This window comes from Giraffa tippelskirchi, chromosome 10, assembly GCF_054371585.1.
Source record: "Giraffa tippelskirchi isolate mGirTip1 chromosome 10, T2T-mGirTip1v1.2.pri, whole genome shotgun sequence".
NCBI classification, from domain to species: domain Eukaryota; kingdom Metazoa; phylum Chordata; class Mammalia; order Artiodactyla; family Giraffidae; genus Giraffa; species Giraffa tippelskirchi.
In genome coordinates, this window is record NC_137284.1 from 157,226,287 (window position 1) to 157,347,889 (window position 121,603).

The 121,603-nt window shown below is 45.4% G+C and overlaps 1 protein-coding gene and 2 long non-coding RNA genes across 14 annotated transcripts; 1 reads left to right on the forward strand and 2 right to left on the reverse strand.

The window, feature by feature from the left end:
* Window positions 1-20,216: 20,216 nt before the first annotated feature.
* Window positions 20,217-32,074, reverse strand: LOC145523381 (uncharacterized). 2 transcript variants are annotated; one of them, XR_014066521.1, is made up of 3 exons: window positions 31,926-32,074; window positions 31,150-31,223; window positions 20,217-21,796 (listed from the first exon to the last, which is right to left on the reverse strand). It is a non-coding gene; the product is annotated as an uncharacterized LOC145523381 (long non-coding RNA). The 2 variants fall into 2 exon arrangements; XR_014066520.1 differs by lacking the exon at window positions 20,217-21,796 and adding an exon at window positions 28,139-28,515 and having other exon boundaries at window positions 31,467-32,074.
* Window positions 32,075-32,178: 104 nt separating this feature from the next.
* ACTR3B (actin related protein 3B) lies at window positions 32,179-119,752 on the forward strand. Of its 11 annotated transcripts, XM_081533554.1 has the most exons (14): window positions 32,179-32,332; window positions 53,052-53,107; window positions 53,618-53,796; window positions 53,896-54,150; window positions 66,172-66,296; window positions 67,034-67,144; window positions 79,739-79,834; window positions 80,757-80,864; window positions 86,999-87,142; window positions 90,223-90,396; window positions 91,882-91,974; window positions 104,791-104,916; window positions 106,196-106,279; window positions 106,934-107,821. In XM_081533554.1, the coding sequence occupies exons 4-14, from the start codon at window positions 54,102-54,104 to the stop codon at window positions 107,027-107,029; spliced, it is 1,206 nt and encodes a 401-aa protein (XP_081389680.1). In that variant the 5' UTR covers window positions 32,179-32,332; window positions 53,052-53,107; window positions 53,618-53,796; window positions 53,896-54,101; the 3' UTR covers window positions 107,030-107,821. The 11 variants fall into 11 exon arrangements, with proteins under 11 accessions (XP_081389680.1, XP_081389686.1, XP_081389677.1 ...); XM_081533560.1 differs by lacking the exon at window positions 53,896-54,150; XM_081533551.1 differs by lacking the exons at window positions 53,618-53,796; window positions 53,896-54,150.
* LOC145523380 (uncharacterized) lies at window positions 105,922-107,232 on the reverse strand. The gene is made up of 2 exons (XR_014066519.1): window positions 106,816-107,232; window positions 105,922-106,410 (listed from the first exon to the last, which is right to left on the reverse strand). It is a non-coding gene; the product is annotated as an uncharacterized LOC145523380 (long non-coding RNA).
* Window positions 119,753-121,603: the final 1,851 nt, after the last annotated feature.

Genomic DNA, 121,603 nt, shown 5'->3' on the forward strand with positions numbered 1-121,603 from the left:
TGCTGGGTCTTAATTATGGCACGCGGTATCTGATTCCCTGACCAGGGAAGGAACCTGGGCCCCTGCATTGAGAGCATGGAGTCTCAGCCACTGGACCATCAGAGAAGTCCCTCAGATTGCTCTCTTCTGCAAATCTCAGCTGGCCCTTGATTTCCACCATTAGACTCTGCGTTTCTAACCTGACATTCAGCTTCTTCAGGACACCCTCCCACCCATCTCTCTAGGGGCTTCCCAGGTGGCTCAGTGGTAAAGAACCCACCTGCCAATGTAGGAGATGCAGGGGACTTCCATCCCTGGGTTGGGAAGATCCCCTGGAGAAGGAAATGGCAACCCGCCCCAGTATTCTTGCCTGGAGAATCCCATGGACAGAGGAGCCTGGTGGGCTATAGTCTACGGAGTCGCGAAGAGTCAGGTGGGACTGAGTCACTGAAGCTGCAGGCTCGCACGTCTCTCTAGACCGTCTCTATGAGACGCACCCACGCGCTGTCCTCGCTCCTGAGCTGTGCCTCACTTACTGTTCTTTCCTCTGACCCAAAGGCCTTTCCTACTCAAGGGACAAGCTTTTGTGAAACTAGATGATTCCTGTCTGGAGGGATTTCTTACTACCTGGTCTGGAAATTGTGTGTCAGGGACTGTGTAATTTATATTATTTCCTTACTCTATCATGTATAGTTATTTGGGTACAGGAATTATCGCCTGAGAGGAAAATATCCTGAGAGACGGAAGAAAACAGTGCGCGGCTCTTTCTATACCCCTCGTGGGAACTCGATGAGTGTTTCCACAAGACAGGCCTTGCCGGTTTTTTTTCGGGAGGTGGGACCGGGAGGGATCTGTGGTCCCAGTGGGGGTAAATGAACAGCCTTGAAAGTATCGCTTCTATTTAGTTTTTTTCTTTTTAATGTATTTTTTTTACTCAAGAATAATTGCTTTATAGACTTTTGCTGTTTTCTGTCAAACCTCAACATGAATCAGCCATAGGTATATGTATATCCCCTCCCTTTGGAGCCTCTCTCCCATCTCCCATCACTTCTATTTAGTTTTGCCAACAAAGGAGAGATGTTTAGCCTCAGGCCATGAGAATCATGAAGCCAGTCCTTGGGCTACACCGCCTTCCATGTGGGGGTGGGGTAAAAAGCCTGTACCCTTCAGTTAGTGGCTCAGTTGGTAAAGAATCTGCCTGCCGTGCAGGAGACCTGGGTTCCATCCCTGGGTCAGGAAGATCCCTGGAGAAGGAAATGGCAACCCGCTCCAGTACTCTTGCCTGGAGAATCCCATGGACAGGGGAGCCTGGCGGACTACAGTCCATTGGATCGCAAAGAGCTGGACACGACTCTGCAGCTAACTCTCACTTTCTTCACTTCCAGAATCACTTTCATCCTGTCTTGAAATCAGCATTTGACCCTGTGGTTTTTGGTTGGATGGTTTACGTAGTGGAGTTAATAACAGCACCCGGCCCTCAGAGGTGTCTTTGCATTTTTGTTTTTTGGCAGAGTCCCTCATAAAGCTAATATATTTAAACTGCTGTGAAGTAGACAGTTGAGCGTTCCTTCACCTGTTTATAATAAGGGTTCAAACTCCTTTAGCGAGTGGAACCTGAGACAGAGGGGGAAAGCCCTTGAAATGTGGCCTCACAAGACAACTAGACAACACTGCCTCCTAGTGTCTAATATGGGTACTGCTTCACATCGGAGGACAGAACCGTAGTGACCTGGAGACGGAGGTTTTGGGGTTGGTATGAGTGTGTATTTACCCACAGTTTAATCACAAACTGGATCCAAAACAGGGAACTTTTGAATTTTCACAACCAAGGTTCAAACCAGGTCTTCAAATTGACATCCCTTCCTGAGCCTGGCAGGTAGGGGTCACAGAGCTGTGGTAAAGGCATTCACTTTTCTCAGTGTTTATAGTATCATTCACGTGTATGTGTGTGCGTGCATGCATGCTCAGCCCTGTCTAACTGTTTTGGACCCTATGGAATGTAGCCCACCAGGTTCCTCTGTCCATGGTATTTCCCAGGCATGAATACCGGAGCAGGTTGTCATTTCCTCCTCCAGGGGATAACCCAGAGATGGAACCTGCATCTTCTGTGTTGCAGGCAGATTCTTAACCGATGAGCCACCTGAGAAGCCCTTAGAGTATCAGAGGACCCTCCCCGCCCCCTCCCCCGCCCCCAAACACTTCAGAGGTCCACCTCAGACACTAAGCCACCTGTTTGCACTTGAAGGATTCTATAAGATGCGATGGAAAAACCCAAAAGAAATTTTTGGCCAACCCATACATGGGAGTAAAGAGATTTTCTTTCTTTGGGAGTTTCTTTTTTAAGAGTTTCCCAGAGCCAGTGAACTGAGCTCCAGAGTGTGCAAATATAGGCTACTTGTTTACCCAGTCCCTGGGTACCACAGACATACTGCAGGATAGGGATACTGTGGTCTTGTAAAGAGGATGATCGCTGGTACCCACAGGGCTCCACGCTGAGGATGGTCCCCCACTGGGTTCAACATGCTGATGCTAGCTTGAGCTTCTTAACACTTTCCGAACCATGGCCCCCACCTTTTCCCTTTGCACTGGGTCCTGCAAATCATGTGGTTGGTTCTGCTTTTAATAGAATTTGCTACCTTTCTCTTTTCTCCCCACTTCCTGCCCTGACTCTCTGTTCTCAGCACCATGCTGTGCCCTAAGCTTTGCCCAGAAAAAGAGAAGGGTCTCGGTGATGGTAGTCTGGACCCATCTTTTACTCCCCAACCCCAGCCTCTGAGACTAGGAGTGTGTGTCTTCCTTTGAAGACGTGGTCACCTGACAACACGGACAGGGAAGCCCAGGCATCGTCACGGTTTGAACCCATCGTCTCTTACTGGACCCCACCCGGCTACCATGTTTATTCTTGCTCCCCAACTGTATCTTTAACAGTCAGTGACCCTGCTGGAAAACCTAGGCATCAGTTAAAGAAGCATATGGGGCTGAATGCTCTTTGGCTCAGGCTACTATTCTGACATATCTGCTTTTTTTTTTTTAATTGTATTTTATTGAAATATAGTGGATTTTCAATGCTGTGTTAACTTCTGCTGTAAGGCAAAGTTGATTCCATTATACATATTCTTTCTCATATTCTTTTCCATTACAGTTTATCACAGGATATAATTCCCCGTGCTATACAATAGGGGAATTGTTTATCCATCCTGTATGTAATAGTTGCATCTGTGGGTCCCAAAATGCTCGTCCATTCCTTCCCCCTCCCTTGACCCCTTGGGAACCATCAGTCTGTTTTCCATGGATATATCTCCTTTTTCCCCACATCTCCTTTTGATCACAGACTTCCTTGTACAACTTGTCATCTCCCTGCCTGTGTCTGGCAGGTTTCTGCTCTCCTACATGACCGTCTACTTACCTACCAGCCACTTCTATCTTCCTCCTACCTACCTGCCTGTAAGATCACACACTGAACACCACCTATATGCCAGACATTATTAATAGGTTACACACATACCCTTCATATTCAAGATCAGTAGTTCTTTTCCTTCACTTTCCTCTGGAGAAAACTGAAGCTTAGAGAGGTTAGATAACTTGATGGGGTTGGAAATTGATCTCACATCCTTCTAAAAGTAAAGCCCCTACTTCTTCCTCTACACCAGTGGTTTTCAAAGTGTGGTCCCTAGATCACACCTGGAAACTGGTTAGAAATGCAATTTTTAGAACCACTACCCCAAACCTGTTGAATCTGAAACCCTGGAGTTGGGCCCAGCAATCCCTCAGAACACACTCTCGGGATGATTCTGACGGATGCTCAAGTTTGAGCACTGCTTCCTGCCATGTTTTATCCCATTGCTGTCTGCCATCTCTGTATCCTAGAATTGGTAGCCCAGGTTTTGGACCCTCCCCATTCCTGCTCCATCTGAGTCTGAGCATCGCTGCAGCGGGCAGGTTGCATTCTGGGTGTAGGTCCCTGCCTTTCCGTCTTCTCTCTTCCTGGGTGTCTGCGTCTTTTCAGATAGCATTTCTAGAAACCCAAGTCATCTTTTCCCCCTCTTCAAAATGCCTCTTCCCTCGCTTCTTCATTTTGGTTCCTTATTTCACTTCTTTCCCATATATGCAAACTGAAATTTGACGTTCTCCTTAATTTTTATTGCTTTTGCTACTCCATCTATGGGGGCTTCCCTGGTGACTTGGTAGGTAAAGAATCCTCGTGCAATGCAGGAGTCTCAGGTTCAATCTCCAGGTTAGGAAGATCCCCTGGAGAAGGGAATGGTTACCCATTCCACTATTTGCCTGGAGAATCCTATGGACAGAGGAGGCTGGCGGGCTACAGCCTATGGGGTTGCAAAGAGTCAGATATGACTGAATGACTAAACCGCCACACCCTATCTATATCATCTTATAAAATCTCTTTCAGTCTACTCTTCCAGCCCTCATACCAATTTTCTCAGTCTTATGTCATCTAGCCTTTTAACTCTTCCCCTTGTCCCTATTTCAGCCTGTCTTATGAGTGTCTATGAGAGCTATTCTGAAGAGCAGGTCCTGACCCACCAGTCAGAGATAAAGAGACTTGATTCTTGGGTTTTACCTCCCCCACAGCCCTTTATACGCCTTTTAGGGCACCTCACTGGAATTGCAATAATGTGTGTGCTTGTAAGAAAATGAGACAGGTTTCCAGAAACCATTCAATAAAATCAGCTTTAGTGGTTTTTTTTTTAAAAAAAAAACATTCTGACATGTAGTCATGTCAACTGGCTGATTAGACACCTGCCATTGGAAGAGAATTTGGTGGGTATCACCAACATTGTTACAGACCCATAACGAACATTCCCAGTGACCCAGAACAAACTCCCCATAGCCCAGAATTTTCAGGGACTGCAATAAGAAAGGATCTACAGCTGAAAGCAGAAAGCTTTTTAAATGACCATAGAATCACCTTTGGAAGAGTTGCCTTAGGGCCAGTAGAAGAGGTAGACAGATTCCCAGTATTAGTGCCCTAATGACACAATTACCACCACCCTCCTCATTTAGCCTGATTCATTAAGCCCTTGGTTTCCATTAGCTAAATCCAGTCCTTTTGTGGCCAGTGGAGGTAATAAATAGTGAATGGCACCTTTCTCCAGCCACCCATCTGATTAGCTTAAAATGACCTCATGCTAGTTTTACACACTAGCGTGACTCACACTGATGTCATCAAATCCTGTTAAATGATTGTTGATTCCCCACGGCAATCAGCACCTTCCCAAAGGCTTCCACAGGGACGATTACTGAAAGCCTTTTGTTCTAACTTTTTTTTTTGGATGTTGTACAATAAGCTTTACCCATGAGTTAATTGTCTCTGTTGACATATTAAGTCTTTACTTTTGAGTGCCTTGCATGCAAACAACTTGTTGAGAATGAGCCACCCTTACATTTCCAGGTTTTAGTGAAAGCCATGTTCTAATAAGACTAAATGGAATAAAAAAAAAATTCAAATCCAAGACCAGTCTTCTCCGGTTAGAGAATATTAGTGTTTTGGTTCATGAATTATTCATCAGAGCACCTGACATATATGTCACCCTTCTCATTTCATCAAAACATGCTCACGTGTATTGTCTCGCTTGCCCTCCCAACCGTCCCTTCAGGTAGACGGGGAGGCAGTTAGCCCCCTCTGCTGACAGCAAGGATGTGTGAGTTGATCAGGGTCGCTGAAATCCTGCAAGGCCAAGTAAGTAGCAGAAGAGCCCCTGTCTGCTTACGGTAGAGGCTGACGCTAAAAGTCTCTCTTAATTATCAGTATGCAATAACTTAAAAAAACCTCTTTTTACGTTGGATGGGCGATCCTAAGAAATAGAGGTAATAGGAGGTAAGAATTGGAAGAATGAGGTGAAGAGGAAAGATGACGAAGGAAGAGGAAGAAACTTTTCTTTGAATGGACATCGAATCTCAAGCAGTTTCAAATTTACAGCCTCTTCTTTTTACGGAAAACTTGCAATTTAAATATTACCACAGAGGAGAGCTAGAATTTTAATGGTGATTGATTTTAAAAGGTTAAGAACTGTGAAATCAAAGAAACAAAAGCCTTGATGTGAGAAAAGAGTCTCTCCGGTCAACAGCTCGAGTCACGCTGACCTTAATGGAAAAAGAGTCCACTGCTAGATGAGGTCCCTACACGACTACCAGCTGCTCCTGTTTCTTCTCTACTGGCGTTAACTGCTGTCGGTGGAAAGAATAGCCTTCCACCCACACTTCAGCTGCAGCTTGTTTCTCTCTGACTTAATCCTGCCCATTTCGCCCCATGACCCAGTTGAATAGATGGGTCATGTGTTTGACTCTCCTGTGAAGACTTGTTGTAAGGTTGATTTGGAAATTTAAACAAAATCGGCAACTTGGTACTGGTGTTGACAGTGAAATGTTTAAAAGTAAGTTCTACTGAATTTGTGTCTTGTTAGGGTTTCCTGAAGCAGCTTGGCTGGCTGGCCAGTAATAACCAATCCATTATTCAACTGTTTATTGAGCATTTATTTTGTTTTCTACCCTGTGATAGGCACCAGTTACAAAAACTTAACATCTGACAAGTGCATCACTGGTTTCTAAAGCATGTTCAAGGCTGCCAGGAGGGAGGGGGAGATAAATTAGGAGTTTGAGATTAATATATATACCAAATTATACATAAAATAGGTGAGCAACAAGAGCCTAGCCTACTATAGAGCACAGGGAACTGTGCCCAATATCTTGTAATAAACTATAATGAAAAAGAATCTGAAAAAGTATTAATATATATATTAATGTATAATTGAATCACTTTGCTTTACACTTGAAACTAACACAATGCTGTAAATGAACTATATTTCAATTTAAAAAAACTTTATAAAAGGGTGTTCATATTTGTTTTCCCGCTTAATCTGTTGAGACAGTTTATTGGTGGGCAAAAGAGGGGCTTTCCTGGTGGCTCAGGCTGTAAAGAATCTGCCTGCTATGCAGGAGACCCAAGTGCCATCGCTGGTACGAGAAGATCCCCTGGAGAAGGGAATGGCTATCCACTCCAGTATTCTGGCCTGGAGAATCCCATGGACAGAGGGGCCTGGTGGGCTACAGTCCTCGGGCTCTCAAAGAGTCAGACACAACTGAGTGACTAACACTTAATCTCATAGCCTCTGAGATAGATGAACAGCATAAAGGCATGTGAAGAAAGATCCACAGAAGAATGGGGGAACCTGCCTAAAGCCTCCGTCTGCCAGTAATTGACCAAGATACCTCAAGATATGACTGTTTCTGTCGGCTTCCACTGCTTGGGTACTTCACTTAGAAATGCTGTTTTGTTTTTGCTCAGTTTGTGAGTCGTGGAATCTTAATACATAAGGAGGATGGGGAAAAAACAGCGGACTCTGATTTCAGAGTGAAGGATTGTGATAATTCGTAACAGAACTTTAACCCAATTTTTGGACAAATTTGTAGGGTAAATAGGGAAAAGATAATCGAGAAATGAGTGAGAATTCATTAGTATGGTTACTGGGGATTGGAAATGGTGGGAGTGTATGTTTCAGTTTATTGTTTTTTATCTACATGTGCCTTTTTGAATATAACATACATTCAATATATAAAGCTCAATACATTTTTACACTGTGCACAGTGGAGTCATCACCACCCAAAACAAGGTGCAGCTGAGAATCTTCTCTTAGGTTCCTTCCAAGGCACCACCCCACCCCCTCCACCTAGAGCTAGGAGTTATTCTTAATTCTGTAACATTAGTTTTGCCTCTTCTTCATCTTCATCCTAAAAAAGGGCAATGCCAAAGAATGTTCAAACTACTGCACAGTTGCACTCATCTCATATGCTAGCAAGGTTATGCTCAAAATCCCTCAAGCTAAGCTTCAGCAGTACCTGAACCGAGAACTTCCAGATGTTCAAGCTGGATTTAGAAAAGGCAGAGCAACCAGAGATCAAATCGATAACATTCACTGGATCATGGGGAAAGCAAGAGAATTCCAGAAAAACATCTACTTCTGCTTCATTGACTATGCTAAAATCTTTGACTGTGTGGATCACAACAAACTGTGGAAAATTCTTAATGAGATGGGCATACCAGACCACCTTACCTGCCTCCTGAGAAATCTGTATGCAGTTCAAGAAACAACAATTAGAATTGGACATGGAACAACTGTCCGGTTCAAAATTGGGAAAGGAGTATGTCAAGGCTGCTTATTTGGTCACCTTGCTTATTTAACTTTTATACAGAGTACATCATGTGAAATGCCAGGCTGACTGAATCATAAGCTGGAATTAAGATTGCTGGGAGAAATATCAATAACGTCAGTTATGTAGATAATACCACTCTTATGGCAGAAGGTGAAGAGGAACTAATGAACCTCTTGATGAAGGTGAAAGAGGAGAGTGAAAAAGCTGGCTTGAAATTCAACATTAAAAAAACAGATCATGACATTCAGTCCCATTATTTCAGGGTAAATAGAAGGGGAAAAAGTGGAAACAGTGACAAATTCTATTTTCTTGGGCTCCAAAATCGCTGCAGACAATGACTATAGCTATGAAATTAAAAGATGCTTGCTCCTGAGAAGGAAAATTATGACAAATCTAGACAGCATATTAAAAAGTCAAGATATCGCTTTCCTGACAAAGGTCTGTCTAGTTAAAGCTATGGTTTTTACAGTAGTCATATATGTATGTGAGAGTCGGACCATAAAGAAAGCTGAGCACCGAAGTATGATGCTTTTGAACTGTGGTGTTGGAGAAGACTCTTGAGAGTCCCTTGGACAACAAGGAGATCCAACCAGTCCATCCTAAAAGAGATCAGTCCTGAATATTCATTGGAAGGACTGATGCTGAAGCTCCAACACTTTGGCCACCTGATGGGAAGAGCCAGTTCATTGGAAAAGACCCTGATGCTGGCTCCACCGTTCGGCAGGTGGGATCTTAGTTTCCTGCTCAGGGATAGAACTGGTATATCCTACAGTGGAAGCCTGGATTCTTAACCACTGGACTGCCAGGGAAGTCTCAGGACATGATTTTTGAGCTGAGTTTTGAATAAGTAGATAAGTATTAAAATAAGACAGAAGATCTGGGGTTGGGCAGGGGGTGGGGGGTGCAGGTGATGTGAGCAAGAAGAGGATTCCAAGGGTGAGCAGGGACATAAAGCAAGTGCACGTGGTGGTGAATTGCACAGAGGATCTAGGCTTGTTAAGAAGTGAGGCTGGAAAGTGAAAGTGTTAGATATAAAGTATATAAAGCTAGATTTGTTACTGTTTAGTCACTAAGTCGTGGCCGACTCTTTGTGTCCCCATGGACTGTAGCCCACCAGGCTCCTCTGTCCATGGGATTCTCCAGGCAAGAATACTGGAGTGGGTTGCCATTCCTTTCTCCGGGGGATCTTTCCTACCCAGGGACTGACCCCAGTCTCCTGTACTGCAGGCAGATTGTTTACTATCTGAGCCACCCAGGAAGTGCTGGTGAGGCTGGAGACACTGGCATATCATGCTTGGCCTGGTGTTCAATTGTGTAGGTGAAAGGAGACTTTAATTAGGCTAATATATGATTAGGCTTCCCCAGTGGCTCAGCAGTAAAGACTCCACTTGCAATGGAGGAGATGCAGGAGACCCGGGTTTCAGTCTCTGGGTTAAGAAGTTCCCCTGGAGAAGGAAATGGCAACCCACTCCAGTATTCTTGCAGGACAATCCCATGGACAGAGGAGTCTAGCAGAGTGTGGTCCATGGGGTTGCAAGGAGTTGGACACGACTGAGCATGTAATACACAATTTATTTGATCAGAATTGAGTTTTTGAGTTTCCCTCTGGAAGTGGCATGGGATTTGGGAGATGATTTATAAAGAATGATTGCAAAACCCAAGGTAAGGGAACAAGGATGTGAACCAAGTTTCTAACACTGTCAACGGAGGGGGTGTTCTCTCAGGGATGCCGAAGAAGAAGAACTATCAGGAATTGAGCGTAGGAGCTGGGGAAGTCAGGAGATGCTGAGAACAATCATCCCAAACTTGGAAACAAGGTAAAGAGGGACACTGCACAGCTTGTCCATGACCTACAAGGGCAAAAACCCACCCAAGGATCATCACAGAACATATTTTATTCAACTCATTGTTTACTAGTGGCTGAAGTTCCCAGACGTAGAGAAATTACAAGTTAACTTGTAGATTTGTATCTGGTAGAGATGCAAATAATTTCAGTCCAGGGAAAAAGAAAACCCCAAAGGTTATGTTCAATTGCCCTCTAGTGAACTAGCCAGTTTTTAATCCAATCCATCCATCTCACCCTAAAATTTCTTCATTAATTTGCTTATACATACCTAACTTGTCATTCAGTCTTCTCACCAGCATGAACATCTTACTATTTCCTGCATGAATGATTATTAACAAAATTTTATTTATTTTTAGCTGTGCTGGGTCTTCGTTGCTGCTCGGGGGCTTTCTCTAGCCATGGTGGGCGACGCGGGGAGTCTGCTCTTTGTCGCGGTGCAAGGGCTTTGCCCTGCGCTGGCTTCCCTTGCTGCAGAGCACAGGCTCTAGGCACGTGGGCCAGTAGCTGTGGTGCGCAAGCTCAGTTGCCCTGTTGCATGCGGGATCTTCCCTGACCAGGGATCAAACCCGTGACCCCTGCATTGGCAGGCAGCCGCCTAACCCACTGTGCCCCGAGGGAAGTCCCCTGCATTCGTTAGTGAGTTGAATAATATAGGTGACAAGTGTTCATGTTACTTTTACCTAAGAATCATGATTTTGCTCATTTTGAAAATTATACTCTGCTAGAGCACACGCTTGACTCTGGGTATCTGACTTTGGGTAACAATGTGGAAAACCACGATGGCCCACAGAGAGAAGATCTAGTTTGTCGGCAAAGATAATAACTTATCTCCTTGTATGTGCTTGAACTTGAGGTGCCCTTGGGATATCTGAAGACAAATATCTACTGACCATCTTTCCTGGAGACAGGGAAGAACTTAGGGAAGGAGGCTGCAGCAATTTTGGAAATGCAGGGCTTCTACCTAAGTAACAGCATAATGAGCACTGGACTGGTCTTTGCAAGTATACTGCATATGCAACCGTCACACACACTCACACTCACACACAGACTCGGGTCCAAACAATGGGTAATTGCTGATTTTTTTTTTCCCATCAGAAAATTGAAGTGCTCCTCAAGCTTCAGACACTGAGATGGAGAGTCTTCCAAGTAATTTATAAATCAAATTAAAGCACAGAATAATTACTTTCAATCCACAGATATTTTGAGAGTTGTACTTGGCAAATTAATATAACACTCTTGCCGCAACCGTGCAACAATCAGACTAAACATAAGGAGATCAGCCTTTGCTTGTCATCAGAAATTATCTTTGGATATTACTTGTTCACAAGAGGGAGACTACTTAAAAAGTTATCCAAAACCTGGATATAGGATGAAAATGTGGGTGACATGTCCTTTCAAAGCAACAGAAAGGTGAAAGTTTATTGTCCAAGAGGAGGTACTTTGACTCACTCTTCACTTTTGATTAAAGGACGGGATAAGGTGCTATAATAAATGTTTGGTGCTTTGCAGGAATATGCACTTAGGTGACAATGTTGGTGAAAGAACCTGCTTGCCAATGCAGGAGACGTAAGAGATGCGGGTTGGGAAGATCCCCTGGAGAAGGGAATGGCAACCCACTCCAGTATTCTTGCCTGGAGAAGCCCATGGACAGAGGAGCCTGGTGGGCTACAGGCCATAGGGTTACAAAGAGTCAGACACGACTGAAGTGATTTATCACATACCACATGCACTTAAATTTTTTTTTCAATTAGAAGGTATCATTTACAAGTTTTATTTATTTATTTGGCTGGTCCAGGTCTTAGTTGAAGTATGGGGGATCTAGTTCCCTGAGCAGAAATTTTTTTTTTTTTTTCCTGAGCAGAAATTGAACCTGGGTCCCCTGCATCGGGAGGGCAGAGTCCTAGCCGCTGGATCACCAGGGAAGTCCCCAGGGATCATTTTTTTACTCATTAAATTTCCTAAACACTTAATTTAAAGCAGAAATTGATGGTGCCTCTTCAATTAAGGAAACACTGTACTATTTTAGTTGAATTTTACTTATACCCTTGTAAGTAAAGGAGTCATATTAATGAATCAAATCTAATTTTCCACTTATCCACCTAAGACATGGACCGACAGGAGAGTGATATCAATGGCTGACAGCAATCAATCAATCAATCAATTATAAAGCACAATCATGAGAACAAGACTTGTCAGTCCCTTTTAATTTTCTTCTCCAATGGAATGACTGTTTTGATTGCTAGATGTAGTGAAGCAAAAGACATGAAATATTTTGATTTTCATGAAGCATCTAAGTTTTATATTTTGAGTAACACAGTCATCACCAGATATGAATATAAAATATATAAAATTCTAATACATATACTATATATATGTATATGTGTATGTGTGTGTATATATATATACACACACATATAAAATGCCTCTGAGTACATATCTTTGTTCTAGATGTCACAGCAGCATAAGGTAAGGGGAGAGGTGGATAAATGACCCCTACATGGTTACACATCTTGATTAAGGCTTTTCATTTCTCTTCCTCTGAAGAGTCAGTGGGGTAAGAGTTTAAAATCATTAAGATTTTCACTTGAAGGGGACCTGAGAAAATACAGTGAAAATAATGGAAAATTAACCTAGTTCATCCTGCAGCCTTCCAATATTTGTGAGACCAGGTTGTTACAACAAATGGTCAGTTAAAATACATGTGTCTCCCCGTTCCTGGGTCAGGAAGATCCATCCCCTGGAGAAGGGTGTGGCAACCCACTCCAGTATTCTTGCCTGGAGAATCCCGTGGACAGAGGAGCCTGGCAGGCTACAGTCCATGGGGTCGCAAAAAGTAGGACACGACTTGGTGACTAAACAATAACAAATCTAGCTTTACATACTTTATATCTGCCTTAAGATGACTTAAAGAAATTAAGTAGACTGGACTGTAATCTCTAGGCATACTTTGCCCTCATTTTCTATACACAGGCAGCATATTTATCAGCTCCAGCTCTCCCCACTTTTGATTCCTAATAACTAATGTCTTCAGCATCTTACATTCTCCAAATTTCTAGCATGACATTCATGCAAACTGCCTTGAGAAATTCAGTGTGTCAACAGCAATCTCACTCAGATGAAGCAAAAACAACCTGAAGAAAATGTGGACAGAGGTAAATAAACAAGAAGTATCTTATCTTCTTCTTCTGGAAGAAACTGTCCCATAATTTCTGCTTTCATTACTGTCTGCAAATAGTGAACCAAGGAATAGTAGGTCTTGGCTCAAATGTCCCCTTCTACCAGGATTGAGTTCAGACACGCACAACCTTAATGCTCACTTTCCATTATCAACAAGGGATGGCGGCGTGTGTGTGTGCAAAGTCCCTCAGTCCCCCTCTTTGCGACCCCCGTGGACTGTAGCCCACCAGGCTCCTCTATCCATGGGGATTCTCCAGGCAAGAATACTGGAGTGGTTTGCCACACCCTTCTCCAGGGGATCTTCCTGACCCAGGAATCGAACCCGTGTCTCTTGTATCTCCTGCCTTAGCAGGCGGATTCTTTACCATTATGCCACCTGGGAAGCCCCAGTCTACTTAGTCCTAATTCTGAAAATGTTCAGAAAGCCAGAGGCAAAGATCTCAAACGCTGGTTTTGTCAGACCATCTTGAATTTTCTTCCACGATAGAGATTAACTGCGAGAAGAGCTTAGAACGAGTGTGAGGCATTTCAATTTTAGTGAGTTTTTGGCCTTTAAATTCTGAATAATGCAAGTAGGTCCTGGTAGGTTGCGAAACATTTGGATTTTACTAATAGGTTGATTTACATCACACGCACACACACAGTGGTTACATAGGGGTTAGTAAGAGTGAGGACATATCACAGGGTTGCGATCCCCTGGGGCAATTCTGAAGTTCAAAAGGACTCTGAAAACAGAAGGGCTTTTGTTTGGTATGTGGAAAACTTTTAGGCTGTAAAACCCAACCTGAACCAATGTGAGAGTATTTTTAGTCTTTATCCTACTTAGCGTGAGAACTCCCGTGTTTCACTGCAGAGACGTTAACGTGATTGATTACAACACTGCTCTGGCCCCTGCTGCTGTTACCCGATGAGCTATACCTGCACCGTTTCGTTTCTAAAACCCCAAATCCTAAGTTCTGAAAGGCAGCTGGAACTAAAGGCTGTGGATAAAAGATTGTGGAGAAGTATTAAATAGTTTCTCTTAGCTTTTTTATAAAGAAAGGATTCAGTTCAGTTCAGTCGCTCAGTCGTGTCCGACTCTCTGCGACCCCATGATCTGCAGCACACCAGGCCTCTCTGTCCATCACCAACTCCCAGAGTCTACCCAAACCCATGTCCATCGAGTCGGTGATGCCATCCAGCCATCTCATCCTCTGTCGTCCCCTTCTCCTCCTGCCCCCAATCCTACCCAGCATTAGGGTCTTTTCCAATGAGTCAGCTCTTCGCATGAGGTGGCCAAAGTATTGGAGTTTCAGCTTCAACATCAGTCCTTCCAATGAACACCCAGGATTGATCTCCTTTAGGATGGATTGATTGGATCTCCTTGCAGTCCAAGGGACTCTCAAGAGTCTTCTCCAACACCACAGTTCAAAAGCATCAATTCTGCGACGCTCAGCTTTAGGTGCAAATAAAATGTATGAAAGATAATAAATTCCCAGAGATAGTTTGCACTGGATTCTTTCAAAAAACTTTTAAAAGAATTTATTTGCTCTTATTTGTTGTATGCAGGATCTTTTTTTCTTTAAGTTGCGGCACGCGAGGTCTCTTAGTTACAGTGTGTGAATTCTTAGTTGCCTGCACTTGGGACCTAGCTCCCTGACCAGGGATGGAACACTGGGAGCCTGGCATCTTAGCCACTGGACCACCAGGGACGTCCTTGGCCTCTTTTTTATTTATTAAAATTAAAAGATTTTTTTTGAAAAAAAAAAAGAAGGATTTTTTTTGAGACGATCACCTGCTTTAACCCCTTCATCTCACTAATGAGGTTGCTATGATCTCCGGAGTCTATATGCTTTGCTTAAGGTCCCATATTTAAAAAACCAATAGAGGATGTTGAAAATGATTTTCTCAGTCACTTACTACTGCAAAGTGAAAGTCGCTCAGCTGTGTCCCACTCTTTGTGACCCCATGGACTACACAGTCCATGGAATTCTCCAGGCCAGAATACTGGAGTGGGTAGCCATTCCTTTCTCCAGGGGATCTTTCCAACCCAGGGATCAAACCGGGGTCTCCAGAATTGCAGGCAGATTCTTTACCAGCTGAGCCATCAGAGAAGCCCTATTACTGCAAGGCACTCCCTACAAATGGCCAGGTCCAGCTGCAGAATCAAACATCCGTAGCCTTTTAGTTTGGTTCTGTGCAACCCCTGAGTTAATGAGAAAACAACACAAAACAAAATAAAAAATCATCGGGATTCCCCTCTTTCCCAATGGGTGGGGCGAGGGCTTGGCTTCGCTGCCATCACACCTGCAACCTGGGGCCAGGGACCGAGACCTGGGGCTCTGCGGTCAGGGCTTGGAGTTTGGCACCTGCTCAGGGGCACCTGCCGGGTGACAGGCCAGAGGCTTGGTGCAGGGACTTTTCACAGCACATTGAGGGCTTGTCACCTCCCTGCAGCTCGGACATCCAAGCTGGGTATATGTAAGAAAATTCACGAGGCTGTAGGGAAAGCAGAATTCTGATCGGATCCGTTATACTTTTTATATAAAAAGATACAAGCAAAGCTTTGCTCATATCTAAGAGCCTGGTGGACACAGGTCAGCACTACAGCTGGCCATGGCCACCCCCAGGGGCTGACAGCCTCTCCATGGCTCCTTGCTCTCAGCACTTGGTGAAGATGGCAGGTTACCTGCGCGGGGTTAAGTGGCTTTATACATTGTATTATTGTTTTACAATTTATTAAAATTTTTTTTATTTTTCATTGAGGTATAGTCAAAGTTCAATATTGTGTTAGTTTCAAGTGTACAGCACAGTGACTCAGTTATACACTCACACACATAAATATTCTTTTTCATAGTCTTTTACATTACAGTTTATGATAAGATATTGAATATACTTTCCTGTGCTATACAGCAGGTCTTTGTTGATTATCTGCTTTATATCCAGTCGTGTGTATATGTTAATCCCAAACTCTTAATTTCTCTCTCTCTCTACCCCTTGGTTTCCCTCTGGTAACCATGTTTGTTTTCTGTGTCTGCCAGTCTATTTCTGTTTTGTAAATAAGTTTAGCTGTATCATTTTTTAAAAATTTTTTCACAAATAAGTGATATCATATATTTGTCTTTATCTGTTTGGCTTTTTTCACTTAGTATTAAAATCTCTAGGTCCATCCGGGTTGCTGCAAATGACATTATTTTTGTCTTTTTTTATAACTGAGTAATATTTCATTACATATATATGTATATAATATGCACACATACATACATAGACACACATACACCATGATTATCTTAAATTGTATGGTCTTCACAAAAGTTTTGTAATGAGATGGGGAATGACCCTGAACATGTATTGTACCACACTTCGTTTCATTGGTTGTTTCACCCCAGAGCACTTCAAAGAATCCTTGCGTTTAAAGAGTTCAGGGGAATTCCCCGGTGGTCCAGTGGTGAGGACTTGGCGTTTTCACAAGGGTCCAGGGACCCCTGCTGGGGGAACTAAGATGCTGCAAGCCGTGTGGCTTGGAAATCAGCCCCCTACACACATACACCACCAAATGAAGAGGAGCTCTTCGTATCTCAGCTTTTGTGAAGTATCTTTTTCGGCGAGATGGGCAAGGTTTAGTAGTGAAATGAGCACAGAAGGAAGCCAAATTTGATACTAGCCTTTGAATAACTGCATCAGTGTTAAATCAAGATCTTGTAAAATATACAATCACAAAGCACAGTCACAAAGTAAAGTGTGTTTTGTTCTATTAATAGATGAAATGAACGCGAATTCTTTAAAAATATTATTTATTTTATTCATTTATATTTGAGAATAATATTAATGCAGTAGCATATACACAAAACTATGTTTGTGTGTGTGTATACACGCAGGCACACACAGAGAGAAACACATATATACAGGCAAAGTCCAAAATTTCCTTAGAGCAGCGTATGACCAAGCATTTGGAGACCAGTGCCCCTGGACGGGCTTCTGCTCTGTACCTTTAGCTGACCCTGAGTCTCTGTAGCTGGATTTAACACTTCTCTTATTAATGCCACAATAGCAATCTGGGAAAATGCAAAAGTATTCCTAGAGAGAGACAACAGTTTGCATTTGCTGAGATGCACCAGGCTTGTGAAGGGTGTGATGGGAGGGATCTCTTCAAATTCCTAGTCTGTTTTCTCCAGCCTTGTGCTCTTGGACAAATTCTTTTTCTTTTTTAAATTATGAAAGTATGAAAGCACATTTACAGGAAACCACAGAACAAAGTTACAGATAGTTCTACTATATATTACAATTACTTTTTAAGTAAAGATTTTTAATTGGAGGTTCAATATCAAAGTCTCAAAAATCAATAGAATGAATATACAGAATTGTAGAACGATGAAGTAGGCCCGAAAAGCACTATGAACCAATTCAACGTAATTAAGCTTTATACAGTTTTCACACAATAGTAGTATAGAAGTTCTATTCAAGTTACCATAGACTATAGACTAGGAGACACTAGAACATATCCAGGGACATAAAGCAAGTGCAAAAATGTCATGGTCTAAAGGTTTTGAAACCATACCGAATCTGTTCTCCTATCACTGCAGAATTACATTAGAAATGAGTAGATATTTGAAAATAATCCGTATGTTTCCAAGTGCAAGATGGCATTTACCAAGAAAGATCTTGGCTTAGCCATTGAAAGCCTCAATAAAGTTAGAAGACGGAAACAAACACAGAGGGTGACTGCAGAGAAGAAAGCATTTAAATGAGAAACTAATATGAGAATGAGAAATCAGCATCAAAGGCACTTCAGAAACCTCATGTATTTGACAATTAAGCAGCTCACGGACAACTTCTTCGCCTCTCTGGAATGTAGCTCCCTCGTCTGCAGTGATGACAATGCATCTTCAGAGGATTCTTGAAGTTTAGGTTCAAACAAGGTAGACTTGAAGTGTCCCCTGCATCCTTAACGCTCTTGCATCTCTCCACGGATCCCACTCCTGAGAAAAGTCCTTCCCCAGTTTTCTTTTACACGTGGGCAACACTCTCACCTAAAGAGGCAGTAAACTCTCTGCTGAAGGGTCCTGGCTATTTTCGTTCATCGCCCCTTCCCTGGAGCACAGTGCTCTGTGCGGAGGAGCAGTTGAAGGAGCTATTAAATGCTGGCTGACCATTTAACTTTTCCAGCTCTGTAAAGAGGGCATTTCCATATTCCATTTCAGGGGAGGAAAAACTAGAGGTTAAGTAATTCGTCCAAGACAGCAGAGCTGGTCAGTGGTGGAACAGGGCTTGTCAACTGAACTATTTAGGACTAGCACATATAACCGTGGGCTTCCCTGGCGGCTCAGTTGGTTAAGAATCCACCTACAGTGTAGGGGACCACCTGCAATACAGGAGACCCAGATTCAGTCCCTGGGTTGGAAAGAGCCCCCGGAGAAGGAAATGGCAACCCACTCCAGTATTCTTGCCTGATGTATCCCATGGACTGAGGAGCCTGGAGGGCTACAGTCCATGGGATCCCAAGAGATGGGATCCCAAGAGTCAGACATGACTTAGCAGATAAACTACGTGTGTAACCATAGAAATTCATGGAAAGGTTTCTGGAATATCTTGTTATCTTTTGTGTTTCCTCCCTTATTTTCCAGTGCCTTCTATTCCATGGACAAAATAGCAAAGGCATGACACTTAACTAGCCAGTCTTTGGGGCTTCCCTGGTGGCTCAGATGGTAAAGCAACTTCCAGAAATGCGGGAGACCTGGGTTCGATCCCTGGGTCAGGAAGATCCCCTGGAGAAGGAAATGGCAACCCACTCCAGTACTCTTGCCTGGAAAATTCCATAGACGGAGGAGCCTGGTAGGCTACAGTCCATGGGGTCGCAAAGAGTCAGATGCTACTGAGCGACTTCACTCCCTGGCGGTTCTGTGGTTAAGACTCTGTTTCCTCTGCAGCGGGGAACGGGTTCAATCCCTGGTGGGGGAACTAAGATCTTGCATCCCCCCGGCGGTCAAAATAGCAAAGGCAACTACAAGACGTGGTTGCTTTTTTTAACCTATGGATTGATCTCAGCCCAACCAGTTGAGCTTGAGAACTTATATTAGTTTTCTCCCTTGTCAACTGTAGGCAACCCCAGTGAGGGTTACGAATAGAACTGCATCGCTATGGTGGCTACTGCTATGTGATCACGCTCAGTTTTCTTCGACTCTTTGTGACCCTGTGGACTGTAGCCCACCAGCCTCCTCTGTCTATGGGATTTCCCAGGCAAGAATACTGGAGTGGGTTTCCATTTCCTCCTTCAGGGTATCTTCCTGACCCAGGGATCAAACCAGGGTCTCCCACATCTCCTGCATTGCTGGTGGATTTTTTTTTTTTTTTAAACCAGTGAGACACCAGGGAAGTTGGTAAAGTTGTGTAAAAATGCTTCTGATCTTTTGTCTGCCTGTATATTACTTGGTGGGGGAGGAGGTTCTAAGAACCAGAAGGCATGAGCTGACTCCACTGTTTCAATGAAACCCTTGCGGTTTCTTCGTAGATGATACATGTTTCCATATACTGTGGAGCTTACAGACCTGCCACCAAAGCAGGGGTGCTGTTACCATTTCCTGAGTGCACTGTTTCACCAGCTTATTAAACCTTCACACTGTTTCTGTATGGCTGACTTGTTCCCTCCTGTTTTACAGATGGAGGCATTAAGTTTCAGAGAGAATGAGAAACTTGTCCTGTGTAACTCAAATTGTAAGCGGCAGAATCTGACTTGATTCCATGAACACTTGGCTCAAGATCTTGATCTTTAATTGCTCCTCACATGGCCTCCTGTGAAGATAATGCCCAGAACTGCCATGGTGATGGACAAGCTTTTTCTCTTTTTCAGAATGAAAGCCAGCGACGGTCACTGAACACTTGTGTCTTGTCTGAGGAGTGCGTGGTTTCGGAGTCTGATTGCTGCCTCTGCACCCTGGATCTATCACTTAGTTCTAAGCCTGCTTCCCTGTCTATAAAATGAGCGTAATAACAATAACACCAACCTCCTGGGCCTATCCTAGGGATTAAATAAAATTACCCATTGTAATTTTATTAAATTACATATAAATTTTTTACATTTAAATAAAATGTAAGTTTATTAACACATCATTTAGCACAGTGATTAGTAAGTTTTTAAAAAATGTTAGCTATTTTTCAATATTGAATATCCTGTGATAAAACATAATGGAAAAGAATATAAAAAATAAAGCATATGTGTGTGTGTGCATGTATGTATGTAACTGAATCACTTTGCTGTAAATTAACACAATACTGAAAATGAATTATACTTCGATAAAATAAAATTTTAAAATGTTAGCTATTTTAGTTATTAGGGAACTCCCAACATAAACATGGATGGAGTTCCCAAAGCACATCTTACGTTCAGTCGTGTGGACTCAGAACATATAAAGAACAGTAGATGTTCTATTTGTGTGTGTGCGCTCAGTCACTCAGGCTTGTCTGACGCTTTGCGACCCCGTGGACTGTAGCCCACCAGGCTCCTCTGTCCATGGGATTCTCCAGGCAAGGAATACTGGAGTGGGTTGCCATTTCCTCCTCCAGGGGATCTTCCTGACCCAGGGATTGAACTCGCGTCTCTTGCGTTGGCAGGTGGATTCTTTACCACTGCGCCATCTGGGAAGCCCAGAGGTTCTATTTGACTCCCCCCAAAATGCTATTATTGTGTTGCTGGCAATGTATGCTCTTAGATTTGCACCCCAGAGTGGAGGCCTTGCAGGATGAGGAAGGAGCCGGGCACACTCTACTCTACCGGGGGGTTGTCCTCCCTGGGTGGGGAGGTGGGGAGAGTATGGGGACAAGTCCAAGTGATCTCAAGCTGCCTTAAGCCCTTGCTCCACGGGTCTACGAGGTTTTCTGCTTCAGTATCACTCTCTTCCTGCGGTAGTCATGAACTAGTCAGCACCTCTGGCAGCTGTCCAAACCTTTAAAACACCGACAATCCTCTTCCCCCCTGCACCCTCGCCCTCTGTGCCCTGAGTCGAATATCCCATTTCCTCGGTAGCTGGCTCAGGAAAACAGCCACTAATTTATGATGATCTGTGAGCCCTTAACCTTCCCAGAGCTGTTTACAGTCTTGAAGACATGGAATCTAGAGTTTCAGGCAGTGAGACAGAGAGCAATCCTAGCATCACAAGCACTGGGATATTAATGATGCCCTTCTTACAATGCCGTTTTGAGAATGATGGGGCTGATTGGTGCCCCATCTCATTTCTTACCTAATACTTTTATGACGGAAGATACTTTGAGGCAGACCAGCTTAATTTGGAAGTTTGACCTGAGATCATGCTGATGCTGAAGCTGAAGCTCCAATACTGTGGTCATCTGATGCAAAGAGCCAACTGATTGGAAAAGACCTTGATGCTGGGAAAGATTGAAGGTGGGAGGAGAAGGAGATGACAGAGGACGAGATGGTTGGATGGCATCACCGACTCAATGGACATGAGTTTGAGCAAACTGCGAGATAGTGGAGGACCGGGAAGCCTGTGTGCTGCAGTCCATGGGGTCGCAGAGTTGGACACAACTGAGGGGCTAAACAACAACGACATCTCTCTTAAGCTGATCTTGTTGTCTTCATCACCTCTTCCCTTCTTCCATTCCTTAAGCCATTTTTTTTTTCCTTAAGAGCCCCTGGATAAAAAAAAAAAAAAAGACAGTTGTAATGTAGACTGACTCTGGTAAAAAGCTGGGACCTCTGTTAGGATATGTGCTTGTTCAGTGACCAAGTCAGGGATTGTCAATGTATCTGTGCAGGACACAAGCAATGTATGCAGGCCAGTGACAGAGTGTGTGGGTGATGGATCACTGATGACTAAACTTCTCATCTTGTCCAAGCCAAAATTTAGGACACATGATCTGACAAGTACAAATACGTTTATGAGACAATGGAACCAAATAATTGAAACTGGGATGCATGCCAGAGATATGACAGCTGAAAGAGCCAGACAGATAGCCGGAGAGAGGAGGCTTGCGGAGCCGCAGGAAGAGTCTTGACGTTTCTATATTCCCATGTCATGGACAAAGACCAAGATGAATAGCCCAACGACCCACGGTGCCCCTTCCAAACAGAATGGGGAATCAGTGATGCCCTTTCTACAGCACTGGAGCAAAGAAGACTGCGTACCCTCTCCGCTCAGCTCCCGTCCAGCACTTCTAACTGCTTCTCAAGCATCTTTTCCTGGATGTCCAGGAAGTACCTCAAAGGGAACTTTGATCTTTCATCTCAGTTCACGGTTTCATGATGCACAGAACCATCCAAACTAAATATAGTGATTTTTTTGTCTTCCTCTTCCTCACTTAAAAAAAAAAAAAAATCCAACTGGCCCCTGAGAACTTTTATTTTTACATTTCTACCACTGAAATGTCTTTCCTATTCCTATTGCCATCATGATCCTCTGTTTTAACTACTTCATTGATATCCTAGTTGATATCCTTGCATTCCATCTCCTCCTCCTTATTTTTCCCAGACACGCACACCACACACACACACACACACACACACTGTTCTCCCAAAACACTTCGCATATTTACTGCCTAGAATAAAGTACAATGCCCCACAATAGTGCTGAAGGTTTTCCTCAATTTAATTTCAAACTCTTCTTTCTAACTTCGTCTCAGTCCCTGCATCCTGCATTGGCTTATACTGGACTAGTCATTTCCTGAAATAAGCCTCTGTGCCTTTGCAAATGCTGTTCTTCCTTTCCCACTTTTCTGTTTTGTTTTTAAATGTCTCTTTGTGGAGCTGGTCCTGGCTCTCCTGATCAGAATTCATCATTCTCTCCTGGGCGCTCCCTACATCGTCCCCACTCGATTCTAGCATGTTCAAAGACTGCCATGTCTCCACCCCCTCCTCAACTCACCCTCACAGGTGTTCAGTTTAGACCCCAGTCACTTAGCCCGCTGTCAGCATCTAAAAGGTACAAGCGCAAGTGTTAGTTGCTCACTCATGACTGACCCTTTGAGAGCCCATGGACTGTAGCCTACAAGGCTCCTCTGTCCGTGGAATTCTCCAGGCAAGAATACTGGAGTGGGTTGCCATGTCCTCCTGCAGGGGATCTTCCCCACCCAGGAATCAGACCTAGGTCAGGCGGGTTCTTTACTGACTGAACCACCAGGGACTTGCTAATAAATGCATAAAGTCAGAGCTGAAATCCAAACTGAGGGAGTTTGGCTTCAAAGTCTGTACTTCTCACCGTTAAAGACTATTTAGCTTTGAATCACAAAATCTTTAGCACCATGACAATGAAGTGTCCTTGGTCACAAGGGAGAGCTGTTAGGAGACATGAATGATTCAACATAGCTCATCTTCTCTAATGGAAAATGTCTCAAATCTTAAGTATTAGTGAGGGCAGGTCAGTCCTTCTTTTTATCCCTTAGTTAGAACCCAAATAGCTGGACTGAAGCTATGTGACGTGGCCAGAAAAGTCTAAGTTTAAGAGAATTACTAATCAAGGGAAAGAAGCCTCTGAGAATCACGACAGTAATGATATTGAACATTTTCCATATTGTAATGCCTGGTATTTTTATAAACTAACTTGAAAAGTCAGAAAAATCCCTCCTTCCAGATAAGGCAATGAAAGCTTAGAGATATTAAGTAACTTGTGCAGAAACATATTTAAGTTTCTGAGATGAGATTTGGACACAGTTCTGAAAGACTTCAAAATTTAGACTCTTTACATACTTCAATAAACAAGTAAAATTAATTTGATACATTTTCTGTTGGTGCAAACTATTACAACTAAAAATATCTGGATTAAGAATATGATGTAATTTTTATTTTAACTGATAGCTATTTGTTATCAGTTGTAATTATTGGGAACACAGTGAGCAAATGTTTTTCTGCAAACTCCTCTTGCTTTGGATTCATCTTGCACCTTGATAAGTAAGAAGCACAAGAAACAGTAAGATAAGACTGGAAACATGGTGATGGCGTGTCTAGTTTTCAGGTACACATTGTTACAACCAGAGCTTCAGCTAGATGAAAAGGCAAATTCAGCAGGCACGGCTTCTCACTTTGCACCCTCTTATCTGTTACTGTTTAGATAGAAATTCTTTTTTTATTTTTTAAATTTATTTTTAGGCTTTCCTGCATGTGGGATCTTAGTTCCCTGACCAGGGATTGAACCCATGCCTCCTGCAATGGAAGCATGGATTCTTCTTTTTTAAACTAGTTTATTTTTGTTTATTTATTTTTGGCTGCACTGAGTCATTGTTGCTTTGTGCGGACTTTCTCTAGTTGCACCAAGCAGGGGCTCGTCTCCAGTTGCGGTGTTTGGGCTTCTCATTGCAGTGGCTTCTCTTGCTGTGGAGCGCAGGCTCTAGAACGGGCTCAGCAGTGGCGGTGCATGGGCTTGGTTGGTCCACAGCATGTGGCATCTTCCCGGACCAGGGATCGAAGCCAGGAAGCATGGATTCTTAACCGCTGGACTGCCAGCTGAGTTCCAAAGAACCGATGCTTTTGAACTGTGGTGTTCGAGAAGACTCTTTGAGAGACCCTTGGCCTGCAAGGAGATCCAACCAGTCCATCCTAAAGGAGGTCAGTCCTGAATATCCATTGGAAGGACTGATGCTGAAGCTGAAACTCCAATACTTTGGCCACCTGATGCGAAGAACTGACTCATTTGAAAAGACCCTGATCCTGGGAGAGATTGAAGGCAGGAAGAAAAGGGGATGACAGAGGGTGAGATGTTTGGATGGCATCAGTGACTCAATGGATATGAGTTTGAGTAAGCTCTGGGATTTGGTGATGGACATGGAAGTCTGGCGTGCTGCAGTTCATGGGGTCACAAAGAGCTGGACACGACTGAGTGACTGAGCTGAACTGGACTGCCAGGGAAGCCCCTCAGGTAGAAATTCTGTAAGTTTCCCTGCACATCTTCTCCTGCCCAAAGGGACCAAGTCGATGTCCAGTGAAGATAAGTTGAAATGGTACAGGCTTGCTTCCTTTATTCTCTTATATTAATAAGTTTGTGCTGTGATGCTCCTAAAAAATGTTCTAGAATGAACATCAATAAGGAAAGGGGAGGCCCCAGGAAGGCAGCTCCTCCAAAACCTGTTGCTTGTGAGATTGCACAATGGCAAGAGGCATCTGGGCCAAGCTCTTGGCAGAACATCCTGTCCAGATTGCCTGGTGTCCAGTTCCACTACTCAGCAGTTTCATTCCCATTGGCAGAAGAATTAGATTTTTATTGGATGCTACTCAGTCTCAAGAACATATAGTGATTGCCTAATGGGAGTCCATGGGCATTTGTTACTGGAAATAGAAAACATTCAAGGTGAAGAGCTCAAAACATTTCAAAGTGTATTTGAAATTCTCAAAGGACAGGCTTGTTCTGAAGGACTGAATGTTGAGATTCCTTCTGGCTCTAACATACACTGAACCTCCGCTTACCAGATGCTGGCTTCGAACACTTTAGCATCTCCGTATTTTCTCGAGAGGGCCTAAAGAATGTGTCCAGAACAAAATTAAAGTTTTACTGGCTTGCCTGGTGGCTCAGTCAGTAAAGAATCTGTCTGCAATTCAGGAGACCTGGATTTGATCCCTGGGTCAGGAGGATCCTCTGGAAGAGAGTATGGCAACCCACTCCAGTACTCTTGCCTGGAGAATCCCCATGGGCAGAGGAGCCTGGAGGGCTACAGTTTATGGGGTTGCAAAGAGTTGGACAGGACTGAGTAACTAAGCACATATCTTAATTGAAAAGTACGAGCCTTGGTTTCCTTATTTGATTAAGAGAGGTTTTCATAATACCTCCCTCTTGGGATTATGACGATTAAATGTGTGATGGACTGAAAATGCTTTTGTAAGCTATTACTGTCATCCAGTCTTCTCCCTAAGAAGTGGCTGGGAAATAGTTCCAGATAAACCCATAATACTGTTTGGCAGAACAGAAGACCGCATTACAGTGCATCTCTCCAGACCTCAGCTGTAGACGCTGACAGAATCGGTGCTTGCTTCTGATGAGAGGCATAAAGATGCACCTGTCCTGAATGAGAAGATGAAGTGGATTTGGGCTGAAATTGGAAGATGAGTGAGCTCTGAATGGAATCGGGAAGGGTAGAGAGGACGGGGTAGGCAAAGAAGAATGTTCTAGACTGCGGAGCCTGCATGAAGACCAGACAATAGGCAGGGTTTGGTCTGTTGTCCGTTGTGCCCAGACGTGTCGAGGACGTCACGTGAGATGAAATTAGAAAGGTGACTTGGGGGACTCTTCTAGTGGCCCATTGGCTGAGACTCCCAGTGCAGGCGGCCTGGGTTCAATTTCTGGTCAGGAAAGTAGATCCCACACGCTGCCGCTAAGAGTTCGAATGCCACAACTCAAAGATCCTGCCTGACGTCACAAAGATCCCCAGTGCCACAACTAAGACCGTGCAGCCGAACTGAAAAAAACAAAACAGGTGACTCGGGAGTACATCACAGAGGACCTTGAATACCACCTGAGGGTTAGGATCAGCTTCTACAACAAGAGGGAATCACTGAAGATTGTGGGGAAAGGAGCCAGACATGATGGATAGAGGTTCTGGGTTTTGCCAGGTTGCTTCTCCTAGCAGCATAACTCACCTCAAAGAGGTCTTGTATGGGGAAAACACGGAGATAGGCTGGCCGGCGGGAAGCTACTGAGTAGTTTAGCAAGAGTGACAGCAGGAAGCAAGCAGAGGGATACGTATAAGGGACCTGGAGAGATTGAATGAACAGTACGAGAGGGGAGGCGGTGGAGGACCAGTTTTCCGGTTGAAGCCATTGCCATGGGTGCAGGCAGAAGCAGCAGAACTGATCTGAATAAGGCCAGTGTTAGTTGCTCAGTCGTGTCCGACTCTTTGCGACCCCACGGGCTATAACCCACCTGGCTCCTCTGTCCATAGATTCTCCAGGCAAAAATACAGGAGTGGGTTGCCATGCCCTTCTCCAGGGGCTCTTCCCGATCCAGGGATGAAACCTGAGTCTCCTGCATTGCAGGCAGATTCTTTACCATCTGAGCCTCCAGGGAAGCCCCTGGTGATTTCCTCCCCAGTCTTGTGGTTTTAGGTCGGTTATCAACTCAGCGCACTCTGGCCAATCAGCTCCAGCTTGGCCCATTTTCTCCCACTATTGCCAAGCCCTCTGGGAGGTCCACTGAATGCAGTGACAGGCCCTTCCTCTTGAAGGAGGGTGCCAGCTACTTTCAAAGGAACGGGCCCTACTTTGGGGACACTCCTTTCTCTATTTGCATCCTCATGGCAACAGAGAACTCACTGATGGCTTCTGCCCACAGCTTTGCAACTTAAGATCCACAGAGCCACTGGCTGGGCAGCTTTTCAGGACAGCTTTTCATTTTTGTGTTCTTTTTCCTTCTTGGGCCAGCAACACTAGTTAAATGCAGGAAATGAAGATCACATTGTCTGAGTGTGCCCTGACTAAATTCCATTAGATTGACAGTCTCTGTAAGTCCTGATTATTTTCAGTTGTCTTCATATGCGTAAAAATGCATTGTAACCAGCATTAAAGATGTTTATTAAAGGTTCATTGGAGAGTGATGCTGGCTTATCCAGCCCTCAGGAGAGTAGAAATGAAACAGTCCTCTCGTCTGCCATGGAAGAGATGCTGAATTCTATACAGGAAGACTTCCTGTTCCCACGTTTCTGGCCCTTTAGGGGTTGGGGGAAGGAGGAGTAGGAGGTCATTTTTGGGTAGAAACACAGTAAAGAGAAGCCTCTTTCTGCCATGGAGAGTCGACTAAAACAGTCCTCTCACTATAAGGAGAGAGTAGAATTTTGCAAAGTATATTGGAAGGAGCAAACCTTAGCAATACCATTAACAGAGATTGTACTTGAAGTGCCTCTTACAGAATGGGAGGCTTGTTTCTCTGTGGGTGTTTTGGCCTTTGTCAAAAGGGATGCCATCAGTCTCTGATCCATAGGAGTTTATGACCTCAGAAGAATAACAGAGAATATGCTTTGATATATAGAAAAAAAACAGTGAAAACACTAACACAGAAATCACACGGAAGGTTCGCTTTTATTTACTTTTGATGATGAAAAGAAAGCAAGTAAAAACCAATGTTATGTGTAATTGAGAGGCTTAACAATTGACGATGACTTCCATTTATTTAAGAACCTTTCACTGAGTGGCCACAAAATGTCAGAAGTGCCCGATAACCCAAAGACATAAAAGTATCTGAGACATAGTTCTACTCTCAGGCTGGTGTACCAAGGGCGATGAAAGCGCAACCATTGTGATGCCATCAGATAAGCGAACACGTGAACGGATGTAGGAGGCTCTCAGAGTCCGGAGGAGAGCATGATGACTCTTTCTGGAAGCTGAGGGAGAGCTTCAGAGAGGGGGCAGAGCTCCAGCTGGGTCAGAAAATAAGAGGCTAGAGGAGTGAAAAGACATGGAATAAGCGATCATATGTGGTTTCATCAGGAGAATTACGAGTGAGGCGGAAACTGTTTGCAGTCATTTCCCACGTGCGGGCTAAGTCACTTCAATTGCGTCCGACTCTTCGTGGACTACTCTACATAGACCTGGAGAAGGAAACGGCAGCCCACTCCAGTACTCTTGCCTGGTGGGCTATAGTCCCTGGGGTCACAAAGAGTCGGACATGACTGAGTGACTAACACTTTCGGTACTATAGATGGTAGCCCATCAGGCTCCTCTGTTCACGGGATCCTTCAGGCAAGAATAATGAAGTGGGTTGCCATGCCCACCTCCAGGAGATCTTCCCAACCCACGGATTGAACCTGCATCTCTTCCGTCTCCTGCATTGGTGGGTGGGTTCTTTACAACCAGCGCCACCTGGAAAGTCATTCCCCTTATGCTCATCAAATCCCATTCCCCTCAGGTATGGGTGCCATATGCTTCTGAAGACATGATGAGGGTCTTCACCAGCCCAGGGGTGTGGTTTTAATAGTCTAAGCTAATCAAATGCATCAATTCCCCTCACCTGTGACCATTTTTGGCATAAGCTGGTGTTATTACAAGCAAAACTGTCTCCCCCAAAGACATGCTGGAGTCCTTACCCCAGTACCTGTAAATGGGATCTTATTTGGAAACAAGGCCTTTGCAGATGAAATCAAGGTAAGATGAGGTCATTAGGGTGGGTCTTAATCCACTGTGACTGGTGCTTATAAGGAGAGAATACCAGGGACTTTCCTGGGGGTCCACTGGTTAAGACTCCATGCTCCCAATGCAGAGGGACCTGGTTTGATTCCTCATCAGGGAGCTAGATCTCGCATGCAGTGAGTAACCCTCTGTGCAGCCAAACGTGTGCGTGCTCAGCCGTCTCTGACTCTTTGCCACGCTATGGACTACAGTCCACAAGCCTCCTCCGCCCATGGAATTATCCAGGCAAGAATACTGGAGTGGGTTGCCATTTCCTCCTCTGGGGGATTTTCCTGACCTAGGAATCGAACCCACATCTCCTGGGTCTCCTGCATTGGCAGGTGGATTCTTTACCACTGAGCCACCTGGGAGATCTGGAGCAGCCAAATAAATAAATATTAAAAAAGAAGAGAACGCCAGGTGATGATGCAGAAACACAGAGGGAGAGCATGGCGTTGAGTCAGAGGCAGAGACTGGAGTGATACGTCTATAAACCAAGATCACCACGGACTTCTAGGAACACTAGGTCTCTTCCTGGAGGCTTCAGTGAGGACTGGTTCTGCTGACATTTCGATTTTGACCTTCTGCCCTATCGTGAGATGATAAATATCTGTTGTTCTAGGCTAACCAGTTCCTGGCACTTTGCTCCAGCAGCCCTGGGAAACTCATGGAGCCCGATCATGGTGGGCGGGGGGGAACAGCTAGGTACTTCCGGAGACACATTTCTCCCTCTCCCACGACATGGCACTTCTCCGTCTGTCTTTGTGCATGATGGTACGGTGTACCGGGCGGCTGCAGTCATCTCACGACAGCAACGGGAGGAGCCTGAGGACAAAGCCCAGTCTGCAGAGTCTGGCAGGACAGAACGTACAGGTCTACAGTGATGTCATCCAACCGTTGAATTACCCTGGAATTTCTGGATTTTCTTTATATGGAATAATAAAATTTGCTCCTGTGCCCCCTTAAGTGGTCTCTGTTCCCCACATGTGCAAATGCCTTCACTCAAACGTCAAGGGTTAGTGGGGTCAAGAGGACATATTTGAAGTTAGGAAGTCCTTTGCTTGCTACCAGCTGCTGGCCTTGGTCGCCATTTCCAGTCAGTCCTTTGCAGAAGGGACACTCCCTGAAAAGGGACCTCCTTTATTACTAGCCAGTTCCAAATCCCACTAAGGCTTCTTCCCTGGTGAAGATGGCAGGGCCGTCTATGAGTCTTGAGGTCCTCTGGCCTTCTTGTCCCAGAAACACTCTCCGGCCCTTCCCTCTCCACCATTGAGTTTTTCTCCATCCACCCTCTGGGTTTCAGCTTAGGCACCGCTGCTCTGAGAAGGCTTCACTGACCCCTAAGGCAGGTGTAGGTGCCCTGTTTGGCTTTTTTTTTTTTTTAGTTTATTTATCTTTGGCCATGCTGTGTTCTCTTTGCTGTGAGGGCTTTTCTCTAGTTGTGGAGGCAAGGGTTGCTCTCTAGTTGTGGCGCTCAGGCTTCTGCTATCTCTCACAAGACTCTAAAGTCTTGTAGGCAGAGGGACTTCTCCTGTGGTCCAGGGTCTAAAACTCTGTGCAACTAAAGATCCTGCATGCTATAGTGAAGACCTGGTGCAGCCAGGTAAATAAATAAATAAATATTAAAAAAAAGAAAGCCTTAGGGGCAGAGACTGCGAATATCCCACTTAGTGTTTCATGTCCCATCTGACGCAAGGCCTGTCCCATAGTAGCACCTGATAAATATGTGGTAAGCGAAAGAAAGAGGGGGCGGTGCCAGTCTGCAATCTCGAGTTTCTCCACAGCATTCTGATGAGGGCCATGAAACAGTGGGCTTGGCCAGGGCTTTTGCAAAACACAAAGGAGGCAAGTGAGCCTTTGCCCCCAGCCTCGGGGTCCTATACAGGCTTTCCCCCACACTCCTCACCTTTCTTTTCTTCCTGCCTTCTGCTTCTCTTTCTAGGTCCCTCGAAAAATTTCTAGATCTGGGCCTTATTTGACCTGAATAGGTTAAGGAAAAAAAAAAAAGAATGATCATGGGTTATCTAACGTGATTAAGTAATCTACCACTGCTTCTTTTAGGGAAAAACAGTTTAAGAGTGCTTTTAATACCGGTTAAACTGCATGGAACTACGTCTCCAGAAGACTCCTAAAAAGTAAGGTCAGGAATATATGATAGGGAGGGAGGAGGGAGCAGGTGGGACCTTCGCCACCTTCATAACATAGTCGGTAAGTGGTGCCTACTTTGGTCCGGGTTTCAGGAAGAACTTTCGGACTTCACTCCACATTTGATACTTGAGAACATGTTCCATAATGATCCTGGTGTAGTGTTAACGTGATCGAAGGTCAGTCACCCCTTAAAGCTGTCCGTGCATTTGTTGCGCAGGCTTTTCTTCTATAGAGGAAAGCATGCAGCATTCTGACAGGTATAAGAATTCTAACGTCAAGTTTTTTTTCTTTATTCAGAAAACATTTGCGTGTTTCCCATGAATGCACCAAATACTGTGCTGCGCATCCTTGTCATCAATGGTAAGACATTCAGGAGCTGTATCTAGCGGTGCCTATAGCCTGCTATAGGAGTACAAATAAATATATATACACGGTATAAATTTGCTCCAAATGTTGTGAAGCAAAGCAATAGATTGTTGAGATAGTGAGTAAGGTGGGGGCGGAGGGGGCACCTAGCAGATTAGCAGGGACAACTTCCCTGAGAAGGTGACATCTGAGCGGAGACCTAAAAGGATGAGGAGTCAGGCTTCGGGGTCAAGTCCACAATAAGTCAGTTGAAAGAGCTCGCAACCTCTCCTGCATCAAGGTGGGACGTACGGGCAACGAGACCCGTTGTCAGCACTAAAGATGGCGGGTGGGCGGGGCGGGGACAGGGCGTGTCCGCGTCGTGATTGGTCAAGCGGGGTGTGTGTGGGCGGGGCGTCACGTGGGCAGGCGGTGAGCATCCGGGCTCCGGGCGGCGGCGCTGCGGAGGCTCCCGGGAGCCCGGCAGCGGCGCGGGGCGGCGAGCGGGCCGGCGATCGGGGGAGCCTCCCGGGCCGGCCGCCTGGGCCGAGCATGGCGGGCTCCCTGCCTCCCTGCGTGGTGGACTGCGGCACCGGGTAAGAGCCGCGGGCGCCCGCTCCGGCCCCGGCGCGCCGGGCGCCTGCCTGCCCCGCGGCCCGGCCCCCCGGTCTCACCTGGGGGCGCCACGGGCCCGGGCTCGGGTCGCGGCCCTCACCTGTCCAGGGGCCCCCTGACTCGCTCACCTTGCTGGGGAGGGAGCCGAGGGGGGACGTGGCCTCCCCGCCTCCTCCCCGCGCTCGGCCGGGGCTCCCCGGGACCCCTCTGCCTCCCGGGGTGCCAGCTGCGCAGCCCGCTGCCGTTCCCTCGCCTTCCGCCGGCCTCACGGCGCCCCTGCCTTCTCATTCAAAAGTGGCCCTCGTCCTGGGTCCCCAAGCGCATGCCATTTCTCCTCGCTGATGGGGCTTCTTTATCACTTACTTGTGGGAGGTTTTTACACCCATCTCCCAAGTTGACATCTTAAAAAAAATTTTTTTTTTTTGCAGCCCACTCTGTCCTCTTCCAGTATTGAACGGCTCAGTCAGGCTAAGGTCTTGCTTTAGTTTGCCTAGAGTTGCCTTTGCACTTAAAAAAATGTTAAAAAAGACTCCATTTTGAAAAACAAAAATCTAAAATGTGGGAAGGGCTGTTGGCGGTAGTATAGTTTCTACCTCTCTCCCCAACCCCGTTACTTGTGGGCCGCGATTGCTTCTTTTGATGTTGAGATATGACAAAGAGACCCTTCGGAAATCTCCCGGCCCTTTCTAGTGGCCCAAGCTCGGCTCATTTTTAGGAAGGTGCTCGCTGAATCCATTTAGCTGGTGGTTTAGAAATTCAGGCTTGCCCGCTTGCCCTGTAGGTGAAGTGCTTAATGAAATAGCTTGGAAGTTTAGCCTCTTAAAAAAAAGATTTTTCAAGATGGGATTTTAGTCATTTTTTTGCCACAGAATAGTCCATGGCATGTTCACCTTAGCCTTGATTCTTCTCTGTAGAGAAATGCACTTGGTTTAGTTTCCTTGACAACCTTGTGGGGGCGTCTTCCTTAATTTGCTACAGTCCATCTCCTACGGATTGTTCTTTCCTTTTGCTGCAGAAAAAGCAGCGGCTGCAAGCTGGAAAAAATTGCCTCTTTGCATGTGTTGATTTTCCTTTCAGAGATACACATTGTACCAGAAGTTTTGGGGCTCTTTATTTCAGTAGCTGTTTTGCTACCCCAAACCAGAGCCAAAAACAGTGTTGATAGGAACACCCCCCAGGAATCGGCTTCCTTGTGCGTCCCCTCCTCCCACCATCTAGTGTTCACCCCACACCCACCTGAGGTCTGGTTGTGTCAGGAGAGAAGACAGCCGGTCAAAGAATATTTCATCCCCACATTTGCACGTGAGGTTTTTTTGTTCTTGTGCTTCTGGTTTCATAAAACTGTTGAAATACGAAGCATTTCTTGGTGGAAGCAATAAAATGTGCCCACAGGGTTTGTCATACTCTGATATTAGTAAGCTGGGAGCCTTACTCATCATTCTTGCTATAAATATCAAACATGTGGTGTTCAGTTATGACCGTTTGAGGTAGGTGGTATCTCCGTGGTGGCATCACTTCAGGATGTCTTTGTTTTATGGCCCCAAGTTATGTTACCCTCTTCAGGCTGTTGTAGGCTTTGTGTCAGGACTTAGAAATAGTAGCCGGGAATCCTCCCAGTGGGCTTCACATGGACATAGTCTGTTGTGGAAACAGTGATGGTTCATGATGAATTTCCAGCGTCCAGTGTGTGTGGCCAGGAGGAGGAGCCTGGAAGAGCCCAAGTTTATTTAAGCATATTACTGCTTCTTATATTTCCTGCAGAGCCTAGTGATTTTGAATTGACCTTTGCCTCAAAATAAGATAAAAAGGGATAAAATGCAGATAAAAATAACCAGGACCAAAGAAAAGAACAGGCCTGGAAAATCACCTTAAACTGTAGGCCAGTCGGGCAGCGGGTTGGCCTCAAGCTTGGCCTTCCTGTATGACAAGATCACGAGAGAGTCATCGTCAGTTATGTAATTCCTGTCATCAGGGAAGAAGAGAAATACCTGTTTCTCAGGTGAAAAAGCTTTTTCTAGTACTAAATTCCAAAAGAAAAATTCACACTGAATTATACATAGTGGGCATTTATGATTGACTAGACAGTGTACTAAATGGTGCTTTTTTAAAATAGCAAATAATTTCATCCTGGGAGCCTGGCCTCCTCTAATAAACCCTGAGACCAGCTTGGTGAGCACAGGTGTTCTAGGGGCTAGGACGACATGGACCCCGGCTCTGCCTGCTCCAGAGACGAAGCTTCATTCACTTAAGTGAGTTACTGGGCTGCAGAGTGTTCAGAGACTAGTACTAGCCTCGCTTTTCCTAACTGAACTTGTAGTTTTGAAGATTTTTATATTCTTTAAACTTATTTTGAGAAATTTCAAATCAACTGAAAAGCTGCAAGAAGAGTACCAAAAAAATGCTATATAGTCTCCATCCAGCTTACCAGCTACTAACATTTGCTGTATTGTTCTCTGTGTACTTGACACGTTGTCATCTCTCTGACCTGTGTGTAAGTTGCAGCCATCCTGCTGTTTACACCAGGGTACCTCAGTGTGTCCTTTATGAGAATATGTAATCACAGAGCAGTGACCAGAACCAGAAAATGTAACGTTCATGCGGTAGTGGTATCTGCTCTGCAGTCTGGCCCGTGAATGTCCCTCTGTGTCTCTGGACGCTCAGCTCTCCGCCCTCCTCCAGCACCGTATTTGCTTGTCGTCATGTCTTTTTAGTCCCGTTTCCCTGGACCAGCTCCTTAGCCTTTTTCTGTCTTTCAGGACGTTGGTATTTTTGTCAGCCCGTTGTTACGGATAATGCTCCTCAATTTACGCTTGTCTGGTGTTTCCTTACAGTAGACACAGGGTGTGCGTTTGTGTCAGGAGTACCAGAGAAGTTATGTCAGAGCTTCTTAGTGCATCAAATCAGAAGCTCCCTGCCCCCTCCCCACTGCCAGCTTTACTGAGAAGTAATTGACATATTACATTGCATAAGTTTAAGGTTACAACGTGTTGATTTGGTGTATTTGTATATTGCAGAATGATTATCATATTGCATTACTAACACCTCCATCCTGTCATTGTAATTACCTTTTTCATGTAATCTAAGATCCACTTGTCCTGGCAAGTTTCAAGTATATAACGATACAGTGTTGCTAATATCATCTCTGTGCTGTCCGCCATCTCCCTAGAACTTAACTCCTCTTATCAGGAGGCTTAAGACAGTTGATGAAGTTCACTTGGATCATTGGATATGGTGTCGTCCACTAGATTTCTCACTGTGTGGTTACTGTTTTCCCCTTTGTAATTCGTGTCATTTGTGAAGAGAGGTTACGAGATTGTGTAAATACCCTGTTCTGCCTTAAACTTTTGCCCATTAGTTTTAGTATCCATTGGCGGTATTCTTGTTCTAATTGATGATTCCAACAGTGGTTGCAAAATTGTGTGTGTGTGTATGTGTTTTAAACTCGAGTATTATCTACATTTATTAGTTAGCATTTTACAAAAAGGATGCAGTTTTCAGTAGCTCCCTTTTACTTATCATCTGTATGGGTTACGATTGTCAAAGAGTCACTTACGTGATTCTCACTACATTCAATGGATTATGATTTCTTACTGCCGTTCCTTGTTTTAGTGCTTCAGCTGTCCAGTAGTAGAAGCCCATTCAGGCTGTTTCCGGTCTTCTTGAGACATGTCCCCATCATTTTTTGAGCATTTTGTTTTTTATCAAAAGACTGCAGTGTAGTCAGTGCTGTGCATTGGTCTGTTTTTGCATTTTTTTTTTTTTTTTTGCTGGAGCATCTCTGAGAGGTTTCTAGAAGTGGGACTTCTGAGTCATAAGGTACTTTTGCCGGATCGTGTCAGATCCCACCCTGGACCTGTGACAGCGCTTACGTCTTCCAGACTCATCTCTGTAATCGCCGAGTTAAAGAAGTTTTTGTTTTTTTACCAATCTGGGAAGTGGGAAATGATACCGTTTTAATTTGAGTTTCTTATTATGTGGGAAGATGAGCATCTTTCCACATGATGAAGTGGCATCTGCATTTCTGTTTTCTGTCTTCATTTCTCCAGCCTGTTTTTCTCCAGGCCTTTGGCCTTTTCCTGCTTTATTTTTGGAAGCTCCTTGTGGATTAGGGTGTGTTCAGGGTCCCGCAGGCCACCCCCAGGGTCACAGATTTGCTGGGAACAATCCCAGGATGACAGTGAAAAGGTAAAAACAGCCAAGGAGAAAGGCACGTGGGGCGGAGTCTGGGGGAGTCAGCCGTGGGCATCCCGAGTCCTTTCTCAGTGGAGTCACTGACATCCAGTGTGACATGCGTGTGAGACTGCGTTCACTGGGGAAGCTCCATAGACACTCAGTGCCCAGAGTTTCTCTTGGGGAGCTGGTCGTGGCACCTTCCACCTGGCACAAACCGAAATTCCAGCCCCAGAAGGAAAGCAGGTGATCAGCATACCCTGTATTTGGGGCATGGTGGGAACCCTCCTGAAATCTTAATTTCCCAGATGCCAGCCAGAGGCCAAACTTACAAGCAAACATTCACCTTCACCTTGGTAGGGAGAGCAGTCTGAGGCCTCTCTCCTGCACGTGGAGGCGTCAGCTCTTTGTGATACAAGTTGCAAATACATTTTCCCTATGTATCATTTGTCTTTTGCCATGCGAAGAGTTTTTTTTTTAAGCAGTAGGTTTATTTATCTTTTCCTTATTGTTGTTGGATTGTGAATCATAGTTAAGGTGGGTGTTCCCCCTCCCCATTCCCAGATTTCATATAAATCTCTGTTCCACCTGAAATTTGTCCTGGGACGGGGTATGAGGAACGGACCCAGTTGGAGCCAATTCTGTCTTCTTTCCTTCTGGCTGCCCTGTTTATCTCGGCCTCATTTACGAAAAACAAAAAGCATAACAAAACACTGCTTGCAGATACAGCCTTTACTGCGTACTGCATTCATCTGTGCAGTTGTTTATTTCTAGATTCGTTTTGGGTGCTTGAACCTGTCTGCTTGTATGGCAGCATTACCGAGTTTAAGTCCCGAGGCCTTATGACTTCCTATCTGATGGGGCTGGTGTCCCAGCCGCCTCATTTTTAAGAGTGTAACGACTCTTAGTTTATTTGATAGTAAATCATCCAGAAAAAGAAATCACTGTGTTCACTGGAAAAAATTATTGTCACATAATATTGTTTAGACTTTTTAGTCTTTTTTTTTGCACTTTTAATTTTGTATCGAGGTATAGCCAATTAACAGTGTTGCTACAGTTTCAGGTGAACAGTGAAGGGACTCAACCATATACATGTATCCACCTCATTACAAAAAAAACCAAAGTTTATTTATTTATTTGGCCGTGCTGGGTCTTAGTTGCGACCCTTGGGGTCAGATGGAGCATGTGGGATGCTCCCTGAACAGGATTCGAACCTCAGGCCCCCTGCCTTGGGAGCACGGATCCTTAACCACCAGGGAAATTTCTCCACCTCATGTTTTAAAAAGTGTTTTCCAATCTATTCTTCCTTATTATTTCTCCAAATGGACTTTATATGCAGTTTCTAATTTTAGTTCCGGAGGAAAACTGCTGATGGTATTTTCATTTGGATTGAATTAAACTCATACGTTAATGAGGACTATTATATTTATGATAGTGTCTGCCCATAAAAGAATATGGTGCATTCTTTCCATCCGTTCAAGTCCGTTTTGTGTCTTGTAGGAATGTTGTGTTCACCTCAGGTAGCATTCTTGTTAATCACCTAGTGATGTGATTTTCTTTTTGGCTATTATAAATGACCTTTTCTCTTCCATTCTATTTTCTGTTTTACTTCACTATATTAAAGGCATTTATTCTGTATTAATTTTATAATCTGCTTCTTTACTAAATTACTAGATGACTTTTATTGTTTGTGTGAGTTTTTTTCCCTTCATCTTGAGAGTTTTCTAGATAGAGAATTGTGTCACTGGCAAAGAGAGATTGTTTTTCCTTTCCGTGTTTAGGAGCTCTACTTACTTCTTTTTTCTGACACACTGCGGTGGCCATAGCCTCCACATAGTGTTAACTAGCAGTGGACTTGGTGGGCTTTATCCTTTTGTTCTTATTTTAGTGGAACAGTTGCTGGTGTTTCTAAAATAAGTAAGATGCAGGCTTTTGGGCTGCCGTGTGTGTGTACGTACTTCACACCTGTACAAATACATGTTAAAAAAGCTATCCAAATGTGTTAAGTGTCTGTCAACTGCTGTGTTTTGGAATGTTAAAGCATGAATGCGCGTGGCACGTTACACGATTTCTTTATTGTAAATGGGACACGTGGTTTTCTTTCTTAGTTCATATAGTGGATTTCCTGATGTCGAAGCACCCCTGCATTCTGTAATAGTCCCCACTTGATCATGATGCCTTACTTGTTGATGTGTAGGTAGATTCTGTTAATACTGTATTTAGGTTTTCACATCAGGACTTAGTACGAGTTATAGTTTAGTTTTCTGTTGCGTTCTTTGTCAGAGTGTGGGATCAGTGTTACACTGTCTTCCTGGAACAAAGGAAGAAGTTTCCTTTCTTTTTCTGTGCTCTGGGGTGGGTAGTTTAAGTAATTTTGGACTGTCTGAGTTGTAAGGTCTTTTAAGGTCTTAGAATTTTACCACTACTCTTTGTATTTCTTCTGGGGCTGGTTAGATGCCCCATCTCAGGTCAAATCAATTTTGGTTATGTTGTATTTGTCTAAAAACAATTCTGTTTTATCTAAATTTTTCAAATTTATTTATAAAGTAGCCATGATTTTTAAAAATCTCTGTTTTTGTGATTGTTTTTTCTGTTTGTCACTTAAATTTATCTATCTTGTCTTCATTCTTTTTTCTTCATGGCTTACCTAATAATATGGCTGTTTTGTGGATTTTTTTTCCAAAGGATAAGTTTTGGGGTTCACTTATTTGTTCTATTATTTTTCTGTTTTTTTTTTTGACTCATTTATTTCTACTTTTATCTCCTCTGCTGTCCTTTTTGTTTTTTTGTTTTTGAGTTGGATATTAAATTCATTGTAATTTTCCCTTTGTGTTGAAAAGGTATTTGATGCTGTGAAAATTTGGATGTTAGGTCTTTTTTTTAAGATTTCTTTTGGATGTGAACCATTTTTAAAGTATTGAATTTGTTACAGTATCATGTCTGTTTCTCGTTTTGGTTTTTTGGCTGGGAGGTTTGTAGGATCTTAGCTTCCTGACCAGGCATGGAACCCGCTCCGCCAGCATTGGAAGGCAAACTGTTAACCCTGGACCGCCGGGAGAGTCCCCAGCTCTGATGTCTTTAACTGTATGTATCCCTTACTGGGATTTGGGTATAGTTTATCGTTATCATTTTCAAGAAATGTCTGTGTTTTTCTTTTGAATTTCCATCTTAACTCAGTATTTCTGTACTAGTATATTTGAAAATTTTCAGGTAGAAGGGCCTTTTCAAATTTTGTTTTTAATTCTAGTTTAATTACATTATACTCAGAGTGCTGTTTATGTTCTGTTCTTTAGACTTCACTGAGTCTAACATACGGTCAGTTTTGTGAACGTTCTCTTTGTACTTTAGAAGAGGTATATTCCCTGTTGGTGTGTTCTGAGTTCTGAGTATATCTGTATGAGCTGTCTTATTAATGATGTTATTGAGGCCTTTTGCTTATTTTTGTCCACCTCAGTTCAGTTGCTCAGTTGTGTCTGACTCTTTGCGACCCCATGGACTGCAGCATGCCAGGCCTCCCAGTCCATCACCATCTCCCGGAGCTTGCTCAAACTCATGTCCATCGAGTCGGTGATGCCGTCCAACCATCTCATCCTCTGTCGTCCCCTTCTCGTCCCACCTTCAATCTTTCCCAGCATCAGGGTCCACTTATCCTGTCTTTAACTGAGAACGATGTGTTAGGTATTCCTGTCTTTAGTGTGTTTCTTGCTTGTTTCTTGTTGTTCTATGAAAGTTACTGCTGCCTTATTTTTTAATTAATTAAAAATTTTGTTTATTTATTTTTGGTTGTGCTGGGTCTTCGTTGCTGTGGGGGCTACTCTCTAGTTGCAGTGCAAGGGCTTCTCTTGTTGCAGAGCACGGGCTCTCGGTACTGAGTACGTGAGCTCAGTAGTTATGGCACACAGGTTTTAGTTGCTCCACAGCATGTGGAATCTTCCCAGACCAGATATCGAAGCTATGTCCCTGCATTGGCAGGCAGGTTCTTATCCACTGCACCACCAGGGAAGTCCTGTTGCTGCCTTGTGGAATAGATCAGGTCTGTAGATTTGGCGGGTGATACAGGTGGCTTCCCTCATAGCTCAGTCAGTAAATCATCTGCCTTGCCAATGCAGGAAACCCAGGTTCGATTCCTGGTTCGGGAAGATCTCCTGGAGAAGGAAATGGCAACCCACTCCAGTCTTCTTGCCTGGAGAAACCCACGGACAGAGGAGCCTGGCGGGCTACAGTCCATGGGGTCGCAAGAGGCGGACACGACTTGGCGACTCAACCACCACCACCACCACCACAGGTGGATTGCTGTTGGAATAGCTTCTGTCTTAATGGTCTTTGGGTCTTTCCTCTTGAGCTGGTCACTTTCCCCAGAGAGTGCACTTCTGACCCTCTGCTTGGAGGGCTGGGTCTGTGTTCTGAGAGCCGAGTTAGTGGGCAGGGAGTGCGTCTCAGCTGTCAGGGTTTTCTGTGTTCAGTCAGGTAATTCTCAGAGGGTTCCTGAACTTGCCCAGGCCAGGTGACCTTGCTTCATGCTCCAAGGCTCGCTTTGCACTCCCCAGAGTCAGCTTGTGGGCACTCGGGGGTCGGGGAAGGGCAGCCGCCCCACGATGCGGGGTGGGGGCATGCTCATCTTGGCCCGTGTTTTGGGCTCTTCGGTCCTGGATCCACAGGACCCTGTGCAGCTGCCTGCCGCGGGGCCTTTCTTCAGGGTCCCGGCTGTGTCGGGCTGGTTCTCAGCTTTGCCCAGCGCCGGTTTTCGGACGTCCCTAGAGCAGTTAGCGCTGATCCTCAGCTGTCCAGGGCCAGGTTCCTGCAGTTGCTGCCTCTTCTTTTCTCCCGGTTGTTGTGGTTTCTGCATTTTAGAAAGAATCATATTGTTCTGGTTTCAGTGGGGCTTCGGGACAGAGTGAGATTCGATCACGTGTTTAGTCTACCGTTTTACCCCAGAAGTCAGAATTCACTTGATAATGCCACAAACCCATAAAGAGGCCACATGTCACAATCTTAAATTTATCAGACATGGAGCAAAGGTGGGGCTAGTGTTAAAGAACCCACCTGCCAATGCGGGAGACATAAGAGATGTGGGTTCCATCCCTGGGTCAGGAAGATCCCTGGAGGAGGGCACCGCAACCCACTCCAGTGTCCTTGCCTGGACAATCCCATGGATGGAGGAGCCTGATGGGTTACAGTCCACGGGGTCACAAAGAGTCGGACACGACTGAAGCGACTTAGCACATAGAATAAGTGGACATATATATTGGGTAATGTAAAATTTACAGACCAAATAGAGAAAAAGAAAAACAAAGACTATTGGATTTAGATAAAATAATCAATTTTTAACTTACATATTTAACTGTGTCCTGTAAACAGAAACTACCATTTTCTGTATGACAACCCAAGGAATGTTTGAAGAACTTGATTATGATTATATATTAATTTTTGCAGTATACAGTGTGTGGAGTGTGTATTATTTAGAACACTATCATTAAGATCTGGGAACAATTTTAGTTTTATCAAAATCATGCTCTGAGGCAGTGTAGTCACTTTTTTTTTTTAAACAGAACATCTTAGGAGTGGGTAGAGCTATTCTGATTGAATTTGGGGTTTGAGACTGGACCTCATAAGGGGTCTCATGCAAAAGAGCTTCCGTCCTGGATGCAGTTTTAAAAACGCCGTTTTAAGATGTGACATTTCCGCTTTCAAACATGAATAAGTTGAGCTGACACTGTCACCGTCTGCTCTAGACACATGGCTGTAGGAGGAATGGATGTAAGTGCGTCGAGTTGACAGAAGTCGGCTCACCCCTCCTCACTGCTGGCAGTTACTGCTGTGGGGAGACGGGCCTTTAACACAGGGAGCGGAAGAAGCTTTGCACAAGGACCTGTTAAAATGTTCGAGACGAGTAAGGATGTATTGTGTTTGCAGACAGAGACATCAGAGGATATACGAGAATAGAGTGGAAGGCGACATGGGTGGGTGGGTGTCGGAGTGGGAGCAGGACTCCCCAAGGTACCTTTTGAGAGGGTTTGGAAGTTTAAAGTGCGAGAACATCCTAGGTTAGCAGGCAGACTTGTCACTGTTTGCTGCCTCATGCAGCCATTGGCTCTGTACGTTCTGTCTGTCCTGATGTCCGTAGGAGAAGAGGCCTCAGGTCTGGGGATGCTCGGAAGGTGGCACTGTGTTTGAGAAGTCTGCGGCAGTCTGTAAGCAGGGTTTGTGTGTTTTGAGAAGGGCGCTTGGCTGCACCATGCTGGCTGTGCTTTGGGAAGACGGTTTTCAGATAAACATTAAAAAAAGCCTTGTAATGTGAAGGTTGTCAATCTTAATTCTTCTTGTACACATGCTTGGGAAAATCTGACTGATACATCTCTTCATGTATGGGTATATCGGATGCACACCGAACTGGAAGGGAAATGAGTGTAGGGAGAGATTTTCCAAGTAGAAACTGCAAAGGAAATTGTTCGGGAAAATAATTGGTAGATTTGATCATCTAAATTGTTTAAACGATTATCTTTCAGAAAATGTATAATTGCAGGTAAACCACAAATTCAGAAAAATTAGTAATATAGGTGAGCAAACGTTATATCCTCAGTGTGTGAAGTGAAGTGAAGTCAGTCAGTCGTGTCTGACTCTTTGCGACCCTTTGGCCTGTAACCCGCCAGGCTCCTCTGTCCATGGGATTCTCCAGGCAAGAATTATGGAGTGGGTTGCCCTTCCCTTTCTCTAGGGGATCTTCCCACCCAGGGATCGAACCCGGGTCTTCCACGTTGCAGGCAGACACTTTACCATCTGAGCCACCAGAGAGCCATCAGTGTGTAAAAGTTTACACAAATTGATGATACCAAAAGTCCAGTAGAAAAATTATCTACGGGCAGTTCATGGAAGAAACACAGTTGGTGACTCTACATCAGATAATATTCAGCAGTTGAATAAAATTATTGACTATGAGATCCTTTTACTTGATTAGGAGATATTTTCTAGAAACGGTCAGTCATATTTAGCGTTGAGGTAGGGATTGATATTGGGCTTCCCTGGTGGCTCAGTGGTAAAGAATCCACCTGCAATGCAGGAGATGCCAGTTCAATCCCTGAGTCAGGATGACCCCTGGAGAAGGGAATGGCTACCCGCTCCAGTATTCCTGCCTGGGAAATCCCATGGACAGAGAACCTGGTGGGCTACAGTGTATGGGGTCACGAAGAGTCAGACATGACTGAGCAACTGAACAACAACAACAGGGGGGTTGTTATTACCTTGTGAAGCTGGAGGGGCTCCTTTACTCCCTGAAGTCCCAGAGCTAGTGCTGCGCTTTGAACCCGGCACTGCGGGCCTGTCTAACTCCCTGCAGTGTGAATACGTCCTGTCTTGCAGCTGTTTTCACTATGAACCTTCCCCCTGAGAACTGTTTTTGCTGCAGCCCATAGGTTGTGTGTGATTGTGTTTTCCTTGTCATTTGTCTCAAAGTATTTTTTAATTTCCTCTTCGATTTCATTGTTGACCGATTTGTTTTTTGGGTCAACTATTTTCAAAGTATATTTGTATGTGACCAGTAACATGTCTGCTTCATTTTTGATGATTGTGTAGCATTTTATTGAATGGTTGTAATATATTTATTTAATTGATCCTCTGTTGATGGCATTTGAGTGTTTCCAGCTTTTGTGGTTGTTTTCCTGTTATACTGCTGTAGAGAATATTTTCTGTGCATTTCTTTTTACACATGTAAAAGTGCTTCAGTGGGGTAAATTCCTAGAAATGTGCTATTTGGACAGTGGGGTGTATGCATTTAAAACTATTTGCATCAAATGGTGTATGCATTTACAGTATTGATAAATAATATGAGACTTCTCCTTATAATGAGACTTCAACTTTTTAATTGTAAAATTAGGTGTAACTTTCAGTGTAAAATTTACTACCACCTCCTTCAGTATTGGCCCAGATTTTGAAAGGTTTCGCATTAAATGTATAGATGAGTTTAGTGAGAATATGTGACGCTTCTTTTAGAACGGTCTTCTCTCCCTATGAGTGAGGGGTGTCCCTATCTCCTCGTGTGTGGAGTGCTCTTCCCATCATGCGTCTTATTCTCAGGGGTCCTGTTATTCTGCGTGTTGCTGTTCTGAGTGGCGTCTTTCCATCCAGCGTGTATTCTGATTTGTTACTGGTAGGCAAGTTGCTGACTCTTGTCTCTTTTTGTGTCGGAACGTGAGCCTGAGGATGGGGAGCTTGCAGTTTATAAAAATTCAGAGGTGATTGCATGTGATATACAGTTGAGTTAGTGATTCCTGCTCTGGTTGTTCTTCAGAACCGTGGCTGGGGGTGGTGGGGAAGAAGGAAGGGGACGTTTAAAATACAAAAATTCAGGTGCCCCCTCTGTGACTCCGGGACAAGCCCTGGGAATCTGCGTTTTTCAGAATCTTCCCAGGTGATCCGATCAATCAGGCTGGGTACTTTCTTTGCAGATGCCTTCCCAGATAATCTGAAACTCACCTGCCAAATAATGTAGGCCCTGCTACTGTGAAAAGTGCAATCTGAAATCATGTTTCTGACAGGTGACCTTTTTTTTTAAAAACCTAATTCTCATCGTTTATTGTATGGTTTTTAAAAATTTATTTATTTTTACATTACATTTTTCTTTTTTTAAATTGAAATATAGGGCTTCTCAGGTGGCTCTAGTGGTAAAGAACCTACCTGCTGATGCAGGAGATGTGAGAGACTTGGGGTTCTATCCCTGGGTCAGGAAGATCCCCTGGAGAAGGAAATGGCACCCCACTCCAGTATTCTTGCCTGGAGAATCCCATGGACAGAGGAGCCTGGGGGGCTACGGTCCATAGGGTCGCAACGAGTCGGACACGACTAAGCACGTGGAGGATAGTTGATTTACGATGTTGTGTTAGTTTCTGGTATACGGCAAAGTGATTCAGTAACACATTTGTTGTTTTTCAGCTTCTTTTCTCTTACAGATTGTTACAGGATGTTGAATGTAGTTCCCTATGCTATACAGTAGGACCTTGTTGCTACCTGCTCTGTGTATAGTCGTGTGTGTCTGTGAATCCCAAAGTCCTGATTTATCCTCCTTCCCCCTCCCCTTTGATCATCATAAGTTTGTTCTCCGGGTCTGCGTCTAACAGGTGAACATTTTGGGGGACGTTTTGAGGACCGGGGCCGTGCTCCCCCTCCCCTCCCTCTCTCGGTACCCTCACATTTGCCTACTGCATAGTTTCTAGCTAGCAAGCTGGTTGGAATGGATCTTTGCATGAATGGTGTCTAGAACACCTTCCTCATTTTAAGAGTTGTGTTTTACTCGTTGATTTTTGTGAAGTTGAGCTGTTGTAAGATCATCTCTAACGGGGCATGCCAGCCTAACACTGGGTTGTCCTCCTAGGAGAGAATTGTAGGAGGACCACTTGTCATTATATTCACAAATGTTCTATTTAATGGGGTCTCATTGAGTTTCCATATGGACCTGCGTTGATGAAGATTTTGTTAAAATTTAAAATTTGAATGTCTCTTAAAAAATCTTATAAGATTTTCCTTACATTGTGATTATTCAAAGTAAGAAAACCTCAAGTGTATTTGATGCTGTGTCAAAATTAGCACAGGAGAATTTATAAAGACGTTGAATTACCATAGAGGGATCTGAGTTATTTGTGCTTTTGCCGGTGGTTTTTTTTTAATGGTTTCGGTTTTGCCAGGAAGGTGAGGAGGGAAGACCTCGTAGTGGTTAGTACCTACACTTGTTAATGGGCTTCGTGTTGGTTTTGGAGATCATTGTTTGCAGCATGTTACTGCTGCCTGGCACCCATGTAACTCTGTGACAGAGGCCTCCTGTGAGGACTGTGCCATCTCAGCGCGGTGACTTCAGAACCCAAACACCCTGGCAACTGTTGCTGGGCGGCACGCGACGTGGTGGTGGCATCATCCGCAGGGGGAGGAATGTTAGAGCCGTGGGCCCCAAAAGGGCCGCGCCCATTTGCACAGCCCGACCTTTGGCCACGGTGGGCCGCTGTTCGTGATTTCAGGACACACAGCTTGGAGGTGGGGATGACACAGCTGTTGAAGGACACCTGGTATCTTTAGTGTCACCGCTGGTGCATTTTATCTCCTCCACTTCACCCATGAGTGTATCTGTGGGATTCAGAGTGGGCACAGCAGAAAGACTGAGCGGTGTGGTTTGGGACACATGAACGTAACAGCTTTGGAAACATTTTTTTTTTTTTAATTTAAATTAGGAAATATTTCAGTCCATCCTAAAGGAAATCAGTCCTGAATATTCATTGGAAGGATTGATGCTAAAGCTGAAACTCCAATACTTTGGCCGCCTGATGCGAAGAACTGACTCACTGGAAAAGACCCTGATGCTTGGAAAGATTGAAGGCAGGAGGAGAAGGGGATGACAGAGGATGAGATGGTTGGATGGCATCATCGACTCAATGGACATGAGTTTGAGTCAACTCTGGGAGTTTGTGATGGACAGGGAGGCCTGGCGTGCTGCAGTCCATGGGGTTGCAAAGAGTCGGACACGACTGAGCGACTGAACTGAAATGAACTGAATCACACATAAAAATAGTAGTAGGCAGATGAAAAATATAGAGAGCACTGCTGTCATGCTTGTTCCCTTTCTGTTTACACGTTTAATGCATCAGCTCACCACTCCTAGGAAGTGGGCTATGTTATGATCCTGCTTTTACAGATGGAGAAACTGAGGCACAGAAAGGAAAAGGAACTTGCCCAGAGATACCCATTTGGCAAATGAGAGAGCTGGGGTTTGAGCTTGGGCAGTCTGGTGCCAGAGCGCATAGCCTCAACCAGTGCAGTACACTCTGTTGCCTTTCAGAAATATAAAAAGTAATATAACAGACATGAGTGATACTTGGCACCTAATTTTAATAAATGTTAGCATTTTTCTGTACAGCTGACCCTTGGACAACACTGCGGTTAGGGGCACCGACCCCAGCACAGTTGTAAATTTACATATAACTTTTGACTCTCCCAAAACTTAGCTACTAATAGTCTTCCGTTGACCAGAAGCCTTCAGTTCAGTTCAGTTCAGTTCAGTCACATCCGACTCTTTGTGACCCCATGGACTGCAGCCCGCCAGGCTTCCCTGTCCATCACCAGCTCCTGGAGCTTGCTCAGACTCATGTCCGTCGAGTTGGTGATGCCGTCCACCCATCTCATCCTCTGTGGTCCCCTTCTCCTCCCGCCTTCAATCTTGCCCAGCATCAGGGTCTTTTCCAGTGAGTCAGTTCTTCGCATCAGGTGGCCAAAGTATTGGAGTTTCAGCATCAGTCCTTCCAGTGAATATTCAGGACTGATTTCCTTTAGGATTGGCTGGTTTGATCTCCTTGGAGCCCAGGGGACTCTCAAGAGAAATCCAGCACCACAATTCGAAAGCATTAATTCTTTGGTGCTCAGCTTTCTTTATAGTCAGTCGTGTGCTGTATGTATTGATACTGCTAAGTTTACATCATCTGTACGTAAGATGAATCATCTGTCAGTCCCTACATCAATATTATATTACATAAAATACTGTTATTAACAGTAGACATCAAAAATGAAAAGGTAATGAAACATGAAGAAATTCAGATTTATATACAGTGCAGTTCATGCATTGATAACACAGAGGCCGAGTGTGAGGAAGCCAAGTGTAATCGCTGTTACAGTTTCTTGCTAGCCCAGCCTCTACGCTGGGGAATGAATCGTTACAGAGTTTTTATGGCAAACAGTACTACAGCCATATTCCTAATACAGAATTGGAAACACTGTTGCATTTTAAACACCACCATTCACCTGTAGTGATAGCCCGATCTGCGGGTTCTCCAGTTACTCAGGGGTGGAGGGGCAGTCATGCTGTGCAATGATGTGACTCCTTGGAAGTAACACAAGGAGTAAGAAAACTAACACATTATTAAGTTTATATTAAATTTCAGTCATCTTACGCTTGTGTAAGGATAGGCTCTCCACTTGAACGCAGGTCTTGCACACTATCTTCTATGTATATTTATTGAAAATAAATCCACCTGTAAGTGGACCTGCCCGGTTCACACTTGTGTTTATGAGAGTCAGCTGTATTTGTTTCAAGGTTGGTTTGTTTCTGAAATGACCCTGTTACACACACACAAGTATAAAGGAGAGATTAAACAATGTCTTTGTCTTCTTTGTCTTTGTCTTCATTAAACAATATCTAATGTATTAAGCAATATCTTTGGTCTTCTTTGCATATTAGTTAAATAAACAGGGTGACAATATACAGCCATGACGTACTCCTTTCCCAATTTGGAACCAGTCTCTTGTTGCATGTCCGGTTCTAACTGTTGCTTCTTGACCTGCATACAGATTTCTCAGGAGGCAGGTAAGGTGGTCTGGTATTCCCATCTCTTTAAGTATTTCCACAGTGTATTGTGATCCACACAGTCAAAGACGTTAGCAGAGTCCGTAAAGCAGAAGTAGATGTTTTTCTGGAATTCTCTTGCTTTTTCTATGATCCAACAGATGTTGACAATTTGATCTCTGGTTCCTCTGCGTTTTCTAAATCCAGCTTGCACATCTGGAAGTTCTCGGTTGATGTACTGTTGAAACCTTGCTTGAAGCATTTTGAGTATTTCTTTGCTAGCGTGTAAGATGAGTGCAACTGTGTGGTAGTTTGAACATTCTTTGGGATTGAAATGAAAACTAACCTTTTCCAGTCCTGTGGCTGCTGCTGAGCTTTTCAAATTTTCTGGCATACTGAGTGCAGCACTTTCACAGCATCATCTTTTAGGGTTTGAAATAACTCAACTGAATTCCATCACCTCCACTAGCTTTGTTTGCAGTGATGCTTCCCAAGGCCTACCTGACTTTGCACTCCAGGATGTCTGGCTCTAGGTGAGTGATCACACCATCATGGTTATCTGGGTCATGAAGATCTTTTTTGTATAGTTCTTCTGTGTATTCTTGCCACCTCTTCTTAATATCTTCTGCTTCTGTTAGGTCCATACCATTTCTGTCCTTTATTGAGCCCATCTTTGCATGAAATGTTCCCTTGGTATCTAATTTTCTTGAAGAGATCTCTAGTCTTTCCTATTCTGTTTTCCTCTACTTCTTTGCATTGATCTCTGAGGAAGCCTTTCTTATCTCTCTTTGCTATTCTTTGGAACTCTGCATTCAAATAGGTGTATCTTTCCTTTTCTCCTTTGCCTTTAGCTTCTCTTCTTTTCTCAGCTATTTGTAAGCCCTCCTCAGACAGCCATTTTGCCTTTTGGCTTTTCTTTTTCTTGGGAATGATTTTGATCACCACCTCCTGTACAGTGTTAGGAACCTCTGTCCATAGTTTTTCAGGCACTCTATCAGATCTAATCCCTTGAATCTATTTGTCACTTCCACTGTATAATTGTAAGGGATTTGATTTCAGTTATACTTGAATGACCTAGTGGTTTTCCCCACTTTTTTCAATTTAAGTCTGAGTTTGGCAATAAGGAGTTCATGATCTGAGCCCCAGTCTGCTCCTGGTCTTGTTTTTGCTGACTGTATAGAGCTTCTCCATCTTTGGCTGCAAAGAATATAATCAGTCTGATTTCGGTATTGACCATCTGGTGACGTCCATATGTAGAGTCATCTCTTGTGTTGTTGCAAAAGGGTGTTTGCTATGACTAGTGCATTCTCTTGGCAAAACTCTGTTAGCCTTTGCCCTGTTTCATTCTGTACTCCAAGGCCAAATTTGCCTGTTACTCCAGGTATCTCTTGACTACCGTCATGTATGGATGTGAGAGTTGGACCATAAAGAAAGCTGAGCACTGAAGAATTGATGCTTTTGAACTGTGGTGTTGGAGAAGACTCTTGAGAGTCCTTTGGACTGTAAGGAGATCCAACCAGTCCATCCTAAAGGAAATCAGTCCTGAATATTCATTGGAAGCACTGATGCTGAAGCTGAAGCTCCAATTCTTTGGCCACCTGATGCGAAGAACTGACTCCTTGGAAAAGACCCTGATGCTGGGAAAAATTGAAGGTGGGAGGAGAAGGGGATGACAGAGGATGAGATGGTCGGATGGCATCACCGACTCAATGGACATGAGTTTGAGTAAACTCTAGAAGTTGGTGATGCCCAGGGAAGCCTAGTGTGCTGCAGTCCATGGGGTCGCAAAGAGTCGGACACGACTGAGTAACTGAACTGACCTTGGTCTTCTCTGGTTCCATCAGATTGTTTTTTTGACTGTCAGCGCTGCCCCCCCCACCCTGACATTTCAAACGCTGGTTCCTTCCCCAACAGTTTGACAGTAACCGTCTCTTCTTACGTCCAGTGAGAAGTCATTCAGCAGATGATTATGGAGTGTCTGCTACATGTCAGGGCTCTGCCAGGGGTGGGAGACAGTCCAGAAAAAGGACCCTGTCCTGGTCATCCTGCAGCTCATCCTCTAATCCATGTGGGAAGGCAGACTTATTTATGTACAGGGTGTGTAATTTTGGGAGGGCCTGGGGGTGGTGGGCCATGTGACCTTCTATAAGCACAGACTTGGGTATAGTGATTTCAGTGATTCCCAGCCTGCTTGTTAGCTTCTTGAGGCTTCTTTAGCCTTGGGTCAATCATGCAGTTTATTTATATTTGTTAGTTGGAATATACTTCTAGAAAAATGGTTCAGTTGGGGATGGTCTGGGTTTTTGAAGCTCAGTATATATTGCCTGCCTTTCGGTAAGTCCCTGGGTTGGCTCTGGACCTCCCTGTGGGTCTGGCAAGCCCTGGAGTGGAGGTCTTGCTCGCCCACTTGTTTTGTGTCCTTGAGTAGAACCCGGGAGTGCCCTCAGATGGGTCTTGCCTTTTAGAAACTGACCTGATGGGTCTCAGGGCCAAGCCTTGCCCCACCTCCTAATGATACCAGGACCTTAGATCCTTGGAGACTGAGCAGTCAGGCGTGATTTAAGTGGGATTGACTTGCTTTTTTTTTTGGTTTTCATAAACCTTGTTCATTTACTGTGTGCTCAAAAAAATTAAAATTAGCAGATGGTTAATATATATTTAAGAATCATAAAATTAATTTATTAAGATGTAGAATGATTTAATCACATAGAAAATTGAGGACTTCCCTGGTGGGATAGTGGGTGGGAATCTGCCTGCCAATGCAGAGGACACAGGTTTGATCCCTAGTCCGGGAAGATCCCACATGCTGCAGGGCAGCTAAGCGTGTGAGCTGCAACTACTGAAGCCTGTGTTCTGCAGCAACAGAAGCCACTGCAGCAGAAGCCCGTGTGCTGGCATACAGAGTCACCTCTGCTAGCTGCAACTAGACAGGGCCCTCCCGTAGCAACAAAGACCCAGCACAGCCAAAAAGAACTAGCTAACTAAATAAATACTTCCCTGGCGGTTCAGACGGTAAAGAATCTGTCTGCAATGCAGGAGATTCAGATTCTCGATCCCTGGGTTGGGAAGATCTCCTGGAGAAGGGAATGGCAGCCCACTCCAGTAGTCTTGCCTGGAGAATCCCACGGACAGAGGAGCCTGGCGTGCTACAGTCCATGGGGTTGCACAGAGTCAGATGCGACTGACACTTTTCAAGTAAATAAATGAATAAAAGTACATTTTAAAAATTAAGTATCAAGTATCTTGAAATAATTCATGAAATAGGATGAATTAATAAAGTGACGTTCAGCGCGGCTAGGAAGTGTTTCTGTTCGTTGTAAGCGTTACCGCAGAATGATGGCTCCTGTCTGGACCTGACACCTCGGGGCTGGGGGCCTGCTGAGAAGGGGGCGCTCAGGAGTGTTTCCAGGGTTACATTTCCGGCAGATGGTTCCGAGTGGTGGTCCCCCTCCCCATTTGTTTTTTTCTTTTTTTCTTTTTTAATATATTTAGGAGATTAGCAAGTGCTTTTGGAACAGATAGTAGTATTTTGGCATTCATTTTCGTTAAGACTTTTGGAATCCATCATACAGAGCATCTTGACAGAAAGTGGGCTCGCTCTGCAACGAGATGATAAAGAGACGCTTCTGTCAGATATTCTCAGGAGGTGGCAGTAGCTTTTCTAGACATATGCCATGACATTTTAAGAAAATTATATAATTTCCTAAGCCCCCTAAAAGTTCACGAAGTTTGTGAAGTAAGTACACTTTGCTGAGAGGCAGCTCTAGAATTAGCGCCTGCATGTTGAGATGTGGGCTCTTTTTCCGTTCACTGGCTGTTTGGCTTTGGGCAGCTCAGTTAACTTCCCAGTGCCTCGGTTTTCTCACCTGCAAAACGGGGACAATATTTACTTTCTTTGTAGGATTCTTGTAAAGGTTAAAAGAGTATGAAAGCACCTTAAAAATCATTAGGGATACACAAATGTAATGTATGTATGAATATATGTGTGCAACAGTTTTTCCAGTAGAAACAAGCATGTTTTATGTTTTTGTTAACTGCTTGCTCATCCGAAATTAGTGTTTGATTCTTAGTCACCACAAGGTTTTTATTTTTCATTTCATGGGGGTAGTTTGAGTCTTGATATTTTAGGACTTGGAGAGCTCATAATAAAAGACATTAATGGAACACAGAGGAGAGTATTATTATCTAAACCTGTGTTGATGACTTTGTGCTTTTAGGTATACCAAGCTTGGCTACGCAGGCAACACAGAGCCACAGTTCATTATCCCTTCATGTAAGTAAAGCTCCGCCCTTGGTTTATAAAGGGTCGTGTTTCTCATAACTGTTGTAAGCATTCTGATTCTGGTTTTCAAGGTATGTTAATTTACTTGCCATCTCCTTTTAGAAGATTGTTCTGGTTACTGGGGAATTATTCATCTGGCTGCCGAGAGTTGCAGTTGGCTATAGCTGTCACCTAATCCTCATGCCACCCCCCACCCCCACCCCCACCACACACCGCAGTCCTCTGATTTTCTTGTGATACAGTCCTTTATCACAGTCAGTGGAGTTTCAGCTTGGGTGGGCTTCCCTGGTGGCTTAGACAGTAAAGAGCCTGCCTGCAGTGCGGGAGACCTGGGTTCGATCCCTGGGTTGGGAAGATCCCCTGGAGAAAGGAATGGCAATCCACTCCAGTATTCTTGCCTGGAGAATCCCATGGATGGAGGAGCCTGGTGGGCTACACAGTCCATAGGGTCGCAAAGAGTCGGACACGACTGAGCGACTTCACTTTCTTTTCACTTTTCAGCTTGGGTGGTTGCCTCCTAAATGTAGCCCTTATGACCTTATCGACCTCATTTGGCCTGTGTTACTTCCTGAGACATCCTGTCTCCAAACAGAGTCACACGGTTCGGTTCGTTCAGTCATACATGTCTGAGCTGCTTACAAGAAGTGTACCTGTTCCATAAGGTTAATTTGTAATTTTAAGTAAGTATAGTTTTATTAATTTAGCACTTTGGTGGATTATCTGTTGTGTTACACTGTTCCCTTTATTGAAAGACTTTTTTTTTTTTTTTTTTAATTGAGAGGCCCAGTGACTGTTTACTGTGTTTGGAAGCGTCCTGTGCTGTTTTAGTCGGTAAAGCACGCTAGGGGAGGAAACGTCCTCACCTTTTGGACAGCGTGCCTCCTGCCCACTCTTTATGCACAGTCGTCTCCAGGGCAGAATTCTTCTCTGAAACCGTGTAACTGCTGGGTTATTCTTTGGAGACTGTTGACCGAAGAGTCAGGTTATGTCAGTGAGGAGTGAGGTTCTGCCTCCGAAATGTAGCCCCTCGTCAGGTAAGTTGTGCTCTTAGAAACGGTCAGCGTTTCCGGGCTCAGGACATCTGAGTTGCAGGCTCTGTCACCAGCGTGGAGCGTAGCAGGCAGCCCTGCAGAGCCGGGGGGAAGGGGCTTAGTCACGAGTATCGTTCGAGGGAGACAGCAGAAAGTGCACCCAGGTCCCTTGAGAAGGCCTAACTCGCCTCATTCCAGGCCCGTCCTTGCTGGGTTACCGACCACGAGTTTGATTTTCTAGGTCTCGGTACCTGACTTCTGTGATGGGGCGTCCCTGACAATTGGCGTGGTTGGTCTGCCGCATCCTCATCTTAAGCTCACGATTTGGCGTATTCGTTTGCTAGGGCCGCCGGAACAGCACCACAGACTGGATGTCTTGACGACAGAAGTTAAGCGGCTCTCACAGTGGAGGCTCTGAAGTCGCAGACCTAGGCGCGGCCTGGGCTTCCCCGGAGGCCTCCCTCCTCCGCCTGCAGGTGGCGCCTCTGACCGTGTCCTCTCGTGGCCGCTTGTTTCTGCGAATGGCTGAGAGGGAGACCTCTGGGGTCTCCTCCTTTTCTCAGAAGGACACCGGTCCCATGGAATTGAGGCCCCGCCCTTAAGACCTCATTTAGCCTGCGTTACTTCCTGAGACATCCTGTCTCCAGATACAGTCACACTGGGGTTGGGGCTTCAACATAGGGATTTTGAGGGGACACAGTTCAGTTAGGGGCTTCCCTGGTGGCTCAGCGGTAGAGAATCCATCTGCCAATGCAGGAGACATGGGTTTGATCCCTGGGTCGGGAAGATCCCCTGGAGGAGGAACTGGCACCCCACTCCAGTGTTCTGGCCTGGGAAATCCCATGAACAGAGGGGCCTGGCGGGCTACAGTCTGTGGGGTCACAAAAGAGCCGGACACGACTGAGTGACTAAACAGCAGCAACAGAATTGGATCATTCCACGCTGAACTGATACACTGGAATTGGGCTTTCTGAGTTTTCAGAGCAGGTTAGTTTTCACCTTACGTGCTGCAGCTCTGAGAGGCTGACCTCGTGCCTTTTGCTTTAAGAAGGCGGTCAGCAGCATGCAGTTGGCCGCCCCATTGACCTGTCATCATCAATACACAGGGGAGCTGAAGTCAGCCATTAGCAGGATTTCAGTCCAGAAGCTCCCAGGTTGGTGCCCTCAGAACAGCAGTGGCAGGAGCTACCAAGAAAAAATGTCAAGGAGGGGGATATAAAGGAAGAGTTACATCACCAGCTGAATCTGTGGCAAGAGGTAGAGAAGGTGGGAGGCAGCGCCAGGTGTGCGGGTTGAAGGGAGTGTGGTGGGACGGGGAGAGCGGGCTTCAGGTACCTTGGGCAGCTGGTGGGCTGCTCCTTCCAGCCCGGGGAACTGAACTATGTTCCTGGTTACAGAGGCTCTGCTCCTAAGGTGTGAAGTTCAAGGTGCAGGGTGGCTTCCAGAGAGAGAAGGTGGAGCTCGTGTGCATGCGTGGCTGTGTCGAGATGCTGGAACAGGGCTTCCTGGCTCTGTGGGCACAGAGGGGAGGCAAGCCCTGATGTCTGGTCATCACACCCCAGGCAGAGGGTGGCCGGAGAGCTGGCCAGGAACGTGGAGAATGGCCGGTGCTTGTCACCGCCTGCCATTGTAAGGAGCTGTAATTTTATTTTGCATCCCAGGAATCTTCACTTTCCAGGGGCCTTGTCCCAGCCTAGAGAGGCGAGATGCCCTGTCCTGTTTCACCAGGGTGGCCTCCTTGAATCTCATCTATCAGTATTTGAGCTTCTGTGCAGAATTTGCTTGATTGTTTGAAGAAACGTTTCTCTACCTTTTTTTTCTTTTCTCACAAGTTGTTGGGAAATGTGGAGCGTGACTGAAAAGTTTCAGGCAGATGAGTATCTGCGTGCTGATCCCACCCGTAGAAGGAGGACGTGGGGGGAGCGGGAGGGGTCAGGCGACACGGAGTATACTTTAGACAGTCGGTGTGTGGAGGGTCAGGCGTACAGGTCCCGTAAGCAGCTGGGAAAAGGTGTGCTGCTGTGGGGGAAGGTCCAGACTGGAGACGGAGCCAAGAGATGTGTTTGGTTTTTGAATGTCTTTAAAACCTTTATTTTGGCCAAAAAAAAAAGGAAGAAAAAAAGATTATATAACAAAGACCCATTTACCCACCACCCAGAAAGAACAGATGTGAGCACAGTTGCATCCTGTAAATACATAAACGCAGACGCGCATCAGAGCGAGTGCCGGCCCCTCCTCCTCCTCCAGTCCTCCTCGCTGTCCCTCCTCTGCTGGGCGTTTGCTGTATCCAGTCCAGGCTTCATCCTTATGTCTCAGATACAGGACGCAGTGACAGTTTCTCGTATTGTTTTGTGAGTTTAAACATTTCCAAAATGATATCATAGGGCAAATAACTTCATGCGTTTTTGGAGGGGAGAATAAACCCCTCAGTACTACGTTTTTTAGGGTGTATCAGTGTTGCTCTGTGCAGCTCTAGATTAGAATTCTCGGTACGTGAATCTACAGCATCTGGGCATTTTCCGGGTTTGTCTGGTATACAAAATGCTGCAGTAAGTCTCTCCTTACCTGCACGTGCCGATTTCCCAGGAGTCTTGATGAGAAATGGGGTCGTGTTGTCACTCAGGCGTGCGCCTCCTCAGCCTTGTCACTCACCGCCAGATGGCTGCCCTGCACTGACTGGAAGCCTGTGCCGACTTCCGCGCCCGTCAGCAGCGGACGGCGCACCCTAACCTTTGAATACCGATTTCTTGTAAATATCTTCTCCTATTTTATGACATCTTTTTAAAATTATTTTTTATTTTCTTTAAGATACAATTTTAAAGCCTTTATTAAGAAATTTGAGACACTGTTTTAAGCATGCTAATTTCCCGTGTATCTTTTTTTTTTTTTGCAAAATTGACTACCTCAAGCATAAACCATCAGTATTTTTCTATGGGATCACATGTTTTTACTATAACATTTATTCAACCAAAGGAAATTTATAATGCAGCACATGTGATTTAAACACCTACAGTCGAATCAAATTTGATTTAAGCAAGAAGTTTGAGCACAGTGGCTCAGCGGTAAAGAAAAGACCTGCAATGTGGGAGACATTTGATCCCTGGGTCAGGAAGGTCTGCTGGAGAAGGAAATGGCAACCACACCACTATTCTTGTCTGGAGAATCCCATGGACAGAGAAGCCTGGTGGGCTACAGTCCATGGGGTTGCAAAGAGTTGGGCGTGACTTAGCAACTAAACAACAACATGTAACTTGATATATTTGTTATTCATGTTCACAACTAGCACTTCAAAAAATTTCACATAGTCCAGTTTTTCAGTCTTTTTATAATCTGTTTCTATTAAAAATGCGTTTGTATTCCAATGTCATAAAGATTTTGTGTGTTTTCTTCTAAGGAAACTTTAAGTTTTTTAAAAAATATGGTGTGGGAGAGAAGTGTGGTTTCCAAATGGAGGCAGTTGTCCCGCCACCATTTGCTGCAGAGGGCCTCTTCAGTCGTATTGAGGCACGGCGTATGGTGGGGAATACTTCCGGTATTATTTTGTTTCATTTGAGCATTTGTTTATCTTTGTTCCAAATTCATTTACAAATTTTGTAAATACTGTTACTTTGGGCTGTCTTTTTATATCTGGTAGGTCTGGTTCCTCCTCCTTTTTCTTTCTTAAATAGCCTCGGCTGTTCTTAGACCCTTACTCTTTATCAGGCTTCCCTTGTGGCTCAGCTGGTAAAGAATCTGCCTGCAATGCGGGAGACCTGGGTTCAATTGCTGGTTTGGGAAGATCCCCTGGAGAAGGGAAAGGCTACCCGCTGCAGTATTCTGGCCTGGAAAATTCCATGGACTGTGTAGTCCAAGGGGTCGCAAAGAGTGGGTCGGACATGACTGAGTGACTTTCACTTTACTCTTTATCAATAAATTTTAGAATCAGTTTAAGTCCATGAAAAATTATGATGGGATTTTGATTAGAGACACATTAAATTTGTAGATTAATTTGGGGGAAAACTTGGTATCCCAATGCATTGAATTTTCCCATCCATGAATATGGTATATGTATTCTATTATTTATTTCTGTCTCCAGTGTTTTTCAATATTCATTAAAAAGCCCATACATAGCTTTTGCTACATTTATTTTTAGGTGTCTTTCTTTATGTTTTCATTGTGAATGTTTTTTGAAGTGAAAATTTCTAATTATTGCCAGCATAGTAGGAACGCTGCTGGATTTTTTAAGTTGTTCTTTTAATCTGACAGTCTTGCTGTCCTGTCTTATTTGTTCTGACTGCCTGCAGGTTCTTTTTAAGTTTTCTATGCAAGCTATTGTATTAACTGCAAATAGTGGTTATTTTGTCTCTTCCAATCCTAGTACTTCATTTTTTTTTTTCCCCTTGATCTGGCTGCACTGGCTAGAACTCCTGTCAGTAACTAGAACTGAGGATGGCAGGTACTTTTGTCTTTTTGAATTTGAAAAGAATGGTTTTGGTGTTTCATGAGTGATTGCTGTAGGCTTTCATGGAAATGCCTTTTCAGGTAAATACAGTGTCCTTGTATTCCTAGTTTACTAAAGAGGTTTTTAAAATTTTTTAAAAATTATGAATGGATGTTGACATTAAGGCTTTTTGTGTATCTGTTGATACGATTATGTGGTTTTGACATATAAACTCCTAATATGATATATTACATTGATATATTTTCGAATGTTGAACAGTGTTTTATGTCATTCTTGAGATAAACTTTACATGGTTATGAAATATCAAGTACATGAATTGTATTTGCAAATATTTATTTTGGATTTTTCTATCAGTGGTCAAAAGTAAAATTAGTCTATAATTTTTCTTTTTTGTACTAGTTTTGTCTAGTTTGTGTATCAAAATTATACTGGCTTTATAAAATGAGTTAGTTAGCTTTCTTTTCTGTCCTTTGGAACAGTTTATGTAAGTTAGGAATTATCCTTTGAAGGTTTAGTAAAATATATGACATTCTTTTGGGAAATACACTGAATATTTTTAGTTTTTAAAATTACTGTTGTCTGTTAACTGCTGTGGCAAAGTTTGAAATACTGTAAGAATTACCGAAATGTGACATAGAGACATGAAGTGAGGAGATGTGGTTGGGAAACTGGCACTGGTAGACTCGCCCGAAACCTTCAACTGGTGAAAAACTTAGCAACGTGCAATAAAACCAGGTGTGCCTGTATATTATTATGATCGAATAGAGTTGTAGACAGTGTAGAGTTCAGTCATTTTTTTTTTTAATCCACTGGACTGGTATCTGTCTTTTAGCTGGTGTGTTTAAACAACTTACATTTGCATGAAGTCCCTGGAGGTCCAGTGGTTAGGACTCCATGCTCTCACTGCCAAGGGCCTGGGTTTGATCCCTGGTCAGGGAACTAGGATCCCACCAGCTGTGCAGTGCGGCCAAAAAAAAGGAAAAAAAAAGACCACTTACATTTATTGTGATTATTGATTAGTACTTTTTCTGTTTGTTCTGTTTTTCATTTCTTTGTTTTGTTTTACCTAACTTTGTGTGGATTACTTTGAGTGTGTTTTAGAATTTCGTTTTGACTTATCTGGGGTGTTTTCGATTGCTTCTCTTCGTGTAGCTTTTTAAGTGGTTGCTCTAGCTCTTACATATACACAGCTTTGCTTAGTCAGCTTGTGTTAACATTTATGAGTTTTAGTGACATGTAGAAATCTTATCTCCTATAGAGATAGGTCTCTTTACCCTCCCCACTTTGTGTTGTAATTAAGATTATACCTTGAGAAACACATCAGCATTAACAATTTTTGCTTCAACTGCCAGACACTGTCTAGCAAACACAAGAGGAGAAGGAAAGCGATCGTAATTGCCTGTATTTTCGCCCTTTGCATCATTCTTCCTCCCTTCTTGGTGTCCCAGGATTCCTTCTTTTATCATTTCTCCTCCGTGTAGACACCTTTCTTTAGACATTCTTTTAGAGTAGATATGTTGGTGACCGATTCTGTTAGTTTTTGTTCATCTGAGAATGTCTTATTTGTTCTTCATCTCTGAAGGCGATTTTTGCTGAATATAGACTTCTTAGCGGACGTTTCTCTCAGCAGTTGGAAATATGCGGTTTCCTTGTGGGCTCCCTGATTTCTGATGGCAGATTTGCTGGAGGTCTTCAGAATTTTCTATTTGGTCTTTAGTTTTTAGATGTTTCACTATAATGTTTCTTGGTGTGGATTTCTTTGGGTTTATCCTCTTTGGAGTTTACTCAGCATTGACTCTGTAGATTTCTTTTGGATCCTTTTTTTTTTTTTGGTCAAATTTGACAAATTTTTAACGATCATTTCTTTGGATACTTTTTCAGCCCTCCTCCCTTTCTCCTGTTATCTGGGACTCAAGGTATATGAATGTTGCATCTGCCATTGTCCAGCCCACACGTCCCGAAGGCCCTGTTCACTTGTTATCCGTGTGCTTTCTCTCTGTTGTTCAGATTGGGTAATTTCTGTTGTTATGTCTTCAAGTTCATTGCTTTGTTCCCCATCCTTTTCTTCTTCCGGGCCAATATTGAGCTTTTATTTCAGGTATTGTGTGTCTTGGCTCTAAAATTTCTGTGTGGTTTTGTCTTTATATCTTCTGTCTTTGCTGTGACCTTCTTTTCTTTTTCATTTGTTTCAGATGTGTTTGTAGTGGCTCATTGAAACATTTTGTGATGGCGCCTAAAATCTTGTTTGCTAATTCTGTGTCATTATCTGTGTCATCTCAGTGTTGGCATTATTGGTCATCTTTTCTTTTCTTTTTTCACTGAAGATATTCCTGGTTCCTGCTATGGTGAGAGATTTTTTTGTTTTTAAACCTGGACATTTTGGTTATGAGATTCCAGATCTTACTTAACTCTTAGCTTTTAGCAAGTCATTTCTGGTGTCGCTTCAAGCTGGAAAAGGGGGATACCCCTTGTTAATGCTAGTTTGGGGTTCAAGTTCAGGTTTTCCTCTTGGCCTTTGTTGACAGTCATTTGGGGAGGGGTTGCATGCTACTGCTGAATGTGGGCAGGAGTTTGGCCCCCCCGCCCCCAGGCCTCTGCAGGTACCATGCACTGGGAGGGCGAGGGGTGGAAGAGCTGACTTCCACTGGGCCTTCTCTGATGGAACCCCAGAGTGAGCCAGAGGGGTGGGGCGAGTCCCGCCCCCGGTGTGAGCCGGAGAGGTGGGGCGAGTCCCGCCCCCGGTGTGAGCCGGAGGGGTGGGGCGAGTCCCGCCCCCGGTGTGAGCCGGAGGGGTGGGGCGAGTCCCGCCCCCGGTGTGAGCCGGAGGGGTGGGGCGAGTCCCGCCCCTGGTGTGAGCCGGAGGGGTGGGGCGAGTCCTGCCTCCTGTGTGGTGTCTACACTGTATGTAGGGGTTGTGTTTGACTGGAGTCAGGGAGTGGTATGTTTCCACTGCCCCTTTCATCTCCTTTGGCTGGAGATAGCAGGCTTTTTGGGCCCGGTTTTGTTTGCTTCTGTTGGTGTTTCTGGGTGGTTGGCTTCTCCAGCAGCCAGTGTGTCTGTGGGACAGAGGAGACCCAGGAAGTCACCCCTGTCTTGGTCCTTCAGTCCTAGGGTCCCAAGCCAGTCTGCTGCCACCCCTCAGCGTTTTTATGTTTCTTTCAAACATCAAGTCCAGTCATTCCAACAGTGCTTTGAGAGAGGAGTAGAGAAAAGTATGTTTATTCCATCTTTCCAGAAGCAGAACTCCAAGTTTAATGAATTTTGGATGCTTTTGAACTGTGGTGTTGGAGAAGAGTCTTGAGAGTCCCCTGGACTGCAAGGAGATCCAACCAGTCCATCCTAAAGGAAATCAGTCCTGAATATTCACTGTTAGGACTGATGCTGATGCTGAAGCTCCAGTACTTTGGCCGCCTGATGCGAAGAACTGACTCATTGGAAAAGACCCTGATGCTGGGAAAGATTGAAGACGGGAGGAGAAGGGGATGACTGAGGATGAGATGGTTGGGTGGCATCACCGACTCTGTGGACATGAGTGTGAGTAGGCTCTGGGAGTTGGTGATGGACAAGGAGGCCTGGCGTGCTGAAGTCCATGGGGTCGCAAAGAGTCAGACATGACTGAGCGACTGAACTGAACTGAACTGGATAGGCAATACAGTCATCTGACATACAAATTAAATGGTATTGAAAATGTTCAGTGAAAATTCACTTTCTCCTGCCCACTGCCCTCTTAGATGGGCCGCTAACGATTCTGGTTTCTTGTGCTTCCTTTCCAAGTTAAGTACCAAGCTGGTACCCTACGTGTACCAGCAAATATTAATACTCACAGATGTCTTTGTATCCAAGTGGTGGCATTCCACAGACACCATTTTGGACCTTTTTTTTTCTCATGATCCTCCATCTTCATGAACCTTGTGGATTAACACATGGAGGACTGTTTGGTTCTTTTTCACAACCTCACAGTATTACACTGCGTGGAGATGCCACATGCATGTAACCAGCTGGAATGTCTAGGTGTGGATCCTATTATCTGTTATATTTATTGTTCTACCGTCTCAGTGTTCTCCGCACACTTCTTGTCTCTCTCTTTACACCTGAGTCAGGGTCCTGTAGTAAGCTTTGATGCGCTGGAGAAAGCTGTCGGTTACTTAGATCTGTGTTCTGTGATGAGTCACGTATGTATACTCTAAGGACACTCAGAGGTTCTCACTGATAGCTACTCTTCCAGATGCTTTTCTCCATCATGTTCACAAAGACTATTTGGACCACATCTTGCTTTGCATAGGAATGAAAAAAGATTGTGAATATAAGCTCTGTATACCAAACTTTCCTCTCTTTTCGTGGCTTTGGTTACTCCTGTATAATAGTTAAAAGAAGCACACTTTATGGTGTTTTTTTTTTTTAATAAATTTATTTATTTTAGTTGGGGGCTAATTACTTTACAATATTGTAGTGGGTTTTGCCATACATTGACATGAATCAGCCATGGGTTTACATGTGTTCCCCATCCTGAACCCCCCTCCCACCTCCCTCCCCATCCCATCCCTCTGGGTCATCCCATTGCCCCAGCCCTGAGCATTTGTCTCATGCATCGAACCTGGAATGGTGTTCTGTTTCACATATGATAATATACATGTTTCAATGCTATTCTCCCAGAACATCCCACCCTCACCGTCTCCCTCAGAGTCCATAAGGCTGTTCTATGCATCTGTGTCTCCTATTCTGTCTCGCATATAGGGTTATCGTTACCATCTTTCAAATTCCATATATATGCATTAGTATACTGTATTGGTGTTTTTCTTTCTGGCTTACTTCACTCTGTATAATGGGCTCCAGTTTCATCCATCTCAATAGAACTGATTCAAATGTATTCTTTTTAATGGCTGAGTAATATTCCATTGTGTATATGTACCACAGCTTCCTTATCCATTCGTCTGCAGATGGACATCTAGGTTGCTTCCATGTCCTGGCTATTGTAAACAGTGCTGCAATGAACATTGGGGTACACGCGTCTCTTTCAATTCTGGTTTCCTTGGTGTGTATGCCCAGCAGTGGGATTTCTGGGTCATATGGCAGTTCTATTCCCAGTTTTTAAAGGAATCTCCACACTGTTCTCCATAGTGGCTGTACTAGTTTGCATTCCCACCAACAGTGTAAGAGGATTCCCTTTTCTCCACACCCTCTCCAGCATTTATTGCTTGTAGACTTTTGGATAGCAGCCATTCTGACTGGTGTGAAATGGTACCTCATTGTGGTTTTGATGTGCATTTCTCTAATAATGAGTGATGTTGAGCATCTTTTCATGTGTTTGTTAGCCATCTGTATGTCTTCTTTGGAGAAATGTCTGTTTAGTTCTTTGGCCCATTTTTTGATTGGGTCGTTTATTTTTCTGGAATTGAGCTGCAGGAGTTGCTTGTATATTTTTGAGATTAATTGTTTGTCTGTTGCTTCATTTGCTATTATTTTCTCCCATTCTGAAGGCTGTCTTTTCACCTTGCCTATAGTTTCCTTTGTTGTGCAAAAGCTTTTAATTTTAATTAGGTCCCATTTGTTTATTTTTGCTTTTATTTCCAATATTCTGGGAGGTGGGTCATGGAGGATCCTGCTGTGATTTATGTCGGAGAGTGTTTTGCCTATGTTTTCCTCTAGGAATTTTATAGTTTCTGGTCTTACGTTTAGATCTTTAATCCATTTTGAGTTTATTTTTGTGTATGGTGTTAGAAAGTGTTCTAGTTTCATTCTTTTACAAGTGGTTGACCAGTTTTCCCAGCACCACTTGTTAAAGAGATTGTCTTTTCTCCATTGTATATTCTTGCCTCCTTTGTTGAAGATAAGGTGTCCATAGGTGTATGGATTTATCTCTGGGCTTTCTATTTTGTTCCACTGATCTATATTTCTATCTTTGTGCCAGTACCATACTGTCTTGATGACTGTGGCTTTGTAGTAGAGCCTGAAGTCAGGCAGGTTGATTCCTCCAGTTCCATTACACTTTATGGTTCTGTTGTTGTTGCTAAGGGCCACTAAAACATCAGTCCTCCGATTTGGGGTCAGAGTACTTGTGTGTAGCTTTTGGGAGGGATAAGACTTACTTTGTTGTGTAAATTTTTGAGTGCGGTGGCTTCATTCCCACTAAATTTAGTGTTTTTTTCTTTAAGGTGGTAATTTTTCTTCTGGTTAGATATATTGCCCGTGGTGTCATGAATTGAGGAATCTTTCTGCCTTTGTATCTCTGCAGTCTTTGGCGCTGACTTGGCGGTGGGGTTCTAAGCTCAGGCTCGGTTTGGTTTGTGCTGTTTGTTGCTGGCACTGCTGCCCTGTGAGGAGCTCTGCGTCTGCTGCAGGGCTCTCGCCCGGGCCCCTTTGAAAGGCTGCCGGTGCCTGGACGGTTGTGTGTCCGTGTGCTGTGTAGTGGAGAGCTTGGTGTTCACAGGGCCATGTTTGTTTCTGCAGGTGCCTTCGTAAGTGTGGGCCCTCCAGACTCCTTTGGCCCCTTCCTCAGCCTCGCGGCCTGGATAGGCTCACTGCTTCTCACGTAAATGCCTTCTCTAGCTCAGTCCCCAGCATGTCCTGCAGGAAATTCTGGTCCTTCCGATGTGTACCACCGTTCATAACTTAAAAGCTTCGAGGCTAAATGTGGCAGTGGGTTGGAGTGAGAAAAGGAGGCGGGCAAAGTGATTTCTGTCCTCTTTTTTTTCTGCTTTTGAGGCTGTTACTTGAAGATGCCTTTCTGAGGAAAAGGATTAAAATTTACTCCCGTAGCTTTGTTGCTGTTCTTCATTTGTGAATAAATTGGGGATTTCAGATAATCTACCTTTAAAAAGTGTTTACCAATTTGTTTTGGAATAAATTTGATGAAGAGGAGTTTATAGGAATTCAGAATGTAACCAGGGGCTAGGAATTGAAACGGAAAATTGAATCTTTGTGAGGCTTTCCACATTAGGTGTTAAATTCTGGAGCTAAGTTTTATATGATTATTTGCTATTAAGTATATTTCTAAATATCAAGGTTAAGCTCTTATTAAAATATTTCCAAAAAGTCATTAATACTTCTACATAATACAGTTGTTTGATTATTGTACTTTTCTTTTGTCAGATGTTAGCAAACTCTTGGTTTTTCTTTTAATGAGAAGTCAGGGTTTTTTGTAACAATACTAAAAGTGTATTTTAAATTTGACATAGAGCTTTATGAATATGAGTTGAGAGCATATAGTCATTTTTCAGTTTACTCCTTAAAATATTTTAAATTTTGGCACCTGTTTGATACTCCATGGGCATTTCATTTACTATCTTGAGGGATTTTTTTTCAGATGAAACTGAGAAATTTAGTAATTCAGCTTTTGTCAGCTTTGAAAGTAGACCAGTCAAGTTCGTTTGTGCCTTGCTGAAAATAATACTGGGACATAATAGCTTGTTTTTGTATTACTTTATGTACTCCTCGATAATAGTCTTTTCTGTGAGCACGCTTGACCCCAAATAAAACCCTAACGTTGAAATTCTACTTGTACACGCATAGGGATTATGTTATCCTTTCTTGATCGTTGGAATGAACGTGTGTGGTGATGGACGCTTTGTGGTGTTTTCCCTCAGGTATCGCCATCAGAGAGTCGGCAAAGGTGGTGGACCAAGCCCAGAGGAGGGTACTGAGGGGAGTTGACGACCTGGACTTCTTCATAGGGGACGAAGCCATAGATAAACCCACATACGCCACCAAGGTAAACCCCTCTGTGAGAGCACAGACGCCACCAGGGTAAACCCCTCTGTGAGAGCACAGACGCCACCAGGGTAAACCCCTCTGTGAGAGCACAGCCCGGAAAGGGCAGCAGGACAGGTGATGCAAAGCGGTGCTTTGTGTGGAGATGGTACTCATGAGCGGTGGAGTGCATTTTACTCTTCTGTTGGAAAAGAGGTTTCTGTTGTTGTTGGTTTGACTCGGGTATTTCTGATGTGGGCGAGCAGGGGAACTCACACAGCCCCGGGATGCAGAACTGACTCGGGATGCTGGACTGCGTGGGAAGCAAGGTCTGCCCCCATGGGATATTGCAGGTTGACTAAATACCCGGCCAGATGTGGAAAGGTGTAAATTGATCAGTTGAAAAAGAAGCACTAAATTACTTAACTAGACATTTGTTTTAAAAAAAACCCCTACAAACTCCACAGATCAAATGGTGTGGTAGGTTAGCTGTACTTTCCCATCTGTTGCCTATCGCGTTGTTAAGACGATTCTTTGTACTAAAAATGACTGGAGTAGAATATAAACAATAATCTAATACAATCTTTCTGGTAAAATGCCTGTTACTTCTTTATGTAAATTAACATTCTCTCTGTGCAAAGGCTCTATTTTCTGTAATAACTGGGTTTCTTCCATCTCTCCTGGGCCAGTGCTGTTGTTAAAATGTTGCTCTTACTGATATGAACTGGAGCTTGACGTGGTTGGTTTCTCTTGCTTTAGTGGCCAATAAGACATGGAATAATTGAAGACTGGGATCTGATGGAAAGGTTCATGGAACAAGTGATTTTTAAATATCTTCGAGCTGAACCTGAGGATCATTATTTTTTAATGGTGAGTGACTGGAACTAAGAGGAATACATCCCTGTAAATTCCAAGTTGCTTAGATTGTAAGTCCAAGTTTCATTCTTCCCTGCAGAGCTTTAAATTCCTGCTGAAGCTGTTTATATGAATCGGGGTACTTTTTGGGTAAATGACGGAAGGCTCAGCAAAAATATCTAGAACCAAAAGGGGCTTATTGTCTCACAAAATGGGAAGGCCAGATTCAGGCCGCTCCAGGGCTGGTTATTTCAGCAGCTCAGAGACGGGAGGCGACAACCAGCCTAAGGCAGTAGTTTGGCCTTTCATGTTGGTTCCCTCAGGCCCGGGACGTCAGCCCAAGTTCCTGTATCACCTCTTGGTGTGTTGGCGTTCAGACGTAGAAGTGCTTCGTAAGAATTAAGTATCCCCTCCCAGAAACCTTTCTGGGAGATTTGTGCCATCCATCAATGCCTAACCTGGTCCCTCGCAGCGGGAGTGCAGTGACCTTCACAGGTATGGGTTAACCAAGATTCTCCCTGGGGCTGATGCGGGAACCACGTCTGGTCACCGGGCCCCAGGGGGGTAGGTACGTAAATGGGCCTCCAGTGGCACCGGAAATGGAGGAGGAATGGATTTGGGTGGGAAGCCAGCTCTGTCCTCAGATGTCCTTCTGAAGTGAGTGTGCCACTCTGATTTTGCTTCCTACATGGGGGGAAACTGAGTCAAGATGTTACTTTGCCAGGATTTAAATCTTACTCTAAAATAAAATTGAGCTGAGTTATGGTCCCTGATCGTGGGGTGCTTAATTGATCTTGTTCAAACAAGATAAAACATGACAGAGAAATGAAAAGAAATCTCTCGTTATGGAATCTTTCCCAATTGTTCTCCTCAACATCACATGTTCCCTTCCATGAAATGTTCTTTTTAAGTTAAAATTAATTGCACGTAGAAATCACTTGTGTTATGGAGAGCAATTGCACGCAACATAAGTTGCACATTAAAACCTACATAATTTAGCTTTGGATTTTTTCCATGCAAGTACATTGTCAAATGGTCCCTGGTCCAATTATATAGTTCTCGCTAATGTTAAATATGGAGTGTTCTTTAGAATTATCTGGCTTAAAATATGTTAACTACAAAGACTATTGTGGTAGTTGATGGAATCTGTGTATTTAATATCTATTAGAGCAAGTCCTTGAAGGCTCTCTGATCTTTTTTTTCTGGCTATGTCACCAAAACTAGGAATTGTTGAGGGTGAGTACCGTGTTTTACTGGCCATGTGCATTTTCTCTCCTGTGCATCTACAGTGGTTTATGTAAAAGAATTGGAGCCAGGAAGCTGACAGTATGTCTGAGCGGCTTTATCTTTACAGCCAGAGCAAACCACAGGTTCCCACTTGTCACATTTGGCATTTCCCCTTCTCTTGCACATCACGTAACTACCTACCTGCTGGACAGGACTTTAGGGGGAGGTGCCGCCCAGCAGCTTCCTTCTGTCTGCCCCAGCTTCCCTGCCAGAGGTCCCTTCTCCCTCCACTCAGGGGATGCCTGCTCTCAGCCTGTGGGGCAGATGCACACTGCTAGGACACAGCCCATAGGAAACGTTTCCTACAAGAAATTTTTTTCTGCTTGAGCCTGCATCAGCCTGGGAAGCACTAGTGGTAAAGACGCCGCCCGCCAGCGAGGAGACACAGGACATGTGAGGTTGATCCCAGAGTCAGGAAGATCCCCTGGAGAAGAAAATGCCACCTGGCAACCCACTCCAGTATTCTTGCCTGGGAAATGCCACGGACAGAGGAGCCTGGTGGGCTACGGTCCATGGGGTCACAAAGAGTCGGACACGACTGAGCATGTATACGTGCACAAGATAAACCATGTTCTTGAAAGAAATGGGAGATGTTTCATATGAATATGGAAAAGTTCATTGGCCAAAAATGAACATTCAAAAATAATCAAGTTTATTAAAGGTCAGAAAATACTGTGTTCCATGTACTGTGCTTTGAACTTTCCAAATCAGTTCATTGCACAGTGTGACCGAGGAGGTAACGAGAAGGTACATGTCTTTCAGGTTTGTGCCCTAGGTCCTCTGTTAATGGGGAAGTTCCAGGGTGAGGGTGAAGCTGGTGTAGAGAGATGTATGGTCAAGTCTGAAAGTCAGCTGAAGACATTTACGAAACTGTGGCATCAGATGAGGGCTTCTTGGGTAAGAGAAGCCAACGGGGTTAAATTAAAGGTCCTCAGTTGTTCCCCAAATTGTTCTTTCCGGCTGCGGTGACCAGATGCCTGGACAGTGTGAGAATGATCTCATCACGGCTCATGTTTTTCAAGATGTTTCAAAGACTCAGCTCCTGTCGGTCATGTGGATTGAGCAGATAGCACATGGGAGTCCTGCCCTTTTCTCCCAACACTGATATGCCCAGAGCTCAAAACAGAATCGCGTGTGTTAGAACCTTGGGGTGCTCTGGAGTGGGAATTGAGTTGTCTCGTTAGAGAGATTTGCACTTTTTGAATATGTGTCAAGGACGAAGAGCAAGCAGCATGAATGCCCGAGAACCAGGAGCAGGAAAGATGGACATGCCAGCTCAGAGAGAACTGCCCTTCCTTCATGTTTTTCTTCCTTGGGGTCCTCAGTGGCCTGGGTGATGCCTGCCCACGTGAGTGAAGGCGTGTCTCTCTACTCAGCCCCCTGACTGCTCCTCCCTCCCTGAGACACCTCACAGACACTCCCAGAAGCGATGCTGTACCAGCTCTCCAGCCTCCCTCACACTGCCCGTGACCGTGTGTGTCCTGACCCTCTGTGGTGGTTCCCTTCCGGACTCTTGAGAGTGATGTGGACCCATTCTGTCCAGCGTGGTGGTCACTGGCTGGAGCGGAGGTGGACGGCCCCGGGTTCGCTCGGTCCCATCCCTGACCACGTGCTTCCCACCTCCCAGCGGCTTGTCATCACCTCTCCTGTTCTCCCCGCCTTGAGGATTTATACTTTTAAAAAGGTTTCTTCACTGCAGTTACAGTCTTGGGGGTGGACCAATGTTAGGCACATGTGTTCAGTTTGCTTTCTTCATCCAGAAATGTGGATTGGTTTTATGGTACTGATTAACTCATTCATTTTCAAATTAATACCAGATCATGTGTCACCATTATTAATGAATAAAAATGTGTGTATAACTTGTGTTCATGTGACATTTTAATCATATGTTTCAGTATTAAAAAATAAGAATTTGATATCTCCAGTTTAGATCTCATAATAAATAATGGTTTGGGAAAGCTTCATTTAGATTGGTGTCCTAAAGGAGCAGTTATGAGTGGTAAACATAAAGGAAATGGAGGATTGAGAAAAAATGGATTTATGATTATGATTCTCAGAACCCATGAGAATTTGCCCTTAATAATGCTGAATTTAATTGGGGAACCAGGAGAACCTAATTATGTTGTAAACATTCCCTTAAATGGAAGTATACAGATTTTAAGGTAAATTCTTCCCAGATGGTGAATTGTTTGGTAGCAAGTAATTAAAGTGTAAAATGCAGCAGTTTAAGCAAGTTAAGGGTTATATTTTTCTTAAATACATTTGTAGTAAGCAGGGCAGCTTCCTTGTGTCATTAGAGATCTGTTTAGCACATGGCTTCCACTCGAAGGTTACTTATGATCACAGATTGACTGCTGCAGCTCCAGTCATCACCTCTGCATTCCAGGAAGGTGTTAAGAGCAGCAGAAGGGAGTCTACTACTTGAATCTCCCTTCAACCTTGTAAGGAGCTCTCCTAGAAGCCACATCCGCCAGCTTTAGCTTCTTGTTGGCCAGAACTTACTCACTTAGCCATCCCTGTCCAGGAGGAAGTCTGGGAAATGCTTTTCCTCTGGGCCCATGATTGATTAGTGGTCCGTCGTTACAGCAGAAGGGAGACTGGATGCTGGGTAGGGAACTCGCAGTGCCTGCCGTAATGATGTGACTGTGTGCATGAAGACAGTGGCCAGACAAGATCGCATTCAGTGTCTTAATACTCCGGCCGGGTGTGGCTAGGTTGCCTGTGCTGGGAGCCAGCAGGCCACTTCCCCGGCTCTGCTGGCCGCGCTGCCTCTGTGAGTCTCTCCGTCTGGATAAATACATCAGACAGCTGTACTGGGCGTTTCTGTGGACTTTGCACACAAGCTGTAACCCCAGATTTCACAACACTTGTAAAGATTTTTTAGTATAGGACTGTAAGTGTGAATTAGAAAATTTGGAAGGTATCTGTGGGACTTTTCACACCCCTGTGCCATTAACATACATTTTAATATTTAGCATATCTTAATTTAATCTTTTCACTGTGTTTTTATATGTTTTTGCATCAATATTGTGTTTTCGATCCGTCTCCCCCCATTAGGGGAGAGGTTTTCGTAATCTTCATTTTAATGGCTATATAATCCTCTATCCAGTGAATATTTCCTGTTTAGCAGTTCCACTATTTTTAGATGTTTACTTTTACTTCCAATTTCTTGGTTTTATAAGAAGTAATATGAAGTAAACAGACTGGTTCCAAATAGGAAAAGGAGTACGTCAAGGCTGTATATTGTCACCCTGCTTATTTAACTTATATGCAGAGTACATCTTGAGAAACGCTAGGCTGGAAGAAACACAAGCTGGAATCAAGATTGCCGGGAGAAATATCAATAACCTCAGATATGCGGATGACACTACCCTTATGGCAGAAACTGAAGAAAAACTAAAGAGCCTCTTGATGAAAATGAAAGAGGAGAGTGAAAAAGTTGGCTTAAAGCTCAACATTCAGAAAACTAAGATCATGGCATCTGGTCCCATCACTTCATGGGAAATAGATGGGGAAACAGTGGAAACAGTGTCAGACTTTATTTTGGGGGGCTCCAAAATCACTGCTGATGGTGATTGCAGCCATGAAATCAAAAAACGCTTACTCCTTGGAAGGAAGGTTATGGCCAACCTAGATAGCATATTTAAAAGCAGAGACATTACTTTGTCAACAAAGGTCTGTCTAGTCAAGGCTAGGGTTTTTCCAGTAGTCATGTATGAATGTGAGAGCTGGACGGTGAAGAAAGCTGAGCTTCGAAGAATTGATGCTTTTGAACTGTGGTGCTGGAGAAGACTCTCGAGAGTCCCTTGGACTGCAGGGAGATCCAACCAGTCCATCCTAAAGGACATCCATCCTGGGTGTTCACTGGAAGGACGGATGTTGAAGCTGAGACTCCAATACTTTGGCCACCTCATGCGAAGGGTTGACTCATTGGAAAAGACCCTGATGCTGGGAAAGATTAAGGGCAGGAGGAGAAGGGGACGACAGAGGATAAGATGGTTGGATGACATCACTGACTTGATGGACGTGAGTTTGAGTGGACTCCAGGAGTTGGTGATGGACAGGGAGGCCTGGCGTGCTGCGGTTCATGGGGTTGCAAAGAGTGGGACACGACTGTGCGACTGAACTGAATATGAAGTAAGCTTTGCATAGTTTTTTCTATATTTAGAACACTTTTTATGTCAAAAATATAAAGGTTATGTATTAATATGATTTTGGGGTCTAGAAGTATTAACAATTTTGAATCTTTAGCGTACCATTTCATGCTGAAATCTTCAGTGTACAAGAGACCACATTATTTGAACTCTTGTCAGAGCTGTATTAATATTTTTGATTATTTGACACTAATTTGCATTTTTAATAACTTGGGCCTTAAACCTTTTTTCGTGTGTTACTTGTCCTTCCTCTTTTGTGAATTGCCTGTTCATGTCCTGTGCTGTGGTTTTACATGTCAGTGTTATATTGCTTTTCCTATTGCTGTGATTTCTATGAACTTTTTTTTTAACCTAAAAGTTTTTTTTAACGTGCTAGTCACTCAGTCGCATCCAACTCTTTGTGACCCCATGTACCAGCCCACCAGGCTCCTCTGTCCATGTGGTTCTCCGGGCAAGAGAGTACTGGAGTGGGTAGCCATTCCCTTCTCCGGGGATCTGCCCAACCCAGGGATTGAACCCAGGTCTCCTGCACTGCAGGTGATTCTTTACTGTCCGAGCCACCAGGGAAGAAAGATTTTGGCATCTGGTCCTATTAGTTCATGACAAATAAATGGGGAAAAAGTGGAAACAGTAACAGGTTTTATTTCTTGGGTTCTACAATCACTGTGGATGGTGACTGCAGCCATGAAATTAAAAGACGCTTGCTCCTTGGAAGAAAAGCTATGACAAACTTAGAGAGCATATTAAAAAGCAGAGACATTATTTTGCTGACAACTCTTTGTTGCTCAGTCATGTCCGACTCTTTGCGACCCCATGGACTGTAGCCTACCAGGCTCCTCCATCCATGGGATTTTCCAAGTAAAAATACTGGAGTGGGTTGCCATTTCCTTCTCCAGGAGATCTTCCTGACCCAGGGATTGAACCCGGGTCTCCCGCATTGTAGGCAGACGCTTTACCATCTGAGCCACCAGGGAAGCCACCTTTGCTGACAAAGGTCTGTCTAATCAAAGCTATGGTTTTTCCAGTAGTCATGTATAGATGTGAGAGGGGGAACATAAAGAAGGCTGAACACTGAAGAATTGGTACTTCTGAACTGTAGTGCTGGAGAAGACTCTTCAGAGTCCCTTGAAATGCAAGGAGATCCAACCAGTCCATCCTAAAGGAAAACAACCCTGATTATTCATTGGAAGGACTGATGCTGAAGCTGAAGCTCTAATACTTTCGCCACCTGATGCAACTCATCGGAAAAGACTGATGCTGGGAAAGATTGAAGGCAGGAGGAGAGGGGGACGATGGAGGAAGAGATGGTTGGATGGCATCACTGACTCAGTGGACATGATTTTGAGCAAACTCCAGGAGATGGTGAAGGACAGGGAAGCCTGACTTGCTGCAGTTCATGTAGTCACAGGGATTCGGACATGACTGACAGACTGAACAACAAAAGTTTCTTTTACGATAAAATGTACATACCGTAAAATTTACCCGTTTTGAACGTCTGGTGTGGTGAATGGAACACGTTCACATTGTTGTGCAGCTGTTACCACCGTCCACCTCCAGGACTTGCTCACCTTCCAGACTGGCACCCCGACCCTGTTAAAGAACAACTCCCCCCTTTCCCTCCCCCTGCTCCCCAGTCCTACTTTGTGTCTCTGTGACTGCAGCTGTTCCAGGCCCTCATACAAGCAGACTGGTACAGTATTTGTCCTTTCGTGACTGGCTTGCTTCACTTAGTATAACGTCTTCAGGGTTCAGCCACATTGTAGCGTATCAGAATTTCCATCCTTTTTAGGGCTGATAAATATTCTGTTGTATGTGTGTACCACATTTTGTTTATACTGTGAACTCTTAACGTATAATAGGTAGCAACCTTTGTCAGGAGCAATACTTGTTTTTATCACTTTTTCCCCCCTTTGCACATTATGTTTTTGAACATCTATACCTGTGAATTTTTATGTAGTAAGCCTATTTTCCTTTGATGTTGACATGTAATTTCTGTCTGGGATTTATTTGGAGCACCAGTTGACACTGAACTCAAACCCAGGAAGAATCCAGGAGCCTGGCTTCGTCTGTTTTCTTGCTGGGAACGTCTTCCGTAGGCTCAGTTTTTGCTTCAAACCAAACAGGCAGCTCTCATCCGGGAGACGGGAAACACTCCCTGTTAGCACGCACGCTTTTCATGCTGTTTTTGTCTTCCCTTGATCCTTTTTCCCCTCTACTTAGTTTAAATGTTTGTTTATAAAGTGTACTTACTGAGGTGCTTGCATTCCTCCTCAGAGAAAAGATTCTGTAGATCTCTGTAGTTAAGAATTTCTTCTGGTAAGAGTTATGTTGTTGGTAGTACAGCTGGCATTTACCCAGCACCTGCTCTGTGCCCTGCGCCTCCCCCACTCAGTATTTGCGTGTATTTACTCAGTTATTTAACCCCACCAACAACCTTTGTTTTTCAGGTTGATAGGAAGTACTTTGAGATATTTGGTAGCCAGTACTGTTCAAACCTGCAGCTATTACTCATGTGCTTTAAATGAAAGAAATGTAAAATAGTAGTCATAACACTGGGCCAACTATGTGCTGGGTTTTGGGGTTTTTTAAGGGAGTAATGGGTTTAATCTCAACACCTTGAGGTTGGCACGTTAAAATAAGTTGCATGTTGTTGGGTGACTTTTACATCCCTTATTTGCAGTCTGCTTTTGATGACTCGTATTATTTCTTCCTTAAGATTGCCTTCTCTCTCATCCGGGGAATATATTGATTCTAATTGTAGTAATTAAAACTTGCTTGGGGCACTGTGTTTGAGCTTTGCCTTAGTGGCTACACAGGAGTCTGAACTAAAGACTGACTGACTTGTTTGAAGAGACGGCACACGGCAGGGAAGGCAGGAGGTGCAGAGGACTCCCAGTCCCCTGGAAGTGTCTCCTCTCAGCTCTGCTGCCTCCCAGCTTTCCGTCCTGAGAGGACACGTTCCTGAGAGGAGCCCGCCTTTCCTGGGTCTTAACCAGAGAGCTTAGTGTGCAGGCACGGGGACTGCGCGTGAACTTGCTTTGTCCCGTGGTAACGAGGTACACACACTGCTGTGCACCTCGGCTTTGTTAGTTTATTTTCAACTCCATTGTGATGAAAAGCATCACGTGAAATGTACCTCTTTAACAGTATGTAAGTGTTTAGTTTAGTCCAGCGGTGTTACCTCTGTTCACCCTGTGCTGTGACAGGTCTCTGGAACGTTCCCAACTCACAGTCTGACACTCTGCCCTTCAAGCGGCTCCCATTCCTCTCCACCACACACCTTGTTTTATTTTTTTTTGAAGTTGTTGACACAGAAGAACACCTAGGAGTGTTCATTTAACAGCTTATTCGAGAGAGTGTTTCGTATCAGCACCCACAGAGCCCATACTTTTTAATTGCTGTGGAAGATTGTGTTTATGGACATGGTTTCATTTGTTACATCAGTTCCTAGTGATGAGCATTTAGGTTTTTTCCGATCTTAGGAACGGTGCCTCTTTGAGGCACTTGTTGTTTTTTTGCCTGGACAGTGTAATGTGATTTTATTTCATGGTCTTAGCCAAGAGACTGTGTTGCTAGTAGGCGTGTTTCTCACTGCTACTTGCTGATGCTTTTGGTAATAACCTGCCACGTGCCAGGTGCTGCCCTGGTTTAGGCTCCTGTGAGGTCATTGCTAATTGCGCATAGAGAGAGGAAGTCACTTTCCAAACTTAGGGAAATGGAAGGGGGCGGGATGTGGACCACAGAGCTCTCCTCTTAGCCGAGCTGGTGTGGCCTCAGCTCAGTTTTGCTGCCTGCTGTGGTTTCTGGTTTTGATGTGCATTGTTTGTGTATTCATGTTTGAAAACTCAGGTTTGATTTTTCTCATTGATTTCTATTGGGTGAGTTCTTTCTGATAATTCAGCAATTTTTAAAAATTGTTTTAGTTACTTTTATTTGTACAGTTTAAAATATTTTGAATGTTAGACTTCAGAGAGTTTTTAAAAAATCTTTACACATTACTTCCATATATTCTTCCTCCAGCTCCCTCTGTTAACATCTTTCATAACTGCAGTGTAATTATCAAAACTGGAAAATCAACATTGATGTGATGCTGCTAATTCATCTACAATCCAGATTTGGATTTTTCTGGTATTTCCCTTTTTTTGTTCCAAGACTCAGTATTTAAAAATTTTTTTAATGTAGCTATACTTTTGCATATTTACTTGTATTTGTAGGGGTGACTACTTCCTCCTGTGCTTAGTGACTAGGTTGCTACATTTCCACATTTTTTTACCTCCTCTTTCTTTCCTCTGTCACTTGCTTTGGATTGATTGTTACTAAACACTGGGCTTCCCTGGTGGCTCAGAGGGTAAAGAATTGCCCGCAGTACTGGAGACTGGGGTTCAATCCCTGGGTCAGGAAGATCCCCTGGAGAAGGAAATGGCTACCCACTCCAGTATTCCTGCCTGGAGAATTCCACAGATGGAGGAGCCTGGTTGTAGTTCATGGGGCTGCAAAGAGTTGGACACAACTGGGTAACACTTTCACTAAACATTTTAATATTTACATCTATAATGTTATGTATACTAATGTATGTGATACTCTATCAATAAAACAATTATTTTTTGATTCCATGATACAAGGGTATCAATATCTTTTTATTCTTTGCCCCTTTCCATGTATACCTCTCAACTCAATACTGGTTCTGCTGTTTTAATTTACAGTGTTTAATTCTGCTCTATAGCTGTAATTCTCAGAAAAGAAAAATTGTTATTCCTACATCTTAAATGGATTAATTTCTCACTGTGAGTCATTGGCTGTAATTTTTGCATTTTTATTGTTTGGCTAAAGCTTATCTCCTAATAGTTAATTCAGGAAAGCTTCATAGGAATGAGATTCTCCCAGGTTCTTATATGTTTAAAAGTGAAAGTCGCTTAGTCGTTTCCGACTCTTTGTGACCCCATGGACTATTCTCCAGGCCAGAATACTGGAGTGGGTAGCCTTTCCCTTCTCCAGGGGATCTTGCCAACCCAGGGATCGAACCCAGGTCTCCTGCATTGTAGACAGATTCTTTACCAGCTGAGCCCCCAGGGAAGCTTTGTTTTTGCAACACAATTGGTTGGCAGTGTGGCCACACCTTCCTGCCCTGAAGACCCTGTAGGTGACCCAGTGGCACACACATGTCCGAGCTGATGGCTGAGACTGGCTTTACTTTCCCTGCTTTAAGGGCGTTTTAGTGTGCTCGAACATTTGTTGTTCAGTCACTAAGTCACGTCTGACTCTTCGCTATCCCATGGACTGCAGCACGCCAGGCTTCCCTGTCCTTCACTGTCTCCTGGAGTTTGCTCAAACTCATGTCCATTGAGTCAGTAATGCCATCCAACCACCTCATCCTCTGTCACCCACCTCTCCTTTTGCCTTCAGTCTTTCCCAGCATCAGGGTCTTTTCCAGTGAGTCAGCTCTTCCCATCAGGGGGCCAAAGTATCTGGAGCTATTTCTCCACTCTTCCCCAGTAGCATATTGGACACCTTTCAACCTGGGGGTCCATCTTCTGATGCTGTATCTTTTTGCCTTTTCATGCTATTCATGAGGTTCTCCTGGCAGGAATACTGGAGTAGGTTGCCATTTTCTGTTCCAATGAACCACGTTTTGTCAGAACTCTCCACTGTGACCCGTCCATCTTGGGTCGCCCTGCAGGGCATGGCTCATCACTTCATTGAGTTATGCAGGCCCCTTCGCCATGAGAAGTCAGTGATCCATGAAGGGGCTGCTCAGACCAAGCATGATAAAATCCCACAGTGTTCTCTCAGAGCTCTGGAGGCTTTAGGTCCGAAGTCAAGGTGCCATCAGGGTTGGTGTCCGGCGCAACCTCTCCGTGTCCTCCACGGTCTTCCCTCTGCAGGTGCGAAAGAGAGCTCTCTGGTGTGTCGTCCTTTTCTTGCAGAGACATTAATCCTGAGGAATTAGGGCTCCCCCATGACCTCATGTAACCCTCTTCCCTCCCTAGAGGCTTTGTCTCCAGATGCATTCACATGAGGGTTGGGGCTTCAACGTAGGAATTCTGGGAGACACGGCTCAGTCTATAACAAAGGGTAACATGGAATTTTTTGCCTAAAGGCCCAGAGAACTTTTATTTATTTTTTCTTTCTTTGTTTTTTTTTGCAGCTTAAATATATGATGTATATCCATATTTATTGACATGGAAAAGTGTTCACAACATACTGATGAATGACAAAAAGCAGGTTTATTTATTCTTTTTCTCTTTCTGTAATCCTGTTTACTTCCTCCTCTTTGATAATGGTGGTTATTTTAAAACAGATATTTGAATTTTCTGAAATGTCTTTACCATGATTTTCACCTGCTCAGTGTTTTTCTGTTTTTCTGGGTAAATGTTTTTGGTCTGCCATTTGTTTTTCCTGTTACTTTTCTGTCTTCCCTCCCTTTCTCTTGTGGTGTTTTTATACGGCCTTTGGCTGGTTTCTTTGAGTTCTTTCCTCATCTTGGAATGAGGGGAGTTCTTCTGGACAGCTCTGCGTGTGAGTTTGGGCCAGGCGCAGGTGAAGCGGGTCAGGGCGAAGCTGCTTCTGCGTGGGTCTTTCTGCCTCGCAGCTGATGGCAGAGCTGCCTCATCTGACCTTGTGGCCTGTGCCCTCAGGGCAGCTGGGGCTCGGGGAGGGAGGCTTCTCAGCTCTTCTGCTCAGACTGGTCTTGTTCCGCGCGGGGGCGCCCTGCTTCGGCTCTTCTCTGGGGACCTGTGTGGCTGGCCTGCGGTCTGGGCTCACCGGTCCTCCCCCTTCTTGGTGTCTTCTCTCGTCTCGGGGAGAGTGGGGGGGTGTTACTGCCCTTGGCAACTCGCCGCAGGTCTCCTCAGTTGCAGTGTGTGTGGGTGCTGCTTTATCGAAGGTCGAGTTTCCTTTTCTGTGTCTGGGTCTCGTTTTGGGGGTGGCTAACAAGAGCGGAAGTGTTTAGAGAGGTCTCCTCTGCTGTGTCAAAGCTTCTGAGCCAACCTGTAAGACTGTTTCTTAACGTACAGATTACTTTAGAGTGCTCTCTGGGTGTGCCCTGCCTGTGAAATTAGGAAATGGTACAGCAGCCTAGTTATCATGATTTTCGGGTAACTTTCTACGATTCTGTTGTAGTGACATGAAATGTGAGTGAACACTACATACAGTGAATGTTTTCTTACAGACAGAACCGCCACTGAATACACCAGAAAATCGAGAGTATCTGGCAGAAATTATGTTTGAATCGTTTAATGTCCCAGGACTCTACATTGCAGTTCAGGTAAAAGCAGGGTGATTTTTATGATTCTTAAATATCCTTGGCTGTCTCATAGTGGAAGGCGATTCTAAAGGCCCCTGTTGTGAGCCTGCCGTGTGTTCTTCCTGTTCTGCACCCTCCACACACACATGCACCCACATATACAAACCGACATACTGAAACACACACATACAAACACACACAGTGTTTGGGTTTGAACTCGAACGCTGTACCAAACGTGTTCTGTGATCTATGTTTTTATTGCTGGTATGGAGTTGCCCAGCTTTTGTCTTTTCACATACATTAGCATCTAAGGTATTCTTTGTGTGACAAGCTCGAGACAGTGGTTCTTTTTTGGCTTCTTTCACTTCTGATCATAAAAAAGAAAAGATGCTGTAGAATCTGCTGAAAAACAAAACAAGGGTCTCTAGAGAGTACCCCTTTGGGATTTGGGCCCCATGAGCTTGCAGAAGCTAATTGTTCTTAATGTGCGGTTTTTGTTGGTTTTGTTTGTTGTTATTTATCTGCCACGATATAGAAAGAAACAGATTTTGGGGAATAAATTTTTAAAAAGTATCTCCAAAATATTTTCTGCATACTCTGGTCCTTCACTTCTAAGAAAAAGGAGAACAAGGAGTTACATAGAAAATTAATCTGGGAGATAGCACATGCCACGGCCTCTGGTGGTTCTCACCAGCTTTTCTTTGTAAGACTCTGGTTTATTTTGTGGGAAGCTTGACTCCTCAGATGAAGTCTACAGAATTTGCATGTTAGTCCCCCATGGGACTGGGATTTGAATTCTGGGGGGAAGATGGCAGGTGGGGAAGGGAAGGAGTTACTCAGATTTGTTGAGTAAGAGAAGGTTTGACTGAACCTGAGAACCCTCAGGTGAAGGCCTTTGGAAGAGTCTCCCTGAAGGCTCATGGTCTCCGTGTCTCCCGTGCAGGCAGTGCTGGCCCTGGCCGCCTCGTGGACATCGCGACAGGTGGGCGAACGCACGTTAACGGGGATCGTCATCGACAGCGGGGATGGGGTCACCCACGCCATCCCAGTGGTAAGCAGCAGATTCAGGGCTTCACTCTGTGGGCCTCACCCAATCGAGGTGAGGGAAGAGACGAAGGGAAACCACCCTTCTGGAGTCAAGACACCACTTTAGAAGACATGGCTGTACTCAGCAAAGGTAACAGGAGCTTTAAACCCAGGACTGTGAGAAAGAAGATGACTCCCAGTGTCCGTGGTGCTGGCAGCTTGAGATCCGCAGTGGGAGGTTCCTGCAGTCAGAATGTCAACAGTGGTTTGGGGTCTCCTCAGCTCCGTGTGATCCCGGGGTACATCACCAGGGGGTCTTCCTGGCTCATGTTCTGAGCTGTCCGCTTGGGTAACAGTAGCTCAGGATGACCTCTTTGATCCCGGGGTACATCACCAGGGGGTCTTCCTGGCTCATGTTCTGAGCTGTCCGCTTGGGTAACAGTAGCTCAGGATGACTTCTTTGTCCTGTGACAAGAGGTGGGTAGCTTCACCCAGCTCCTGCTTTAGAGGAATCGCTTCTTGCTTCTTATTTAAGAGCCAAGAAAGGGAGATTCCCTGGTGGCTCAGATGGTAAAGAATCCGCCTGCAATGCAGGAGACTGAGGTGTGATCCCTGGGTCAGGAAGATTCCTTGGAGAGGGGAACGGCATCCCACTCCAGTATTCTTGCCTGGAAAATCCCACAGACAGAGGAACTACAATCCATAGAGTTGCAGAGCCGGACATGACTGATTTTCACTTTCAAGGTATGATTGTTCATTTTGGCCTGCAGAATACCCTGCAATGTCATTTTTTGGTTTTAGATTTCAAAGTATTAGAGAAGTGATTTCTTAATTCAGGCTTCAAGAGACAGTATTTGTTTTTTCTTCTGTCCAGTGGATTATTTAAATTAATTACTTGAAAGTGAAAGTCGCTCAGTCGTGTCCAACTCTTTGTGACCCCATGGACTATACAGTCCAAGAATTCTCCAGGCCAGAATACTGGAGTGAGTATCTGTTCCCACCTCCAGGGGATCTTCCTGACCCAGGGATTGAACCCAGGTCTCCCTCATTGCAGGCGGATTCTTTACCAGCTGAGCCACCAGGGAAGCAAATTATTTGAAGTTTGCATTTTTAAAGATGAATCGAAGCTGCCTGCAGGGGGCACACAGTGGACAGACAGTCAGACCCCCTCTGATTCCTCATCTTCCTCCTCCAGACTCAGATTCAACCCTGTTGCTGCTAAGTCACTTCAGTCGTGTCCGACTCTGTGTGACCCCATAGATGGCAGCCCACCAGGCTTCGCCGTCCCTAGGATTCTCCAGGCAAGAATACTGGAGTGGGTTGCCATTTCCTTATCCAGTGCATGAAAGGGAAAAGTGAAAGTGAAGTCGCTCAGTCGTGTCCGACTCTTCGCGACCCTGTGGACTGTAGCCTACCAGGCTCCTCCGTCCATGGGATTTTCCAGGCAAGAGTACTGGAGTGGGGTGCCATTGCCTTCTCTCAACCCTGTTACTAGTTATCAATGGATACTGCAAGTGTTTTCTGCGTATATGGGGGTATGTGTGTGTAACTCCTTTTAAAAATGCAAACTGGTTTTTTAAGCAATTCATTTAATTGAGAAAACAGTCACCATTTTATTTCAGGCAGTCGAGGAGTGATATACTAACACGCTCAGGCTTTAATTCCTGGAAGGCCAGAGTTCACTGCACGGGAAGGTTCCTGTGTCCACAGTCAGGAGGATAAAGCCACATTCCTCCTGCCCGGCCCCCTGCCCGGGCGTCGGGGGTGAGGAGAGATGGGGCAGAGCCTTCTCCATACCAGCGGAGCACCCTCTGCTGGGCTCTGAGCCCTCCCCGCTCTTGAGGGCCATGCCCAGCGTTGGAGACCCTCAAGGTTACCACTGAGGGCCGGCCTCCTCGCTGAGGTCATGCCCTCAGAGACAGGGCAGACCTGGGTCTGGACAGCACTCAGCTCTTTGCCTCCCTCTTGCATATGGTTGAGGAGAAGAAAAATTCTACATGGTGTTCAGGCCCACAGAGAAAGCTGCTGTTCAGCTTTTTATCGGTTTTTTAATTCCATTATTTTCCTGATTATAAAAATTACATTTGTTGAACAAAATCTGCACAAATAGAGAAGGAAAAAAAAAAGACCTGTAATACCCACCCAGAGGACTGCATTATGCTTTTGGTTATATATCTTTCTAAGCTCTTAAACACATGTGCACACATTTTAAGCAGAATTAGAATATTCTGTATCTGACTCTGTATTTTGATTGTAGAGTGTAATCCTAAACTTGTATTTTGCATATTGGTTTATCCCTAGTGTTTTTGCTTATGGTTAAATATTCTGTGAAAAAAATAGTCACTACATAATAGCCCATCCTCTGGGTATAGCATCACTCATTTTCCTGTTGTTGGTTTTGTGGGGTGTTTTAATATTTTTAATGCTGTGATGAAGCTGATACTTATTTAACACTGGTTGAATTCATTTTTAGTTCAGTCTCAGTCGTGTCCAACTCTTTGCGACCGCGTGAATTGCAGCACGCCAGGCCTCTCTGTCCATTACCAACTCCCAGAGTCTACCCAAACCCATGTTCATCGAGTCGGTGATGCCATCCAACCATCTCATCTTCTGTTGTCCCCTTCTCCTCCCGCCCCCAATCCTACCCAGCATTAGGGGCTTTTCCAATGAGTCAACCCTTCGCATGAGGTGGCCAAAGTATTGGAGTTTCAGCTTCAACATCAGACCTTCCAATGAACACCCAGGATTGATCTCTTTTAGGATGGATTGATTGGATCTCCTTGCAGTCCAAGGGACTCTCAAGAGTCTTCTCCAACACCACAGTTCAAAAGCATCAATTCTGCGGCGCTCAGCTTTCTTTATAGTCCAACTCTCACATCCATACATGACCACTGGAAAAACCATAGCCTTGACTAGACGGACTTTTGTTGGCAAAGTAATGTCTCTGCTTTTAAATATGCTATCTAGGTTGGCCATAACCTTCCTTCCAAGGAGTAAGCGTCTTTTAATTTCATGGCTGCAGTCACCATCAGCAGTGATTTTGGAGCCCCAAAAAATAAAGTCTGACAGTTTCCACTGTTTCCCCCTCTATTTCCCATGGAGTGATGGGACCAGATGCCATGATCTTAGTTTTCTGAACGTTGAGCTTTAAGCCAACTTTTTCACTCTCCTCCTTCACCTTCATCAAGAGACTCTTTAGTTCTTCTTCACTTTCTGCCATAAGGGTGGTGTTATCTGCTTATCTGAGGTTATTGATATTTCTCCCGGCAGTCTTGATTCCAGCTTGTGTTTCTTTCAGCCCAGCATTTCTCAAGATGTACTCTGCATATAAGTTAAATAAGCAGGGTGACAATATACAGCCTTGACATACTCCTTTTCCTATTTGGAACCAGTCTGTTGTTCCATGTCCAGTTCTAACTGTTGCTTCCTGACCTGCATACAGGTTTCTCAAGAGACAGGTCAGATGATCTGGTATTCCCATCTCTTTCAGAATTTTCCACAGTTTATTATGATCCACACAGTCAAAGGCTTTGGCATAGTCAATAAAGCAGAAATAGATGTTTTTCTGGAACTCTCTTGCTTTTTCGATGATCCAGCGGATATTGGCAATTTGATCTCTGGTTCCTCTGCCTTTTCTAAAACCAGCTTGAACATCTGGAAGTTCACGGTTCACGTATTGCTGAAGCCTGGCTTGGAGAATTTTGAGCATTACTTTACTAGCATGTGAGATGAGTGCAATTGTGCGGTAGTTTGAGCATTCTTTGGCATTGCCTTTCTTTGGGATTGGAACGAAGACTGACCTCTTCCATTCCTGTGGCCACTGCTGAGTTTTCCAAATTTGCTGGCATATCGAGTGCAGCACTTTCACAGCATCACCTTTGAGGATTTGCAATAGCTTAACTGGAATTCCATCACCTCCACTAGCTTTGTTCGTAGTGATGCTTTCTAAGGCCCACTTGACTTCACATTCCAGGATGTCTGGCTCTAGGTGAGTGATCACACCATCGTGATTATCTGGGTTGTGAAGATCTTTTTTGTACAGTTCTTCTGTGTATTCTTGCCACCTCTTAATATCTTCTGCTTCTGTTAGGTCCATACCGTTTATGTCCTTTATTGAGCCTATCTTTGCATGAAATGTTCCTTTGGTATCTCTAATTTTCTTGACGAGATCTCTAGTCTTTCCCAATCTGTTGTTTTCCTCTATTTCTTTGCACTGATCACTAAGGAAGGCTTTCTTATCTCTCCTTGCTATTCTTTGGAACTCTGCATTGAGATGGGAATATCTTTCCTTTTCTCCTTTGCTTTTCGCTTCTCTTCTCTTCCCAGCTATCTGTAAGGCCTCCTCAGACAGCCATTTTGCTTTTTTGCATTTCTTTTCCATGGGGATTTTCTTGATCTCTGTCTCCTGTACAATGTCACAAACCTCTGTCCATAGTTCATCAGGCACTCTGTCTATCAGGTCTAGTCCCTTCAATCTATTTGTCACTTCCACTGTATACTCATAAGGGATTTGATCTAGGTCATACCTGAATGGTCTAGTGGTTTTCCCTACTTTCTTCAATTTAAGTCTGAATTTGGCAATAAACAGTTCATGATCTGAGCCACAGTCTGCTCCTGGTCTTGTTTTTGCTGACTGTATAGAGCTTCTCCACCTTTGGCTGCAAAGAATATAATCAATCTGATTTTGGTGTTGACCATCTGGTGATGTCCACGTGTAGAGTCTTCTCTTGTGTTGTTGGAATAGGGTGTTTGCTATTACCAGTGCGTTCTCATGGCAAAACTGTATTAGCCTTTGCCGTGTTATATATAAAGCATAGATGGTAAAGAATCTGCCTGCAATGCGGGAGATCTGGGTTTGATCCCTGTGTCAGGAAGATCCCCTGGAGAAGGGAAAGGCTACCCACTCCAGTATTCTTGCCTGGAGAATTCTGTGGACAGAGGAGCCTGGTGGGTTACAAAGACTGAGTGACTAACACAAGTCATAGATTATAAAAAATATAAAAATTGTGAGTAGTTTGAGTCAGAGAGAGCTCATATTCTTATGAGTGTTTATGTTGATCTTTTATTATTTTAGTAATTTGTTCATATCTTTTATCTCAATCTTAAAATATTTAATAAGTGTCTTGGACCCTTTGGAAAGGCCACAGCTTCTCTGCTAGACGGAGTTCCGTCAGAAGAAACCCCAAGAGGAATTCAGGGACTTGTTCCTGCAGCTTAACTGGTGATGGTGTCTGTGCTCACAGTTGTTAGGACTGACACGCTGTAACGTGGAGCCACCTCCATCCGTTCTGTCCCCAGGGGCATGTGGCCGAGGAGACGGGGCTTCATGGGAGACTCTGAGGGTCCCTTCTTCACTCGAGGAAGCTGGGGTCGGGCTTCTCTCTGACCATCAGCTCCCTGGAGCGAGCTGGAGGCGCCCAGCCTGGCTTCTGTGGCAGCTGTGCCCACAGGACAGTGGGCGGGGGCGCTGGGCTGCGACTCCCTTGCTGGCACCGGCGGAGGACGGCCCAGCCCATCCCAGCATGGTCCCCCGCGGCAGAGCATTCAGGTGAGCTGACCAGAGTCATCCCTGAGCAGTCCCGCTTATTGTACGGTAGAGGAGGCCGCTTATTGGGTGCTTTCTGCCTGCCCCGGACAGGGCTGGGTGCTGGACTTACCCATGAAGGCTGTATCATCAACATAAACCCCATTTGCCCCACATTATGGATGCAGGCGCCAAGGCTGAAACGTGTTACCAGCATCCACGGTCCCTCAGCCCACACCGGTGGGACTGGACTGAGTCCAGGTTGCTGGAATCCGCGTCCTGTCCGCTAACCAGATTGCTGACTTTTCACCACAGGTCCATTTCTAGTTGCTGTAACTCTTATGAATAAAACCTTTTCCTTTTCGTTAGAGGAGCAAAAGGAGGATTCATCTGTTGTTCTGACAGGCAGCCGTACTTTTTGGAAATGAACTGTTTTACAGGGTTTTCTCTTCACATTCTTCACAAAAACGTCAGGTTCTACTAAGGGAACTGCGCTTACCTCCAGGCCCGAGCGAGCCCTCTGCAGAGTGTGGCCGCAGGAAACGCCGTGGTGCCGGGCAGGCAGGGCTGACTCAGCGCTGGGAGCCTGTGGCTCCTGGAGTTGCTCACAGGCCTCCCCTCCTCTCCTTTCCTAGGCAGAAGGCTACGTGATTGGAAGCTGCATCAAGCACATCCCCATCGCAGGGCGGGACATCACCTATTTCATCCAGCAGCTGCTGCGGGAGCGGGAGGCGGGGATCCCCCCGGAGCAGTCGCTGGAGACTGCCAAAGCCATCAAGGTAGAGACGGGGGGGGGGGGGGGGGGGGGCAGGCCCATCTGGGGGTGAGAGAAATGGTGTTTGGAGGCTTCCTTTGCTGCCACCCTCCCGACCCCCCCCACCCCGCCCCGGTTTCATCTTCCTTCCTCCTCCCTCCCCGAGAACGTGGGTCTCCATCTGTTTATGCTTGCCGGGGGTTCCCGCTGTAAATGAGAGCAGCTTGGTGGCCGGGGTTGAGCACCAGACCCAGGCCACCATCATTTCAAGAAGCCTAATTAGGTTAGAACTTCAGTAAGCTGGGTGTGTCTGCCTCCCCTCCCTCCAAGTTCATCTCTATCTTAGGGAGCAGCAGCAGCAGTGACGTCAGGGGTCCGGTTAAGGCAGCCAGTGTTTAGATGGATTTCCAGCACCTGTAGTGTGTGGTTCTGAGCCCTGTGAATTCAGCTTAGAGTAATGCTGTTCCAGGGTGGAGTCATTGATCAGCGCCGCCGTGTCGTTTCTAGGCTATAATGACCATGCTGGAAAGGTTACAGAGGGTTTTAAGATCAAATCAATAAGATGAGAAGAAAAATGTCCTACCAGTCCTTTCTCGGAGAAGGCAATGGCACCCCACTCCAGTACTCTTGCCTGGAAAATCCCATGGACGGAGGAGCCTGGTAGGCTGGAGTCCATGGGGTCGCTAAGCGTTGGACACGACTGAGTGACTTCACTTTCACTTTTCACTTTCATGCATTGGAGAAGGAAATGGTAACCCGCTCCAGTGTTCTTGCCTGGAGAATCCCAGGGACCGCGGAGCCTGGTGGGCTGCCGTCTATGGGGTCGCACAGTCGGACACGACTGAAGCGACTTAGCAGCAGCAGCAGTCCTTTCTAAAAGTGCCCGCTTGACCGGGCCCATTGGTCTGGTCTTTGTATTTCTCTGTATGTAACAGCTGACGGACCCTTTTTAAAGGAGCTTTCTTTTCAGGTTGAAAATCAGGACAAATCACTGAAGATCAGGACAAATTACTGTTTTTCATTTTAGCCAAAATGCAAGAGAGTCTTCATAATACAAGGGTGATTATTATATAGATGAAGAGCAAGGCTTTTGTTTACGGAGAAGCATTTAAGTGTGGGGGTGATGGGGGCTTGGGCGTCTCCCCTTCTCACAGAGCGTGCAGCGTCTGCACCTCAGGGGCTTTAGCCTCCCCCGCCTGCTCCCCACTAAGCGCCCAGTAAGGGGCTTGAAGGACAGGGGCACGGCGGCATGCTCGTTTCCTCAGCCTCGGTGAGCACAGGTGTTCTGGGGCCAGGGCTCCTGCGAGGAGGCGCCCCCGCTGCCCTGGGTGTCCCGGACGAGAGCTTCCCAGGAGGGGGCACCTCACAGCAGAACTCGCAGCCCCGGCCCAACCCCAGATCAGCCCTCTGCCCCGGGAAGGTCATGGACACGTCCTTTTAGACTGAAACCTCCCCCATTGGCCCTCTCTTCCTCGCCTTTCCTCACGTCCCCGCCCCGCCCCCTCTGTCACACCCATGACCGGTCCTCAGGGTGGACGTGGGGGAACAGAGCCCTGAGCGGTGACTGGGGGGCTGCTTTCCGGGTCCCCGTGGTGGCCTTTCCTTTGTCGCGGGCTCTCTGGGCCCGGTGCTGACCCCGAACCTGGATCTGGTGTGTTCAGGCCGCACAGCGTGTGGCTCAGCTCTGAGGTGGGGGGTGAGGGAGACCCCTGTCCCTCCAGCCAGCTGCCCGGCCTGCGGTCCTCCCCTCGCTCCTTCCTGTGACCGGGGTGGGGGCGTCCTGGAAAGGTGGTGGAGCCCCTGCTCCCCACAGGGGTGGTCTCCGCAGGCCTGAGGCTGGTGGGCCTGGCCTGAGGCTGGCCTCATGCAGACACGGCCGCGCCCCGTCCAGCTTCACTGAGGAGATCATGCCATCACTCAGACCAGGTGAGATGCCCTAAGAGACTCACCAGGCCTCCACGGGCAGTGTCACGTTTCTGTTCCAGTCTGCAGGTTTACGTCGTGTGGACTCACTCTGATATTAATGAGCACAGCGTTGTGGAGCTTATCATTTGACAGAGTATATCAAGGATGGCATTAGGATCTGTTTCAGGGATTCTAAGACACTTTAAACTAATGATCATGAAACCACTTTCAGTTCAGTTCAGGCTCTCAGTCGTGTCCGACTCTTTGCGACCCCATGGACTGCAGCACGCCAGGCCTCCCTGTCCATCACCAACTTCCGAGGCCCTAAATGTGCCGTGAGCATGAGCTGTGTGCCTGGTGTTCAACACAGCCCACGTTGCCCACAGGAAGCTTATTTCGGGATCTGGTACCCAAGAGCCACCTGCTGCTCTGCTGAGGTTAGCTCTCAGGACAGGTGGTTGACCAGAGGTCCCCAGGGGAGCATCACCAGATGCCAGGGAGACACCTGGCGCGTCTCAGGCTGGCGCTGGTGCCAGGGCGAGAACCAGGAGCGGGTTCTCAGGCCGTAGTGTGCGGCCGCGCCGCCCTGCCTGCCGGCCTCTTCTTCCACCTAATAACGTGCTGTGTCATCTGCTTATTCATCATGGCTGTTGCTTACTCTCCGGGAGCGTGTGCTCCAGCGGGCAGGGGTGTGTGTGTGTTTCGTCCAGTCGTGTTTCCTGTGTCCATGTTGTGGAGCTGGTGGCTGTTGCACAGCAGGTTCATGACCCGTGATCTGCCGTGTTCAGCATCGAGGTGAAGTTGGCCGCGTTCAGTGTGGGGCTGCAGCGCAGGTCTGCTGGCCTGGGTGGACGGCTGTGAGTGCCCAGGCAGGCGCTGTGTGGGGGGCCACGAGGAATAAGACAGGAGATAGAGAGAAGATACTTAGGACATGCCATCAGACGGTACTTCAGCTGATAAGCAGCAGAATATGACAGGGGAAGGCTGAGATTAATAGCCAAGCTGCCAAGCAAGCAGGTTCATTCACAGTCCAGAGCAGAGTCATGAAAAGTCTGTGAGGCTTGACCGCGTCCGCACTGGAGTTGTGATGAGCCGGCAGGACTGGTTTCGGGGTGTCCAGTGCTGGGGGTTACTGGGTCTTGGTCAGAGGCTGGGTCTCAGTCGGAGGCAGACTCTCGTGACTTGTGTGTGTATCTGCAGGAGAAATACTGCTACATCTGCCCTGATATAGTCAAGGAGTTCGCCAAGTACGATGTGGATCCTCGGAAGTGGATCAAACAGTACACGGGGATCAACGCCATCAACCAGAAGAAGTTCGTCATAGATGTTGGCTACGAAAGGTTCCTGGGCCCTGAGATTTTCTTTCACCCCGAGGTAAAGATGCGGGCTTTTTGAGAGCGAAGTCCGTCCTGTGTGGTGGAGCGATGCTGCCCCCTGGTGTACGTAGGCAGCAGTCCTCAGGCCGCCTTCCCATGAGGACTGCTGGGCGCCGGCCCTACCCTCTGCAGCTGTTACAGCACCCTGTGTTATAGCACCTGCTTGACTGTTGCCCTCTTTAGACCTGGCTTTCTGTTAAAAAAACAGACAAGTGATTAGGAAGACGCTTTAAGAGCAATAGAAAATAATGGAAATGGAGTTGTTCTCATAGTAACTAGAAAACTAGTTAATCCTGGCAGACCATCAGTGTGGGTGTAGGAAGGCACGTGACCTTTCCAGTCTTTGTGATGGTCCATCCCAACTCCAGGTTTGAACCCCGGACGGTGGGTCCTGCCGTGTTTCCTGCTGCAAGTTAGTTAGAGCTCCTGTCTGAGCAGCAGCCTTTCCATCAGTTAGACGGGCTTTAGGAATTACGGGCCTCACCGTGTTAACTATAGTCACAAAGAGTTGTTATTAACTCTTACAATAATGAAGAGACAGCATTTTAAGGTTTAAATAAAATGGGTTGTATTTGTATTTTGGTTTATTGTTCTAATTCAGTTTGCTTTTAGTAGGTTGATTACACGCTTCTGCCTGTTTCCAGGTGTGTGTGACCTTTTGTTCCGGGGGTTGGCTCACAGTGTTTACCTTACCACAATCTAACACTCATTCGTGCCCTTTAATATTATAGATTTAAAACAGACATAAAACTGACCATGACCAGGGAACAGCCGGTGAGCACCCGGATGTTACCTTTTTCCTTTGAGTCCGTTAAAGGTGTCCTTGATTTTTAAAGCATAATTCAAATTTTTAAAATTGAATTCTTTTACACTTTACCTTGTTTGACTTAGGGAACTAAATTGAAGACTGTTTACAGTGACGTGACCGTTACCATATTGTTTCATTTAATAGCCACCCCCTGCACCGCCCCACCCTGCGCTGCCAGGCTTCTGGCTCGGGCTTACAGCGGGTTTGTTCATTGGCTGTGTTTTTCTCTTGTATCCTGGCTAGTTTTTGCATGACGTTACTACTTGCACGTGAGATACTTGCTCTGTACTTACAGGGTTTCCTTAACGTGACACACATGTGACTCCCAGTCTCAGAGCGCAGGATTCCCGGTGTGTCCTGACGCAGGGCTGGCGCCCTTGGTGCCTGTGTGATGTTCTCCCCTCACTGAGCCCCCGGTGTGTCCTGATGCAGGGCCGGCGCTCTTGGCTCCTGTGTGATGTTTTCCCCTCACTGAGCCCACACACGTCGCCGGGATGTGTCACCATCACCCCACACACACTCACTTGGGTCTGTTTGACATACCAACATTTGACGTGGTCATTCCAGCCTGACGGTTTTAAAGGTTACAGTACATTCTGTATTTATTAAAATCACTTAAAAAAAAGTTATTGAGAGAAGTATGTATTGTTTCTTTTATGTTTGTGCAAAATTCAGTTTGCCAACCCGGATTTCATGGAGTCCATCTCGGAGGTTGTTGATGAAGTCATACAGAACTGCCCCATCGACGTTCGCCGTCCGCTCTATAAGGTATCAGCTGCCTGGGTGAGGTGCTTGGGTTTCTTCGCACAGTCTAAGGCCCAGCATTCTTAGAAGAATAGGTTCTTAACATCAGTGTGCACACGTTCCTGTCTCACCCTGGTCTTGCAGGATTTGTCAAAGGCTAGCATGCTGGTGAAATGTTTTTCTTAGAGTGGCGATGATGTAAATGTTTGGAAATAGGACTCAGTTAACTGGAAGTTTTTAACTTAAGTCTTCTTGTATCTTTATTCTTATCTGGGCAGCTGTATTTTAAATTGGATAATTTTAACTCTGTATAGTGACTGGAAGATAAAGGCAACCCTTCCCTGCGTGCTCTCCATGAATTCGCTGGTCTTGCTTCTAGGTTTGTGCCACATGCACTGTTGCCAGAAAGAAGTCAGATCCTGAATGAAGCATTGGGTAGAAAATACCCATGTAATAATGTTTTCCAGAGTTCTGTGATCAGGGGATTTTGAAACCTGAAATGAGAAAAGGCTAGTCTGTGTAATTACAGGATGTTGCGGAGAGCTTGATATTGAGAGCAGAAAGTGGCGGTCAGCTGGCCTTCCTGTACCTGTGGTTGCCCTCTGCGTCATGTGCTCAGCCCACAGCCTCTGCCGAGACTTACCTTCTCGGCTCGGGGGGCTGAGTTTAGAGGAGACCATCAGGCCTGGTAGCGAGGGTGTACACAGTAGTAGAGTACTGTGCAGTCTTGAATGAGGTGAATCAATGTAAATTCAAATGAAAAGATGTTACAGTATATGTTAAGTGAAAAGGCAAATCATAAAATTTATATAATTGACTTAATTTAAAATGTAGTTTGTATATACATATATATATTTGAAAAGATTTTGAATGATATATGCCAAACTCAAAGAAAATAAAATATCTTTGCAGTTGGGAGATGGATAACTTTTACTTTCTACTTTTTGTGTTTTAAAATTGTTTGAAATTTTATAGTTAAGAAATATTATTATTTCCTATGTAGGAACATTTTCTACATAGGAACGTTTTCCTCTGTAGACAGCTTTCTATGAGTGAAAACAAATTATAATTTGGTTTTTATTGTTCAGTTCAGTTCAGTCACTCAGTCATGTCCGACTGTTTTCAACCCCATGGACTGAAGCACACCAGGCCTCCCTGTCCATCACCAACTCCTGGAGCTTGCTCAAACTCATGTCCATTGAGTCCATGGTGCCATTCAACCATCTCATCCTCTGTTGTTCCCTTCTCCTTCTGCCTTCAATCTTTCCCAGCATTAGGGTCTTTTCCAAGGAGTCAGTTCTTTGCATCAGGTGGCCAAAGTATTGGAGCTTCAGCTTCAGCATCAGTCCTTCCAGTGAATATTCAGGACTGATTTCCTTTAGGGTTGACTGGTTTGATCTTGCAGTCCAAGGGACTCTCAAGAGTCTTCTCCAACACCACAGTTCAAAAGCATCAGTACTTCAGCGGTCAGCTTTCTTTATGGTCCAACTCTCACATCTATGCATGACTATTGGAAAAACTGTAGCTTTGAGTAGACGGACCTTTGTCAGCAAAGTAATATCTCTGCTTTTTAATATGTTGTCTAGGTTGGTCATAGCTTTTCTTCCAAGGAGCAAGCATCTTTTAATTTCATGACTGCAGTCACCATCTGCAGTAATTTTGGAGCCCCCCCAAAATAAATTCTGTCACCGTTTCCACTGTTTCCCCATCTATTTGCCATGAAGTGATGGGACCAGATACCATGATCTTTGTTTTTTGAATGTTGAGTTTTAAGCCAGCTTTTTCACTCTCCTCTTCCACTTTCATCAAGAGGCTCTTTAGTTCTTCACTTTCTGCCATAAGGGTGGTGTCATCTGCATATCTGAGGTTATCGATATTTCACCCGGCAATCTTGATTTCAGCTTGTGCTTCATCCAGCCCAGCATTTCGCATGATGCACTCTGCATAGAAGTTAAATAAGCAAGGTGACAATATACAGCCTTGACGTACTCCTTTCCCAACTTGGAACCAGTCCACTGTTCCATGTCTAGTTCTAACTGTTGCTTCTTGACCTGCATACAGATTTCTCAAGAGGCAGAACAATTAATTATACCAAAGAAATTCTCACACTGTTAAAGTTCTAGGACCCACAACAGATTTCCCAACCTGGGGATCCGACCAAGGGACTGAGAACCCCCAGGGAATTTGACTTTGGAGGCCAGTGGGATTTGATTTTTATTGTTACATATGCTTAATTAAACATCTCTCTCCTCGGATAAAATGTGCAAGAAAGGGAAACTAGAGACAAAGGAGAGTATTAAAGTTTAGTAAAGTTCATGCCTTGTTCTCTTTATTTCTTAAGTCTCACATGACATTAGCTGTGTCTTCATGTCCCTGAAAGCAGGGAACAGTTGTGCTCTCTTTAGTCTTCATTTCATTGTAATGGAAACGAAACTTGTGCCAGTGGTTACGAAGGTCCATGATGGGGTGAGATTTTTCTCATTAGACACTTTCAGTAGAATTAGAGGAAGTAGAGATGGGCTGGTAGCCTGAGCTCCTTACTTAATAGAGGTCGACCCTGAGCCCCAGAACTAGACGGACCTAGGTTAAATGGAGCAAATTAGTCTTGGACTTGTAGTTATTATAAAATACTGACTATATTCCCTGAGTTGTACAGTATATCTTTGTAGCTTATTTTATGCAGAATAGTTTGTATCTCTCAATCCCTTACCCCTATCTTCCCTCTCCCCACAACCCTACTGGTTACCACTGATTGTTCTCTATGAAAAGTGAAAGCCGCTTAGTTGTGTCCGACTCTTTGAGACCCCATGCACTATACAGTCCATGGACTTCTCCAGGCCAGAATACTGGAGTGGGTAGAGGGGATCTTCCCAACCCAGGGATTGAACCCAGGTCTCCCACATTTCAGGCGGATTCTTTACCAGCTGAGCCACCAGGGAAGCAGATCGTTTCTATAGCTGTCTTCTTTCTTTTTTGTTATGTTCATTAGTTTGTATTCTTTTTTTATATTCCATATATGCAATATCATACAGTATTTTTTTTTCCTGCCTTATTCCTCTAGCCTAATGCCCTCCAACTCCATCCATGTTGCTGCAAATGGCATTTTTTCATTCATTTTATGGCTGAGGAACGTTTCACTGTATGTATGTACCACATCTTTATCCATTCACCTGTTGCTGGACACTTAGATTGCTTCTGTGTCTTGGCAGTTGTAAATAACATTATGAACATAGGGCTGCATGCATCTTTTGAGTTAGTGTGGCTGTCAGGCTTCTCTGTCCCCGAAACCTGTGGCCCCCACTGGCCGCTGCTCTGCCCATCGTCTCTGGAGGCTGTCACCCCAGGTTACAGGCTCTCAGGAGGGCAGCCTTGTTCTTCAGATTCACTCTGTACTTGTGGTCCCGCTTTCCTGTCGTCAGCTCCTCCTCGTGAGCGTGGATGTGAGCTTGCTGTGGACAGAACCTTCCACTGTGACGTGTGTTCATGAAATGCATGGATGTACAGTCGGTGGGATTTTACAAGTAACTCTAAAGCCCTCTTCTGGTTAGAGGCATGGTACATACAAGTGCTTCTGCAGAACACACGGGCATCTTGCTCTGGAGAGCTGAGTGGGCATGTCTTTGGGAGCATGTCTTTCCTCTCCAGTCTTACTGTCATTCTCTTCTGTTGCTGATGCTTCTTTCTGCCTGCTGGGCCCACTCTTGTCAGTGTCCCAGGCACCTGCCACGGGGCTTCCAAAGTGCTCAGTAAACTACTCAGGAAATAGGAAGCAGGTTCGCACCCACACAAGCTCACGATTGCTGTCTGCTGAGCCCTGTTGGGTTACTCACCCAGGCACGAGGCCCTGCAGGAGGTTGGGCTCCTTACTTCTGCCTTCGTGCCTGGTTCTTCCAGTCCCCACAGGCTCAGACGGGTAGCTCTGGTGGCGGAGAGGGATATAGGGGAACCCGCAGGCCTGCACAGAAGGCTCTGAGGCAGCTCCCTGGGGCCCTGAGGCCTGCCCTTGACTTCAGAGGAAGGTGTCTCCCCTTTGCCTCACCTGCTCCCAAGGCACCACCTGGACCAGTAGGGTCAGGATTTCTTATGTTTCCCAAGCCCAGTTGCGGGAACTGTAGATGGAGTGTTTTATGGTGAAGTGAGCAGAAGGCTTATTGTAGGCCCTACTGAAAACACCCGAGACCTCCTCGGGCCTTGAGTTGACACCTTCCTCAGGCTAGTAAGCAAGAAAAAGAAGTTGGTAGAGAATACAATGTAGCTTTGAAAACTGAGAATATTCACAAAAGCCAAACAATTGTTTTAGACAAAAGGAGGAGTCGTAATCTTAATTTTTATTTCAGTCTGGCCTGTAGACAAGGTTATTCATGGGACTTCCCTGGTGATCCAGTGGGTAAGAACCTGCCTGCCAATGCAAGGGACATGGGTTCGATCCCTGGTTCAAGAAGATTCCACATGCCACAGAGCAACTAAGCCCATGCACCACAACTACTGAGCCTATGAACCACAATTATCGAACCCTTGCTCCACAACAAGGGAAGCCCTGCAGTGAGAAGCCTGCACACAGCGATGAAGACTAGCCCCTGCTGGCTGCAGCTAGAGAAAGCCTGTGCAAAGACGAAAAATTTAAAAATTAATTAATTTTTAAAAAGGGTATTCGCACACCCCCTTTTTCTGTTCAGTCTCTAAGTGTGATGGAAGTTGGATCTGGAGAGGACTAGCATGTGAGAGGAGAAGGAAATGGCAACCCACTCCAGTGTTCTTGCCTCGAGAATCCCAGGGACAGCGGAGCCTGGTGGGCTGCCGTCTATGGGGTTGCACAGAGTCGGACACGACTGAAGCGACTTAGCAGCAGCAGCAGCATATGAGAACTGACTCTTAGCCTGTGATTTCCCCATGAGGCCAAGTCATTCCAGGCAGCAGATGCTGCTGGAAACATGTTTTTGGCCCTGGCTGTCTGTGGGCATCATCCCAGGAGCAGTAAAGTACACAGATGTCTGGGTCTCACCCTGAGATTCTGATATAATTTTCTGGGCATCTGGATTTTAAAAGCTTCCCAGATGATTTTGATGTGCAGCTGAACTGAGAACCACTGTTAGCAGCTAGTCACTCTGAGGTTTTCCCAACCTGTAGGGAGCGGTTGGCATGGAGATCTCTTCAGGGACGAGTGAAGAAGTGAAGTGAAAGTCGCTCAGTCATGTCTGAACCTTTGCGACCCCATGGACTATACAGCCCATGGAATTCTCCAGGCCAGAATACTGGAGTGGGTAGCCTTTCCCTTCTCCAGGGGATCGGGATCTTCCCAACGCAGGGATTGAACCCAGGTCTCCCACATTGCAGGCGGATTCTTTACCAGCTGAGCCAAGAGCGGAACCCAAATACTGCCATCCCAGCAAAACATGCAGCTATTTTGCACCTACAGTTTGAGAGGAAGCCGGCTGAGGTACACAGGACGGTGGGCAGGGGGCGCTGCGAATCTGTCAAGATGGATGAAGAATAAGAATAGAGCCTCTAGCACAAAATACACTTAATGTTACAGTAGTGGAACGTTTGTTATTTTTAATCCCATATAAGATATTCAGTGGATTTTACTATTAATACAGACTTTGTCTTTCTACTTAAAAAGGTGACTGACAGGCTCTGGGTAGTGTATATGATGATGCTGGCCAGGATGTTTTTTACTGGCATAAAGACAGGGCCTTTCCTTCTATAGAGGTAATTACGATTGAGACTTTTTATTTCACATCATGGAATAGACATTTATGCAGCAAAGTAAGGACCTGTTGAAAAGTCCAGTCCACTACAGGGGTCTCAACAAGCAGATGAGTGAAAGGTGTGCTGTGCAGATTGGGGTCTGTGGCCTTTCAGCAAGTCAGCAGACAACACTGTGAAAACACAGTCCAGGAAAACCTAGACTCTGTGGATGAGCAGGGATGACTATTTCCAGATTAAAATGCATTTAGAAAATTTGAGAAGTAGCAAAATCTTTAATAAAACAGTAATCACTGCTTATCAGTTATCACTTTGTCTTTCTCCTTTTCTTGAAATATGGGTAGGTAGGTAAATATATCATGCTGGATTTATATTTCGTATCCTGTATATTAGCCTAGCACTGTATTGTGAACATTTTCCTAGGGAATTAACGTTTTTCAGAAGCATCCTTTTTTTTTTTTTAAATGGTATCTACTGCTCCACCCTACATCTGCTTCAGAATCCAGCTCCTTTTCCTGCGTTTTAAGTTTTTGATATTTTTCTAGCTCAGGTCAAGCTTTCCTTCTCTCCCAGGACACATTTGGTGGTGTGTTGACTAGTGATACTTCCTGATGGGCGGGTTCCCGTCTGAGGATTTGCTGACCGGATGGAGCGGGCGCCTCCTGACTTGCTGAGATGCTCGCGTGGGTCAGCAGGCTCTGAGCTTGTCAGGATCTCCAGCCAGGCTCCCACGGGCGCTGGCGGGAGGGGGTAACTGGGTGTTGGGGGAACGTCTTTACTGAGGAGGGCTGACTGCTAGAGACTTGAACCTTGGAAACTTACCACCGGTCTTGTTCGTGTGGTAAAGGATCACTTGGTCTTTTAAATTTTCTTTAGAATGAATCACATTGAACTTCGGCTTTTGTTGAAAGTTTCTCGAGGAGTGTCATTTTTTGTATTGTAACATGTAAGAGTGTAGCCTCCAGAGCCAGACCGCGGGGTTTCTTCTTGCTGCCTGAGGTGTCAGGTGGCGTTGCTTGGGCGCTGTCACGGTTGGCTTCTGGGAGCCGCTGCCTGCCCTGGAGCATGGCGGGTACGATCAGCGTAACGGTCCTTCAGAACTCTCGCGAGGATTCGCTTAGAGAACGCATGCGCAGGGTAGAGCTCGGGGCTGGGTGTAGGCAGTACTGTGTGAATGTTAACTACCGCCATTTTATCAGGGGCTCTAAACCCCATGGCCATGAGCTCGGGCTGTGCAGTCAGGCCTGCAGCTTACTCGCTGTGTGGCTCTGGGCTGTGATTTAACTGCCGGCCCTGCTCTTTTATCTGAGAAACGGTGTGGCAACGCCTGCTTCAGTGCCATGAGAAGCTTGCTTACATGGGACAGCGACCATCACCCGGCACCTGCTAAATAAGCATGTGGTCACCGTTAGGACTGTTCATAGTGAGGCCAGGAGTTTGAAATGACACCGTAATGTTCTGGTTTAGTTCAGAGAAAATGCTGTGGTGTTTTAAAATTTTTTACCCCAATAAAGTAGTTGTTGAAATACGCATTTTTATTATTTGACTCAGTTAAGGGAAGGCAGGAATTCTTTAATTTAGTAAATCAGTAATCAGTCTTGCTAAGACTTCCAGCAGGTTAGTGCATTTTGAGTTTTACTTCTTCAGTTCAGGTCAGTCACTTAGTCGTGTCTGACTCTTTGTGACCCCATGGACTGCAGCATGCCAGACTTTCCTGTTCCTCGCCATCTCCCAGAGCTTGCTCAAACTCATGTCCGACAAGTCGGTGATGTTATCCAACCATCTCATCCTGTGTTGTCCCCTTCTCCTCCTGCCTTCAGTCCTTCCCAGCATCAGGGTCTTTTTCCATTGAGGCAGTTCTTCGCATCAGGTGGCCAAAGTATTGGAGCTTCAGTTTCAGCATCAGTCCTTGAAGTGAATACTCAGGACTAATTTCCTTTAGAATAGACTGGTTGGATCTCCTTGCAGTCCAAGGGACTCTCAAGAGTCTTCTCCAACACCACAGTTCGAAAGCATTAATTCTTTGGCACCCAGCTTTCTTTATGGTCTAAGGCTCACACCCATACATGACTACTTTAAAAACCAAAGCTTTAACTAGACGGATCTTTGTTGGCAAAGTAATGTCTTGGCTTTTTAATATGATGTCTAGGTTGGTCATAGCTTTTCTTCCAAGGGGCAAGCATCTTTTAATTTCATGGCTTCAGTCACCATCTGCAGTGATTTTGGAACCCAAGAAAATGAAGTCTCTCACTGTTTCCATTGTTTCCCCATCTATTTGCCATGAAATGATGGGACTGGATGCCATGATCTTCGTTTTTTGAATGTTGAGTTTTACGCCAGCTTTTTCACTCTTCTCTTTCACTTTCATTAAGAGGTTCTTTAGTTCCTCTTTGCTTTCTGCCATAAGGGTGGTGTCGTCTGCATATCTGAGGATGTTGATATTTCTCCTGGCATTCTTGACTCCAGCTTGCGCTTCGTCCAGCCCAGCATTTCGTATGATGTACTCCGCATATAAGTTAAATAAGCAGGGTGAAAATATACAGCCTTGACCTACTTCTTTCCCAATGTGGAACCAGTCCATTGTTCCATGTCCAGTTCTAACTGTTGCTTCTTGACCTGCATACAGATTTCTCAAGAGGCAGGTCAGGTGGTCTGGTATTCCCATCTCTTTCAGAATTTTCCACAGTTTGTTGTGATCCACACAGTCAAAGGCTTTGGCATAGTCAGTGAAGCAGAAGGGGATGTTTTTCTGGAATTCTCTTGCTTTTTCTATGATCCAACAGATGTTGGCAATTTGATCTCTGATTCTTCTGCCTTTTCTAAGTCCAGCTTGAACATCTGGAAGTTCATGGTTCATGTACTGGTGAAGCCTGGCTTGGAAAACTTTGTGCATTACTTTGCTCACCTGTGAAATAAGTGCAGTTGTAGGGTAGTTGGAACATTCTTTGGCATTGCCTTTCTTTGGGATTGGAATGAAAACTGACCTTTTCCAGTCCTGTGACCACTACTGAGTTTTGGTTTATTTCAGGAAATGCTACATTTAAAAAACATTTTATTCTAATAAAATAGTTGTTGAAATATGCATTTTTTATTATTTGAATTGACTCAGTTAAGGAAAAGGGAGGAATTCTGTATCTTGGTAAATCAATAATCAGACTTGCTAAGACTTTCAGCAGGTTAGTGCGTTTTGAGTTTTTACTTCTTACAAGACCTTCATAAAGACTTTGCATGATGGCAATACAGGGGAGAGGATCCCCCTCAGCTGAAGTTGATTTCCAGAAGGTCCAGGGCAGAGGTGGATGGGTGAGCCAGGTGGAGGACAGGGTGACTGAGGCCAAGAAGACCTGTGTGCAGATGCGGGCAGGGTGAGCGTGGTGTCTGAGTGGGCATGGCAAGGTCTAGCGAACCCACTCATTTATTCAGTGTGCAGTTAATTGCATTGATTTCCCTGACACCCTGAAACCTTTCAGAAACAGAAAGGCCACGCCTACCGCATCCCCTAGGTCGTACTAGAACTTCATCAGTGGCACAGATTGGCGCCTGGACAGAAGTACCAGCCCCTGACCTGAGTGCTCTGCAGGCCTGGAGTTGTGCAGCAAGCAGCCCGTACAGTGGCCTGGGGCCGTGGGGGCTAATGGCAGGGCTTCAGCTCCTGGCCCGAGAGAGCTGAGAAGCTGTCCAGGGGTTGAGGGCAGGAGTAGTGACTGGGTGACAAGCTTTATCATGGTCACCAAGGTGCTGTGCTGGGAGTCACCTGGGGGAGATAAGACAGGACTGGGGAGCCCGCTGGCAAGTCATGTCAGGGTCCAACAGGACAGTCACGGAGGTCATGTCCACCTCTCTGCACCCCAGCCTCCCTCATTTCCCTCCTGGCCACTTCACAGACACACCGAGCATATTTCTGCCCCAGCACCTGCTGCCCCTGCCAGGGAGCTCTTCTAGGTGCTTCCCTGACCTGCTTTCTCTATGCCTTCAAGTCCTTGCTAAGATGTCGTCTTCCAGCGAGGCTTACCTGGCAGCCTGATCCGGGTCCATCTCAGCCTCCCTGACACTCCGTTCGCCCTTCCTGCTTCAGGGCTTCCTCCCTGGCATGTGCCACCTGCCTGTGTCACACTGCTGTCCCTTGTTCGTTTGGGCGTACAGTCTGCATCTCCCCCTTGTGATAGGTCAGGTTCTGTGCCTACAACAGCCGGCTCTCAGGCTGTGTGGGGCCGCATGAACAGACGAGCGTGCAGAGCGCCTTGTGAGCCCCTGACTCCTGACTGCTCACACTCAGGGAAGGAGGTGCCCCTCGATCGGAGGGCAGGGGGCCAGGACCTTTGAGACACAGTGACGTTCCGTGGGGAGAGCAGCGTCTGAAAGAACCCGGCGAGACCAGGGAGGAGGTGGGAACGTGGGCTGGGGTGAGATGGGAAGGGCATGTGTATGAATTAGAGCGCAAGACGAGAACCTTAGTGAAATGAGAATTTCCAAAGGGAGTCTTAGTACATATTTGCTCAGCTGTTAAACGCTGAGTTAAAAAATCTTATTTTAAGAGTTCTTGTTGGCCTGTGCTGTACAAACAGTGAAGTAAGGTGGGGGGCTTACAGTGTTCTTTCATGACTTCGAAGACAATATTAGTTAAGGAGGGCATTAGAAACGCTTTCTCTGAGCTGGGGTTTCTGCTGAGAGCTCTCTGTAGACATGTCTTGTGGTGTCTGCCTTAGGAGGCTGTTTCTTTCCTCTAAGTGAGGGGCTTAAATTACAGTATTAAATTTTTACTATTTGTGATAACTTATTGAAAGACTTCCTTAGAAGAATATTTGCTTACTTTCTGTGTGGAAATTGATTACGACTCCTGTGAGGCTAAACGCTCCTATTTCTAAGGCTCAAAATCATTAAGATAAGCACTGTTGCTTCCCTTGAAATGAGATGGAGAGAATCCATGTATTAGTAATTTCACTGATTTCTCTATTTTTTTTTCTACCAGTCTGAAAGTGGAACAAGCATAGGTGATAATAGACCAAAGCCAACACGGCCTAAATTTAAACTCTCAGGATAACTCTGAACAGCCACTTGGGTTGAAAATAATAAGTTCGTGTAACATTCTGATGCTCATAAAACACTAGTTAGCGAACCAGTCTTATTTCCGTGAAACCAGCCAATTACTGCTGGAGAAGGTACGCTGAGAACACGGCCAGCAGAGCACGTCATCTCCTCTGCCTGTGTCATAGTTATGAAGACTTTAAGGAAATCCTTCCTTCTAGAAATTCTGTATGTTTTAGCCCTTAAATCTATGATCCATATTGAGTTCAGTTGTGTGTGTGAAGTAAGGTAGTTAGTAAATGTTCATTTCCCCTCCATGGATATTAATTAGTCACCATCATTTGTTGAAAAAGACTGTTCTTTTCCTACTGAAGCATCTTGGCAACTTTGTCCAAAATCATTTAACTACGTATACACAGCACTGTTTTGTGTTAATGAATGAATCTTACATGTTATGCTTTTGCAAGCAACGGAAGATCTTGCAGTGCTTCTGAAATATCATAATGCTACTGCTAACTTGCTTCAGTCGTGTCCGACTCTGTGCGACCCCATAGACGGCAGCCCACCAGGCTCCCCCGTTCCAGGGATTCTCCAGGCGAGAACACTGGAGTGGGTGGCCATTTCCTTCTCCAATGTATCAAAGTGAAAAGTGAAAGTGAAGTCGCTCAGTCGTGTCTGACTCTTAGAGACCCCATGGACTGCAGCCCACCAGGCTCCTCCGTCCATGGGATTTTCCAGGCAAGAGTACTGGAGTGGGGTGCCATTGCCTTCTCCTGAAATATCATAATAAGCATTCATTTTTCATACTCTAATGAATTAACTTGTAAATTGAAAAATCCATTACAGAGATATGACAGGTAATTGCAGTGACTGGCCCACAACTGTATCCTGGACTGGAGTTAAAAATGCTAGAAAGTGTTAATGGAACAGGTGACAGAATTGCAGTAACAGTAATAGGTTAAAGTTATTATATTAGTGTAAATTTATGAGCTTAAGAATTGTACCGTGAGGCTTATTCTACAAGCCAATGCCCAAAATAACCAGGAATACTTTTAAACTGTGATTCTTAGTAGCTCACAGGTACGCAGTTTGTGTGAAGGTGTTGGTGGGAGTCTCTTCAAGAAGATGGGGGTCGTGGTGCTCTGTGACCTGGCGGGGTGGGATGGGGAGGGAAGCTCATGAGGGAAGGGGTATATGTATACTTACGGCTGATTCACATTATTGTATAGCAGCAGCCAACACAGCATTGTAGAGCAATTATCTTCCAATTAAAAATTTAAAAAAAAAGATGGGGATCAGAAGACCCTTGTTTTACTCTGTTAAGGTTGCCGTCTGACCCGTCCTAGACTTGGTTCTGGTGCTCTCAGCTCCCAGCCGTGTTGAAGGGGGCGGCAGTGATCAAGGGTGACGCCTGGGTGCAGCGTTGGTGGGTGGCCCCCTGACTCTTGACAGGATCCAAGCCCCCCCTGTTTTTTCTGAGCGATTTTGCCACAGATGACAGGGTGCGGCAGTGATTATTGGTGGCATTGATGTGGAGGCAGGATGTTGTCAGAAAGACGCAGATTTGCGATTTGTCAAGAGAAGCCAGAGGCCTGTGTGGGGAGGGGTGTGGGTAGAAGATGTCCCCCTCAAGAAGTGGAACAGGCAGTGTGATTCGACTTGGTTGTGGTGGAGGAAAAGCACCAAGAGAGAGAATTTGTGACGCAGGAGAAAAACACAGTTTGTACTTAAAAAAAAAAATTTATGTATTTATTTGGCTGTGTTGGGTCTTAGTTGCAACACGCGGGGTCTTCGTTGCAAGCCTGTGGGATCTTTGGTCCTGGCCCACTGACTCACTAGTTGTGGCTTAGTTGCTGCAAGGCACATGGGCTCTTCCTTCCCCCACCAGGGATTGAACCTGTGTCCCTTTCATTGCAAGGTGGATTCTTAACCACTGGACCACCAGGGAAGCCCCGATTTTTACTTCTTCCTTGATAGCGCTAACTTTTCCTCAGTGATTAGCTTCTCGTATCGGTTGAAGTGTGTTACTCACACGACTGAAGAGTGGGTGGGGAGTGTGTTGTGGGCAGGTGACTTCACATGAGGAAACCTCTGTTTTGTGTCTTTTAGAATGTCGTTCTTTCAGGAGGCTCGACGATGTTCAGGGATTTTGGACGTCGCCTGCAGAGAGACTTAAAGAGGGTGGTGGACGCCAGGCTGAAGCTCAGCGAGGAGCTCAGCGGCGGCAGGATAAAGGTGAGGCCTCCGGGCGGCCGGGCGGGGCTGGACCCCGCGCTGGTCTGGGCCGCGAGGGGTAAACACGAGTTGGAGCCACTTTCTTAGCCACACTGTGAAGTTACGATCAGGTCTGTTGCCCGGACTCCCTCCAGGTGTGCCGTTAGGACACGTGTGGACCTCCCGATGCAGCAACGCAGCTCTCCCCAGCCCCGCCGCCCCCCACCCCCTATGCCTGCCAGCAGTTTCTTCCCTGTTGTCAGAGATCAGGCATGTCCTGTGATGACCGGTACCCCAAGGAGGTGGGTCACTTTTCAGTGAGGAACTCCAATGTCCTTTGGAACGTTCTGATTAAACTCTTCATCACTGGTATGAGCAGGGCGCTCCACTGTGTTCCTCAAGATCATAACCCTTAACCAGCTGGTGGATTTACAGGGTTGGGTTCGGTTTGGGGCTCATGGGAGCAAACCCGTGTGTCCTCACCTCCTGGGATCACCCCAAGGTGGTGTCATTTCTTGGAGTATTTTTGGGACGCTTAAGTGTTACTTCCCCCCGGCTTCCCTGATAGCTCAGTTGGTAAAGAGTCTGCCTGCAATGCAGAGACCTCAGTTTGATTCCTAGGTTGGGAAGATCCCCTGGAGAAGGGAAAGGCTACCCACTCCAGTATTCTTGCCTAGAGAATTCCATGGACTCTATAGTCCATGGGGTCGCAAAGAGTTGGACATGACTAAGTGACTTTCACTTTCACTTGGGCTTCTCATGTAGCTCAGTTGGTAAAGAATCTGTGTGCAGTGTTGGAGACCTGGGTTCGATCCCTGGGTTGGGAAGATGCCCTGGAGAAGGAAATGACAACCCACTCCAGTATTCTTGCCTGGGGAATCCCATGGACAGAGGAGCTTGGTGGGCTACAGTCCATGGGGTCATAAGAGTCGGACACCACTTAGCACTATCTTTCTTAAGTGTTACTTAGAATTATCTCTAGATGTGAAAACATCTAATTTGCTTAGTTTAAAAAAATAAGCTGGGTTAGTTGCATGGAGTGTTTACTTCTTAAAAATGCCTTTAAATTGAGGTGCCTGCCCTTGCCTTGTGTCCTTCGTTCTCTGCACCACCTGGGCTGGGGCTGGGACTGGGGCTGGGAGTTGGTGGACTTGGCAGTGGGAGGGCTGAGCACCTTCCTTTCAGGGTGGAGGTGTTGAGCCTGAAGGTGGGGCCTGCAGGGTGGGAGGAGGGTCCCAGGTGGGAAGGCGTCAGGGTGCCCTCTGCACAGGACAGTCAGCTCGCATCACTTCCCTTGCAGCCCAAGCCCGTGGAGGTCCAGGTGATAACGCACCACATGCAACGCTACGCCGTGTGGTTCGGAGGCTCCATGCTGGCCTCAACTGTGAGTCCTTTGCTGGATTGTGCTGTCTTTTCATCTCTGTTCTCTGTTGAGTTTGAATTAGTACTCTTTTTTGGAGATGAAATGGTGTGTGCTCTAATTGTGTGTGGCTCTGAACAGCCCCACATTTAATTCTGAGATAGAAAAAAATAATGACCATTAGTGGTGCAAATTAGTACCGCTAATTCATAAATATCCTTGCAAATTAGGGGTTACAGATATTGTAGATAAGTGAATCCGAAAATAACCTACAATGTCGCATTAATCATTAATTCAAGAAATTTTTCTGCGTAATTGCTGCTTTTCCTCCTCAAATTTGTGACTAGCTAACCAATTGCTAATTTAGGGCGAGCAAGCACACAGTTGTTCCTAAATAGAAGCTAAATAAGTTTTCTTGCCCAAAAAATCCCGTGGACAGAGGAGCCTGCTGGGCTAAGGTCCATGGGGTTTCCAAGAGGCAGACGCGACTGAGCGCCTGAGCATGCGGGCAAGTTTTTTAAAAAACGAAATAAAGATCCCGTTTGGCAGTTCAGGCTCACAAAGTCTGCGGCCGAGGTTGGGGAGAGGGTGGCGGTTCGGGTGGGGGATTGTCTCCTCTGCTTGGTCGTCTGTCTGATGTTACTCCCTTGCCGGCGCGTGTACACGCTCCTCTCGCAGCCGGAGTTCTTGCAGGTCTGCCACACCAAGAAGGACTACGAGGAGTGCGGCCCGAGCATCTGCCGCCACAACCCCGTCTTCGGGGTCATGTCTTAGTGGCGGCTTGGGCACCGCCCCCGCAGTGGTGTCGTCGGAGCGCAAGTGTCCTTCAGACCCGGAGACGACGGGCCCTGTACATAGTGCGCGAGCGTGGTGTCCGAGTGCATGTGGCGCCGCCCGCCGGACAGCTCGCAAAGCCATCTGCGCGCCCGCCCCGCCCCCCTGACTCCAGCCTCGCCCCGCCTCCCTGACTCCAGCCTCGCCCCGCCCCCCTGACTCCAGCCTCGCCCCACTCTGCCCCCCTCACCCACCTGGCCCCGCCCATTGCCACGCCCCATTCCTAACGCTCCCCCCCGCCCCACCCCGCCTCTCACTCCGCCCATTACCCTGCCCCTGTCCCACCCCACCCTCGTTCCCCGCCCCGTCACTCCGCCCCTGCCCCGCCCCTGCCCCCGACCTGCCCCTCACGCAGCCCCGCCCCATTCTCAACCCCGCCCCCGCACCTTGCCCCGCCCATCCCCACCCTCGCCCCACCCATTCCCCCGCCCCCGCCCCGCCCTCACCCTGTCCTTTCTCCCGTCTCTCCCCCCGCCCCACCCTCGCCCCCCTTCTCGCCTCACCCCACCCTGGCCCGCCCCTCGGCCTGCCCCCTCGCCCTCCTCTCCACCTGAGCTTCTAGTCCACAGGTGGGTTCAGGAGTTCAGCTGCGACTCTTAAGAATAATAGGGAAAACCCTAGAACGTGACAATAGCTCCCCCCCGCCACTCCCGGAACAGAGTATGGGACTGTAAAGCCTCTTCCTCCCAGACTATTTTTGTAAATAAAATGTTATACACTTGAAATACAAAATTGATGTTTATATTTCCTATCATTTTGTATTTTACGGTTCTTTGGTACAACTGGCTTGACCGCGAGCACGCGTAGATGTCGGTGTCATGGAGTGTCGTCATAAAGCGTTTCTAATCGTGAGGCATGTTCTGATGTGTTGGTAGGTGAGCAGAATAAAGCAGAGCAAAACGTTTTTGCCACATGTTTGCCAGAAAACGACTACACTTGATTGAGCGACATGAAATTTAACCACTAAGAAGTGTTGTATGAGAATCATTACAGACGATGTATCTTTTCCTTTTCCTCTGTGAACTTTCTGGAACTGTTTTATAGAAGACGCCAGTGTGCTGTTGGTGAGCTCTGGATGAAATACTACCTTCCACTACTGTAATAAAAGCACTTAGACTCTTTATAAAGATTTCCTGTGGTGCTGTGGTGGTCTTTGGGTTTTCCCCTTGGTGCCTGTGCTTCTTTCGAAGAGTGTTGAAATTTGTCTCACATCAGCGGAGGCTTTGATGATAACACCAAGTTTGGGGAGGAAGTTTCCTGAAACGATGTGGAATGCCTGTGATGCAGGGACCACTCCGTCATTCAAAGTGGTGTGGATGGTGCTGGATGAACCTGTGCGAGTGCGGGGCCTTGGTTTCCACCGTCCCTTCCCAGGAATTCAGAATTCATGGCTTTAAGGCTGGAGCAACTACTTTGACATGTGCTGAGTAGATTGCTGGCTTCAAAGGTAATTTGCTAAATTAAGGGATTTAGTTTTACCCCATTCTTCATATAATACTTATGTTCCTATTAAAGCTGTTATTTTATGGCATTTCTTCTAGGTCATAAAGGGTTTTTTTTTTTTTCTTTAAAGATCTGAATTTGTAAAGAGACATTTGGTTTTATTATTTAAGGTTAAGAAGAAGTTGGGGATAATAAAGGAATCTTCATGCTCAGTGTGGTAAAATCTGGGTTTCCTGGGCTGTAGGTGGTCCCTGCCACTTGTTCCTGATGGTCCGTGATCCCAGGCCCTCCAGTGGAGGGTCCCAGGCCACTTGGTTCTTCCTTTGTCCAGATAGTTTCTCCACTTTCCCTCTGGGGTTTGCTCTGCTGAGGGTCCCAGGACTGTTTGAATCTTCTAGCCACTTGATCACAACAAGTCCAGGCTGGTGTGTTTCCTGCAGGCCCCCCTACCCCGTGTACCAAACAACCTACTGGCAAGAGTCACCTCCCCTTATACCACTTCTGCTTCTGCTCAGAAACCACGGGACCTGGGGGCCCCTCCCCTACCCCAGTTCCATATCAGTTGACGTCTTCATATGTGGGCCCTTTGCCTCCCCGGCCTCCCGGTCTCAGCGCTTCTCACAGTGAACATGCCATGTCTCCTCCCTCCTTCCATTCCCACCTTGCTTTGACTTGGCCAGGTGTCAAGTTGATTGGAGTTATTATCATTTTTTGTTTCTTCAGTCAACCTGCCAGATGCCAGATGTCAAAGTGAAAGTCGCTCAGTCGTGTCTGACTCTTTGTGACCCCATGGACTGTATACGCCATGGAATTCTCCAGGTCAGAATACTGGAGTGGGTAGCTGTTCCCTTCTCCATGGGATCTTCCCAGCCCAGGGATTGAACCCAGGTCTCCTGCATTGCAAGCGGATTCTTTACCAGCTGAGCCACCTGCATTGAGCATTGGTCATTCTATAAGGAGGAGAAATGCTTAGAGTTACGGTGGTAATTTTAAGACAAGTACCTTTTCTTCAGATTGAATTAGTACAAGATCATAATGTCTTGAGTTAGGTATTACTGGAGTTGATAGGTAAAATCAGCCTTCTATGATGAAAATGCCTCGTAGCTCTCAGTGAACAGTTTTCTATAGAAAAAAACATTTCAGTGAACACACACTTTCACATAACATATTCTAAAATGATGTCAATAGGTTTTTTTTACAACCATTAAGCTTTTAGATAGCATAAGGAATCATTTTACCCTATTTGACAGATGTAGACATAATCTCAACTTGATGATAAGCATATTATTGGGATGCTTTACTTAAAGAAAATTTGGTAACTGATGTGTGAGCATTCCCCCTCTAATCCAAACTGCTTGGTATGTAATGTGTGCTAGGGAGCTGCTGATCTAGGATGTTTAAATGTTAAATTATTTTCATTTTTGTTTATAAGGCTTTGTGAATAAACGTTTTATCACGTGCGTTGACTGGACTGTATAAGGCAAATAAGATAAGAGAGCGCAATAATGGGCCCGTGATAAGTGTTCAGTAAATTTTACCCTTTGTTATTCTGTTATAAAGCAATTATTGTGTCTTGAGACATCATATTGTTGTTCAGTCAATGAGTCGTGTCTGACTGTTTTTGACCCCATGGACTGCAGCAGTCCAGGATCCTCTGTCTTCCACTGTCTCCCAGAGTTTGCTCAAATTCATGTCCATTGAGTCAGTGATGCTATCTAACCATCCATCCTCCTCCCCCTTCTCCTTTTGCTTCAGCCTTTCCCACCATCTGGGTCTTTTCCAATGAGTCTGTTCTTCACATCAGGTGACCAAAGTATTGGAGCTTCAGCTTCAGCATCAGTCCTTCCAGTGAATATTCAGGACTGATCTCCTTTAGGATGGACTGGCTGGATCTTCTTGCAGTCCAAGGGACTCTCAAGAGTCTTCTCCAGCATCACAATTTGAAAGCATCAATTCTTTGGCATTCAGCCTTCTTTATGGTCCACCTCTCACGTCCACACATGACTACTGGAAAAACCATAGCTTTGACTATATGGACCTTTGTGGGCAAAGTGATGTCTCTGCATTTTGCATCATAATTGTAATGAAATTGTATTAAAATTTTTTTTTTAATTGTAATAAAATTGTTTGAGGAGGAGAAAAGAAAATTTTAGGATCATGAACTAAATGCCTCTAGGACTTTCAGAAAGAAGGTATTTTTAAAAAAGATATTACAGGACTTCCCTGGTGGTCCAGTGGTTAAGAATCCAGCTTGCAATGCCGGAAACACGGGTTGGATCCCTGGTCAGAGAACTAAAACCCCACATGCCTCAGACCAGCTAATAAGCCTGCTCGTCACAACTACTGAGCCCGTGTGCCACAACTAGAAAGAAGCCAGCATGCAGCAACTAAGATCCGACACAACCAAATATTTTTAAAAAGGCATTTCTTTAAAAAAAGGTATTAGTATATGGTTGTAGAATCTAAACATCACCGGGCCCTTTCTTTTAATCACAATGCTGATATAGCTGAGTCACTTCCATCATCCATGTAATGAAAAAGCTATGCTGTTCCTTCATAGCGGCTGTCTCCTCCCTGGTTCTGTGCTGGGGGCTGTCTCTCTGGACACCGTGAGGCTTCTCAGTGTCCCTTGTGCATGCTCCATAGACATGCTTCAGCTGAACACGCTGGGATCTGACAGTTACCCTTCGGTATTACAGCGTTGTTTCGGTGGCAGGTTGGTGCACAGCATCCTGAAGGCATCAGCCCAGAAGGGGCTTCTTTCTGAGTGCCCTTGCCCTCAGCTGCAGCATCACCAGTGTGGGAAGCCTTCTCTGACCTTCCCCGCCAAGTTGGTCTCTAGTTACCCAGACCCCATTTGTGCCTGCTGTCCCTCACTGGACTGAGGTTCCTGAAAACGGGACTGATGTTTGTGCCCCCAGGACCCTCGCTATCCCTTGCACATGATAGGTGTCCAGTAAATATTGAATGAAATTTCTTTTCAAGTGAAGACTCCATCCCTTTTTCCAGGCTGGATGTGAGAAGCGTTGTGTGTTTGGGTAACCTTAGATGAAAGCTGGGTTTTGGAGGTCTGGGATGTTAACCATTGTTACTTTAAGATTTTTTAACAATATAAAATCTAGCTTGTGAATGGATAAAGAAGATGTGGTACATATACAATGATATTACTCAGCCATAAGAAAGAGTGAAGTACTGCTATTTGCAGCAATATGGATGGACCTAGAGATTGTCATACTCAGTGAAGTAAAACAGAGACAAATACTCTATGATATCATTTACATGTGGAATCTAAAACAGTAGTACAAATGAACCTATTGACAACACAGAAATAGAGTGACAGATGTAGAAAACAAACTTCTGGTTACCAGGGGGTAAGGGGGAAGGATAAATTGGGAGGTTGGGATTGACATGTACACACTACTGTGTATAATACAGAGAACTAGCAAGGACCAACTGGGCAGCACAGGAAGTCTACTCGATATTCTGCAATGACCTATGTGAAGTGAAAGTTGCTCAGTCATGTCCGACTCTTTGCGACCCCATGGACTAATACAGTCCATGGAATTCTCCAGGCCAGAATACTGGAGTGGGTAGCCTTTCCCTTCTCCAGGGGATCTTCCCAACTCAGGGATTGAACTCAGATCTCCCACATTGCAGGCAAATTCTTTACCAGCTGAGCCACGTGGGAAGTCCGCAATGACCTATATGAGAAAAGAATCTAAAAAAGAGTGGATATATGTATAACTGATTCACTTTGCTGTACTCTTGAAACTAACTGAATCTTGTATGAATAAATCAGTTCAGTTCAGTTCAGTCGCTCAGTCGTGTCCGACTCTTTGCAACCTCATGAAATGCAGCACACCAGGCCTCCGTGTCCATCACCAACTCCCAGAGTTTACCCAAACTCATGTCCATTGAGTCGGTGATGCTATCTAACCATCTCATCCTCTGTCGTCCCCTTCTCCTCCTGCCCTCAATCTTTCCCAACATCAGGGTCTTTTCAAATAAGTCAGCTCTTTGCATCAGGTAGCCAAAATATTAGAGTTTCAGCTTCAACATCAGTCCTTCCAATGAACACCCAGGACTGATTTCCTTTAGGATGGACTGCTTGGATCTCCTTGTAGTCCAAGGGACTCTCAAGAGTCTTCTCCAACACCACAGTTGAAAAGCATCAATTCTTCTCCGCTCAACTTTCTTTCTAGTCCAACTCTCACATCCATACATGACTACTGGAAAAGAATAAATCAACTATACTCCAATAAAAATTTTTTTTTTAAAGAGAAAATACGATTGTTTACAACAACCCCATCCACCCAATCTAGCTCCTATATCAAATAGATCAGTGATTGCCTGGGAGAGGGTTTCGGGCAGGGGTAGGGAAGGTTGGGAGAAAATGTAACTACCAGTAGGAACGGGGCTTCTTTCTGGTGTGAGTAAACCCTCCAAGGGAGCTTCCCAGGTGGCTCAGTGGTAAAGAATCTGCCCGCCAGTGCAGGAGACCCAAGAGACTCGGGTTTGATCCCTGGGTTGGGAAGATTCCCTAGAGATGGCAACCCACTTCAGCATTCTTGCCTGGAAAATCCCATGGACAGAGGAGCCTGATAGGTTACAGTTCATTGGGTTGCAAAGAGTTGGACATGACTGAGCAACTAAACACACACACGAAGTGTCCAAAATTGATTGTAGTGAGGATGGCACAGCTGTGAATACAGTAAAAGCCATTGAATTATTAATATATGCATTAAGTGGGTGAATTCTATAGCATGTGAATTATATCTCAATAAAGCTGTTAAAAACTTACAGAAAAAACAATCCAGCTCTTAAACTGTGACTCCAGTAAATATTCTGTAAACCTGAGCAGTAGGTGTGCGATGCTGTAGAACACGTGTGTGAGTGGACCTCTCTCCACTGTGTCACTGTCTGCAGCGTGGTCAGTGAGAGCCCAGCAGAAGAAATGACCCCCCAGGAATATTGAAAACATAAGCAGATTTTATGGAAGCGATAACCAGTTCACTCTCCAACGTAACTGATACGAATCATGAGCTCGTCTGTGATGGATGCACCCAGAGTTTTGTGATGAATTCATTGTTTATGATCCCTCCATTTTATCCCATTTGTAAAAAGCACCGTTGTGCCAATCAAGCTTATGAGGTTAGTTGAGCATGTCACTAATTTAAAACCACAAGAGAGCCTCATTAAGAATATTTATCTGTTAAATAACTCTTTACTTAATTGAAATGTATTTCATTGTGTTTCTTTTAAAAGTAACTGTCAGGATTCTTAAATGGCAGAATAATTGTGTGGGGTTCTGATTGGCAATTACATCAATTTCACTTGGTTGGAGGGAAATAAATCTTGTTAATTAAAAAGAGGAAAAGTCCTGTAGTTTGATATTGGTATCATGGAAGGATTTTTATAATGTTAAAATATGAATTCCTTCTAACCTGTATTATGTCTCAAAAGTAAGCAGCGATTTATTCTTTGAAGATTGATTTCTCAGGTTTTATCCATTTAAAAAAATGTATTTATTTTTGGCTGTGCTGCTCAGGCTTTTCTCCAGTGGAGAGCAGCGGCTACTCTCTAGTTGCAGAGTGTGGGCTTCTCTTTGTGGTGGCTTCTCTTGTTGCGGGGCACAGGCTCAGGGGTGCGTGGGCTTCAGTAGTTGTGGCTTCTGGGCTCTAGAGCACAGATTCAGTAGTTGTGGTGCACAGATCTAGTTGCTTTGAGGCATGTGGGATCTTCCTGGATCAGGGATCGAATCTGTGTCTCCTGCATTTGTTCAGTTCGGTCAGTTCAGTTGCTCAGTCGTGTCCAACTCTTTGCAACCTCATGAAATGCAGCATGCCAGGCCTCCCTGTCCATCACCAGCTCCCGGAGCTTGCTCAGACTCATGTCCATTGAGTCGGTGATGCCATCCAACCATCTCATTCTCTGTCGTCCCTTTCTCCTCCTGCCTTCAATCTTTCCCAGCATCAGGGTCTTTTCAAATGAGTCAGTTCTTTGCAGCAGGTGGCCAAAGTATTGGAGTTTCAGCTTCAGCATCAGTCCTTGCAGTGAATATTCAGGATATCCATACATTCTTTACCACTGTGCCACCAGAGAGCCCTAGTCATTGTTTTTAACCTGGGATACTACAGATTATTTCTGCTTATGTGGGTATATGTGGGTGGCGCTAGTGGTAAAGAATTCACCTGCCAACTCAGGAGACACAGGAGACCTGGATTCCATCCCTGGGTCAGGAATATCCTTTAGAGTAGGAAATGGCTGCCCACTCCAGTATTCTTGTCTGCAAAATCCTATGGACAGAGGAGCCTGGTAGGCTACAGTCCATGGCGTTCCAAAGAGTCAGACACAACTGAGCAACTAAGCACACACACACATACAATCATATATGTATGTCCCTCCTGGTGAGGGACAGGGCAGCCTAGCGTGCTGCAGTCCATGGGGTCATAAAGAGTCAGACATGGCTGGGCCACTGAACAACAACAACATTTACATATGTGTGTGTGTGTGTGTGTGTGTGTGTGTGTGTGTTAATAGTATTTGCCATAAAGAATTTTAAAAAGTGTTAATTGATAAAAGGGAAATATAGTTATAACTTATTAACAAATTAATAATCACCAACCCAAGAGTTTATGGTGTCCAATAAAATTTAAACGATATGCCATTGGTTATCTTTTCAATATTAAGGGATCAGACCAGCTGCAGTAATTGATCAGATCTCCATTTAATTCAGTCATGGCTGCACTAGCAATTACTGCAGATAAATTTTTAATGGCTTCCCATCAGACACACTTTGGCCTCAAGTAGTCTTTCTTCGTGTTTCGAGATTGTTTGGCCCTGGTGATCAGATGAGAAGGGGATCTGAGGCTCTTGGTGTTCCTTTGCAGGACAGTGTGGCTGAACGTGGAGACTGAGCAGAGAACCGGCCCCCTGAAATCCTGACTAGACTCTGGCATCACTGTTGGCTTGTTGCTGGTCCTTGTTAATATCAGTTCATTTCTGTCTCCTCCTCACCTTCTGAGAAGTGGTAATGTGGTCTAGAGGAGTCCATGACCACAGGATCCCACTGGATGACTCCAATGATGAGAGTTTCTGGAAAGATGAGATGGAGACGTTGTTAAGGAAACAACAGCAGGCTGTGGTCCAGCTCTCCGTGCACCTCTCAGACTCTGAGGTTGCCTCAGGCTTTTGTTTTTTTAAACCAGGAAAAGCCATCGTTTGTTGCATGCTTGCTGGGCTCTGAGTACTGTGCTAAGTCCCCATTCTGTCATCGCACATTTGCTAAGTGCTCATGAGCCAGGCTTCCCTGATAGCTCAGTTGGTGAAGAATCTATCTGCAATGCAGTAGACCCGGGTTCGATTCCTGGGTCGGGAAGATCGCTGGAGAAGGGATAGGCTACCCATTCCAGTACTCTTGGGCTTCCCTGGTGGCTCAGCTGGTAAAGAATCCTCCTGCAATGAGGGAGACCCGGGTTCAATCGCTGGGATGAGAAGATCCCCTGGAGAAGGGAAAGGCTACCCACTCCAGTATTCTGGCCTGGAGAATTCCATGGACAGTATAGTCCATGGGGTCGCAGAGAGTTGGACACGAAGGAGCGATTTTCACTTTCACGACACACAAGCCTGGTGTGGGTGGAGTAAGCGCGCCCAAGGTGGGGCTGGATGCAGGAGTTTGCTCTCTCTCTCCAGAACAAAGCCCTCTGTTTACGTGTCACAAGACTGTAAACAGATCAGACTGGCGCAGGCGTGCCTAGAAGTTTCAGCCGAGGGCTGTAGCTTTTCTCTAGAGACTGAGCAGACGAGGAAGAAAAGGGGGGGTCAGCTAGACATGAGGGCTGCTCAGGAGTCTTCTCTTGGGAAAGCTGACTCAGGAGACCAGAGTCTGGCAGAGGAGAGCTGCAGGATGTTCGTGCCTCGCCCTGTAGACCAGCGGGTGGAGGGGATCAGAGCTGTCAGATGAGGGTGGGGGATGGACTCTTGGAGGTTTAGGGAAGTAGGACGCATATCTATGTGGATGTAGTTAGTTTTCAGTCTTTTAAAAAATATTTATTTATTTCTTTATTTTGGCTGTGCTGGGTCTTCATTGCTGTGCAGGCTTTCCTCCAGTTGTGGGAGCGGGGGCTACTCTCTAGTTGCGGTGTAGGGGCCTCTCATTGCGGTGGCTTGGAGTTTCAGCTTCAACATCAGTCCTTCCAATGAACACCCAGGGCTGATTTCCTTTAGGATGGACTGGTTTGATCTTGCAGTCCAAGGGACTCTCAAGATTCTTCTCCAGCACCACAGTTCAAAAGCATCAATTCTTCGGTGCTCAGCTTTCTTTATAGTCCAATTCTCACATCCATACATGACCACTGGAAAAACCGTAGCCTTGGCTAGACGGACCTTTGTTGACAAAGTAATGTCTCTGCTTTTTAATATGCTGTCTAGGTTGGTCATAACTTTCCTTCCAAGGAGTAAGCGTCTTTTAATTTGATGGCTGCAATCACCATCTGCAGTGATTTTGGAGCCCCCCAAAATAAAGTCTGACACTGTTTCCACTGTTTCCCCATCTATTTCCCATGAAGTGATGGGACCAGATGCCATGATCTCAGTTTTCTGAATGTTGAGCTTTAAGCCAACTTTTTTCACTCTCCTCTTTCACTTTCATCAAGAAGCTCTTAAGGGCTTCTTTACTTTCTGCCATAAGGGTGGTGTCATCTGCATATTTGAGGTTATTGATATTTCTCCTGGCAATCTTGATTCCAGCTTGTGCTTCCTCTAGCCTAGTGTTTCTCATGATGTACTCTGCATATAAGTTAAATAAGCAGGGTGACAATATTCAGCCTTGATGTACTCCTTTCCCTATTTGGAACCAGTCTGTTGCCTAACTAGTCATTAGACATAAACTATCAAGAGAAATAAGTTTGTGAGCTATAAAGGTACAAATGACTGGTGTTTTCCACTGACATGTCTCCTCTTAATAGGGATAATGTACTAAACTTGCATTTTTGATTATGCAGTCATTTTCTCAAGCTGAATGAGTATGTTTTAACATTTATCCATTAGCTCTTATGTCTATGATAAATTAAACTTTATAGGTAATCAGAACATTATTGCGTGGTATCATTACAGAGCTCTGAATTACAGTTTAAGAATGCTATTGCAATAGTATATGTAATTTAAATGTCCCTGCTGCAAAGACAAATAGCATTATGAACTTTCCAGTAATACGCCCTACATGTCTGGGTTGATTTACAGTTGAGTGACTTTTATAGAGCTGACGGCCCTTGTGCTGAGCTGTTATGAGCAGTGACCTTTCCAAGAGGGAGCGTCCTCCGTGATTTGGTGGTGATTCCTAAGCCTCTGATAGTAATGCATCTACTAAGTTAGTTGTGTCAATGCCCTGAGAAGTTGTTACATTCATGACATAGGAAAGTAGGTGCCCTGTCTCACAGTGTCATGTTAGGAAGTTAGCTACAAGAAAATGGAATAATGATGTCCATAGGACTTAATAACCACACCCTGGGATAGTTTTTCAGTTTTGTTTATAGATAGCTGGTGGGAGAAGGGGATGACAGAGGATGAGGTGGCTAGATGGCATCACCGACTCGATAGACATAAGTTTGAGCAAGCCCCGGGAGTTGGTGATGGACAGGGAAGCCTGGCGTGCTGCAGTCTGTGGGGTCGCAAAGAGTTGGACACGACTGAATGACTGAACTGAGCAGGAAGCTGCTATAAAGCACAGGGAGCTCAGCTTGGTGCTCTGGGATGATCTCGAGGTGTGGGATGGGTGGTGAGTGGGAGGGAGGTCCAGAGGGAGGGAATACACTTTAATGCATATGGCCGATTCGCTTCATTGTACAGCAGAAAAGAGCATAGCATTGTAAAGCAATTATACGCCAATGAAAACATCACTGACACACTCACACAAAAAGATATACATTTTTGAGCGTATGTATTTTTTCTTAAATCTTAAGCTCTACCATTCCAGTGGATTGCTCTAGAAAGCCTTGGGCTGTACGTACTAGAATTATACCTATTCACTTCCTTACCTGGGGGAGGCTTGTTGCCAGCGTGAATAGAATGGGCAGTGGACTTGGAGTTCTTTCCCACCATCAGAGATGGATTTGTGGGGATTACGGAGTGGCAGACCTTTAGACTGACCAGCTCATGTCTCCCCACCCTCCTCACCGCCAGATCCTCTTGTTAACACAGGATGAGATGTGATGGATGTGATCAAAATTCCAGCCCGTGTTCACCGCACAGTGTTGGACTTACTGGATTGCACAGGACTCGAACCAGAGACCCTGTGGAGACCAACAGAAACTACTGAGGACTTTTCGGAAGTGACCTGTGGCTTCCGGAGGTGCTTGTTGTAACAGAGAGATGAAAAACAAGCTCCAAGCTCAAGTATATTTAGGAAGCCTTGTGTTAATGAAAGCATGTTCCTTTCTTTTCTTTTCCGTCCTTCTTTCTTTCTAGAAAGCATATTTTGGACTTCCCTCACGGTCCGGTGGAACCTGCCGGCCAGTGCAGGGGACACGGGTTCAATCCCTGGTCTGGGAAGATCCCAGATGCCATGGGGAATCTAAGCCAGTGCACCACGACTACCAGCCCGTGCTCCGCAACAAGAGAAGCCACTGCAGTGAGAAGCCCGCACAGCACAATGAAGAGCAGTCCCCGTTCACGGCAACTGGAGAAAGCCCGCGTCTGCAGCAACGAAGACCCGGCGCAGACAAAACAAAAAGCGAAAAGCCCAAGCATGTTTCTTTACTCGGGAAAAGTCGCTCAGTCATGTCCAACTCTTTGCGACCTCATGGACTATACGGTCCATGGAATTCTCCAGGCCAGAATACTGGAGTGGGTAGCCATTCCCTTCTCCAGGGGGTCTTCCTGACCCAGGAGACGAGAGCATTTAATATGCTGGGATGCGTGGTGTCCTTCTGAGCAGGATACCGTTTGCTGCGTTCCGTTCTGTGTCTATCCCTGAAACAGGAACGCCTCTGAGCGCCACTGGTCCAGAGGACAGAGACTGGGGAACCCATCCTACTGGGACCCCCTGGGAGAGCTGTGTTCAGAGGGCGCTGTCCATGGGGGGCCATCTCTCACCTTGCTCTTGGAAGACTTGGTGAGAGAAATTGAGGTTTCTAAAAAGGATTTTTTTTTTTAACTTTGGAATCATTACATTTGTTTTTACTATGAACTGAAGAGAAATAAAAATTGTGCTTCTGATGGTCATTGGTGATAAAAAAAATTAAGGAAAATTGAAGTTACAGGGAGTATTTTGCAGAAAGACTGTAACTCACAGAACGGGCTGTTTGGCATTTCTTCCTGTAGGTTTTCATTTCTCACACTCTTATCTGAGAGGACGCACATGCAGGGTGTTACCTCCTTCAGGCTGTGTTTGTGCAGTTTTCCCGTGAGGCCATGATTTCTATTTATTGGAATTTGCTTTCAAATATGAGCAAAACTCCTGGCGGGAAAGGACCCAGAGGTGTTAGTGGTTCCTGCCGTGCTAACTGCCTGGGGACCGACCGCGTGGTGCTCACCGCGACATCCGTTTCTGGTTTTTAGGGAAAACAAATTCCTTTTACGAGTCTGATTAAAAATAAGAACGATGTGAGGCTGTGCTCACTCGTCTTTCGTTCTCGAGTGAGGAATCGCCAGTTTTCTTTATCTTTTATTTAAAAAGGTTATTAGACTTCTGGCTGCTTGGGTCTTCCTTGCTGCTCGTGGGCTTTCTCTAGTCGCCCGGAGCAGGGGTGGTCCTCTAGCTGCACCGCAGGCAGGGGCTTCTCACCGGGCGGCTTCTTTTCTTGGGCAGCGTGGGCTCCAGGGTGTGTGGGCGTCAGGAGTTGTGGGGCTTAGTTTCCCCAAGGCCTGTGGGATCTTCGTTCCTGGACCAGGATCGAACCCGTGTTCCCTGCATTGGTGGGCGGATTCTTAACCACTGGACCACCAGGGGAGTCCCAGTTTTCCTTATTTTAATCTCTAGTCACAGTTGTGTGCTTTGGAGAATATTCTTTGCTTTTTTTTGGGGGGGGCAGTGGATAGTCTTAAAGAGGATAATAATTTAATGGTTGTAGTGGGTATCGCGTTTGTGGTTAGCGCAAGGAGTTTCTAAAGGTCATTTACTTGTGGATGTTTTCTTGATTCAGGACTTTGGAGAGCATGATCAGTTCTCTGTCATGTAGGTGCTTCCTGTTATATGGGGGGGGGTATCTCTGATTGGCCCCCCACCCTGCCCTCCGGCTGTTTTTCTTCCTGAGAATGTAGTTTTACTTCTTGAGAAGGTAAAGGAAACTTAAAGATGGAAACTGCTTTCCTTTTAGTTTGGGGAAAAATAATTGGTAGTACAGAAGACAAAACTGTGTTATATGGAAATAAATGAAGAACCAAGTAAGGAAGAGGCTACTTACTCAGAGCTGCGGGAGCTTGGGGGTCGGGAGGGCAGCTCCATCGTGGGGAAGGGGGCTCCGGGGTGCCTCGGTTGGAGGCTGTGGGTGCGGGGGACCTGGGGCAGCTGACTTCCCTGCGTGACTTGTTAGGGGAATGTATTAGGCTTTCCCCAGTTGGTCCTAAGTTGGAAGTGAGGGCAGAGATTAGGGAAGCTGTCTGTTATCGATGGAGTCCTAGCCATTTGGGGCTGATTGCTGAGCTTTCCAGGTGGCTCAGATGGTAAAGAATCTGCCTGCAATGCAGTAGGCCCAGGTTGGATTTCTGGGTCGAGAAGATCCCCTGGAGAAGGAAATGGCCACCCACTCTAGTATTCTTGCCTGGAGAACCCCATGGACAGAGGAGCCTGGTGGGCTATAGTCCACAGGGTTGAAGAGTCAGACGTGGCTTAGCAACTAAGCCATGCAGCCACAAGCTGCACCTGAGGTTTGGCCTCCAGGGCTGACATGATGAAAAATTATTCATCAGTCAATCTAAGGAAGAGTGGGAACTTTTTATTCAAGCCATATTTGAAGATTATAACCTGGGAAGAGCATCTCAGAAAGCTCTGAGAACTGTTCCACCCTTTAGGATCAAGACACAGTTTACAGAAGTTTTTTGAGATAGAGGGCTGTACATCAAACAACGTGTTAT

What these genes read in the sequence shown, in the direction of transcription:
- ACTR3B (XM_081533549.1), top strand. Translation starts at nt 32,289, where the DNA reads ATGGCGGGCTCCCTGCCTCCCTGCGTGGTGGACTGCGGCACCGG. An exon ending in GTGGTGGACTGCGGCACCGG is followed by an intron (nt 32,333 to 53,051) that starts GTAAGAGCCGCG and finishes TTGTGCTTTTAG; the next exon opens with GTATACCAAGCTTGGCTACG. An exon ending in AGGATCATTATTTTTTAATG is followed by an intron (nt 67,145 to 79,738) that starts GTGAGTGACTGG and finishes GTTTTCTTACAG; the next exon opens with ACAGAACCGCCACTGAATAC.